The sequence below is a fragment of the Nothobranchius furzeri genome, chromosome 12, assembly GCF_043380555.1.
Source record: "Nothobranchius furzeri strain GRZ-AD chromosome 12, NfurGRZ-RIMD1, whole genome shotgun sequence".
In the NCBI taxonomy this organism is placed as follows: Eukaryota; Metazoa; Chordata; class Actinopteri; order Cyprinodontiformes; family Nothobranchiidae; genus Nothobranchius; species Nothobranchius furzeri.
The window spans coordinates 29,181,499-29,306,665 of NC_091752.1; the positions used below are offsets into that span (position 1 = coordinate 29,181,499).

A 125,167-nucleotide genomic window follows, 5' to 3' on the forward strand; every position below is an offset into this window, starting at 1 on the left:
TTTTGCAGACGTTCACGTTGAAGTCCTGATCACTTATAACTATTAGACTAGATGAACCTTTACTAGCCATTTACTTTGTCACAGCAGATAAAGGACAGTAACCAGGTGAGAGCAGCAGAAGTAAAAAATAAAACAACAATAAAGTAGAATAAAAACTCTCCCAACAATAGAAAGTGAGCTATACAATATAAATGTAGAAGTAAACCTGGATAATTACATGTATTTAAAGTGTATGGTGCTGAATGAGTGTCCCCATGCAAAGCAAATCACTAGCATGAGTGTCATCACTGACTTCCAGGTTGGAGATGAGCTTGGAGAGGAAAATCTTGCTCTGTATGAGAATAATCTGTTGCTTTGATTTAATTTTATGACATGGTGTTCAGCCACACACAAACTCAGCATGTGAATCCACCCAGCCATCCCTCCTCTGTGGGTTTAGGGGTTGTTAAAGAGTAACAGAGCTGTTCTGTGCCTGCTGGATTAAAGCCCTGTGCACCAGCGAGGTCGAGCACTTCATAAATATGTTGGCTCTTCTTATTACAAGCTGTGTCCATGACAAAGGACAAACAGCTGGGAGAAGAAATGCTACATGGCAGGAATGGACAAGGGCCATTTTCAGCCTGGCTGCCCAGACACTGGCCCCTGAGCTGTCCCTGCAAAGGCTGTTTACTTGACCCACAGAGAGAGGGAGAGAGAAAGTAGACACATTAAGCCTCCAGCTCTGCGTCCTGCACGCCACGCACATACAAACTGTCCTTTCTCTGATAACAAAGATTAAGCCTTGGAACAATATCCCCAATGTTAAGGACAGGTCATCCATTACCCTATGAGACTCTTCATCACCTCCTTCCTGCTTCATCCACCTCCCCCTGTGAAGGAGCGGTCTGTATGTGTGATGGCTGCAATAAAAAAAAGAAACAGTTAAAGAACAAAGACCTGCAGAGAGGTTGTATGATTCAAGATTTAGTACATTTTCAATGAGTGTTTTTTTTGTTTGTTTATTGTGTGAAAAATTATTAGCATTGAATAACTTTTTTCAGGACAATGATGATATTTAAAATAACTTTCACATACTTGATTTAGGAAATACACTCATCAATGATTCTGTTATGATACTTATGAGGGGAATGACTAGTTCAGTTACCTAACAGTTTTATTATTACCTTAGCAATATAAAAAGCTGACTGACTAAATTTCTAATAAGTGTTGTTGCTACACAAAAAATGTAGATGTAAATAAAAGCATCTAGTAAAAATTCTCTTTACACCAGAATAAAAGCTCACTCTTTATTTTTTATTATTTGTTCATCTTTGCTCCTTTAATGAATGTAAGTGCTGCTGTGACTCTTACATTTCTCCGAGGAGCAATAAAGGGAATTTCTATTCTATTCTATTCTATTCTATTCTATTCTATTCTATTCTATTCTATTCTATTCTGTTCTGTTCTGTTCTGTTCTGTTCTGTTCTGTTCTATTCTATTCTATTCTATTCTATTCTGTTCTGTTCTGTTCTATTCTAAACAAATTTTGCTGACAGTGTTTGTATTACCTCAAATTAAATCGCATATGCACAAAAAATAACAAGTATTGGAAAGAACTGTGACAAAAATCCTATTTTTTTTTATAAAACTTTAACTTTGAATGTGACTGATCATAATACTTTATTCATGGCAAGGATTGTTTAAAAATTAAATGTATGTGTACATTTGCAGAGTGTGAGTTGCACTGAGAAAATCCCAAGCTGCCTTTTTCACTATATTGACAGCAGAGCTCATGTGTACAGTTAGATTAACTCCAGTAAAAAATCAAGTAAACACAAATGCTTCCTGCTTCTAAAACGAATGCCTCTGTTTTTATCCACTGTAAATTATTTCAAATAGATGACGAGATGGATAACTTGACTCTGCTGCCCGTGGATGAAAGGAACTGACGCCACCAACACCGGCGAACGCTGGTGATGGCTAGAGTCATTAGCCAATTCATGCAAGTTAAAAAACGATTTTATTACCAAGCTGTGTAAAAAATGATTAAAGTAATGAACTTGATTCTATATTTTTTGACATGCAGGAACTGTAAGCTGAAACTTGGAAAATATCTATTTTTAGCTGTTTTATTAGCTGTCAGCAAACAAACAAATTAAGTAATTGATACATTTTAAAGATTCTAATTTTGCACAGTCATCGGCTGATTCATGCATAAGGGAGGACGTCTGCTGGAGGCATCACTTGTCAGCGGCAGCAGCGCTTATCTATTTGTGCCCTCTGTGTGTCACACTGGTTGCTGTTTATGTCTCGCTGCTTGATTCCCATCAGAATCGGCTTATTTTTGGAATCCTTCATCCCTCATGAGATCATTAACATTCAGGAAACCACCAATCTGTTCACCTAAGAAATATTGTTTTTACTTACATTTGGAATCAATCTTTTGAATTTCATAAAATAAAAAAAGAACCATTAAATATCTAACAACATGAGTTGGTTATTTGTTTTATTTTTGTATTTTATTCTGATATTTAAAGCAGCATGATGCATATTTTATTTATTCATGTTACATATAATTATATAATTTAATAACTTATAACTACTGAAGGAATAAACATTTTAATTCTTGCGATTTTAATCCGTTTTTTTAAACTTCGGCTCAAAGAAAGCAGAAATCTGAAGGGAGGACGCTTCATCTGGGTGTAATAAAGGATTAAAGTGATTTTGTTTTCTTTTGTTATTTTTGAGATTTAGTAGCTCCCTCCACCGTGCAGCTCTGAAGCAAAGTGGGCTCAATACCATTTAGAATATAAATAAACATTGTCTCACAAAATGAGATATTAACTGAATTGAAAAGCATCCTCTGTCGCATTTGATAATTTATTTGCATAATTAGGTCTTAATTTTAATTCACTATGCAAATATATGCCCTTTTGAAATTGCATTTAAATGTGAACTGGATCCACTGTCAGACCTAATGCAAGTGTGTTTAATTTCATTATCTGGAAGGCATAAAAAATGGTTCAAGGCTAAACAGAAGGGGGGGGGGGGGGGGGGGGGGAAACATGGATGGTTTAACAATATTTTAAAAAGAAATGCTTCTCACAGAGAAAACATTTACTTTTAGGAATATTACTATTTTCACAATGTCCTACGACAACTTTGTGTTGAAACTAGGAAGAATTATACAGTATCTGTTTCTATTTTGATGCCCCTTCTATACCGGGGAGTGTTATCTCTTGTTTCACTTTTTAAAAAGGAGTTGTGCTCAGGAGGCGTGCATTGCCATCTATTATTCTGTGAATCAAATGAGGGCAACAATGGGGCAGCTGAGAGAGAGAGCCAGCCTCCAGCTCAGACCAATGGCAGCTTTTGTGGACCGAGGGAATACAAACTCCAAGACAGGACAAAGTCAGAGGAAATTGACCTGCTTGATCCTTTCCTTGAGAGGGAGGCGGCTTAACTTCTTTCATCTTTTTCCCAGGAGCCCAGATCTTAGGGCTACACTTAACAAACAAAACACTGTCTGGATCTAACTCCTGCTTGTGGATGTCTTTGGAGCTGGGAGATGCTGATACCCAGGGTGGCAGCGGGCTGGTAAGGAGGAGGGGGGGTAACTTGAGACAGACAGGCCTCTGGGGTAGGGAAGTAGCCAAAAGGGACAAATTAGCTTTAGACAATAGGGGACCTTTTCCATCAGGGGGATAATTAAATGTTTCTTCATCAAAGATGAGACAGTTTGCAAGCTGCTCATTTTGTAATCCTATCATGTTTACCCCTGAGATATGTTAGCTGTAGTTTTTATCTGCCACCCCCACCTCCCCAACCCCCTCCCTCATCTTCTATTCATCAACGTTGCCATTAAATTTGATTGGGGTTGTTAATTATATAGATTTAGCTGAAGTTTAATTGAGCTGCGTGGAAACTGAAGGTGCTCACTTTCAGCACGACAAAGTTGTTTGATTGCTCCGACATGTTGTGATCGCTGCAGGTGTCCAGTTCAACACTCGTCACTGCAACTCAGGAGCGGTTTCTAAAAATGAAACTTTCTTTGTGTGTGTGTGTGTGTGTGTGTGTGTGTGTGTGTGTGTGTGTGTGTGTGTGTGTGTGTGTGTGTGTGTGTGTGTGTGTGTGTGTGTGTGTGTGCAAATCCCTGTCCTTTGTAGTACAAGCCCAAACGGAGGCCATGCATAATGCCTTTGAATGTGTGTACGGGTAGAAGACAATGTGTGATGGTCTTTTTCCTTGGCCACTGAGCTGTGGACCACAGGGTTTGTTGTGGGCCTTGAAACACACGCAGGAAGCTGAATGACGTTGCCCCAGCACTCTGAAGGAAGGCCATGCTTGGCTAGCTCCAGAACAGCCTTAACAGGATATCACACAAGAAACTGCCCCCCCCCCCCCCCCCCCCCCACACACACACACACACACACACACACACTGTTTTAACCAAGAAAAAAAAAGAAGCTTTGTCAAAGAGACTTCGAGGGTGTTTCTTCTTGAACAGATGCTAAAACAGTGTGTAGTGGCTCTCTGGAAGCCCAAAACTACAATGGCGCCTATCTAACCCTGTGACATCATCAAAGGCCGTGCTGTGTGGGGCTGCAGTGTAGAATTCGTGCCATTACAACAGCAGCAACATGTCTCTTAAGGCGTCGCTGAACAAGGCTGAGCATCAGTGCATTGAGCCCGACTGGAGCTTTTTTTTCTTTTTTCTCCCCGACATACAACTAAATCAGAGTTATACAATTATTCACTTTCCAGCTAGAGTAAATTTAGCACCACTTAAGTGTCCTTATGAGCCTACACGTGGAGTACAGTGAGGTAACAACACGCTTCCATTCATAAGCGTCAGACGGTGTTTGTTAGAGTACGGCCATGCTGTGAGCAGGGCCGTCCTTGTGAAAGCCTTAGCCTCGGGGCTATAGACAAACCCCTGGGAGCAGCCGGCACTCAAGGGCCTATTTGCTCAACAGAATGTGTTATTCTATCACAGCAAGCCTGTCACAGCAGCAATCACTCAAATACTCTTTCATTTCGGGAATCCTGAACTCTCGAGCCTCCGAGGATGTTTATGTGTCTGTCCTCCTGACTTAAATAACACTTCTGTTTGTTTCATAGAAGAAAAGACGGCACTTATTATAGCTGTTGAGCTAAATTTGACACCATGATTGGCTTCACAAACCAGGGAAATGGTGCCTGTGCACTCTAAAAAATGTAATGTTTAATTAACTTAACCAAGTTATGTCAACTGGTTCCACTGAACATATCTGCTTAAATGCAAATGTTAACATACACTATTTGAATTCAAAGCTCTCATTCATTCGTTTTTCCAATACATTTGCTGTGGTTTCTTACGTAAATAATGCCTTGTGAGTTGTTCTATGTGCAAAAAAAGCTCTGACGCTCTTATTTCAGGAAGTAGTAGTTAGCCATAAGAGAGGGGATCAGGATTTGGAGTCTTATGGGCTCGATACACGGGAGGCGACATCGCCTCTCCTCCATTCATTTTCAATGAGACATGCACGACAAAGCGGTAATCGCGGGTCTCCCTCCTACTAAGCGAAACGCGAAAAATGTGCGTGTGAAATGTTGTGCTTGTGCACGTGTCGTGCACAGGCGACCCAGCGACGCGATCCCAGAAAGTTGAAATATTTTCAACTTTTCATCGCTGTCGCTCGGACGACGACCAATCAACGGAGGTTTCATTCATTGACCAATGAGAGGACAGGATGCTCCGTACATCTCTGAGCAAACATTGAGGAGAAGTTGATACTTGCTTTGACGGATTTCCCAGAACAGTACAATATTTCTACCAAGGAATATAGAGATATTCACAAAAAGGGCGCAGCATGGGAAATTGATGGTGCCAGAATTAACACATCAGGTAAGTGTGTTTTTTTATATAGTAAAATCAGAAGTAAGAGTTCACATAACTCTAGCAGCATCTTGTGAAACATCATATCTACTGCATTTTTTAAACTCTGAACCTTAATTCCCTCCTACCTGACACAGCCAAACAAAACAACGGAAGATTAAATTTCGCCATGCAACAGAACGCTTCGACGGCATTGCCGTTGGCCACTGCCGCAGGTCGTGTCCCGTGTGTCAGGTAATAAAAACGACAACGACGAATTTCGCTGATCGCGGTCATTTGTCGCCTCCCGTGTATCGAGCCCATTACTCATTAATACTGATGATATCTGGGCATCTCACCTCTGATCAGCTAACAGCAACGTGACCACTACTCAGTGCGTTTACATAAATATTTAAGTTGATCTAGGTCTATCTAAAGTAATAAACTGGGAGCCTTTATCCTAGTTTATAAGTACATTTGAAAACTGAACTCTACAATAAACTGTGTTCCACTCCGGTACAGTAGGCGGTGAAATGCGCCGTTTCGTGTCAGTATTCATCCGGTTAGCTTGTAGCAATACAAATAGTAAACGGTGGAAGTGCAGCAGACAGAATAAAAACAGGATATGCACAGTTACCAAATGAATGGACAACAACGATGCTGCAGGAAAACTTATTTGGTACGTACTGTACTGTTTGATGGTGTTACTTTGTGGCAACATTATCCGCTTCCGTGGTCCCGTCACTTCCGGAAGTAACCAGCAACAGCTCAAATGAGCCGTTTACATGTAGATGAAGTCAGGTACCTACCACACTATCTGGCTGCTTCTGCACGATTAGAACCAGTTCGCCTTCAGCAAGACTGTGTTTACTTGTATTTAAAAAAAAATAAAAACTACGTCAGTCTGTTTAAAGCCGGGCGTACACTGTGCGACTTTTTCACTCGTAGCACTCAGCTTCAGCTCAAACTGTACGACTTCCTCGCAGGGCAGATCTCACGAGCCAAGCGCTCACACTGTACGTCTGGTAGCAACACGTCGGACCTAAAAATATGCTAAAAATAGCCGATTTTACTCAACACGTTAGACTTTTTTGTCTTGTTTTGCCTGTTGTCCTTCGGGAGTGCTGCAGGAGGACACACAGGGATTTATGTATAAATCTGTGTTTTGTGATCAGTTTAATTTGAAATGAACACGACAAACACGCTTTCTTGACAATCTTTGTGAGTAAAAAAAAATGTGTAGAAACAAAAACGAACAGCGTGTGTTATTAGGGAAATAGCGGGGAGCGGTGTTGATGCAGGATTGCGCATGTGCCGTGAGCGGTTCTGATACATTTTGGGTCGCAGCTGCTCGCAGCGCCGCTTCAACAGTGCGATACCCTCACGAGGGACGAGCGAAATATTAAACACGCCAGAAGTCCGTGCAACCTCACGACTGCTGATCGACAGCTCGTCACGTGGTGTTAATCGCCTCTCGTAACCCCCTGAACACTACACGACCGCTCGGCGCAAAACTCGCCCCGATGTCGTGGATTCTCGCACGACTGGAAAATCGGCTCAAAAAAGTGAAAAAGTCGCACAGTGTGCGCCCGGCTTTAGGCAACAGTTTTACTTTTTGATGCACATGTAAACACACTGACTGCTCTGCAACATTAATGTTTTATGTCTACTAACAACACAAGCTTGAAAAAGTTAAGCGGAGTTGCTAGTGCTAATTGTTAGCTTCTTTCAGCAGAAACGTGCTCTGCTCTCTCCTGGAAGCTAAATCAATAATCCCCCGGTCACTAGTCTCTGACAGGAGCATTTCCCCGACTACTTTCTGCCTGCGGCTAATGCAGGAAATAGGTGCAGAAGACCATCTTTACGTTTAGCCTGCATGACCGTATTCCAAAAATAACACGCAAAAAACTATTTCTCAGTAAACCAAAAAACAATTAGGTTTAATGGAACCAGTTGACACAACTTGGTTAAGTAAATTCAACATTTCATTTTTTAGAGTGTGTTAGTTAAAATCCCAGTTGTTTTTTATCAGTTTAATGTGAAAAAATGCTAAATAAAAGTGAGAACTTATTACTTCAGCTCATTTAACAATACCTTATGCCTAACCAGGTCTAACTGAAAGGGATACCTCATCGTGAGTTGTTGGTTGGAGTCGGAGAAGTGTGTTGGCACAAATGCACCTGTAAGGGTTGATGGATCTCCAACACAGCTGGGAGACTGATACCAGTACGAGCAGAGCCCACATGTAAAAACACACCTCAGAGCTGTCCATCTACAGCTCACACAAACATGCGAGCACACGTTATCTCCGACACAAACACACACAGGTCTGATCAATAGTATATTCTTCTGAGGGAGGGGGGGTTTCTGCCAAAATACATAACAGGGATTAGCGTGAGTGACATTCGAGAGAAGTGAAAACGGCTGTGAAGTAGTTCTGTCAGACCACTGGAGTTTTGTGTGTGTGTCTGTGTGTGTGTGTGTGTGTGTGTGTGTGTGTGTGTGTGTGTGTGTGTGTGTGTGTGTGTGTGTGTGTGTGTGTGTGTGTGTGTGTGTGTGTGTGTGTGTGTGTGTGTGTGTGTGTGTGTGTGTGAGTAGAATCAATGAGAGAGCCCATTTTAGCTTGGCTGGTTGATGATAGCCAGTCATTACAGATTAGCCAGAGTGAGTAATGGGAGTCCCACAGAGCCATGTAATGCAATTCAATAACTTCACATGTGGGAGGGGGAACGCTTGGTGGTCATGGCGTTGATGTTTTCAGGTTGGGATGAGGAGCAAACCCCGACCACCAGCTAAAGTCTGCATTTTTACAATGGCACCATTGTTAACTGTTAGGTGAACAACAATGAAATGAACACAATTTGTATGGATGATGTTGATTTTTCCTTCCACAGCTTCTTGGATTAATTCCTTCCATTGGTTTGGTGAACATTTCAGCCGAAGCGCCGGCTTGCTTTGCTGTCGTACTACTAGGAAAACAAAACGAGGCACCCTTCTGATGCCAATTAATTAGGAGGATATGAATATTTCAGTGCTCTATGATACACTGGTGGCTGCTCCGAGATAGAATTCAGAACAGCTCCTAATGGAATATTGATAATGCGGTGACGCTATGGTCTTATTTTCTCAGCTTTCAGTGAAGGTGTGCATGTGGGAAGGGTTCATCCAGTGGTCACTCTCTTCAGCCACACACACACACACGCATGCATGCATGCACGCACACACAAACACACAGGAACTTGTAGAGTAGAACAGCAAATACTTAGACCTACTTAACGGTTCTATACATAATGTGAAGTAATGCTTAAAGAAATTGAGAATTTCTAAATGTCAGGCTCTCTATGAGTCTTTATAACACGTGTTTCCCAGAATGGTTGAAACTTGATTTATGTGTCCTTTCAAAAGACTCATGTTAGTGTTTATTTATTTATTGTTTTGCATCAAGTTTTTTGAGTTTTATGCCGATTACTGTTCATTGTGGTGCTAATTTGGAGAAAACACCTCAGCTTTAAATCTGATTTTACACACACACACACACACACACACACACACACACATATATATATATATATATATATATATATATATATATATATATATATATATATATATATATATATATATACAAAAAGTATTAAGTATTAAAGACCTTCATGCAAATGAAAATTATTTCAATGTATTTTTAGAGAGTTGTTTAACGAATCTTAATTTAACAGTTGAAAGTGCAAACATGTATACAATAAAGTCTTTATTTTTTTAAATATAAAATCTTGTTTGACCTAAATGTTATTTATTTTTATTAATTCATGAAGGAGTTTACTAACTTTTTCAATTTATAACATACATCTTTTAACTATGATCAAAATAACTATGCATTTATTAAATCTTCTCTTAATTAAAAACAAACATTTTAAAATGTAACAACATTCGTTCTCATTCTTATTGAAATGCAGTGAAATAAATGCAGCATAACTGAACAATGTTTTTAAAATATGCAATAAGTGTTTTTGTCTAAATTCTTCACCCTGATTCATTCATCTTATATAAAATTAGACACATTTAGGTAATGTTTGTGTCTTAGATGAAATATTTTATAGAGCAATATTAGTAGTTTACACCTGTTAATTTTAAATTCTGTGTCCTACATGCATGAAAAGAAATGAGCAATAATGTCATGTCTTCTTAATTCTGATCAAATTTTAAATGAAAGTGTTTGAAGACACCACAGGGAAATCTTTTAGACACCAGGGTCATATCTGAGTGAAAAAATGAAATAAATCAAATCTGTTGTTCTACATTCATTCATTTAATTATTCCACACTTTTTTTTGCCAACTACTTAATTATTTTAACATCCACACCTGCCATGTTTCTCCCGCAAGACAGTTTTGCTCTTTAATCTTCATCATTCAGCTGCGGTGATGTTTATCAGACGTCAGATTTTATACTTCCTGTTGGGATTCGTGTTGATAAACTTACAGTTAATAAGAAATTCAGATTCAGAGTCCCTCCCAGAGTGAGAACTTGTGTGATTCATAGACTGACTCATTTCCTGCAGCACGGTTTGATGGTGAAGCTGTAAAACAGTTCCAACTAGCTATAAACACATTTGATGAAAACAAATTAGGAGTGAGAAACATAACTGACGGAAAGCATAACAACCGGCAATGGAATCACATTAGCGGCCATGCTAGACCCCGCTGCAAATAAATGCAGATTTAATAAATGGATAAATGCAACACATGAAGCCCTGTGTTGCCAAAACTCATTCATCATTTCAATGTCTGCCTCTTTTGCTATTAAACCCCATTTTAAAACGTCCTGCAAAATAAAGGCAAGGCTTTACCAACTCGACAGTCCACCACTCCGGTAACCTGTTGAGACTCTCCTGAAATTACCATCAAACCCACTTTAACAGCTTTCAGATGAAATCACTGATGGCGATAATCTTTTGACAACATGAGATGAAAGTCTTTCTGATTTGTTGGGGCGCTGCAGTCTGCAATACTATTCTTGTTAATGAATTTTTAATATCCTTAATGACAGGAGAGGAACGATGTAATTAAAAGAGCAAGTTAGGAGAAAACGCTGACTCCAACTCTTTATGGAGACCATTTTAATGTTAGTTTAATTGGAACTAACACATTATCTTAATGAACAGATTGCCTTCAAGGAGACCATTTTTCCCTCCCCTACAGCAAGCCAGAACACGCCCGCATGCATATAAAGAAATGTTGGTGTCTATAGTGGAATAAAGATGAGAGTTGTGAGAAAAAGTGACTATTTTGTTTCCTTTGTAGGTTTGAAATAGTCCGAACACAAACTTTGAGTCAAGCACATGAACGGGTCAGAATGTCGATGTGGGATTTTTAAGCTGTGGCTGCACCGCACAGTTTTTTGGCATGACGTGCATGCATAAAGGCAACACACAGCAGACAAATTGACCACCCGCAACCTTGACATCGTTAGCACCTGGACACCGTTCAGTAATCCATTCATGTATTCATACCCCTGTATAGCAAGGGGGGGCGGCACAGGGGAGGCAGGACTGAGGTAAGGGTGTTTTTACGCTGGAAAGCTTTGGGCAGTTGAGTTTAATTTGGGATTTACAAGTGACATTGTGCCCCCGTGGCTGTCTTTTCTCTGGGCCTGGTTTATGGAGTGAGACAGCTGGGTCTTTTCCTTGTGATTAGCAGGTCTGCGACCAGCCATGCACAGAGTATTATAGCTCACAGCATTATGTATCAGAGTACACAGACCCCCACCAGCCCCCATCTCTACAGACCCCTTCATCAACCAACAATCAAAGCCCCACCTTCACTCACACCTGCAGAAGGTCAAGCCTCTCAGACAAGTCAATAACTAATGAAGATGTGTCTCTTGTAGAGAAAGAAGCAGGGACACCGAAGGAAATGTTAGAAAACAAGCATTTACACACACACACACACACACACACACACACACACACACACACACACACACACACACACACAACAGATTAATAATATTTAATGATTTGAGTTTTTTTAACGAAAGGAGGAAAGCAGAGTATGAACTGTGAACAGCCACATGACGACCCAGAGGCTTATCTCACCGAGGCTGTTTGGCTTAAGCCTTAGCATTAATACACTGATAGCCTACGGAATAGCCAAGCATAAAATGAATGTAAAAGGATGAAGAAACAACAAGAAAAGGGAAGAAAAAAAAAGGGATCAAAGTGGTTAGGCCTCCAGCTTAACAGAGCAGAAATATAGAACTACCAGAGGCATTACAGAGGGACCCTCATTGATATGAGTGCTTTTTGTTGTTCCTGATCTACAATCAAAACAGACTAATAGAAATAAGTTTTTGAGGGAAAGTTGTCCAGGAACGACTACAACAGAGTACAGAAACAGCACCAGGAGTCACGATCTTTAAAGCATTTATCAGTGAGACAGAGCAAATTAAGTCCACTAAGATTTGTAATTGAATTAGAACAAACATGAAGACAATGAAACAGAAAAGGAAATGTACGGCATTTGCAAGCTACTCCTGTGCTGAGGCTTTTATCCCTTTATTTTATTGATTAAAAAAATCCCAGAGGCACTAAAACGTACAGTCAATGATTAATGTCCCTCTCAGAAAAAGAAATTATATGGAATAAATTAAACTACTGCAGCAGCAAATTGAAAAATAAGAATGTAAATGAGCTTTGAATACTTAATATCATAGAGAAAAATAGGCAATGAGGCCCAAAAATGATGAGGGATTAGCAGAGAAACATGACATTAACTCTAAATGGCAAAGAGTACATTTTCTCTACTGTCAAAATGTAACTGTCGCAACTGATTTTCTGGCAGGTAAATGAGGAATGGGATGGAGTGTGTCGCAGCTGAAAGCTGTAACCTTGTTCACAAGGTGAAAAATATGGACTCAGAGTTGCATATCAGTACTTCAAGCTGAAATAAAGTAATAGAAAAATTAAATGTTTTGAAATGCAATTACAAGAAGTGGGTGAAACTTATTCGTCGTGAGATGTTAGTGTGCAGGGCGGTGCATGTTTAGCAGATGTAGTGTTTGCTGTCTTTATAGTGAGTGGACAACATCCTAAGGATGACAAATAGACAGAAACCAGTGCTGGAATGAAGAAACACATCGATAATGACCTCTTTATCATTTCCATCAGCCGCTGTATCTACACAAAAACACACAGACCCATTCGTCTAGGTGTGAGATGCACTGTGTGAGCTTCTCTCACTTGTAACCTTTAATTATAACTCAACAGTATCAGTTACAGCAACCTTGCCCATATGTTTAAACCCTCGGAGGCTTGGCTACCCTACCTTGGTTAATCCAAGAGGGAGGCATTGAGACAGCGCTGCAGCATCAGCCAGTCCTATCACAAACATCTCTGCAGCCTGGATCTGGGACCTGAAACACCCAGCTGCTTAGCATCCTTCATGAGCATCCGCTTTCCTTTTTTTGTTATCTGTACACTGTTGTTATTTGCTTTTTCCCTCACGGCCTCTTGCAGGTTCTCTCCTTCCAGAGGATATAGTGAGTACTGTGCGTGCAGAGCTAAAGATGCAATAAAAATTGCTGAGGTATAAAATCGAAAGTGCTCAAGCTGTCTGGGAGTGGAATTGCTGGCTGGCTAAGGCCTGGTGAAGGTAGTAAAGGAGCTCCAGCCAAGACCTGCTTATGTTGTAAATCAGAGAAAGTTTGGGCTTGTTTGTTTACATATTACGCTTTTACTGTGAGCCAACAATAGAACAAGGAGCTCCCATCGACATATATAGCTCCGGGCTTCTGTATGGTCATAAAACTGAAGAATATGATCAAAACTTAAACCATTTACTCTTGCATTTGAGTGCCAAGACTCTTTATTTTAATATTTGACAAACATCCATTGCAGTAACAGAAAAAGTATTTTTTTTCTTAAAGTAGAAATCCACAGTTTTCACCTTTCAGGAATTATGTATGATCATTTAGAAATCTGCAAAAGATATATACTTACCTTGTACTGTGCTATAGTGTATGAATAAACAGCATAACGTGAAAATAATAATTGTTATACAACTATTTTTAACTCTGTTGTCTGGCTAGATGTGCGCATTCACAAATGAGAGGCGTTGCTTCAAGCCACAGTCATGGATGTAGGGAGAAGGGCTAAAAGGTGCAATACAATGTTCTACCTCTAGATGGTGGCCTCTAACAAAATACTGGATTGCTACCATCGACATATAAATATTGGACAATGGGTTTCCATAGACTCCAATAACACGTTTTTGAGGCCAAATGGGAGGCGGCCACTATCGCCATTTTGACTGTGTCACAGGTTCCGTCAAGCCCCGACAATTCCACAAAAGGGAAGAGAGGTGGAGCTGAGGGTGGGGCTGTAAGGCTGGGAACAACTGACGACACCCGTCGAACTAGCTACAAGCTAACCTGATGCTAACCCAAAGCTAATGTGGAGGTGGGAGCTAAGCTAACGGAGGTAGCAACCTAGCTACAACCGGAGTTAACTGTGCACAACACCAGAGCTTCTGAGTCAGAGATACGCCGGGCTGAGCGCTGGGTAAAACCAGGTGGAACACAGAGGTCTCCGAGACCTCCACAAGCCGGCAGCCACACAGCAGACAAGCGCCGCTGCGATCTGAGATGCGCAGAGCTGCCGCTGGGGAGAACCGGGTGGAAAGGTTTCCATCCCAGAGCTCCACAAGCCGTCAGCCCGCACAGCAGACAGAAGCCGCGATCAGACAGAGATGCGCCGAGCTGCGGGGAGGGGGGAAACGGGTGGAAAACATCGGTCTCCCGAGAGCTCCACAAGCCGACAGCCGGAACTCCACCAACATGTTATAGTTCAACCCATTTTCTAAAGTGCAGCATTATGTTAAATGCACTGGGTTTTACCCTATTACATTTAAATTTCATGGTTAAACAGTACATGTTAAAATCTAAGCTCAGCTCGGCAGTGACCTAAAATACATAAATATAATTTTACTTACCGAAAAAAAAAATGAATTGGAGACTCCTTGGACGCTCTATTAGTGCAATCAATGCCACAGCAAGTCATTTTGCACAAAAAATATCCAAAAAAAAATACACAAACACAGAGACTCAAAAAGCAGTTTCCAAGCCAGACCGAGGCTCCGCTGAGGCCTTTCCACGGAGCTAGCTCTGTGGTCACGTGGGTCTGATGCTCATTAATTATACAGAATTTTAGGCGTTTAATACACTTAAACAGAAGAGTGAGAGAAAAAATTCACCCCCCCAGAGTTGTCATGAGTGTAAACTAGATCATTTAAACAAAAAACATGTTTTAGTACCAGGCTGTAAACATGTTTATTTCTGCTGTGAAATTGGTATTTTTAACATGGGAGTCAATGAGGATTTGCTCGCTTCTGACACCAGCCCCCAGCGGATGAGGGTGGAACTGCAATTTTTGGTACTTCCGGGTTGGCCTCAAATTTTGAGCTGCATTGTGGGGGCTTGGTAGCTACTCAAAAGCAACAGAGAGCAGTTTCCTGCTCCTCCACCCTACTGGTTAAAAGTAGTATTACAACTGTCTTAAACAAACCTGCTGTAGCTAATGCTAACATCGAGCTAACACAAACTAAGCAAACTAATACTAAAACCACAGAATAAAAAGATCCACACTGTTGGACACAAAATATTATTTCTTACAAATTTAGTAACAACAAAGAAAGGTCAACATCAGTCTTTGATTTTGTAGCATATTTTAGTTACCTCAAACTAAGGCCGTGCCGATGTTCACTCCGGTTTTACCTTTGCTTTGCCTCCAAAGACATTACTCTCTTACTTTTACTTCCAGGCTCTGCCATGATGCCATCAGAAAAAGCAAGAATTTTCTTTTTCTTCTTCTTGTGCCTTTTAGTCATTTTTTAAATGTTAGCTGCTAGCATTACAGCTAACAGCTGTAAAGCAGGTAAAGAGCACCCCCATGGCACCTACCTGCTTCACAATACTAGTGCAGTTTTTGGTCAGCAGAGGGCTGCAGAGTGGTGTCAATAGTGAAAATGGTCAAGTTTCTAACTCATCAATGAGGTCAAGTGTTAAAGCTCTAGATCTAGCTACAATTAATAACACTCAGAAGATGAAAACTTGGCAATTATTTGCTCAAAAACAGTTTTTACAATTTCAAATTCTCTTTTTTAAAATAGTCAGTTATTGCTGTTCAAAACATTTTCTTACTGCATAATCCCCTTCTGTATTGTTGCAGCTCATGATAAAGAAAAAGTAAAATCTAGCAGGCTGTTACTGAGTTTCTCCAGGTATACTGTGAACCAAAACACTTATCCTTAAGCGAAATCAAGCTTGTATGTTATCTTATCAGTGCTTACGTCGTACAGTAGAAGTACACTTAGCTGCTCATGCAGACCCTGCTTCCAGGAGATCAAAACCAGGTCAGAACCTCCACTTCCTCATAATCCACACAACTCTCTGCGCGCGCGCGCGCGTGCGTGTGTGTGTGTGTGTGTGTGTGTGTGTGTGTGTGTGTGTGTGAGAGAGAAAGAACGTGAAATGGGAACCTGAGTAAAGGTGCTTTTTTTAGTGTGTCAGCAGAGGTGTTCTGCTTGTTTTGTGACAGTCATGGGCAGAGGAAACATAGCACGATGTGGTCGGTCACAGCAGAATTTTTTACCGAATGGGGGATTGAATTTTCCTTCCTCAGCAGGCTGACAATTTACATTTAAAACATCTCAGGTTGCATCTGAACATTTTTCTCACGCAAATAGTCCAGAAATGTTTTACTGTCTAATTTTTTGTGTTAGTTAATCTGGACTGATTTTAGCAATAAGGTGCATCGGAGCCTGACCTCCCTAATGCACGCACACACACACACACAAACACACACACACACACAAAGGGACATGCACACAAAAGAGGGAGGAAAATGAGGGATGGAAGAGGGTGACAGGTAAACAAATTCAGTGTCATATTCTCCTGCTGTCTTCACTGTGCCACTTGGCATTTTAATGGAAGGGAATCTGATGTAACATATAGTGGTAACTGCAACAGCAGCCTCGTACCAGAGGGGAAAACTTAACTCTTCAGACCTATGCATTAAACATATTGTAGAATAGAGTGTAACATTTATCACTGTCATTCCTAGAGAGTTTGTGTAAATTTAAATGCGCTCAAGCGTGTTGATTCTCCCCCTTCACAATGTATGCGTACAATGCCACCCCAAAGCCCATTTTCCTGAAATCCTTCTCATTGTTCTGCACGACCATACCGCCAAACAGCTATTCATCTTTGGGGAATATGCTGTACAGAAATGTCTTTGTATGCGTGGCCTTCTTCTGTTTCTCTGTTCCATGTTTTATAATGTAAAACCTGTCACCCTAGATTACAAGAATTAAAAATAGAAAAACAGATTTTTTTTGTGTGTTCATTTTGATGCAAAACGCATTTTCCTCAGGTCGTTTTTACAAGAAAGTCATAAATGATTGCCACAAAATTATCTGGCATTTTTATTAAAAAAAAAGTTAAGCAACTGTCAATCAAACACAAACTGTCTAAAAGCACACTGGGTAACAGCAGCGGAACGTCTCTTCAGATAGAATCCAGTGTAGTCTATTGGGCTGATCCAAACCGGATGCAGGAACATTTCAGGAGCGTCCAAGAAGAAACGTGTCATGCCTCACCGCACCGCTAAGGATAGGATTGTTTCTATTTTTGTTGCGAGCCGCGTCTGGGACACGTCAATTTCTGCAGTTAACATCAGGCTAGACATGACATCACACAGTTTCAGTGGAAAACATCTGGTAATTTTCAAAATAAAAGAACACTGCAGAGATGCAATTTCTTATCAATATAGAACACGTCAAAACATGTGACCTAACTCCTAGCATCTTATGAGAGTGCGACGGTGTTTTTCATAGCTTTAATCGTGGCATTTGAGAGCATGAACGTAGCTTTGACTTTAGAAGTACACCCCCCAAAATACGTCCATGGTCGAGAGGCACAACATTAGATATGACATCACACAGTGATATCAAACATGATCTCTGTCTTCTTCTTGGTTTAAAGGCAGATGGCGTAAACAAGTCTCGACAGATGTAGCGAGTCCAGCGAGGAAGATGACAAAGATGCCGATTCTCAGCTGAAGCTCCCATGGTGCAGATTGACGGGCTGCAAAAATTTCGAGTAAACCATCCCGCTGCCGTTCTGTGCCGCTGATGCCCCCAGGGCGATCCTGGCATCACTCACCAAAAATGATACCAGTGGTGGATTGTTCATAGGGGGCTCTAGGGCGCCGCCCTCCCTGATGTGAAACGAGAAATATCCTAAAAATAAAGAAAATAAACTGAACTATATTGTGTGTGCCTACATGCAATCTAAACTATTTATACAGCATCTTCACCGGCTGTCTCTTATTGAACAGAGAATTCCCTGCAAAAGCCTCATTACTCCAGCTAAACAGCTAGCATGTTGCTAGGGAGCATTTTTGGCCAATCAGCATCCCTGAATTTATTGTCTCTGGGGAAATGAGCAATAGTGCCCCTGCTACAGAAAATAACTAGCTAGCATGCTAGAAGGTGGTTGATCTCCTTTCCCTTCACTCCCTCATTCACACACTCTCACTGTCGATTCAACCTGACATCATCCTGTAGCTGCTGCAGTTAAATGTATTTATTTGCTCTCGTTTTATGAGCTTATAATGTTCAAAACATCCATCCATCCATTTTCAACTGCTTATTCAGAGTCGGGTCACGGGGCAGCAGCCTACGCAGAGAAGCCCAGACTTCTCTCTCCCTAGCCACATGGTAAATGGTAAATGGCCTGTATTTGAAGTGCACCATCTTAGGGTTGAACAAACCCCCCAAGGTGCTTCACAACACAATTACCCACCCACACACGCTGGTGATGATGAGCTGTAATGTAGCCACAGCTGCCCTGGGGCACACTGACAGAGGCGAGGCGCCACCAGTCCCTCTGACAACCAACCAGCTGGCAAGGCGGGTTAACATGGACACAACAGTAGTAGTCTTTGTCAGTAGCTGCGATCAAGCCTGCAACCTTCCTGTCACTGGACAACCCGCTCTACTTCCTGAGCTTCTGCTGTCCCACATTTTCAAAACAGGACATTTAATTCAATTATTTGATTGCTTTAGTGCCACCTACTGGCGGAACCGGGTATTGCGTGTTAAGGGCGCACACTTCAGATCATCAATTGAGACACAGAGAAAACCCACTAAGGACCAAATAAAATGTGAATAAGGACAAAATGGGCAATGCGGACTGCAATCGCTTATAAAGGCATACGTGGTGGGCCTGAGTATTTGAGTGTTATTACTGCAGTGTAACTTATCTGTGAATGAATGCTCACTTGGAGAAGGGAAACAAATGATTGGAAGACATTTTCAGACTGTTCATCTGATTACTTATAATGGACGAAGAGAAATCTTTTCACAAAATAACCTCACCAAGAATGTTTGTTTACCAGCTGCCTGCCAGAAGCACACACCACCAAAGTAATTTTGTCTTTTCATTTAAAAAACAAATCTGCTTTTCTAAATAGTTTGTGACTTTTCCATAAGTTGACCTGGAGTGAAATGAAACAATAATGTCCTTAAGCTGGAATCTATCGGAACAGCAGTGCATGATAACACCAGATGACAAACTAAACATTAAAATAAATGACCTAACCTTTGCAATTTGCAGTGCAAGCAAGAGGAAAAATGACCGATTATGGGCTATTATTCAGGTAAAAATCTTATACATAATAATGATGTCATCAATAACAGGCACAATGTCATGGCTCATGCAGTTTTTAAAGAAATGTTTAAGAGAACCCCTTTTCCCTCCAAATCAGCGGTTCGAGCACAGGCCTTGACTGCTCAGCTGTAAAAACAGGACAAGTCTTTAAAAGATTGTAAGTAAGACGGAAAGAGAGCAGCAGCGAGGGATTGAAAAGGGCGCTGAGAGGGGATGGAGGAAAGAAAGAAAAATGTGCCACATTAACTTTCTGTTACCAAAAGGCAGTCATGAGTCGATTTGTCAGACAAAGCGGGCAGGACTTGACTGAAGAGGCACTTCAGTGTGGGTAACGTCTCAGGTTGTCAGCAATCAGCAAACTACATTTATATTTCATCTGACAAATAACAGGATTATCCTGAAATCCTTGACACTCAGTGGTGGTTTTTGTTCCAGCTGTGAGAAGTCATTCTGACTGAAGCCAGAGCTTTTAAGTGAGTGTCTTTTTAGCCAACTGTAAATACTTTTGCCACCGTTTTAGCTACTCCTGCCAGCTGGGTGAAAGAATAGATCCTAAAATTACAATAAACATCATGTCAAATACAATACATGGCATCGTATGCTTCATCTGCTTTGAGCTTTTGCAAAAATCACGGTTTCACGAAAATTAAATATCTTTTGGTGAGGCTCACATTCTTATCTTGTATTTCATTAATGCAGAAGCCGAAACATCTTCCTCACTCTCTGGTGACACGCGGCTGATTGATGCCTTCTGCTCCCGCTGATAACACATCACAGAACACATCGCAGCCCACAGCGCATTTCACCGAGGGTCATTTTCACAGAGCCGTTTGCCGTGCCTCTGCAGAAAAATCTTAAATAAATTTAATTGTCTGCATCCACCATCAGAAATGACTTTATGCATTTTGCTTCATAATTAAGAGCTTTCACATCCATAAACTTAAATCACTGTGCACAGCTGTTGAGGTGTAATTAAAGCATTAAATATGTGAACGATCAACTCCCACTAAACAAGATGACACCCCCGACACAGAACTTAGAGGTGAACCGTGAGCTGGCTGGGCTGTTTTCAGAACGGGGATCCGAGCTTTTGCTCCAGTTTTTATCACATTTAGATGTCACTCTCATATATCTTCCTGGTTCTCCCCAACATTAGTAACTGAACTGATGCTAACGCCATTAACCGATGATTTAATGACTCTGTGGATTATTTTTTTTCATCCCTGTCTTCTGGCTGAAGATGCAGCGACTCTGTGTTTTTGAGGACGAGGGCTGTGACAGTCATATCTCATCCACCTCCATTACACCAAGGTCAATCCATTGCATTTCTTAACGTGATCAAGGAAAGTGTCACTTTTGCACTTCTGTGGCAGTAAATAAGAAGTGACTCTAATTTGAATGTAGTGTACCAGTAGCCCTTTAAGGGTTGTTAATTTAGTGTTTAAATACATTTAACAGTTGAGAGGGAGCACTGATTAGGCCAGCTCGCCGTGTGAAAGCTGTTTTTCTCTCTAGATTATTGTTGTTATGATGTGACAAATGAACGCATGGACTTATTTTGAATTAAGAGGTCATAAAAATCATTGACTGTCATTAAAGTTCAAAGCATAAAGGTTCAGTTTCATAAAACTATTTGATGCTATGTTATGATGCAGTTTTTTACTTGAATTTATGTGTCAAAGATTTAATTATACCTGTCAAAATAACCAGTTAGACCCGTATCCACTATAGACCCATCGCAAGTTATTGTTTACATCCGGGTAACTGAGCAAATCCACACAAGCTGGAGGGCGAAAACCCCGTCTCCAGCCATTTTCCAGAGCTGTATCTCTGCGATTTAAGTGAACAAAATAAAACCTATTTAGATATTACTACTTTAGATCATTTAACATATCTTTGTGCAGATGAGCAAAAAAATAAATAAACATAAAAAAACTAACAGTATTCAGCACAAACCTTCCAGAAGCGTTTGATAAAGCTAGCGAGCTGTGAGACGACAGTCCTCCTCAGACCCGGCCTGGACTTCTCACCGTTGCACCAACAAAGGTGTAACTTGAATTCTTTTATGCTTTGCAGGTTAATGCTGAAAAATCACGGTGACACCGCTCATCTTCGGAGATTTACGGATGCCCCGTTTATTCTGAGGAGAAACTTAAGCAGAAACACGAGTGACAATAGCAGCTCCAATCACACAACAAGTTTTGTTTAAGGATTGTTACCGTGGGTCACACACACCACACCAATGTTGTCTTTTTCAAGCCTACAGCTCCTCCCTGCTGCTTGATCTGCTCGGTCAGCGGTTTTCCCCCGGCCGGCTCCTCGTCCCAGCGCTGTCGCACATAATTAATTAATAAAAGCACACACGTCATTAAGTGGCTATAACTTGATTATTTCTGGACACGTGGGACAGATATTTAACTTTTTTATTCCATCACAATGTGCCACGGTGGGGGTGGTTTATCCACTATGGCAATTGACTACTTCTATCAACTGGAAATCTGTAAAATTTAACTTCACTGTCCTTCTTTTGTCTACTTTTGCAGCCAACAGCTCCACGTATGTTAACCATGCTGATAGGTTTTATTTTGCAACTAGTTCTGTTTATTGACAACTGACAGATAAACACTAAGGCGGTCAACAGGGAGGTGCTGTCTTCTTCTTCAGCGGTGTGGGTACGTGACGTCATGGTTCTATAGAAAATTCAGGGTTATTTTACCAAACTCTTCTGGTAAGTACATGTTTCAGTTTCACTGGACCAAATCAAATCATTTTTGGGCCATGTCAGAAACCAATGAGGTGCTCTATAAGGGGCGCTCTTAACCTGCTTTGCGGCTGTTAGCTGTAATGCTAGCAGTTAGCAGTTTCAGTTTGCCTATCGTCAATAAAAAGTACAAGAGGAAGAGAAAGATGTTTGCTTTTTTGTTGACATCATGGCAGAGCCTGCATGTTAAAGTAAGAGGGTAATGTCTTTGGAGGTAAAGCAAAGAGCTAAAACCAGAGTTTGAATTAGCTAAAAGAGGCTATAAAATTACAGACTGAGGGTGACCTGGCTTTGTTGATACTGGACATGTAAGTAACAATAATCTTTGTCCAGCAGTGTGGATCTTTTTACTTTGTGGTTAATTTTAGGATTAGTTGACTCACATTAGCATTACATCTTTGTTAGCATTAGCTACAACAGGCTGCAGCATGTTGCTGACGACACTTTTCACCGGTAGGGTGGAGGCAGCATGAAACAGTTCTGTGTCACTTAAAAACTAATTTAGATGACAAATTGTCCAACATATGTATGAGTGAAGCTCAAAGGATGAAGTAGGATAAAGTCTCTCCAGTTTAATAGTCTTTCCTTGTCCCCAACTCACCACTTTTCCTCACTTCCTACAGAAGCTGACAACACATCGCAGCTATGAAAGCCATTAAGGCCCAATCGGCCACCACCACAGCACAGATTTCTCCTGACGTCTAATGCCAGTTATGAAATCGGAGGATAAGTTAATGTGTCACAGTCACATTGATTTTTCATTTACTTCTCTCTGGTCTCAGTCCCACAGCTAGCCTGGCTCCTTCCTCCAAGCTTCAGGATAGATTACTGGGCTCCCACTGAAACAGAATATCATGAAATAACAAGCAAGTCAGAGTGGGTGTTCATGAAAGGTGCCACACCTGATTACAGATAACACCCTGCCATTGTCATCTGTCACTGAGATCAGCACCACTTTTTTATGCATCCAAATGCTAAACGTTTCTTGTCAAAATACTTCAAAATGTCGTTGACTTTGTAAACCTGCAGAAATTTAAAGGCACTGCAATCATTTACAGAAAAAACAAGAAGGCAGCTACAGCAGAGAGGAGAATTCTGTGGCTGGTCCCTATAAAAGGAAAAAATACAACAACACCACGGTGCTCAATGAGCTATGTCCTCAGTTTCATATGAGATTGGTTAATACAAAAGCTTGGTGGTGAGAAACATTGTCCTGCTCCCAGTGACAAAGACAAAGTGCCTGTGTTTGGCGTGCAGGCGAGTCAAAGGGACAGGTGACGACAGGAAGGGAGACCAGGGAGGGAATTTGAATTTCGTATCTAGGAGGCAGCTTGTCATTAAAAACCTTAATTTCAGTGTCAGGTAGACTTACAGGTGATCCATCATCTTGTCAGAAGGATTTTATTTTATTTTATTTCAAAGGACTTCAAAGCAGACTTTCCACACTTTTCCTCCCAACTTCAGTTTCAATTACATTTAAAAGCAATTAACAGAAAAAGCTAGTCCCATGTGTGCGGCCAAGAGATACCTGCTCATTCAAGCAGATCTGAGGAAAAACAGTTTATTAAATAACTGAGAATGAAACATTCTACATAAATGAGAAAGATGAAAACAATTCTATTTGCTATTTTATTCTATAATAAAAGTATTTTACAATCAGGATTGTCACCTGCTAGTTCAAATATTCCACTGTTGAACACCCATACCTACTGCACACTTGGTCGTTCCCCACCAAAAGAATAAATAAATAAGGAAACCTGCACATCAGCAGCCATGAATGGTATTTATTGGTACATTTCTAAATGTTAACGCCTGTCGACTCTAATCTCTCCAAAGGAGTCGCTCAGGAAATAAAATGCATCGGAGGGGACCTGAGAGTGGGACACACGTTAACCCAGATAAGCTGTGACAAAACACCATTACCTCTTCCTGTTCACACCGCAACATACAGGACAGCTAGTAGTCTCCTGTCCTCGAGAGAAATCCATCTAAATAAGAGGCAAAACACACACACACACCAGCATGTGTGAGTGTGTGTGTGAGAGCTTTCACCAAAGTTTTCTGTTAACTAATTTATCTGTAACCAGTAATATCTACAAATCTATAAATCCAATGTTCAACTCAAATCAGCAACATACTTTTTAAATGTTTATTATGCAACGTTTATGTTAACTGATGAAAGTAAATAGGTTTAAAATATTTTAAAAGTTGGGTTAGGGTTATTTGAGATAAAATGCTCTAAATCATTCTTTTTCAACCATTTATTGCCCTAAAAGTTAAAACATACATAGAATTAATTTTATTTATCAGTGGAATACTTTAATGGAAAAAATTGTGAATTATTTGTATATTTACTGATTGTTTAGAATAGAATAGAATAGAATATACCTAAAGTTTATCGTTTGTTACCTTATTCATGGGTTCATTGTAAATTACACTCTGGTTATGTATTGCATTAAATGTGTTATAAATCAAATATTTCAGCTTGACTGTTTTAGGAATCAGATGTGGCAAAAAATTTAATAATGTCAAAAAGATAATCAGATTACTTTAAATCTAATTTTCTTGTTTTGTTTCTTTTTATCTGTCTTTATATTATAAAATATGTTTTCTATGATTTTAAAAAAATGGCACAGACTCCTCATTTTAGATCTTCTGCACCTCTCAGATGTGGAACGGTGACAGAGCTCAGATGGATGTGACACCAGACTCGGTGTCGTAACGTGGATATATAACCACCGGCGTCTTTACATCAGGCGGGCTAAATGGACAAAAATGCCAGGGCAGCAAAAAAATGGCGAAGAAATGTGGAGCTTCATTAGCAGAGCCTTCCCAGCATGCTTTGCGATGACAAATGATTGACTTGGAACAATATCTAAGGCGATCAGGATAAAGTACCAGCCATTTCAAGGCTCAGCAAAATTCTAATTCTAATTAGACCTTCCACCACATTCCAAATAAAAATGGGTCCCTGGGTGGTTTACCCAATCAGGTGTCTCTCCCAGACCACTGAAACAAAACGAATAAAGAAAATGATTAAAGCGATAACAAAGGCATAAAATTCAAATTATAGCAGCATCACATCTGGGATCTGTATGTCACTGCACTACCATTCCTGCTCTCCCTCTTTTTCTTTGACTTTCTCTAACCCATTCACACACGCAAACTCGTACACACACCCACAACATTCCATGCTGTCTGCACGAGGGTGATAAAAGAACAGGAGAAAAAGGCAGAGAGAGAGAGAGAGAGAGAGAGAGAGAAAGAGAGAGAGTACCAAAAAGCAGGGAAATTAAAAGGTAGAGAGCAAAATCGCAAATAGGCTCTCAGCTTTAAGGTTATTAATGACTCCTCAAAAATGTGCGCCTTTTCCAATCTCTCTGAGAAGCGCTTGAAGGAGCCCGCAGATGAAGCTGACCTTCACAATGTTCTTTGGTCTTTAGTTAAGAAATTCACTCACCATTATGGCATCATTAGGGAAACAAGGATAAAATTACTCCATGGTTAATGACCTATAGGATCCTCACCAAAATTTGTTTCAGATCTAATAAAACTGAGCTTAACACACTTGAATGAATTATGAGGACTGCTACGCGGGGGTATTAAAATGTGAGGAAATAGATTTTCTGAAGCTAGGAGGACTGGACTTTTCAAATCAGATAGTAGAATGGAATTTTCTGGGCAATAAATTCTACCATGTCTCAATTCCATTTTTTTTTTTACCTCACAGAATTTTTCCAGCTATGATGGAATCTCTGAGTGGGATGGCCGCTAAAAATTCATTGCCAATTGCCATCTCCCCCTCTATCCTCCTTAAGGTAGATAGATTGATGGATGAGTGGCTAAATGGGCAAATAAGTGGAGAAAAAGTATAACAGAATGAAAACTCAATGTATGATGGAAATAAGTGATTAGATACATATATAGATACCTGGAAATAAAAGGAAAATATTGCTTCTTTGCTTCAAAAAGTCTCAGAATCTGCACTGATGCTGACTGTTTTTAGCATTCGCGTTTTTGTTTACTTGCTTTTAAGTACGATCCATGCTGGGATCGTCATTGGCATGATGAAGGACACAAAACCTCATTAAGAGAACATTATAAAGCTGCAGGAAAATTTCAACACATGGAGCATAAACATGCATGCACGCATGACATGCATGCAACATAACAACGCTTCATCCACCTTTTGTTTTGATCTATTCTAAAAATGGGTTGTGTGTGTTTTTGCTGCAGCCCCTCAGAAAGGGTTTGTGAGCTAATGGCATTTGCTCTCTTTAAACTTTAATCTTTCCTATTAATTCCCTGCAACTGGAGAATGTGCGAGAGTTAATGTTCCATGAACGTGTTTCTCACTCTGCAATCTCTTCAAGCTAATTACCTTCAGGTGCTAAATGGGGGGAAATTGCAATCCATTTGGAAGGCAGAATTTTTACCTCCCCTTTTGCCTATGAAACACTGTGGGTGCAGTTAAAACGAAAGAAAATCAAACATAAGAAGCCAGCTTGAGAGTACATTTAATCAAAAATGGACACTCAGGCAGAGCTGTGATTGGTTCTCCCTTTCCAAGGTAGCTTTGGGAGAGTAAATTGCTTCCTGTAGTTTCCCGCCTCACTGCTTATTCTGCAGGTCAGCTGGAGGTCAGCAGGTGCAGCAGTGGACAAAACACAACCAGCAGATGTTTGATTGACAAGGATCACACAGATTGGCAATCAAAGTCGTCTGATGAGAAGGGAGAGGCTAACTGGATGGCCATTGTGCCAAGGAGATCCAGAAGAAGTCAAAACACAAATTAAAAGGGGAGCAAGACAGCGTGACCGAATCACAGTGGCTCGAACAAAACATTAAGTATCAGGGAGTGACAAGGCATTCGTCAATGACAGAATCAAATACATACTAATGGTTCCCGAGTCAATCGCTAATCAGTAATGCAGGATGAACAGGCTCATTGCAGCCCTGATAAGTTTTACCTTTTTAGGGCCAGCCTGTGGAGAAAGGGCTGTGAGATGAGGAAGCAGAAGGAGATCGGGTCAGGCCGAGTGAACAGTGGGGGTCCGTCACTCTCCAAGGAGGAGCCGAGAGCGTGGAGGGTCACTTTGTCCTCTGTTTGATCTCTGTCTTCAAATGACACAGCAGGAAATTAAAGATGAAAGGCGGTTCGGACTACTGTCTAATAAACACACAGACTAAATGCTCTCATCTGCTGACACAAATTTGAAGCTCACACACAGACCTGGATTACTCAAACACTCGTCTGGACCAGTGGATCCCAAACTTTTAGCTTTAGAACCACAAAATAGCAATTTGTCAAGGCTTGTGACCCCAGAAATATCTGATTTGACAACACAAACGAGTTTATAAAGCTAAATAATTCAGGGCTTCAGCTCACTTTTAACTTATTTCTATTTGTGATAGTTTTGTTGTTTTTTTAAAGGAGTGGAACACTGAAAATCGAATTTAATGATTGTTTCTGATTATAATTGGTCACTCAGAGTTTATCACACAGACTGAACATGAAAATCGTCTCCTACACCTATCTCCTGCATTTGCTTCTGATAGAAAACTGACGGTGACACTCTAGGATTTGAAAAGCCTGACAAACGGTCGCCTTAGAGTCATTTTAGTGTCTTGGAAACAGCAAGGAGCATCTCAACTAGAAGCTAACTGCTAGCATTAGCAACTTAAACACACAGCAGAAGCTCCCCTAGGCTTGTGTACTCGTAGAGATAAAACATCAGCGTTGCAGAGGAAACAGTCAGTGGTAGAGTCACATTGCTGTTATCCAGTCAGAAACAAGATGTCCAAATATCAGGAAATAAGACTCCAAGTCCTGCCATCTGCTGCAACCTCTGCTGTGGCAGCATTGTCCGTGCCGATCCAGGCGCTTATGGGCTTTTTTGCCCCCGAGCACGACTTGCAAGGCATTCATTGCTACCGATTTCATTTCAATTTCTGGAAATAGAATAGAATAGAAAAGACTCTATTGATTCCACAGTGGGGAAATTTGCTTGTTACAGCAGCACTAACGCTTAAGAGAATAATTTTAAGAAAAAATAATAACAAAGGTACATGTATGTACACATAGGCAGTAGTTTAGAATTGTAAGCTTCGACCACTAAAAGCCCCAAATAAAAAAGGAAAAACCTTGGGTTCCAACACTGCAGCATACTGCAAGAGACACAGACATACTATGTAAATCTGGTATTCAACGAGCACTGAACACACACTGAGTATTGCACTGGTGTCATTGTGTACCAGGATAATGCCAGTACAGCTTAAACTAAGGAGTTATACACTCTTACTGCAGAGGAGATGAATGACCTATGGTAGCATTCTGGTTTACATCTGGGATGTCTCAGTCTGCCTCTGAAGGAGCTATCGTCTCCACAGTGGAGCTCAGTGGGTGGGAGGGTGTTTTTAAGATGGTGGTCATCATCATCTCAAGACCCTCTTGTGTGGTTCTTGGCGACCCAAAGTAGGGTCCCAACCTCAACTTTGGAAACCATTGATGATCCGATCACCATTAAACATGATTTGTTTTTAATGAATTAAGAAAGTTGTGATTAAAACTTGAATAATCAGATACAATAACTTTACCTAAGTCATTACTATATTTCATAACCTAAAAGATAAAATTACTTGAATAAAATAAATACTTTTTATTAACACATTTCAGTGTTTCACACAAGAGCCAGATAGAGTTTGACGTATTTCACGGGAAAGAAAAAAATACATGTTTTCCCGACCATATTTCTTGTGTATAATAATAAATGAATTAGTAGAGGGGAGTACAACAAACAATCCATATCTTAGACAAACACTTGTAGTGACGGTTCTGAGCTCCCACTGTGTTGAAGAATCTCCTCGTAACAGCACTCCCTCCCATTTATCTGAGTGGCTGAGAGCAGGAAAACCAGCACGGCCTGGGAGGCTGAGGAAACATCAAAAGAGGAGCCTCCCTGATAACTGCAGCTCTGTTTTCTTAGCTCCTAATGAAAAAACACTTCCACACTGTTAACTAACAACAAAGAGGCGAGATTGCACTCTACGTGGACTTTAGCTGGAGTGTTTATTGTAGATAGCTTGAAGGCGTAAGTAAACCCTAAATGGCTGCTGATGTTTTCTTGTATTTTTATGTCCTTATGAATCACATTTGATGTTTTTTTTTCTTCCCAAAATGCCAAAGCTATTTGGTTAAATCATCAGAAGTGTTATGATCGAATGGCTCAGCTTAGTAGCATCCCCACATAGAGCTCAAAGGTTATTTTTCTTTGAGGGTCCACTGATCCTCTCTAAGTGCCTGTTGGAAAACTCGTTGACATTTTACATGAATGGGAAAAACAATCAAGTCTCCTCAGACATCAGTCATTGTGAAAACATTGGGAAGGTAGTCTAAATCATTTTGCAGCTTTGCTTCTTGATTTGAAAGAAAAAGTTTGATCTATAGATGTTTCAGGTAGAAAAAGGAGTTTGCTGTCTAAGATTTTCCTGTATGGCTGCACCAATGAAATGTAAAAAAACCCTTCTGAAAAAAAAGACTCTAGAATATAGTAATTTCATGTTTTGTTATTTCTAACAAAACATCTGTAATTAGTTCAAAAGTTCATCACTCAATTCATTCATGTCCCACTAATCTAAAAATGTCCATGTGAACTTGTCCATAACCCTTTTGAATAATCCTGCAAGCAAACCGATCAAACAAGCTGCTTGACTAAGCAAAACACTGTTTAGAAGAGTAAATTCCAACAAAACCAAAGCGCTGTGGCCCAGAGTTTACTCAGAAAAAGTCCTTGTATGTAATATATTATCATTTGGCATTTGCTATGGGCCATCAAGTCAAATCTATCCATCAATCATCTAATCCCGCATATCCTTCAAGGTCGTGGAGGGCTGATACCTACGTATCAACCTTCAGGCAAACAGGTGGGGTACACCCTGAACAGGTTGCCAGTCCATCGCAGAGTAACAGAGTCTTGTTTTTGGACTTGTTTGTAGGAGGAAGCCAAAGTACCCAGAGAGAACCCACACATGCACATAGAAAACATGCAAACTCCATGCAGAAAAACCCCAACCCTGGACCTTCTTGCTGCAAGGCTAACTCACTCTGCCAGCCCCACGTCAAAATCAATAAACCATCAAATAAATCATTTTTTCTTCTAGATGTAAATTAGGACACTATTATTCCACAGCTTTGGGTCCAAAGACAAGCCAAATAAAAATAAAAATAAAATGAAAATGTGTTTTTTTAAATAACAATGTGTAGTTTTTACCATTAATCTCTGGAAACATCCATTCAAATGTTGTTGAAAATGAATTCAATGATGTCCAATTGGTGGACCTTCGTAGAATATAACCATGAAAATCGAGTCTAAAATACATGGGGGCGGGTCTGTCTCTGGGCGACACCATATTAGAGGTGATGTTTCCTTCTACGGGAGCCCGTGAGGACAAAACGCATTTACTGATTAGTAACAAGCAGTTACAAAACTTTTGCCATTCATAAACGTTGTTTTACACATTTACCTTTTTGCCCATTGCCAGTAATGAAAGGGAGTCTGATAGCATTTTGCTAGAGGCTGATCGGACGAAGTGCAGTTTTAAAAATTGTGTTTCCAGGGATTTTTGACCCTAATGGCCATCCATTGGTCAGGTCTTACTCGAACATAAAAATGCTATTTGTTTGCAATGATGTAGGTATGGTATGTACAGCCCCCTCTCACCCGTGATAGGGGGCTCATTTGAATGTTGCGTAAGCATCAAACATTTAGTTTAGTTTTTTTTTTGTAACACTTTTTTAACATATGAGGAGTGGACAATTAGCTAATCTGTGGTTTCTATATCGAATTGTGGTCGATGGGTCATTCAATACAATCATCTGCAGCAGTTCCCAGAGGTCTTCTCAGACACTCAACAGCCAACCAACAACAACAAAACATTTAAAATAAATAAACATAAACATAAATAAACATAAACATTTTAATCAAACACACTGAATTCAGTCACAGTCATCTGGATCAATTCGATTCGAAAGTTTCAAAGTTAAGTTGATTCAATGCAAATGCTGCAGTTAGGATGAGTTGAGAGTTTGGGTAGTGCGGTGAAAACAGGGTTGACATCATTTGGAAAGGTAGATTTGCCATTTCACGCACCAGCATCCTAGCAATCCGTAAAGACCTGGAGACATGCTGCGACAGGATTAAAATTTTACGATTACCAAGAAAAGGACTTCAGAGCCAAAAAGTCATCCTCTCTCTGTCTCCTTATCTTACTTTGCTTTCCAAAGTTTCGCTTTAACAGGAAATATTTTCTCTCTGATGTTAAATGTTGGATCAGAACATGAGATCATAACTAATGATCATTAAATTCACAATTTATTCCAGTGTTTTAGGGTTTCCGGTGTCTCGTTGTTGTATAAATAGCTGCAAGTTAAATTAAATAAACCACCTTTCTAAATCTGGCAGCTTTACACGGGAGCTGCAATGCTGAGATGGTCTGAGACTGTGGGGACGGTCGCTGGCCAGCTCCGCTGGTCCAGTCAGGCTGAGTTGGTTCACACAGATAACGTAGGTAATGGTGTTTCTGGAAGAGTGAAGCCAGATGAAACACACCACACGGACAGATACCACGGGCATACTGGCCTCTTCTGTTGGAAAATTTAATTTTTTCCGGCAGGAAGCCATGAATGCAGAGGCTGAATCCAAATCCGGTTTTCCGCACTTTATCAGCGTGTGGCCCACCAAGTGGTGAGATGAGTGAGGGAGGTGGAGGGTCGGGGGAAGCACGGGGAAGGGGGGTGGGGTGGATTGGGGGGGGGGGGGGCACTCAGCCGAGACCCTCCACTTTAATCCAATTTACAGCCTCCCCCAGCAAAAGATAATTACAACCCTTAAATCAGCGAGGAGAGGGTAAGAAGAAAAGGCCTCACTCACCAAAACTGTGCCTCTGGCCCATAAAGTCTCCACCTAAAGAAGGAGGGGAGGGATGCCTCTGTTAGCAGGACTCAAGCAAAGGCATTGTGACAAGCTAAGAGTGTGTGTAGCTAATGAGGCAAAGTGATTTTTTTTCCAGCAAATGGATGCCTGCTGGGCAGTGGTAGAATGCACCCCAGGACTTCTTTACTGGCTGATGTGCAGCACAGACACAGGGGAGGTGTATTTTAGTTTGGTGTTTCAGTGTCTGAGGGTGCATCAGTGTGCACGTTTTCTAGATGCCCATACGGTTTTGGGATCATGTGTGAAGTATCTGCTGACACTCTACACCTTTTCCCAGAATTTGACATGAATTTAGAATTTTTAACCTTTTTATTTCCCTAACTCAGTGAACATGTTTCATGTACATGTGTTTTAGAACCTAGCAGTGACCAAATATATAGAAATTTCTACAATTTATTCATTTATATTTTTGCCAAAAGTCTTTGAAGTTAGAGGAAAGGCACTGGGGTTAACTTTTGCAAAAGAATGTGAGGAAATAATAATGGAGGGGCTCACGGGGGTGCGGAAACGCTGGCCGGTCCTAATTAACCGAAGGAGGAGAGAAACTCCCAACGTCTCCCATTCACAGCTTCACAATGGAGTTTTCCACCAGCAGAACCTGGAATGGAAAATGGGAGTGACTGCAGACTAGAAAAAAATAAAATAAAACACGACTCAAACCCTAATTTTCTTTGCACTTGTCTCCTTTCTTGTGTTTCTATTTGATAATGTTAAAAGCAGGCCTGTGGTCCCATAGTCTGTACCCCATTCAGCCCAGTGGTGTTCAGAGAGTCCCACTGGTCAGTTTAGTAAATATGAGTCCTGGCAATGTGGTGCCTTTAAACAGTGGGTCTCTGCTTTCACATCCATCACCCTCCACCCGGCTCCATCTCTTTTCTGCCTTTCAGGTGCATTAACAGAAGCCGGGGTCTAGAGCGCTGCTAGCCTCTGCAGCCGGGAGGCTTATTTTGCCACAAGTCAAGTTAAGAAGGAAGGAGGTTGTGAGGGGCAACAGAAGAAGTGTGGACCCACCTGCCACTAATTATCCACTGAATTAGAGGGTTTAGTCTTGACCCTCTGAACTTCAGAGCTGCCCCACACCAATAATCTGTTAATTAACTGAGAAATACCCTGGAAAAACTGTGTATAGAAGAAGCAACAGCAGGGAGATGGACCGAACGTTACAGAGGGGCACGGGAAGTCTTTATGTAGCCGGCTGATTCCCGAACAGCAGGAAAACCAGGACAATGCTGCCATTTTTTGTCTTTGTTGTGAGACAATTCAAGCCTCTCATCTATGCAGCTTACGTTTGAATGACATTATTCCACAAAATGTAAAGAAAAAACTGTTTTCATCAAAAAATATTTGTGAGTAAGCTTATTTAAGCGAAAGCAAGTCTGAATGTCAATTTTGAATCTATTTAAAACCAAAGTAAAGTTCTGGTATCGAACTCCCTTCTCGTTTTGTCTTTGACCCAAAATGCAGAGTGAAAATTTTGTTTCATTCAGATGCAATGTTGTTCTGTTGTATTTGTGTGTTTTTGTAATCTTCAGCATTTGCTTGCTCATTTATCTCAGATGCATGAAGGAAATGCTATTTTGTAGTTAATTTAGAACCTTTGTACTTCATGTTTGCATGGTATGTATTGGTTTCTCTTTTACTCTGTACAAAATATCATTTAGTGAAAAGCAGCTATTAGCCTAAATTATGCTTGTGTTCCATACATTTGTTTACTGGTAACATTTCTTTAAAAAAGTTCATTAGCCAAAAACAAACAATAACAATATTTTTTTTAAATACATTTTCTTCATCATCATCATCACTGGACCGCTGATTGGAGCACAATTTGACACAATACAAAACGATTTACAAAGGGTCTTATGTCATTGTTTATTCTTTTGAGTTTTAAAAATTTGTTCTAATATTTTGATTTATATTATTCATTTGGGACATTAATTGCAATAAAACAGTTTATTATTATTATTATTATTATTATTATTATTATTATTTTCAAATTACAATTTTCTTATTAAAAAGTTGCAAGTAAAATAACTCTGAAGGCCAAACATTCCCTTAAATGGCTGAAGCGATCTCGGTAGATTCCTGGATTACCGATTCAGATCATTTCCATCAATCCTGACCTGAAATGCTAAATCTGCCTTTCTGTTCAGAAAATTACACGAAAGCTTGTTAACACATACTACATACTGATTCATGTCACATGAATTCAGCCAACCACAGAAGAACTTGAGTTTTGGTGAATAAAATATGACTTAAAACAGATTGTTACACTATACTGGAATCCCTTTTTACAATTGCCCACGTTTTATTAATTGTATCAATTATGAGTAAACTCATCCATACTTTTGAGCTGGAAGTGGTGTGACAAGGTTTGCTGATGTGGTTAAAAAACAATGCAATGATAAATCATAAATAAAGAGCTGAATCTAAGGATTTTTTATTTGATTTTCAAAAATGATGACCCAGAAACATAAAATGTTACTTTGCAGTCAAGAAGACAACTCTTACTCCAGACAACCAAGGTTGCTTTGATTGCTGGGGTAAAACTGGGCTCCAAAGTCAGCTGGTTGTGTGTTTATTAGTATGTGACAAATGCAGGGTCATTCAGATTAACTCACAACCCTTGGAGGGATGGGATACAACAATAATGGTGAAACATGTCCATCCAACCACAAAGTAAAGGTAGCAAAAGGAACGTAAGAAAAATCAGCTCAATTAATTTTGTTACTTAATGAAGTTCAGCTTGATTAAACATTGATGGTATTAAAATACGCCTATTTTCCCCCCAAAGTGTCATAACGGACACTTTTACATAAATAATGGAATCCTTCATGGTTATGGAAAGCAACACATTAGACGCTATAAACAACTCCTCCTCCTGAACACTCCATCGATTAATTAAAGCTATTGCCCTTGATTATCCAATAACAAGTTCCATAGATGTTTGACCTCTAACCTTCAACCTTCCCTGACTGGGCTGTTATTGATTAAAGTGAGAGGATTATTTTCAGCTGAGGGGGAAGAAAACTCTTTTAGAAAGAATAGCCAACAGAGTTTCTTTTTATTGACTCGATAGAGCTGTTGTTTTTGTGGAAAGCTGGAATAAATGGTCTTTAAAAAATCAAACCGCAACCGTTTAGACAACAATTACATTAAATAATTGTCAAAATAAAGTGATGGATCAATAACACTCATTGTTCTCTAAAAGCCACTGATGCAAGAAGCCACCATCGTGTCTTTCAGACACAATAATAACCTGTTTAATATTGCAAATGGAGCAAATAAATTATTTTCAGTATTTTACTCAATGAGGGTACGTGTGATTTATTCAACACATTTGTCTGGCAAATGTTTTTATAGAGAGCACATCCTATCAAAGTCGAACTTTTGTCTTTTGTTAGTTTGTTGTAGCAAATTAAGTTTAAAATATTCACTGTTGGAATTACAGTGAATAAATCTACATGGATACGTGGTGATTCCAGAAATGAGCCAGTAGTGCTTTGTCATGGTGAATCATGATGCAACATAGAGGTTCTTTTTTTCTAATTTATTTATTTTTTCTTTTTTAGACAGTGGCCCATTTTTAAAATTCATTTCAATTACATTTAAAAAGCACTATAAACATGCCTTTAAAGTAGTAAACCAGAGTTTTCCGTCTTTCAAGAAGTCTGTTGACCTAGAATCTAGACCGTCAGTTTGCCGAAGCAAAATGATTGGTCTAGTCATGCTCCATTGGAACCTCCACAGCCCCGGACACTCTGGTACTGCTCTCTGTCTGTTTGGTGGGCCAATCACAGCACTTTGTTGGTGGGAGGGATGTTACTGAAAAAACAAAGATGGGGACAACTCGTTTGGTAAAAATGGTACATGGCCTGTATTTGATGTAGCACCTTCTAGAGTCCCGGAACCCCCTAAGGCTCTTTACAACACAATCAGTCATTCACCCATTCACACACACATTTGCATGCTGGTGGGGATGAGCTACGTTGTAGCCACAGCTGCCCTGAGGCCCACTGACAGAGGTGAGGCTGCCGAGCACAGGCGCCACTGGTCCGGTGGGTTAAGTGTCTTGTCCAAGGACACAATGATAGTGGTGAACTGAGTGGGGCTCGAACCTGCAACCTTCCGATTACAGGGCGAGCACTTAACTCCTGTGCCACCATCGCCCATCAATGACTTTGGCTTCAATTTTGGTCTATTTTGACTTGGGCTTTTCTTTGAGTCAAGAGCAGATAGAGGTACTTAGGTTTATTTAGAAAAACGGAGAATAGCGGACCGCTTTGTTGACTGACATCCACAGTGGTGAATATGTCACGCTGTTTTTTATTCAATAGCATGCAGAGACAATTTGAAAGACAACCACAGATCCCGCCCCATGACTGAGAGCCGTCAATGGAGACTATTTATTCATGAATGGCTTGCCAGGTTAGACGTAGGCATGATTTTTCAGAAATGTGTAAAAGTGGGAGTCTTACCCTGTACTGCAGGGGTAAGCGATCATGGTTCACTATGAGTGCCACTATCCAGCATGTTTTAGTGGTTTCCCTGTTTAACATGGTGAACAGGGGATCCAACCACTGAATTAGGTATGTTCTTTAACCCTAGAAGCGTTATACAAACACAAGCCATTTACTTCTTCAGCTTGAGATATTGGAGGTGTGGCGTGAGAGCGTGGGAAGAGGGTGTTGGAGTTAGCCATGTGTCTCACGCTCAGTGCTTGAGAGTTAGCAGCCCTGTAAAAAGTTAGTTACAAGTAGATCCTATAGCACATACTCATCTTTAGCATTAGCGATAGCATTATTATCACAAGTTAATGTATAGCACAACTCACTACTTACCCAAGCAAAAACAAGACAACGTTCATGTAAAGCTTCTCCGGATCACTAAAAGGTTATCTAACCAGAAATAAAGTAGCTGTAGGCCTCTAGGCTTATAAAAGGCTTTCGTTTGGTTTGCAGTGTAATATGAGGCATGCAACAATAGGTCGTTTGTTATGCGATCGCTTCACTGCTGGGTAAATCCTACACAGTATAATGAAAAGTCAGACTTTTAAAACTATGTGGGTCACCATGACCTAAAGGAAGATGTATTTTTTTGTGATACCGTGTCTGTGCCAGCCCATTTAAAGCCTTAGTAAAATCACTTTCATCCATCTCGTTGTGTTTTGTAGTGGAGCAAAACACTTCCTGTCCCCCATTTGAGTTTTGCGTGACTGCAGAGTCAAGCAAGTGCAACCCAGAAATTGCGGTAAACATCTGTTTACATAAAATACCAATCAGCGTTAGAGGAAGTACATTTCTTATGAAAAACTAAATCTTTAACAAGTATGTATTTATGAATAAACAACATGAAGTAAGACAAGACATGTGCAACAATGTGTTTTAGTGCTGTTGTCTGGCTAGGGGTGTTTGTTCATGAACAAGAGATGTTACTTCCAGCCGTAATCACAGACGCAGGAAACGGAGCTTAAAGACGCAATGCCATCTCTAGATGGTGGCCTTTGAGAAAAAACTCTAGATTTCTGCTCTACGTAGCTCACGTTTAGTGGTTATTTACAACAATATAATAATAGCAAATTTGTTACAGTAACTACATAAAATAGTTTTAAAATATCACTACTGAGCTAAAAATACTTTGATCTTTGAGTTAATTATCTAAGTAGCAACATGAAACTATTTGTGCCAACATCTCTTTTGAACTTACGGGGGGCACAGAGGGGTCCGAGCTAGCTGTCAGGGTGGCACTGGCCCACCCTGGACCCCTCTAGAACCGCCCCTGAACATAATTATGAAAGTTTGCTGTTTTTTTCTTTTTGTTGCTAACATTCCTGTCATCACCATGGATCTGTCTGGAATTAGCATCCAAATGTTAATATTTAAACGTCCAGCATTGGGAAGCAGTTAAAAACAAAACACAGCTGGTATCCGCCCTCCAAATATCAGTTTTTGGTTGCTCATTAACTAAAGGTCATGTTCTCTCTCTCTCTCTCTCTCTCTCTCTCTCTCTCTCTCTCTCTCTCTCTCTCTCTCTCTCTCTCTCTCTCTCTCTCTCTCTCTCTCTCCTTCTTCTAGGATTAAACTCAGCAGGGTGACTGAAACACTTGTCCTATTGCACATTTTTCAAGTAGGTTTGAACTGCAACTGATTTAAGGGAGCAAAAATCCCCCTGGCTGAATTTGAAACGCAGCTGATGTGTCAACATATCAAATAACTGTTGTGAAATGCCGTGGCAGCATTCATTCCTTGTTTTGGTGCTTGTTGAACAAGGTGGCGTGGGATTGCACTCCCCAACCCTGTGGTCTGCCCTCTAGGGCACAAGGAATCTAAGTCACTCGCTGCGCATCAGGCTTTCCCCCGCCGGGGTCCCTGGCACCGGCAGAGGCAGGTTAACAAACTGTAAAAGGCTTCAGCTGAGCAGCACACAAACTGTTTTCTCACAAAGGGATGGGTTCCAACAAATGTCATAAGCCTATAATGAGATAGCTGATCTCGGTTTTAAAGAAAAGAAAAATGTTCCCCCCTCTCAAGTCAGCGGCTATTAGAGTCAGTGAGAGTGAAAAGGGGGAAGCTTCCCTGTTTTCTTAGGAGCCCTCGGAGGTTGGCCAACATGACAATGCTGGTCGATTAATTGGTGAAAAAGTGAAAATCCAATTAATGTGTATCAAGCTGGCAGTTTTGCATGATGATGGCTCATTAGGAGACCAAGCTGAGAGCGGAGGAGTAGAAGGGTGGAGGGGCTTAAACCCAACTCATTAAAGCTCTGTCTTTCTCAGCGGGGTTTTAGGGACCGACTTCTTTATGCAACAGGTTCCAAACAAAACCTCAATATAATGCTCATTCTGTGGATATTAAACAGAGGGATTCCTAAATGGCAAGGGTGGGGATTGTTCTGGAGCAGGGACAAACTTATTGTAGATTTAAGACATGTATACACACTCATGTTAGCTGTTTGCACACAGTTCTAGTAGAATGCACAAATTGATTCATGCATTTGATACTAAAATGATGCAAACATTGACTAAATCAAGCATTCAACCAACATGCATGGATGTAGTATCAAAAGCTGCATTATTAGTTTCTTTGATTTCTGAATTCCACTCTGCAAAAATGTGTGTTAAAATAACGGTGTGTATTTCCCTTGGTGGCAGGGGGTGATACATACCTAAATCATTGCAAGCAAGCAGTATTTTTGTGTTCAAGAGACCTTACCAATGGATGGCCATTAGGGTAAAAAATCCCTGGGAGTGCAACTTTTGAACAAATACAGATTGTTCAACTTCCAACAGAATGAGAAGCACACCAGACTCCATTTCATCACCGGCACAGAGTGAAGAGGTAAACATGTAAAACAACAACATTTAGGAATGACGAAAATGTTGTAACCGTTTTTTACAAATCCGTAAATGCATTTTGTCCTCACAGGCTCCCGTAGAAGGAAACATGGCATCTAATATGGTGTCACCCAGACACTAATGGGCCATTCCCATCTGTACCGGGTCGGCCCGGGCCGGGTAGCGTACGTTGTTTACATATCTGGGTGGCCTGGTATTTTTCCGGGCCAACCAAGGCTCATTCTCAGCCCTCTTCTCGAGGAGGTCTGCTTCAGGCCGACCAGGGCCAACACACCCACTGCTGACAGCAAATTCACACCTTCCATTAGAGCAAGCCTCTGATTGGTGGGTAGAATCAGCCCACATGGGTTTAAGACAAGGATGTGTGGAATCAACCGGGCCAGGCTGGGGCCATCTGGGGCTACCCGGCCCGGGCTGACCCGGTACAGATGGGAATGACCCATTAGACCCGCTCCCGTGTATTTTAGAGCTGGTTTTTATGGTTACATGTTACAAAACCAATATCGTTCAACAACTGGACATCATTTAATTCATGTTCAACAACGTTCTGATTAAAGGTAAAAACTGCACACTGTCACTTTAAATTTGAAATGAAAATCTAAAATACTTAAAATGTATTAATTAAAATGTATATAATCTATTAAGTTCATTTATATGAAAAAGATTATTTAGCAAACACAAATATTTTGCATTAATAAACTCAGCATCAACCCACAATACTTCCATTTAACTCTAACCTACTCACAGAGATATTTTCTAAAAGCTCAATAGAAGGTAATGGTCCTATCAGTGCATTATAAAATGAGATGATGGTGCTCTCACGGCTACTTCTGAACCTCACTACATGCTGACAAAATAAAGAATGTGCTCCCACACTGCTACCGCCAGCCTGTGTTTATCTAGCCTCTGCCTCTATGTGTAAGATTAATACTGTTGCCACACTCTCATAGAATAATGTCACTTTAATCTCGTTTGGGGCTAAATTCGAAGTGGAGTGTGTCTACTTGTTTCCTGAGATTACTTCATCTTTCTTTCATCTGCGGTGTGTGACTCTGTCGCCCGCTGTCCCCTGGCGTTGGATGTCCCATTACCCTTCACACGCCGCAACTTTCTGCTGTTTGCACAACACTGGCCACGGGACCTAACGGGAGACTGGGATACTTGTGATGTTTTTAGATTTTCTTTACTACAGAGAATGTCATTTTGACTGGCGCTACTGCAGAAGACTCTGGCCAGCGGCTGGGTCCTTGTGCAAATTTCAGAAACTTTCAAATGTTTCACTAAACTACGAGATGACCTTCGTGCAGCGTCTGCTGTCTTCTTCACACCAAGGTATAGATACGTCTGCATCTTAGGCTCTTAAATCAGTATTTTTAGTGCAGCCAGTGACTTTATTTGATGTTGAAGAACATATTTAAATAAAGCACCTGGATTTCCTTGTCGCACCTTACATTTTCCCCTTAACCCCATCTCTTCTTTAGTAACTTGTTTTACTCTTCTTTGGTAATTTACGCTGAGTGTTTTCACGCTTGTAGATTTCCAACGCAGTGGCCCCTGCATTCTGAGTGAATGAGCTGCACTGCGTCAGCTATAAATCTCTAATGAGGCTTGATGTAAACACCACAATACAAACCACATAAATTCCTTACGCACAACTCATCACATGCACCTTTTGCACACACACGAGCATGCACACACCCGAGCAGACACATCGTAACCTCTGACCAGCGATTCACAGTCTGCTTGCTCTTTGCTTATTGTTCAAGTTCTGTAATTACGGAGTTTCTTGTGCGTTCTTTAAATTAATTTGTCTGCCGGTCCAAACACACGGCGGGCTGTTAGTGAGCATTTTTCGCGCTGCTTTCTGTGCAGTGTGAGGTAAAGAGACACGCTTTGTATGGGGAGCTTTGCTTTGTTTGGAGAAGCGATGTGTTTTTCCCCTCACTTCCTAATAATCTATTCTGTTCAGCCAGCTGCATACGTTGACAAATGTTTCCAGCATTAGGTATTTACCCGGTGAGAGGTAATAGATGCAAGGGTTTAAAAATGCCTGATGCAGGAAACAGCAAGCACACTGGCAAAAAATATATCACAATGGGGAACATTTGTCTCTTCCTTGCAACAGGAGGAAAAGGCTGTTTGCAAAAGACATTTTCAGTACAGTACAAGGACATTTTTTAAATTATTTTTGCAAAAGGGAAAGAGATATTTTACACAACGCATGCAGAAGACATTTTAGACTTTATGTACAACTGATTTTGAGGATATTATAAGACTTTTAAAAATGCAATTATAAAATGGTTTCAGAGGGCATGTGCAGTCGTTTGACCTCCCAGATAAAGTTTTTTATAAAATTACCAAATGTGCATCAAACTTCTTTGCAGGCTCCATTCAAGAGTTGCAGAACACTGAAACACATCATTTATGTCTAATATTTTGAACTTACTTAGCTTTTTTTAAAACATTTGTTTTATTCCAGCCCATATTTGTGCACGTAGCTCCTGAGAGCTAATGAAAGCCGTGGCGGTGCATTAATGAGGCTGCTCGTTTCACCTGAACGCCACTTCCTCCTGACTCATTCACCTCAATCTCCAAATCCCCATTTCCCCTCTCCTGCACTTACTTTGCCTCTCCTTTACATTCTTATCTCCAGCTTTATGAGCTCTCATTCCTGTTACATTCTCTCAAAGGAAACAATGAATCTGACAGTGAGAAACATCAAGACGTGATGCTAAAAAGTGTAAAATTTGAGAAATTTTCTAAACTTCATGCTATCTTAAATAAAAATACAAAATTTGCCCAAAATCCAGTTGTTATAAAACATTGTAACTTTCTAATTGTACAAAAATATTTTTTTATTCAACCTCTAAGTTGCACTACTGGCTATAATTTAATGGCACCGCGCAATAATATTTTTAAAAATAAATAAAGGAATAAGAAAAAAGTCTAGTGGTTGTACGCTCAGCCTGCTGGGATTAATGAATAACTCCAGAGAGAAACGCCTCTGTTCTTAGGCAAGACAAAATGACCACAGGCAGCCGAAGAATTTGGTGGTCAGTAACTGTGGCTGTTTCCCATACATACATTATTATTGCAATAGCGACGGTGGTGATTGAATTTCTGACCTTTTGCTGAAATGGAAAAGGCGGAGGGCGGTGCATTTCAATTTTTGTTGTGTCATTCATGTCTTAAAATAACTACGGGGATGAAAGATCATGGCTTGATTCAATTACAGTGCTTTGTAAAGGCTAAAGATTACTGTTTTCTACGCAATATCTCACCTGTGTGTGAGGAAAATACACCATTTCATACGCTAGGTCACAAGAAAGGCTTTGTGCTCACAAACTTGTGCTTTTATAAAACAGTTACCTCCAATAACCAATAAAAAAGGCCTGATAATCTCAGTAAAACAAACCCTCCTGGTAAACTCAGACACCAAATCCTGGAAGTTTGGTAGAAAAATTTGAGCGGCTCTGCCAATCAGTGACAAAGTTCACATTAAAAACTGCTGACAGCTGTGGGAGAGTTCCCACTTTCATGTGGCTCTGTCTGGCCCTCGTCTCCCGCTCACATCACAGAGCGGCTTTCTTTATTAATCTCATCCTTCTTCCTGAATCAAAGAGCGTTTCTTATCAGCAAGCATGTCTGTTTTTAAATATTGTATTATTTTGTTCCTTCTGAAGCTCTGACCTGAGGCGTTTTGATGGCTGCTGTGGGGTCCACCCACAAACTCTGCCTCATCAACCTGAAAGATAAAAACATTTTCACCAAGTTAGACATGAGGCAACACTTTGTTATAAGATCTGTTCCTTTTGCATACACACACACGCACGCACACACACACACACACACACACACACACACACACACACACACACACACGCACGCACACACACACACACACACACATATATATACATATATATATATATATATATATATATATATATATATATATATATATATATATATATATATGCAGTAACACTTATAATTTAACTGAAATATCTCTTTACTGTTTTATTTAAACATATCACTGTTGTTTTTCTGTTTCAGCCTCTGGTCTGCACAGCTTTGTTGCTGCTGGACTTAATGCAGTTCTCTGCTGCCCCTCAGAGGTGGAAGAAAGAAAAGAAATGTGTGAAGAATGTGACTCTTTTATTAGTGTTTACTCTCTTCACATTCATGCAATAAACTATTTGTAGATAAGTAGAAATTTCAAGAATAATTTTCATCCAGCAACCAGATGTCTAACCCCTTGCGTCCTGCAGGTTCTTGCCCTTGAGCCTCTGGAAATGTTTCCTACTGGGCTTGTTTGTGAATGATTATGTACTATAAAATATGTGCACATGAATTACAGCCCCTGCTGCCACAGGTATTATAATTAAGAGGAAAAATAACTATAATAATACAACTTATCTATTAAAAGAAAATGTAAATATCACCTCCAGACCACATCCAGTCAAAATTCGAGGCATCTGGATCTCAGACAAAAAGTCTAAAGGAGTTGTGCACTGAGAAAAACATTATACAACAAATATGAATGGCCCTCTGACCTTCCAATGGAGGTTTTATATTTCACCATTTGGCACTTTACTTTTTAAATAAATAAAGTATTACTTTTTAACTGGGGTTTTATGTGTGGGTAGAAATCAGCTGTTAGCAAAAGCAAACACAATTAAAATATCAGCCACAGTAATACAAGGTGAGCTTATTATAAGGCCAAAATCAACTGAAATAAAACATAGTTATTTTTAATTATGGTTCATACAGTATATATATGTGCTGCATTACAGACTGAGCATAAGTAAAGACAAAAGTAATTTAGGTTCATATAAAACAGATCCAGACATGTTATACTGGAGTTAAAAGGTGGACCGTAGGCACCTGTGAAGTTATAAAATAGAAAGGAATGTAGCTTGTTCAAAGTATTAAAATAACTAGGAACAGCAAGGTAAAACTACTTTTGATTATGTTTTCATTCATATTGTGTTAATTACCTTCACAGAACATGTTGAGGGACTTACCTTTAAGTTAAATAGAGATTAAAAAAATCATCACAACAGTTTCAAAAACTAATTATTTATCTATACATAATAGTTTTGCTAACTTTGTACAGATCTGGGGTTTTCAAGGTGAAACCAATATCTGACCCACAAAGTGTCAAATCAACAACTTCCGAGTCCGAGTGTTGCCAGATGACACAAAAAATTCCTAGAAAACAGAAGGAAAAGTTGCACAAAACCAAAAAGAAGAGTTTAAAAGGATACTAGACAGTTTTGCTTGTTTTTAGCACCCCTGGTGTCTGTTATTAATTCTCTGCGGTCAATCCAAAGATGAAACCTGTCTCCTCGCTGTGCGTTGTTTTTTTTTAACACCTTGATCTAAAAGCTGAAGTGTCTCCTCAGCCTTCATTAGTCTCTACAGGAGTGATTCATCACTGAATCAAACAAATCAGCTTTTTTCACAATCTAAGTCAGGAAACGTGCTGGAAGCAGAATGCAGCTCCAGGCACATCAACTCCACTTTTACTTATAAGTCTAACAGGTACCAGACCGACACTCTGAAGTTGCAAGTGGAATGTTCTGACCACAGAGGGCGCTGGTGACATTTTAGTACATACTGGCTCAAGAAAATGGTAAAAAAAAAAAATGAAAAAAGGTTGCATAGTATGCCTTTGACTCATATGCTTCTATTTTTTTATAACCACTTTGTTTAGCTTTTTTATCAATTATAGTTAATTAATCTAATTACATTTTTCAGATTAATTTTATGTCTGGAAATTCTAGTGACCTCTTTTTTTTTACTCAGATCAGATTATCATATCTGTTTTTATTTTGCTCTAGTGAAAGTAGTAAGACTCTGATACGGTGGCCCAGAATGTTCAACAAAACACTAAATCACCAAAAGCTACAACAAAAGTTATTATAAAATGAAAAACATTTCCTTTTCAATTCAACAGCATATGATGAAAGTTGTTGTTTTTATTGTTCCTTCTGGTCGTAACAAAAACAAAAAATGGGACCCACTGTCTCAGCAAACACTCAGCTTTAGGGGGTTTAACCACCAAATAGTCCCCGAGCGCAGCCACAGCTGCAGCTCACCGTTTCCCACAAGGATGGGCCAAATGCAGAGATGTAACTTCACCAACATGTGATGATGACTAATGGGACTTTCTGGGCCACCATACTGTGAGATCTTTGCATGCATGTTTGTCAGAGATAAAGACGATTCTCTATTTCTGCCTCACTCTTGATTTAGGTTTTGCAGAAGGGTCCAACCTATTGCTGTTTGGACAGATCTCACTTTTGAACTGGCATAGAGGGTTAAAGCTGTTGAAGACTTGTTTAATTAATTTATTTGCAGTGGTCTCTATTAGGAACGAAGGCCTTGTAGGTCGTACTTGGGGGAGGGGGGAGCCTTGAAGCACTTGTTTCAGTACAGAGAATTCAGCTGGAGGAGAAAGTAGCTTCAGGCGGCAGGATTAGGAGTCTTATTTCCTGTATGTGGACATCTCGTCTCTGATTGACCAACACCAACGCGACTCTACCACTAACTCCGTTTGCTCTGCAACGTTGATGTTTAATCTCCACAAATAGCACAAGCCTGAAGGAATTCTGCTGTGTGGTGGAGTTGCTAATGCTAATGGCTAGCTTCCACTAGTCGCGACGTTCTCTTCTGTTTTGAGGATGCTAACCTAACAAAGATGGGTGAGTTCATGAATGTTCAGTGACAGTGTGGAGTCACGCGGTCGGGCTTTTGACATCCTGGCATTCCAACGTCTATTTTAAGAATATATCAGAAGCTAATGCAGGACATGGGTGAATATTTTCATGTTCATCCTGCATGAAAACCTCAAAGTGACCGATTATAATCAGAAATAAGATACGTTTTTTTCAGTGTTTCACCTTTAATGTAAATGAGTGAGCCTCAAGGAGTCCACAGACAATGTATTTAACACAGCAACATAAATATAAGTAGAAAAGAAAAAAAAGTGCTTTGGCTGGTTAAAATGAAGACTGGGTCATTATGCATAGGTTTCAAAGAAATAATTTATGAGGCAGGTTAAAAGGCATTAACCTCCTATTAGGTGCAGGACTACAGTCATTTGAGTGACACATTGCTGACACATTTGTCTTCCCCCTGTTGTGTAACAGAAGAACATAACAGTTGTGCTGCTTTAGGCAAAGACTGTGGCCAAATGGGCCAAGAGGAAGTAAACGCAGTGTCATACACACAGTGTTAAGTTCCTTTTTGTGAGCGTTAGTACATGCACTTAACCTTCAGTCCCTCGCCTCAGCCCCTCTGGGCTCCTAACCCAAGAAATATGTCTCCTCTTTTCTTCCTCCGGTGAGATTCCCTGGAACTTGTCACCGAGACAATGTAGAAGGAAGTAAAAGATAAAGTTGCGAGGCTGTCCTTCTGTGCTGTGTTTATTTGCTGTGTCAGGAATTGAGAGATTACACCGTTTCTATGCAGCGAGGGAAGAATCTGGTCAAGCATTCCCTCAGGCTAAAGACATCATTTGAAGAGGCTGAGAAGGATTACTGACACCTGCATTAGGAGCTAAAATCCCAACTGGGAGCGGAGACTCATCAGTCATTTATTTAGGTTCGGAAAGGCCACTCAGACGCTATGTTTTGGGCTGAGGCACCGAAAACTCAGTCGTACAGCATCAAATTGCTTTTGTCTTTTACTTCCCTGGTTCAAGTTAGATCTATTGAGCTTTTTTTATCTTGCTTTGCAGCTGTTTGACAACATCAGCATGTAACGTAGAATCAAATTATTTCTAAATGTATGATTATCAACTCAACTTTTCCAGATATTTTATCGATGCGTGTAGCTTTTTGCAACACTAATTTATCACAAAGTGGCACATATTTAATTAGTGCACCAGCTCCTATTAGCTGCTACCTGTCCTCTGTGTGCAGGCTATAGACAGCCAGTCAGAAGCAGAGGGGATGGTAACACTAACCCTCTCGCTGTCAGTGGTGTGATTGATCACCAGCAGATAAACATCAGATCGGTGAGCGAACAGGACAGGCATTGATCCCCAGAGGAAGCGGGGACTTGTCACATACCAGCATACACAAACCTCTGCAAAGCATCTGTCAAAATACAGCAACAACAGAAAACTGTACCTGTGTGACTAACATGGAGGCTTACAGACAGCTGTCAGCTGTTCTGGACGCAGCCTGATGACCAAAGTCGACAAGTCTGTTTCATTGACTTACTCACCGAGAGGAGGTACGAAACGGCTCACGACGTTCAGTCTGGTCAGAGAAGGTGGAAGTTTGGAAATCTGGTTGAGAGGTGCATAAGCAGGGGTGAAAAACCTTCTTAGGAGGTTATGTGTGAAAAGGTTTCTCTCCTTACTTCATTATAAGTGATCAGATGAACAGTTTTACTAAAAGTCAACAAGCTAATTTAAGTATGGTAAACTACAATAATTATACTCAAATAAATCAATCAACCGCAGCCAATGATGCAGATTTTTGATCTTATTTACATTTTTTTGTCATAAATTTATTTTACAACTTGATTTTTTTCAGTCTTTGTGTCTCAGTTAATAATCTGCTCAAGGCATGCAAACCTTTAAGTGCAATAATTCCTGTCATTAGCACAAGACCGCATGCCAAGCTTTGCTTAAAGAACAACAAGAGCACAAAAAGCCAAAGAAAGTAAATGCCAACTGATTGTGTGTGTGACAAAAGGAGGCCAGCCTTGTGTCGACAGTAAGGAAAGCATAAACGCGCTTTATGTGCATGGCGGGAGGATTTCCACATGCTACACTATCAGTGTATTTTCCCCTTAATTAAAACGGTCATGAGTTTCATTGAGCGGCGAATCAAAGGTTGGAGACATAAAGCAGACTCAACTCTGTAACCCTGAGTGTGTGTGTGTGTGTGTGTGTGTGTGTGTGTGTGTGTGTGTGTGTGTGTGTGTGTGTGTGTGTGTGTGTGTGTGTGTGTGTGTTCTTGCAGAGTTTGACAATCTGACTTACGCCCACACAGCGATGAAGAGAAGCTGTGCTCATTCCCATGGTCAGTCACTCAGAAGTGGTCATTATTGTCCTGCTTTGAGATGAAAACACAACAGAGGAAAACATGGCAGTTAATAAGGGACGCAATCAAGCGCAAATTGCTTTCTCTGTGTTTAGTTCCTGTTTTTGAATATTTTTTAATCATTCCAGGAAAAGAAGAGATGATGTTGGGTAAATATCGACAACAATTCATAATTTCAGTTTAGTAACTATTTGCTCTGGAGCTAACCTTATATTTTTCATTTAAAACAACAAAGAACCAAGAAGAAACAAAATATGCTATGTGAAAGAATATCAACAAACCAACAAAGTAACGAGCCAACACATTCCACTATACTCCATTTACTTGGTGGTGAAGGGGCTGCCCTGCACCTAAAAACACCCTTCATCAATAATAAATAGCTCATTGGTTGGATAATTAAAGACGCAACAATACATTTTTTTATCCCCCAACAGAACAGGGTGGGATTCCCCTCTCGTGTTCTCTTCAACAGACAGTCCAAAGGAACAAAGAGCATGAATTATGCAGGCGGGGGGGGGGGGGGGGGGGGGGATAATGGTAGAAATTGCTAATCATAGCTCATGCAACCTGAGAGGGCCGCACCAACAGACTGATTGACAATGGAGTGTGGAGGAGGCAACATGGGATAAGTTAACATTGACAATTGTTTGTGAAGACACAGAGGTTGACTCAGAGTTCACAGCATCCAGAACAGACTGTTCCAAAGCATCCTGTTATTCAAATGCTGAAGCCTTTAAAAGCATATGTGTGTGTTTTAATTAGCTGACTTATTCTGCTTTACGATTTTAGTTGGTTTCTTTGCTTTAGTTTTTTATTTTTATGAATGAGTTTCATCTTTATTTTAAGATGTTTTTGTTTTACGTGAAACAAATGTCACACGTAAACTGGGACAAGTAAATTAATTTGAATTTTATTAAATGTTCCATTTAGGTTTTATTTATTTGGAAAAACTGAAACAAAAGCAAAGATTATGTAACTTTCTGCCGAAAAGATGCATCTTAGCCCATGAATACATATGGTGGCTTGGAATATTTTTTTCATTTATTCATCTCAATTATAATACATTATGTTATAAAAACACAAAATAAAAATGCCTAATATGGTTAATATGACTGGAGAGGGAGCAGGAGAAAATAAAACAAAACCTAAAAATAGGAAAGCACTCACCTGATGATCACTTTTCATTTGCCTCAGCTGCCCCCTAGTGACCAATTATTCTAACAGCTTAACTTAACATTTTAATGCAATGTTTAGAGCTAACTCATTTCTACAATACATGTTTTTATTTAGGAGTTTTATTTTGTAATTAAGAGGATTTATCCCCAAAAACTTTCACTTTTGGTATTCTGAGTTTATTTTCTGTTTTGTTTTCCCACAATGTAAAACATCACAATTGCATAAGTCAAATAAACTATTGAGTCCATTTCAAATTTGAAATAAGCAGAATTTGTGTAATATTGAACGCAATTAGAGTAGAAATGACGTAAAAGTCCAGCACAACAAAAACACAGTCAGCCCTTCTGTAAATCATGCTTCATATATGTTTTACTGCACAGAAGCATCACTACAAAACAGTGTTATTGGGCATTGAATGTTTCTCCCATTTGCTGCCGGTCCTCTCTGTCATGATGATGGAGTGTCTGTCTAATAGGTGCACTGATTTTCCTGACCCCATTGTATTCAAACAACACAGGCTCCTCACACAGGAAGAGCATAGGGAACAATGGTACAGGTGAGTCTGGGAGAAAAGCCCTGGAGGTGTTTCCAGCCAACATTTAAAAAGGGTTCTGTGTGTGTGTGTGTGTGTGTGTGTGTGTGTGTGTGTGTGTGTGTGTGTGTGTGTGTGTGTGTGTGTGTGTGCGCGCGTGTGCGTGCGCGTGTGCGTGCGTGTGTGTATGTGTGTGTGTGCGTGCGCTTGCGTGCGTGCGTGTGCGTGCGTGTGTGTGTGTGTGTGTGTGTGTGTGTGTGTGTGTGTGTGTGTGTGTGTGTGTGTGTGTTACTTCACACTCCTTTTCAAATAAAGAAGAAACCTCAACTTCTTGGTTAATTGAAATAATTTATAATAATTATTGATTCTTAATTAGGTGCCAGGTGTTTGTAAAATCAAACAATTAGAGCACGAGAGAATAAAATAAAATGCAGAAAAATATTGAGTCTGTTTCGATGCACAAGCAGTGTTTTGTGAATAAACACACACACACACACACACACACACACACACACACACACATGCACAAACACATACAAACACGCACATACAATTATCTTTGTTTTGGCACAAAATGCATTCAGTGGCTATGTCTCTCAGATTTCCAGAATTATTTTCTTACTCAGACACAAGAACTGCCAAAAATGTTTGTACGCACAGGACGTTTCGCACGTGCTAACATACTGTTTTCAAAACAGTTAAACTTATGTTCAAAACTATAACATAATGAAAACTGAATAATACAGCAACATTCAACAGCATTATTTTAATAAAGCATATTTTCAATCTAAAAATGCAGTTTTACCTGCCACAGCTTATTCTTATTGCAGATGAACATCTACACAGGTGTTGCTCTTTCTATTTCATTACAAATGGAGACAACTGCTGAATAGGTTTGTGTTGTGATGCAAACATGGACCCAGCCAAAAAAGTGATCTCCTGAACCAGCTTCGACCCGTGGCCTTGTCTCACACCTGTAATTAGGATTTTTGGATAACCTTTTTTTCTAGCTTCTCTGTTTTTGCTCCCCAGTTTTTTGGAGAGGTTTTGGAGTTGGGACTCTGAGTGATTCCTCCCTGCCTTTTTGCTTTCCCATTTTTGTTGAAACAAAAAGAAAAGGAAATAAAGACTTGTTTGCTTCAAACCGGTTCTGATCTCCTGGTCTGCTCTCAGGGGTGTTTCGTTGTCCTTCTGGTGTCAGGGAGGAGGCGAGGTATATGGATGCCTGGACATATCAGTCTATTGTATATGTATCAGTGGATGTGTGTATGCAAATTCTTGTATTTTTGAATGAGCAAAAACATAAAAATTAATAAACAACATAAAATATTGATGATTTCTGCATCATGTCTGATTCCGGTAACATATATTGCAGTTATGAACAATAAATATGGCAATTAGAAACAGAGACGTGTTGTTAGTGTCAGTGTTTCTTAGGTCATTGTTTAGTGGGAGACAAAGTGTGTTTGTCGGCTGTCAACCTATGCTAGTGTTCTGGAAGAGTGTTTATTTGAGAGCTGAATGAAGTGTTTTGATAGTTGTAGTGCATTGTGAATGAACTGCTTTGCCAAGCTGAAAGTAAGTTAGGAGAATTGTGTGAAGAGTTTTGCAAAAGTGAACCAAGTACTGAGAAATGTGTCCTAGCGTCTGTGAAAAACTGTAATGAGCAGAAACTACTCTCGGTACCCCGCCTCTCCATCCTCTGATGAGTCGTTGTGTTGATTAGATGTATGTGACCTAGACTCAAACTGCTAAAGAATGAGATTCAAAGCTGCATTATAGGTACTGGAAAGGTGAAATCTAAGCCCCCTTCCCTATTTAAAGTGGGTTTTTTTTGTGTTTGACACAGCTTATTTTACTCCTCTCTCAAACCATCCATCTTCTCTGTCCAGAATATGTACTTTGTCATCTTCAAAAGTGTGTCCCTTGTCCTGCAGGTGTAGGTGGACTGCAGAGTCTTAACCTGAAGAGGTGGCTTTCCTGTGTTGTGCCACGCACACACGCACGCACACACACACACACACACACACACACACACACACACACACACACACACACACACACACAACTCAGAGGAGATGAGATGCATCCTGATCTTGTTTCTCATTTGAACTTCTCATAAATTATTACATTTTCTGCCAAACAGACAAGAAAGGAAACTTGTGACCTGTTTATGATCAACTTCAAGGTTTCTAAGGTTCTGCAGTGAGACCCGTTGGCTTTAAAACGACCTGATTGTGTCAGTACTGGGCAGGGTCACGTAGTAGCAGTTCTGTCATGGTTGAACCTGAGATGACTCAACTGTCTCTCTTTCTGTTCAATGCATTCTCTCTTTGTCATCCACATCCCTGAGCAGCAAAAACAAACAACTGATTTGTGTTAAAACAACAAACAGTAAATAAAAAAAGGGTTGTTGTTTTTATAATGTCAACATGATTCCACCTCAGTCTGACACAGCAAACAGGTTTGAGCCAAACAGCTTTCCGTAGCCAGAATGGCGTTGGATTCTGAGATGCTGAACAGAACATATTGATGATTAGAATGAGTTGGATGGAGTGTGTGTTTACATTAAAATATCAGGCCAACGAGCAAGGCACCACAGAGAGTTGAACCCCGTCTCATTACTGAGAGTACCCTTCAGCTTTTGGTTGTGACAAAAAAACATGAAGCAGAATCTGCACCAAGCATGTTTGTGATTCAGACTGGTCTTTAAAAAATACAGAGGCCATACTGACCCCTCACCTGAGACCAGGATATCATGGGAGACCACACCAGAGACTCCCTTGAAAACCTCAAACCTCAGGATCACGGGGGTATGCAAACCCCTCCACCGCGTTAAGGTGGTGATTCATCGAAGGGGAGGGTTAGGATTTTTTTTTACTTTATTTTATTTTATTTTATTTTTTATTCTAATATAATTGAGTTTTTGTGTTGGCTTTTGAAAACTTCTCTGTTGTTGTTGTTCTGCAGAAACTGACAGATTTTGAACTGATTCACAATCTAAGATGCTGAAATGTAATTTTGGTCTGAAACTGATTGTGGACAGCTTCAGAGGATGTTGGGACAGAAGCTAATTCAATTTCTTCACTGGCGGTGCCCCTGAGATAGAAAATCTCTGCATATACGTATAAATCGGCGGTGTCTATGGGCAGGTGTCAGATATTGCGGTTGCTCCCTTTTTTCCTCCTGGAACAAGTTTTTGTAGGACTTTTGATTATAATTAGAATCCATGATTTCAAAGGACAAAGCCGTTCGTAGGACGTCAAATCTGTTTTCAGTCTCAAATCCACTCAGCAGGTCAGAAAATGACAGATGTTGAAGAGTTTCCCAATCAGGGGGAGTTTGAGCTCTGAAGACTTCCTTCTTTTTGTCTCATTTCTTTTTTCCCTTGGGCCTAGGTGGAGGAAGCTTTGGTTTCTCCGGTTCTAGAGGTTCAGAGTTTGTTACGATCTCTGACGGCTCCTCTGTAATTGGTAATGACACTTCATGTTGCTCCGAAACTGGCAGATTCAGAGCTGATTCGAAATCTGTAGTTAAGAGGAGCTGAAACTTCATTTTGGGCTGAAACTGTGTGATCTAGCACATCTTCAAACGTCTCCTACCAGAAGTCTTCTTAACGGGTGATGTTTCCCCTTCTGGCTCTGAGACGTGAGAAGATTCGACCTTTTGAAAAGCCAAATCTGTCAGATGTCAAATTTGTTTTCTGTCTCAAACACAGCCAACAGATCAGGAAATGATCATTTCTCAAATGTTTCCAGATCTGAAAGAGTTTGAGGTCTAGGGATGTTCTTGTTTTTACCCCGTTTCTTCTTTCCTTTTGTAACGTCCAGCAGTGGTCAGTTTTTAGGTAAGTTTGACCATTCAACATCTGGTCAAAAAGGAGACACGAGACTGCATGTGTCCCCTTTTAATCAGCCTGCCTTCATCCCACCAGCTGGAGCTAAAAGCCTGCAGCTCTGAACACAGATAACGAAATGTCAACAACAATGTTCTCTCCTCAAGGTTCAATCTTTCAGGATTCTTCATGCCTTCATATGAGGAACACTCGCAGCCCAGATTTCCTAAATTAAATATGAACTTCTAAAATTTATAAGCAAAATAATCATTAAATAAACATTTGTTAATAGCTACTTATAATAATTATAATATAATGAAATGTTTCATTAATCTGTGCTCAGTGATTGAAGTTTGAAATGAATGTTATGTTATGATTACAGTGATTGAAATTTGTTTCAGCATTTTAATATGACAAGGTCATCAACATTTGCACTCACACAAGAACAAAGTGACACATAAATAGTCCTTTACCCAGATCAGAACCTCCGGATCAAAGACGTTTCTGAGTTGTCTTGTTAACATTCCTCAAACTTGTCAACCTCTGGTTGGCTACACAAATCATAACATGAGAACATTAAAACTGGATCACTCTGGGTGATTTATCAGTTCTAGAGAAAGTTTCAGACCGGCCATATGAAGCAACACCTTTTTAACCCGTCAAAGCTTTTGACATGTCGTCACATTTTTTGCACCTGCGAAGCTCACACAGCAAACAGTTCCTGCAGAACAAGCTGATATTGTTCCGACTCCTTAAAGAGTCCCAGACGCGCAGTTCCATCCACTGTTGTGACCTGGAGACAACTCTAAGACCGGTTTAGTAGTGCTGCAGGTTCTTCTACGGACCTCGGTGCCTGGAAGTCCAAGGACTTCGACATTCCGGATCTATCACGATGTCACGATCTTCCCCTGCCCCTACCCTCCTGACTGTGTCTCTCTCCTGCCCTGATTAGTCCATATTGTTCTCACCTGTCCCTCGTTAATCTACCCATGTTTTCCTAACTAGCCTTGTGTATTTATACCACCTGTTTTGCTCCTGTCCTTTGTCGGATCATTGTATGTGCATGTCTCGTTTTGTCCTGTCGCTCCCGTTGCCATTAAATCCATTTTTATTTCATCCGTGCCTGCTCTTCTGCTTCCGGAACCCACCACCACACTTGGTCCGCCATCTCCACCTTCACGTCATGACAGAATGATCCGACCAACCTGGACCTGTGGTGAGCTTTCCATTCTGTTCTGGAGGATTATTTTTTCTTTTTGTCCCTTTCAGCGGAGGGAGATTTCGGCCTGGAGTTTTTGGTTTTTCGGCGCATCCTACCTGTTCTCAGGGTGGTCGAGCCCTCTGGGAGATTCCGGCGCATCCTAGCTGTTTTCGGGGTGGTCGGGGTCATTCTCCTCTCCTGCTGTTTTGCCCCGTCCTGTTCTTCATGGAAGCTGCGGTTCCTAGAGTTCTCTGATGGAGGTAAAACCCCCTATGCATGCCATCATTCCCCGGGGTGGTAGGGCTGGTCTTCCTGCTCTGTGGTCTGCTTCCCTTCACCCGAGCCTCCGCCGATGGACCCAGCTGGTCATGATGCGCACTTGCTCTGACCATATGTCGAGAACCTGCCGCCGAGCTGGGCTTCCTCGCGTCGCTCCTGCTGTTTCGTCCCACTTCCTGGTCCACGCCTGCAGGGTCTATGCCTGCAGGCCCTTCACGCTGCAATTCCTGCTGGGTCCTATGCCTGCTGCTGCAGTTCCTGCTGGGTCCCACCCCTGCTGCTGCAGTTTGTTTCCTGTCCAGTCAAGTCTTTGTGTTCCACTCAAGCCTTCGAGTCCCTGTCCCGAGTCCAGTCAAGTGTTCCCAGTCTCCTGTGTTGTGTGGCCTTGTGGGCGTCTGGTATTCGCCCCTTGGGGGGGGGGGGGGGGGTTGCTGTCACGATCTGCCCCTGCCCTCCTGACTGTGTCTCTCTCCTGCCCTGATTAGTCCATATTGTTCTCACCTGTCTCTCGTTAACCTGCCCATGTTTTCCTAACTAGCCTTGTGTATTTATACCACCTGTTTTGTTCCTGTCCTTTGTCGGATCATTGTATGTGCATGTCTCGTTTTGTTCTGTCGCTCCTGTTGCTATTAAATCCGTTTTTATTTCATCCGTGCTTGCTCTTCTGCCTCCTGGAACCCTCCACCACACTTGGTCCGCCATCTCCACCGTCACATCATGACACACGAGGGTCTTCGAGTGGGTACGTAGACATGACAGAGTGCGTCTGATGTGTTTTGATAATAATCAACTTCATAGCTTAACGCAAACCAAATTCTTTTACATCCATAACTCATCTCTCCTAGATACGGAAGTTCTGACTAACACCTTTCACACATAGGTTCCTACATCACATCTAGTTCCATCCATCAAAGTAAATGCTAGTTAACTTGCCATGTTTTAATTGTTTGTAAAATAAATTCTTACTTTTATAAACCTGACACTTTTCTGAATCAAAACGAAGTGTGTACAATCCCCTAATAAATAAAGAATCCTAGAATCTTCTGATTAAACACCGTAAAGACCAAGCAAGGTTGATATTCTATATTTAGATAGAGTATCACAGTTTTTCGGTTCACAGTATCGCGGCCGAATGTGAAGCGGCTGGGATGAGGATCAGCACCTCCAAATCTGAGACCATGGTTCTCGACCGGAAAAAGGTGGCTTGCCACCTCCGGGTCGGGGGAGAGGTCCTACCTCAAGTGGAGGAGTTTAAGTATCTCGGGGTCTTGTTCACGAGTGAGGGTAGGAGGGATCGGGAGATCGACAGGCGGATTGGTTCGGCGTCTGCAGTGATGCGGACGCTGAGCCGATCTGTCGTGGGGAAGAGGGAGCTGAGCCAGAAAGCCAGGCTCTCGATTTACCGGTCGATCTACGTCCCAATCCTCACCTATGGTCATGAGCTTTGGGTAATGACCGAAAGAACGAGATCGCGGATACAAGCGGCCGAAATTAGTTTCCTCCGTAGGGTGGCCGGGCTCAGCCTTAGAGATAGGGTGAGGAGCTCGGACATTCGGGAGGGACTCGGAGTAGAACCGCTGCTCCTCCGGATCGAAAGGAGCCAGTTGAGGTGGTTTGGGCATCTGGTCAGGATGCCTCCTGGACGCCTCCCCGGGGAGGTGTTTCGGGCATGTCCTGCCGGCAGGAGGCCCCCGGGTCGACCCAGGACACGTTGGAGAGGTTACATCTCCAATCTGGTCCGGGAACGCCTTGGGGTCCTGCCGGAGGAGCTGGTGGACAAGGCCGGGAAGAGGACGGCCTGGAGCTCCCTAGTTGGGATGCTGCCCCCGCGACCCGGACCCGGATAAGCGGAGGAAGACGAAGACGACGAAGACGACGAAGTATCACAGTTTATTGGTCATAAGTAGAGGTAATATATATATTGAGCTTTTAAAGCACTCAATTTCCTAAACCCTACACTTTAGACTGAGTTGGAGCAACGTTTGGTTCCTCTGGTTCTAAAGGTTCAGAGTTTGTTACGATCTCTGAAGGTTCCTCTGTAAGTGGCAACGAAACCTCTTGTATCTCTGAACGTGAAAGGTCTTGAAATGATTCAGATTCAGAGGACATCTGGATTAAAACGTCTTTGATATTTTCAAGAACTCCTTCTTGAACTGCGTCAGGCATCAAGTCGTGTTCTGTTTCTTCTAACTTTCTTCCAGCAAACTCAGTGGAAATACATTTATTTTCCTCTGGCTCCCTGTTTTCAGTTAAAATTTGTCTAACTTCAAGATCTGGTATGATGTCCTTTTCAGTAAATCCATAATCAGATGAAGCTTCTGATGTCTGGTTGTCTCGTGCTTCCGGTGTTGAAGGTAACAATTCTGTAAATGTTTCAACATCTTGTTCTGCGTAAAATTGAATCTCTGTCTCACATTCTTCTCTTTTTACATGAAAGATGTCTTTAGCAGACTGTTGGTTCCTCTCTTAATCCATGAGTTTTATGTTTTCAGTGTCTGATTGCCAATCAGAACCACAAACTAGCTCAGAGAAAGCGCTATGTGGGAACCGACACTCAGTTTGAGTGGCGATTTCTCCAACAATGTTTTCTGTCTGAGATGAAATTGTTCTAGTTGCTTTTTGTGTCAGTATCACCTTAAGCTGAAAGTTAATTTTGTCCTCTTCTCTAAGTTTGTTAGCTAGGTAAATAATGGTGGCATCCTATTCCCGCAAAATCTTCTGGAAATCGCCCATATGGAAACTTTGAAAGAAAGCTGGTTGAGACCATTTGAAAGCATGAGTTGATGTTTATTAGAATGTTCAGTAACTGGTTGTCAGTTGGACGTATACAGCCTATGGAGGTGTCTCTCTCTCAAGCACTCAGTGAGCTACTGTGGCCGTTGTGTGTTCCACCCCTATTTATAGGGTGCTCTATGATGATGATGATGCTCTATGATGTTTCATGCACAAACACACACGTGCACAAACACAAACAGTCTCCTGAGGAGACTGCAGTCCATTGGTGTGAAAGGGACACTACTGAAGACCTTCTATGACTCCGTGTATGGTTTGGTCTGTTGGATCAGCAGCATCACAGAAAGAGAGAGGAAGAAGCTGAACAGGTTGATAAAGAAGTCCAGCTCTGTCCTGGGCTGTCCTCTGGACTCTGTACAAGAGGTGGGGGACAAGAGGGACAAGAGGGTGCTGGCAAAACTCAGATCAATGCTGAACCACGAGTCACACTCCTGCAGGACAACCTGTCTGCTCTGGAGAAAGGCTTCAGTGACAGACAGATCCATCCTCGCTGTGTGAAGGAGGTCTTTCCTTCCTACCGCTGTTAGACTCTATAATGGTCACTGGGAGCATGTAACCCATACATCTGTAACATTCCACTACAAATATCGTCAGCGACATGTGCAATAATACTACTACTATTGTCATTATGTGCAATATTTATCTTAATTTACAATTAAACTCTCCTGTGATGTATGTTGTGTGCTACTGCTGCTATCCTCTAGCCTGGCAAGCCAGACTAAATAAATATGAGAATTTGGTCAAGTTCAGTAGGGTAGCTATCCTCTGCCATTAAGCAAGCACACACACACACACACACACACACACACACACACACACACACACACACACACACACACACACTATCTTTATTTACACATAGAGATAGTACAGCTACATCTAATGATGTTTATGATACATAGGGTCTACTGCCCCCTACAGGACACATACGAAATAAGAACAAAGGAAACGAATCATTAGTCTTTTAAGAAACCCTAAATGTTTTAGTAAAATGTGAATCTGTGTAGATACTTTAATCAAGTTTTAATAATTTAGGTTTCAATATTAGTGTTGTGTTTGTATCCTGAGAGTTAGGGCTAGGGTTAGACATCCTGACTGTATGCTGCTGAGGCACACAAGGCTTCTTTCAGCAACACTTTAGCCATATGAGGGCACTCTGTGTTCCATCCCCTCTCTCCAGGATGTATTTACCAAGACAAGCAGCCAGTAAGAGGAAATGTAGTGTGCATTCAGAAAAGTAGGAGTCCACAGTGTGTGTGTGTGTGTGTGTGTGTGTGTGTGTGTGTGTGTGTGTGTGTGTGTGTGTGTGTGTGTGTGTGTGTGTGTGTGTGTGTGTGTGTGTGTGTGTGTGTGTGTGTGTGTGTGTGTGTGTGTGTGTGTGTGTGTGTGTGTGTGTGTGTGTGCACATCATGCTGAGCTTGTGCAGCATAGAGAACAGTGGAGGAACAGAGGATTTCTTCAATTCCATTGAGTCACACCTGAGGGAAAATCCAGGTTAATTAAAAAGCCAAAATCGATATGAACTTGTTTGACTTTCTAAAACAAATTATTAGTTAATTTCCTAAAAGATATTTCTGCAAAAAGCTTAAAAAGAGATGTGTAAGAGAAGAGTGACACGGGTAGAAGCCCAAAATGCTAATCAAGAGGAGGGCGGGTTTCCTGTTTTCTCTGCGCTCTCTTTCCCCTCCCTCATGCTGCACAAGTGGAGTCATTGAATCCGAGTGCTCAGGAGCACACTGTAGGTGTCTGTACACCAGTCACATGTCATGATGCTTGGAGCAAGAAGTCTAAATGTCAGCGGCAGAGCAGACTAATCGAAAAAAGAGGCACTGCAGATGAACACTGAGTAGTCTGTGCACTAAAACATCACTATATAAAGCTCTACTTAAAATATTTAATAAGATTTTAGGGAACAAAAGTTAAAAAAAGAACAAAAGTTTGTAAAAATTTGAGGATGAGCCAAACCCATTATAGTGTCAGCTACAGTCCAGCTGTCCTCCATCATCGCAGCTGCAAGTCTGAAGGAATGTGTTCTCAGCATATAAACAGTTGGAGTTAGTGCATTTTAGGAGTTGCGTACATTAAATGTAAAGAAACAACGTCTGTTTTAGGACAACGTTAATGTGACCCAGTAGGGATGAATCCATAAACATCACCAACTCTGGTAGGTAGATTTTATTCTGTTTGTTGATCTTTATCTGTAGGGTTTAGTTTGACATGGTGGAGGTGGACATTTCTTTCTCTAATATTGTAAACAGAATCAGTTAGGTTTGTTGACATTTGGTTGTACATTTGTCCACTTCATTTGTTTTGTACAAGATTCAAGTCACATGAAAGGGCAAAAAAGGGGGAATTAAACATGAGAACCTTCATCGGTGCAACAAAATTATTTACCCCCACCCCCCACGGTTAAATTCAAAACTCCATAGTGCCAGCAGTATTCTGTACACCACAGGATGTCTCGAGGGACAAGAAAGAAAACTTGCTGAAAAAGCTTTTCATTGAGAGCTTTTTTCTGCTGGGTGATGTAGGAACACCTGCTGCGCTGATGTGGAAATAACATCAGCAGAATGAGCTGCTTGACCAGCAGCTGTTTGCTCTAAAGAGGCTTTCTCTCAGCTGGGATGTGAAGCACACAGAAAGAATTCAAACCTGAATGGGGTCCTTGTTTCTCTGTAATTCACTCTCACTATTTTGGGGATCCTTGGCAACAGCCTTCAGTTAAACAATCCCACATTAATCCCTGTTTTAATCCACATCGTTCTCTCTCTGCATGTCATGGTTTAGAGACAAGAGTCAGGAAGCAGGAGTATTTACTCAGTAATCTTTGATATTCCACTAGAATATCAGCAGATTTGTTTTATTCAGGGCCGGCCCAAGCCTTTGTGGGGCCCTGAGCAGGTTTCCCTTTGGGGCCCCCCATTACAAACAAGTCAACACCAGATGATTCATCATTCCTAGGCTACACATTTGTGTAACACCCCCACTATCATTAGTGTCTTTTTTTTTCTTTTTTTTCTTTTTTTTTGTAATTAGCTTACAGCACACAAATGCTATTATGGATATTGATTTTAAGTTTACCAGAGCAGAAAACAAACAATAATGCTCTAATTAATTTGCATTATGAAATTCAGGGTGTTGTTTAAACTGACTATGTATATTTTCACTGGCGAGAATGCAGTATTTTTGTGTTCGAGTAAGACATTACCAACGGATGGCCATTAGGGTCAAAAATCCCTAGGAGAGTAAACTCCAGAAAATGACAAGCACATCAGACATCCTTTCACAAATGGCAACAAGTGAAGAGGTAAATCTGTAAAACAACGTTTATCATGTATTATTTGGTACAAATTAGTAAATATGTTTTTTCCTCACGAGTTCCCGTAGAAGGAAACTTGGCATCTAATATGGCGTCGGTCAGAGAGTTAGTCCCGCTCCCATGTATTTTAGACCCGATTTTTATGGTTATATGTTACGAAGCCGCAACACATTATTTATTTAAGTGTGGTATAATTATTTAACTATTTGAAAGACCCACCAGCAGACATTTACTGAATTTTTTGTAAAAATTTAGGTTTAGTATCTTTTGTTCTTAAAATTTGAAACATGTAAAATATGCTGCACTACAAAATAAAACTGAATGGCACTTCAGAAAATAGATAAATTGTTGAAATATGATTTATTTTGCATTATTTGAAGTTATTAAAACTTATTTTCTCATGTCATCTTGGTGCTCTTGGGGGCCACCTAGTGGTGTAGGTGAAAGCAGTCACTTAATTTGCATATGCCTTGGGCCAGTGTTTCGACTATCCATGCTACTTGTCGATATGTGCTACTTTGGAAAAATGTGCTTGCGCAGAATAATTACTATGTCACAGACTGTTTACTGGCAGTTTTTAAGAGTGGGTTGAAGACAAATTTTTTAGGATGACCTTGTCCTAATGCTTTTTGTTTCAGTTTTTTTATTGTTTTGTTTTTAGCTTTCTTTTAAATACTTAATTTTAATTTTCTTTTATCTGAATTTTATCTCATTTACATTTTATTGTTCTCACAAATGTCTCTGTTCTTATTTTGTTTTAATGTTTTTATGACTTGCTACTTTTATCTTTGTTACTTTTTTCATCCAGCACCTTGGCCACCCTTTGAGGGTGGTGGAAAGCGCTATATAAATAAACATTGATTGATTGATTGATTGATTGATTGATTGATTGACAGATTGATTGATTGATTTACGTGAAGAGGTGCACTACCTCTGGAAGTTGTTTTATTACAACACCGGAAAAGTAAAAAAATTACACTGGGTAACCAAGCGTTCCCATTATCCCATTGTTTACCGTCATTCACGGAATCATGACAAACAAGGTCTTGTTTATGAATAAATCACGACAAACACTGTATGCTTTTGCTAATAATTATATTACAGCTCTGTATTTTTGAGTACTATCACCTATTTAAAATAAACCGTGCCTAATAAGCGTGTTACTATACTGTAAACAAGAGCGAAACTGTCGTAACATGATACAATACAAAATTTGACAAAGAAGCACGTATAATCTGAACACTGGCTCTTTACTTTTTAATAATTCAAAAGTCTTGTTTTTTTATTGACAGTGTTAACCCGACCATTGACACACATAAAAGTGCTTGAACTCTAATTAAAATCTGTGACTCAAAAATGGATCAAAACATTATTGTCCTCGTCAGATTCCAAAACCAACACACATCATGTTACAGAGGAAGCATGTGTAAAATTAAGCAAATGCTGATTTATATACAGCTTAAATAACATTTATTTATATAAAATAAATGTCATTCTCACTTCAGCAGATTATTCACATCCTTCTGATTTATTAGTTGTTATGGAATAATCTGTAATCGGGCTGTTTGTTCTATTTTGTCAAAAAATAAACTAGCTCAAAAATAGGCTAAGCAGACAAATATTTGGTCTTTTCACAAGAACCAGTTTTCTAAACTGATCCCTCCATCCATGTCACTGTGTACATTTATAAAAACAACACCAAAAAATAACACATACATCACAGATAGTACATCCATAAAAATGGGAACATTTGCAGAATGTTGTGAAATGGGTCACAGTTTGTAACTGAAGTCCTGCTTTTATCTGCAGAACTCGGATGTTGGTTATTGAATGGTAAAGAACTAACGATGGTCATTTAAATCAAACTTGGTCATAAAAACCTTGGATTTGGTATTTGGGCATCTAAATTAAGCCAAATATGAAAATCTGACATAATGAAACCAAAGAACATTAATTAAAACTTTGGAGGAAAAACCATCCAGTAATGTGTCCCTTAAGATAAAAAAGTCTGATTTGGACTTCCAGACTGATGATTAAACTAAGTCTTGCTTTGGCAAAACCTGATCCCTGGGCGTAAAAAAAACTATATTTTTCACAGTCAGTTTTCTGCTAACTCTTTACAAGTCAGCACCCTGTATTTTTTATTTTATTTATCACAGCATTTACAAGAAACTAAGCTAACTTAAGACCACTATTTAAAAAACAATCTCTGATGCAAAATTCTTTACCTGAGCAGCATGACAGTTCCACGGGGGGCCTCAGCCAAGCTGAACACAATGCTGCCATTGAGCCACGTATACCGTGGCTTGCTTCAGATACCATCAATGCAAAACCACCTGTTTCCCTTTAAGTCCTCCTCATCAGGCAAACACAGACAAAAGACACACAACAGTAGTTTCCAAAGGCAGCTTTTTGATGCTCGTAGCGAACTTACATTTGCTAATTAAATACTGTTCAACAGTTCAAAACACTTCTATTATGTGCATTTATAACACCAATATCTAAGCTCTCAGGTAGGCTGTTTGGTGGCATCAGCAGCTGGATCTTTGAGAAAAAGCTGAATTTGTTGTAAAATAAATTGAATATAAACTTTGTTTACTTTAGAGGTAGAAAAGAAATGAAAAAGTGTTGCTATGGTAGCTAACACTAGAAATGTAATGGACACATCTGACATAAGGAATGTTTCATATTTACTGAATCCTCGTTTCATATGAAATGATGAATGCTACTCTGTGTTTCCATCCTTAAAGTTTAGGTATAAGCTCAGGATTAACATTAAAAAGCTTAGAAAGAATGTAAGCTCTTATTTTTTGTTACACACCATCCCGTTGTGAACATAATACTTGTTCCCCATGAATACACATTCCACACTCACTGTACCTAAGTTAGAGACTGAGTCAAAAACAAAGGACATCAGGAGAAATCATGTCAGTTTTCAACTGTGCCTAAAATTACAAATGTTAACTTAACAACTTACTCATGTTGGTATCCATCTGCAGTTTTCCCAAATTACCCCCTCAATTAAATATTAAGTTTAGTCATAAATGGTTTAAAGGTGTGGGACACTTGTTTAAGCAAGAGGATCTCTGGTAGGCAGGAATGCCTTCTAAGTCGTACTCAGGGTGTGTGTGTGTGTGTGTGGGGGGGGGGGGGGGGCACTGGTGCACCATTACCAGGAACCAGAAGTGAGCCACATCACAGCTGAGCTTCAGACGGCAGATTTTGGAGTCTTATTTCCTGATTTTTGGAGATCTTACATCTGATTGGATAAGAGCAATGCGACTCTACCTATGAATTGCAAGGTGGATGTTTCATCTCCACCATTGAAATGGTAACTGGCTTGTAGTTGACATAGCGACTACTAGAGTCCTGGACAATCCCCCCCCCCCCCCCCCCCCCCAAGGTGCTTTACAAAAAAATCAGGCATTCACCCATTTCCACACACATTCACACCCTGGTGGTGATTAGCTACATTGCAGCCACAGCAGCCCTGGTGCACACTGGCACATGCCTGAAGGAGTTCTGGTGAAGTCGCTAATGGGCCATTCCCATTTGTACCGGGTCGGCCCGGGCCGGGTAGCCCCAGTTGGCCCCAGCCTGGCCTGGTTGATTCCACACATCCTTGTCTTAAGTACATGTGGGCTGATTCTACCCACCAATCAGAGGCTTGCTCTAATGGAAGGTGTGAATTTGCTGTCAGCAGTGGGTGTGTTGGCCCTGGTCGGCCTGAAGCAGACCCGCTCGAGAAGAGGGCTGAGAATGAGCCTTGGTTGGCCCGGAAAAATACCAGGCCACCCAGATATGTAAACAACCTACGCTACCCGGCCCGGGCCGACCCGGTACAGATGGGAATGGCCCATAATACTAACGGTTAGCTTCAACTAGTTGGGACATTGTCTGCTGTTTTCTAAACACTAAAGCAAATACAGCCTCCCCTGTTGTGTGTTCAGATGCGTGAGTCCATGAATGTTAATTGAAAGTGTGAGGTGGATCTGTCAGGCTTTTCAAATCTTAGAGTTTCACAGTCTATTTTATATCAGAAGTAATTGCAGGAGATAGGTGTAGGAGACTATTTTCATGTTCAACCTGCATGAATTAAAATAAGAAATAAGATTTAAAAAAATATTTTTCAGTGTTCCACACCTTTAAAAATGTAAAAACAGCAAACAGATAATTTCATTTTCTTTGTACCGTTTGGCATTTGGTAAAATTAAACACATAACTGGTGAGAATGAACGTTATTGTGACCATACCAACGAATAAGTTTGGTTTTTGGCTCCTTTGATTTGTTGAATGCCATTTCCACCTTCTGATTAATTAAATTGTTTATCTTCACGCAAGCTAAAAGATTTATTGATCAATGTCTTTTCATCATTCACAAATTTGTATCCAAACAACTGCATGGTTGGTCCACACACTTTCTGTACCACCTGAGCCAAAGTAAAGGGAATACTGAATCTCCACTTCTCTGCTTGTTCTGAAGAGTTCTTCTGAGTGGAGAAGTAGCTACTGGCTTCCTCTGTAGCGTGTGTGTTCTTCAGGATCCACTCTCGAGCTTGGGAACTAAATGGTATTTCTGCAAACTTGTACATCTCCTCCGCCTTCTGCATGGGGTCCAGAGCAATATCTTCATAACGCACTAACATGTAGCGTCCCCGTAGCCAGGCAGGCTGGCTCAGTCCCATCTCTACAGAGCTCCTGACTTGATTACAGCTTCCTTTGAGCCTCATCACCTCTTCATCGTCTTCAGGTACCTGGCCATCCTGCGCCCAGTTTTTCCACATATGGTACTGTGACGAGAAAGCCGCCATGCGCGATGCTAGGATGGCTCGAGGATCTCGGACCAGCTGGATGACTCTGACATCAAGGCGAGGATCCTCTAACAATGGCTGAAGCGTTTCCAGGAGTCGCACACGAACAGACTTGATGGCATGGTGCTTTTTAGAGAGGCAGGACTGAGCTGCCAGAGTCAAGTTCAGCGGCCCACAGCGACGAGTCTTGCATCGATACCTAAAACGCAAAAAATAAAATAAATAAAAATTTAAAAAGTTATGACTTTAGTTACTTGTGAATTTTAAAGATGTGGGTTTATTTTTTTTACATTTTTAAAAAGTTTTTTCTGATTATAATCAGTCACTCTAAGTTTTTCATGCAGGCTGAACATGAGAATGGTCTCTTACTTCTATCTCCTGCATTAGCTTCTGATAGAAAATAGACGGTGAAATGTTGGAATTTGAAAATCCTCACAAATCTACATCACACTTTGAATTAGCATTCATGGACTCGCCAATCTTGACTCATGATGGGGAAGGCTGTTGTTTTTTTAATGGCCAGTAATCTGCAGTGGATATCTCGTCTAATTTAAGCTAACTGTTAGCATTAGCAACTTCAGTTCACGGCAGAGGTAGAGTGGTAGAGTGGTAGAGTAGCGTTGCTGTTATCTAATCTGGGACAAGATTTCCAGATATCAGGATTCAGGAAATAAGACTCCAAATTCTGCCGTCTGAAGCTCAGCTGTGGTGTCGCAGACTTGTACCTGCTGAGACTGTATCCTTCTTTGTTTTCAGGTCATGTGAAAGTTGTCTTGAGAACTCCATGTTGCTACTCGTCAGAGAATATTCAGAGAGGAAGGAAACTTACAATTAACCACTTTAAATACTCCTTCTCATCACTGGATCCACCTGTGTATGGAGGTCAAGGGTCACCAAGTTTACCAAACCGATTTTAAGTTTCAATAATTAGTTCTAAAGTGTTTGGAATCAATAAAATGACAACAGTGCCCAAAGTTATAAACCTGCCTAATTATCACACACTTTCTGTAAATCCTATGAACTTTGATTTACTTCTCAAATATCAATGTGTGTGTCTCCTATTTTATATTCAACTGAAATGTTTTATTGTAACAACCAACGATTTACACAGGAACAGGGGCGGATTTAGGACTGAAGAAGATCTGGGGCTTAGCACACGCACACATGCTCGCGCGCGCGCGCGCACACACACACACACACACACACACACACACACACACACACACACACACACACACACGTAACACGCACTGGTCAACATCATATATATTTGTCTTGTACCACATAATTTTTTATCTAAAGCTACATATTAAGCATATTCAGGGCAGAGTATTGTTCCTGTTGGTGTTTAGTGTGAGATGATAGTAAATATTCCCTTTCTTTCTCCATCAACTTTACCTGATAGTAAGCTAACTTAGGCAAACCAGCAGCACAACAAATATTTTCAAATAAGACTCACAAACCTGAGTCAGCACCAGTCTCATCAAAGCTGGGGTTATGTTGCGGTACTATTTGTCTAAAAAACGTCCTTATGTCCATCTTCACACATGCGTTTCAGGCAGAGTGTAGAAGAAGCCAGGCATTGCAGAAGGTGCCGGCTGCTGAAGGGCTTCTTCTTCAGTGGTGGAGGCTCAGGCAGGCTGTATACAAACTACTGCCAGCTGCTCCCTCTCTGTTGGACTTTGGTACTGCATGTTACTTCCACGTTTTAGATCCGGGGCTTTTCATAAAACATTCGGGGCTTGAGCCCAAGTAGCCGGGCCTAACCCCGCCCCTGCACAGGAAAATCATGAAGATTAACAAGGCTGCCCAAACTTTCACATCCCACTGTAAAACAAGCCTGGAGGAGCCTTTGTCAAGTGTTGGAGTTGCTAATGCTAATGGTTAGCTTGTACTAGCTGAGACATTCTCTGCTGTTTTCTGGACGATAAAATAACAACAGCCTTCCCCGTCGTGAGTAAAAATGGATGAGTTCATGAATGTTAAGTCTATTTTCTAGAAGCTAATGAAGCAGATAGATGTAGGAGACTGTTTTCATGTTCAGCCTTCATGAAAAACTCAGAGTGACCATTTTTAATCAGAGATAAGCTTAAAAATTGATTCAAAGTGTTCCACACCTCAAAATTTAGAAACTGGTGAACTTTTTTCTTTTCCAGATATCATCAAGAACTCTTTCAATAACAGCTAGAAGAAAGAAGAAAAAGATATACCTCTGAAAAACGTCTTTGTCCACAGGACTACAGACAGACTCTTCACAGAGGGATAAACTAGACTCTCTACGAAAAAGATCGGGGGTGACGTGGTCCTTTGGTGGAGGCAGAATGAAATTCTCAAGGGAAGAGAAATCACACAAGAAGAGGGCATGAAGTACATCCCGGAAGATTCCTGGCACGTCTGTCCCATTGGTTGTCTCTGCTGTTGAGGCCAGCATACGTTCAACGTGCCATAGAGGCTCAAACAAATAGAACATGCCCTCCCCATGCTGGTTAAAAAGCTCCCCCACAAAGGAGGAGCCTGTCCTTGTGCTGGCCATGAGTAGCACATGCTTATGTCCTCTGGTCTCTAAATCCTTCTGGTCTTCTTTTTCTGGCTCCTCTGATGAATTTGTGTAATTCCATTTTGGATAAGATAGTTTAGAGAGCAGCACTTGGAGGAACGTCAATGAGCCTTTTTGTGTTGTAATGCTTTCATCTTGAGGGGTCTGCTGTGGACGTTGCTTCCTCATCAGTGTATCACACAACCTAAAGAAGCAGAGTTGATGAAGGATTACCGTGAAACTGTAAACAAACCTTTATAGGTTTTATATTTTACACTGTAAATCTAGCACAGGGTTGCAGATGCAGAAAAAATGTCAACCATTAGTATTAAACTTCTACTAGCAGCCGATTACTGACAAAAAGTCACTTCCTGATAACCAATCATCACAAAAAAAAGTTTGTATTCAACCTTCTCTGTTTCTATTTTTAACCCACCAACTAGAGAGAAGCATTGAATGCGTCTGTAGGCAAATTTAAATATAAAGTATGATTCTGTAGTGGATATTAGCCTACATAAAGGTCAAATGGTACTGGCAACAAACGTCGAGCTAGATTTGTCACAGATCAGGTATGTTTACCAGAAGTTTGCACACACAGGCTTACTCATGATAGATACCTATCTTCACAGATAAAAAATGTTGTCATGATGTTGGCAGACAATCTGGCCCTGAGGAAAAAATATCTGGAACATTTTGACATTGGCTTTTACAGTGTATCTGTTATCAGCAGTGGCACACTTCAGGAAAACTGATAATGCACATTTGTTACATTTCTGATTCATTTGCAATCATGCAGGCATCCACTTTGGCAAAACATAATAACCTGAAGGTGAAAGCATGAAACTAAACACTTTAATTTTATGGAACTTTACGGAAAATGAAAATGAAAAGGAAAAGGGAGATAGTTTTAGAAAAAAAAAAGTAGAAAATTAGGTTGCATACAATTTTTCGTTCTCTTACCTCGAGAGGATACTACTTTCTTTTTCAATGAGGAGCACGGCTATAATGCAGATGAAGATTATTCCATATTTGATCTTCATTTTTTAGGTTTTGGCGTTGTAGTTGGAGCTCTACAGGCTGGTTTTTCACTTGGTTATAGCTTGTTGACTAAAACTGGAGCTTTATCCTGCAAGGAAGAATACAAATTGTATTTCACTGACTTATTATGAAGTTTATTGTGCATAAAAAGCCTTTTAAAGGAAGTGTCAGACCTAAATCTGATTGTTTTATGTGGTAATAGTGAAACAGGAAAAGCTGCAATCATCCAAAACTTCAACTATAACTGTTTAAGCATGATCTGTGTTTATGATGAGACTCACACAAGGCAAGGAGAAAAGGCTTCACATGTGTAGAAGTAGCGTTAGACGAAAGCAAATTACTGAATCAATGAAGAATGTGACTGTTTTATTTCAACTTAGCCCTCGTTTTAACACCAAGTCAGCCGAGTGCCTTCAAAAACAGCCAAACTCTGAGGTTTGTTATTGAATTGAGATTTTGTCATGTTTTCGGTGCTTCTTGTGACATCAGCTGTTTGTAAAAACAAGGCTGGGAAACTCTAAGAAATAAAACGTTGCATTAACTTGACCAAGTTTTGTCAACTGGTTCCACTAGACCCATTTGCTTAACTGTAAAGAGTAATTTACATTGCTGTTATGGTAAAAAGTAAATATATATTACTCTTTACGTTTAAGCAACTAAGTGGAAGCAGTTGACATGACTTGGTTAAGTTAATTCAAGAAACGTTCAAAATAAACTCAACAAAGTCACAGTTAAGTCTCAACATGTTGCATTTCATAATCAAATCAAATTGCTGAATTTGTGACTTTCCCATGGTCTGGGAGTGTCTCAAATCCACTCCAAGAAAAAGGGTAGGGCTAATAAATATCAAGTTACTTCCCTGAAAACCTCTAGAACACATTTTAACTTCTTTTTTACTTTACATAAAAACATTTACTAGTACATTTGGTTGGCAATGAACTCCACTTTTTACATTCTAAAATAAAACAAATGTACAGACGTGCAAGTGATGTTTCACGTACAAGATACTTAATCATTATAATACACCATTTTCCAGTGGCGTCTCTGCCACCTAATTCTCTCAGCCTAATTCGCCACAGCCTCCGAACTGTCAGATTAAAGTGGTTGAGTTGAGCATTTCTACATATTCAATAGTCACTGAAGCGTTAGGCAAATCTGACAATCTAGTCAGGCAGAAACACACATCACTCTGTTTATGATCTCACTACAAATGACATTAATAGCTCTCTTCAAAGCCAGGGGAGCAGGAGCATCTCAGGGTGATGGTGGGATTTAATCTGATGGTCTTGTCATCCTATAGGATGTTCTTGTGAAACAGGAGCAAATATGTTAGTTCCGATTATTGTTTTTTCTTTTTCTTTTTTGGAGGTCGTTTGCCACTGCTGCTGACCCCCCATGTGAGTGCTCTGTCTGTGTGTGGTTGCTTTCATTATCATGCAGCCGTTAAGAGGGGGATGGGGCTCCCAGTTCAGTATTATTTCAACCATTCACTGAATCTGAGTAAATGCATGGCTACTTTCTAGTATTATTCATAATTAGTGCGCAGAAGTAAGAGAGAGAGAGAGAGAGAGAGAGAGAGAGAGAGAGAGAGAGAGAGCTGGTGAAAGTGAAATTATAGTCATTTAAAAACTGAATCGTGCAGCAAAAGTCATGCATTTTGTCCATGTGCATCATGTTTTCTCCACAAATCGCACACGTGTTTTTACTCTACCCGCGTTGCTTCACGCTGCTTCTCTGCGTTCAGGTGGAGGATGAAGCAAACCTGCAGTTGTTCTGTCGATTCTCGATCGCGTGAGAATCCCGTCTCCGTGTCGCATCTCCACGCATTGTGTCCGGACCGAGACACAGCCTACTGTGCCCCCGGACTCGTGCTGCGGCTCCTGCTCTCCTCGTCCGGGTGCGGCGCGGAGGCACCGACGGGGTGCGCAGACATCGGGTCTGCACGCGCGGCAGCACGAGCCAACGTGATGAACAGATTTCAGATATCTAATCTACAAGAAAAGAAAAGTAGAGTAACTGAGGACTGGATGTGTGGAACGCCGTAGTGAGGCAAATGCTGCCTATAAATTAGTTTTCTGTGATTTATTATCGCGCGCAGACGTGTTTCCTCAGAACTTTTTTTTTACCGTCTCTTGTGCCAACGCTGCAGGAAAAAGTTGCGCTCAAGCTGCAGACCGCCCCCCCACCCCCCAAACACACACACACACACACACACACACACTGGTCACTCTTTTTGCGGGACATCCTGCTGGTGAGATCACGTGGCCCAACTGCCTAAAATTTAGGAACAGAGCCTCTAGTGAGGATGGCTCGTTTGCATCCAAGGCAAACAGATTTTCTTCTTTCTTTTTATCTTTTTTTAAGTCCCAGCAGAGTGTTATATTTTTCAGTTCGGGGAAATAAGTGAAACACATTAATGAGAGACTTGTGCCACAAAATATTTAACTGGAACATGTTCCATTAAGCTTTTTGCTTTAATTTACAGAATAAATGCAAACATCACGTGGAATGATGTCTGAGTCCTTGTTGGACTGCAGTGTACAACTGCTGAGGTCAAAATTCATTATAATAAACCCATCTTTTCTTCACAACTGTGGATAGACAGAACAGGGTTCAAGTCATTCATCTGCAAGTCATAAAGAATTCTCAAGTGTTTTCACTCAAGTCTCCAGTCAGGTTGTAATTTTAAGTTAAGACTTTTGATAAAAAAAACTGTAACTAAATTATACAGTAACCTATTAATACTCTCAGATATAATGAGTGAATTGTACATTTATTGAACAGAACAGTAGCAAAAACAACTACGTACTTCTGATATTTCATTTTCAGTAAAGATAGACTATGTTTATACTGCATCTTCACCCTGTGTGATATCCTATCAAGTCCCAAGTATTTTGTGATTCCTGCAACATGAGTATGCATGTTATTGCAGCACCTATTACTCATAATCTGTCCCTACACACTGATGCATTTCTGCAGGACTGGAAATTTGCATCTGTTACTCCACGTTTGAAAAGGGGACATCATTGGATCTAAGCTGTTAGGCCTATCTCTATTGTGCCTTGCCTCTCCAAAGTCATTGAAAAGTTAAGCCAGGTGGAAACTACAAATTTTTTACTCGTAAGATTCAGCTCCATTTCAAATTGTCCGACATCCTCGCAGAGCAAATCTCACGAGTCATGTTCTCACACTATACGACCCAGTTCTCAGATGCGACCTGACTCCTCACACGTCTGGTAGCAACATGTCAGACCAAGAATATGCTAAAAATAGCTGTTTTTACACAACATGTCTGACTTTTTATTGTGTTGTTATTGATGTCTGTTGTCCCTTGGGATTGTTGTAGGAGGACGCACACGGATTTATGGGGGTTGGAGGAGGAAGACGAAAGAAAAAAGTAAATAAATGTTTTGTGATCAGTTTAAATTGACACGGCAAACATATTTTCTTGACAATCCTTGTCATTTTGTGTGAAAAAAGTGTTTAAATAAAAATAAATGACACATTACGCACATCTGCGTATGCGCCATGAGTGATTCTGGTACTTTTTGGGTTGCAGCGCCGCTTCAACAGTGTGATACCCTCACGAGGAACAAGCAAAATATCAAACACGCCGTTAATTTGTGTGAGGTTACGATTGCTGTCCACGTGGCGTTAACCACCTCTCGTAACCAGCTGTATACAACACGACACTCTGTGCAAAACTCACCCCGATCTCGTAGCTTCTCACACGAGGAGAAAATCGGCTCAAAAAGGTGAAAGAGTTGTACAGTGTTCACCCAGCTTAAGTCAACAAACTGCTAGCTCACCATCTGGAATCCAGCAGTATTCTGACCCCTATTCTGGCTTCAGAACTGGCCATGGATATATCTCTGCAACACTCTAAGTGTTAAATGACATCATATGTGCCATTGACAGTAAGTAATGGTATGTGGCCATGTTTGTTGACTTGGCTAAAGCCTTTGACTCTGTAGACCATAGCATCTTACTTAGAAGGCGCAAACATTCTAGTTTAGAAGTTATTTCTTAAGCTATACGCAAACAGTGAGAACAAAGGGTTACCAATCTGCTCTTCTACCTCTATTTATGGGCGTTTCTCAAAGGTGCTTTGGGCAAAGAGGGTAAATCTGGTGAATGTAGTGCTGCCATTGAGTCACGTACACAGTGGTACACGGTGGTTAGCTTTACATGACTAAGCTTCCACGTCACCAAATGCAGTTGGGGGTCAGGAAGTAGCCGTCGCTCCACAGAACCTTATTTACTCTGTTTATTGAGCATCAAAAGGCCCAAATTCTGTGCCGTCTACGGTGTTTACAAACTCTCTAATCGGGACCAAGACAAACATTTTTTCATGTCCCTAAAGTTGTCACGATCTGCTCCTCCCTCCCTCTTACTCCTACTCTCTCCTGCCCCTGATTAGTTTTTATTGGTCTCACCTGCCCCTTGTTAACCTGCCCATGTGTTCCTGATTGTTTCCCTGTGTATTTATACCTCCCGTCTTGTATATGTCAGCGTCGGATCATTGTTGCGTTGTGTCTTGTTGTTTCCTGCCGTATCCTGCCATTAAATCCATTTTTATGTTATCCGTGCCTGCATTCCTGCCTCCTGGTCAGCTCCACCACACATGGTCCGCCGCCACCCACACCACATCACAACAGAATGATCCGACCAACCTGGACTTGTGGTGAGCTCTAAACATCTGCCTGGAGGATTACTTTTTTTTTTTTTTTTTTTTTTTTTTTGCTTTTTCTCTGTTTAGCTGAAGGAGATTTCGACTCAAGGGGCTTGACACATCCTACCTGTTTTCGGGGTGGTCGAATCCATTGAGGGGGGTTTGATGCATCCTACCAGTTCTTGGGGTGGTCGAGCCCATTCTCCTCTCCTGTTTTTTGCCCCGTCCTGTTTTTTCCACGGAAGCTGCAGATCCTGGAGTTTTGATGGAGTTCCACCCCCTATGCACGCCAACATTCTCCGGGGTGGTAGGGCCGGTCTCCCCGCTCCTCTTCTGCTTCCCTTCACCCAAGCCTCTGCCTGCGACCCAGCAGATCGTGATGTGCACCTGCTCTGACCGTTGTCGAGTACCTGCCGCCGTTCCTGGTTTCCTCGCGTCGCTGCCTTCAGTTCTTCAACTTCCTGGTCCACGCCTGCGGGACCTACGTCTACAGAATCCCGCTGCTGCAGCCTCTACGGAGTCCTGCTGCTGCAGCCTCTACGGAGCTGCTGCAGCCTCTTCGGAGCCCCGTGCTGCAGTCTCTTCGGAGCCCCGCGCTGCAGCCTCTTCGGAGCCCCGCACTGCAGCCTCTTCAGAGTCTCGCACTGCAGCCTCTTCAGAGTCTCGCACTGCAGCCTCTTCAGAGTCTTGCGCCTGCTGCTGCAGAGTTCCAGTATCTTCGTTCCCGAGTTCCAGTATCTTCGTTCCCGAGCTCCAGTATCTTCGTTCCCAAGTTCCAATATCTTCATTCCCGAGTTCCGGTGTCTTCGTTCCCGAATTCCAGTGTTTTTGTTCCCGAGTTCCAGTATCTTCGTTCCCGAGTTCCGGTATCTTCATTCCCGAGTTCCGGTGTCTTCGTTCCCGAGTTCCGGTGTCTTTGTTCCCGAGTTCCGGTGTCTTCGTTCCCGAGTTCCGGTGTCTTTGTTCCCGAGTTCCGGTGTCTTCGTTCCCGAGTTCCGGTGTCTTCGTTCCCGAGTTCCGGTGTCTTCGTTCCCGAGTTCCAGTGTCCAAGTTCCCGAGTTCCAGTGTCCAAGTTCCCGAGTCCAAGTTCCAGAGTTCAAGTTCCCGAGTTCCCAAGTCCGAGTTCCAGAGTCCAAGTTCCCGAGTCCCAGAGTCCAAGTTTCTCCCGAGTCTCCTGTGTTTCCCCGAGTTTCCCTAGTATCCAGTGTGTCCCCGAGTTTCCTGAGTCTCCAGGGTTTCCCGAGTCTGCGTCACGAGTCTCCTGAGTCCCTGTGTCTTCAGAGTATGTGGTTCTTGTGGGCGTCTGGTATCCGCCCCTTAAGGGGTGGGTACTGTCACGATCTGTTCCTACCTCCCTCTTACTCTTACTCTCTCCTACCCCTGATTAGTTTTTATTGATCTCACCTGCCCCTTGTTAACCTGCCCATGTGTTCCTGATTGTTTCCCTGTGTATTTATACCTCCCGTCTTGTATGTGTCAGCGTCGGATCATTGTTGTGTTGTGTCTTGTTGTTTCTTGCCGTTTCCTGCCATTAAATCCATTTTTATGTTATCCGTGCCTGCATTCCTGCCTCCTGGTCAGCTCCACCACACATGGTCCGCCGCCACCCACACCACATCACGACAAAAGTGGTGATCCACAAAGGACATCATTTAATTAAACGTACTGCAAGAAGTTATCTCTGGCTTAAAACAGGAAGCGCTGAAACAGACAATGCTAGAGTTAGCAGTTATCACTTTTTAACAAGTATGTTTTTATTTCTGGCATTTTATTGTACATTTACTTAGAAACAGCCATAAAAGTGGCAGGTAAACAGTTTGATAATGTTTTAATATGCCCTAACTTAATTGTACCACAAATAGCTTTCAGAGTGCTGATGTGTTTAGCAATTAGCTTAGTGTTGTAACATGGTGTTTACGCCTCATTAAAGTCAAACAAATGTGCCAGAAATTTGGATTTAAAAAGGCATAATAAATTATTTACAAGTAGATCCTAGCACATAAACATAATCGCTGTTAGCATTAGTGATTGCATTGTTATCACGAGCTAATGAATTAAAATAGCACAACTCACTATTTACCCGAGCAAAAACAAGATGACAGCTTAAAGCTTCTCTGGATCCTAAATGGTTAACCTAACATGAAATAAAATTGTTGAAGACTTCCAGGCTTATTAAAGACTTTCATTTGTTAATCTGCCACTAAAGGAAGGAGAAATATAAGGATAAATCAAATTATATGCTAGAAGTTTTGAATTGTGCCTAAAAAATATAAAAGTTCATTTAAAAAAAACATACTCAAATGACCCCCTCAGTTAAATCTTAAGCATAGTCATAAAATTGTTTAAAAATCTAAAAACAGCAAGCAGATCATTTCATTTTCTTGGTAAGAGCATGAATATTATTGTGACCGGTAAACAAAATTATTTCAGCTTTGATAAGAAAGTTTGGTTTTTGGCTTCTTTGATTTGTTGAATGCCATTTCCACCTTCTGATTAATTAAATTGTTTATCTTCACGCAAGCTAAAAGATTTATTGATCAATGTCTTTTCATCATTCACAAATTTGTATCCAAACAACTGCATGGTTGGTCCACACACTTTCTGAACCACCTGAGCCAAAGTAAAGGGAATACTGAATCTCCACTTCTCTGCATGTTCTGAAGAGTTTTTCTGAGTGGAGAAGTAGCTACTGGCTTCCTCTGTAGCGTGTGTGTTCTTCAGGATCCACTCTCGAGCTTGGGAACTAAATGGTATTTCTGCAAACTTGTACATCTCCTCCGCCTTCTGCATGGGGTCCAGAGCAATATCTTCATAACGCACTAACATGTAGCGTCCCCGTAGCCAGGCAGGCTGGCTCAGTCCCATCTCTACAGAGCTCCTGACTTCATCACAGCTTCCTTTGAGCCTCATCACCTCTTCATCATCTTCAGGTACCTGGCCATCCTGCGCCCAGTCTTTCCACATGTGGTAAAATGACGGGAAAGCCTCCATACGCGATGCTAAGATGGCTCGAGGATCTCGGACCAGCTGGATGACTCTGACATCAAGGCGAGGATCCTCTAACAATGGCTGAAGCGTTTCCAGGAGTTGCACTCGAACAGACTTGATGGCATGGTGCTTTTTAGAGAGGCAGGACTGAGCTGCCAGAGTCAAGTTCAGCGGCCCACAGCGACGAGTCATGCAGTGATAACTAACACACAAAAAATATAAAGTTATGAGGTTAGTTGATGGTATTTCAAAGATGTGCATGAATTTTAAAGGAGTATGATGTAAGAATGACACCATGTGGTCAAATTTGGTTACTGCAGTTCATGTATGAAAACAAAACAACATTTTGTGGCAAAACCTTTTTTTTCTATTGCTTGTCACAGTTTATCACAGATATCATCAAGAACTCTTTCAATAACAGCTAGAAGAAAGAAGAAAAAGATATACCTCTGAAAAACGTCTTTGTCCACAGGACTACAGACAGACTCTTCACAGAGTGATAAACTAGACTCTCTACGAAAAAAATCGGGGGTGACGTGGTCCTTTGGTGGAGGCAGGATGAAATTCTCAAGGGAAGAGAAATCACACAAGAAGAGGGCATGAAGTATGTCCCGGAAGATTCCTGGCGCATCTCTCCAATTGGTTGTCTCTGCTGTTGAGGTCAGCATGCGTTCAACGTGCCATAGAGGCTCAAACAAATAGAACATGCCCTCCCCATGCTGGTTAAAAAGCTCCCCCACAAAGGAGGAGCCTGTCCTTGTGCTGGCCATGAGTAGCACATGCTTATGTCCTCTGGTCTCTAAATCCTTCTGGTCTTCTTTTTCTGGCTCCTCTGATGAATTTGTGTAATTCCATTTTGGATAAGATAGTTTAGAGAGCAGCACTTGGAGGAACGTCAATGAGCCTTTTTGTGTTGTAATGCTTTCATCTTGAGGGGTCTGCTGTGGACGTTGCTCCCTCATCAGTGTATCACACAACCTAAAGAAGCAGAGAGTTGATGAAGGATTACTGTGAAACTGTAAACAATCCTTGATAGTTTTATATTTCATTTAACCTTTATTTAACCAGATGAGTCGATTGAGAACTCATTCTTATTTACAACCACAATCTGGCCAAGACGCAGCAGATTCTGTATATCTAGCACAGGGTTGCAGATGCAGAAAAAATGTCAACCATTAATATTAAACTTCTACTAGCAGCCGATTACTGACAAAAGTCACTTCCTGACAACCAATCATCACAAAAAAAAGTTTGTATTCAACCTTCTCTGTTTCTATTTTTAATCCACCAACTAGAGAGAAGCATTGAATGCGTCTGTAGACAAATTTAAATATAAAGTTTGATTCTGTAATGGCAGGGCCAGATAACACTTTGTTGTGCCCTGGGCAACAATATTAAAGGGCCCCATCATCACGACCCAAGGATCGCCATAATATGGTCACATACAGAATATATTACTGTAATATGCAGTAAATATACTCAATACTTGAATGCCTGACATCAGTAACCCGCTCAGGGTAACCTTTGACCCACCTTGTGTAGACTGACCAATGAGGAGAGGGTCTTAACTTGAGGCCCTCTCCTCATTGGTCAGTCTGCATGAGACTGACTCTCAACTGACGTTCAAAGTCATAGGCAGCGAAGCGCCTCTGTGCAGCGTAAAAGCCCGGGTGGACAGTTTGTTTAATATAGGGTGACCATGTTTCCATTTCCAAACAAGAGGACAGGGGATCTGTGCCTATGATGTCACACTATAGCAACACCACACAAACCACGTTGGGACCCATTTTTGTAAGAACTAAATTGATATCAGATTCTGCCAATAAAAGGGCTCTAAAATAATTCATATGTAAATATTTTTGCATATTTATTGCAAAATCTCATTTTTCTGCTTTAGTGCTGCAACAAGGTTTTATTAATAATAAATTATTATACCTTTTGTTTTACTACAGCATCGGTAAGCTTCCTGTGCACAGATTATTAAGGATGCTTGTTTCAGCTGTGAGATTAGACGATAGGATCAATGAAAAAAGAAGTTGTCACTGGGGGGGGGGGGGGGGGGGGGTCGCATTTTGCCTTGGCCCCCAAAATGTCTTGAAACGGCCCTGGGTGTGTGACTGAGTTTTGAAGGTGATCTGAATTGTATCAGATGTATAAATATGACATGTGTAGAACTTATTGTTTTATACAGGTAAAACGTGTAGTGGAGATAAATCTATCTTCATTTTACTTTTCAACACTTTGTTTTGTTTTCTTGTTTTTATTTAACTATTTTCCTGTCCTGTATGTCTCTCATCTTCCTGCATCTGCTCTAAACTCTCCAGAAAAACTGCTGCCTGGATTCTTACTTTTTCACCTCATCAGTTACTTCTGAGCAGATCAAAGGGATCTCCTGACCGAAAAGCGGAGAGTGCATTTTGATGCTGCGTCAGTGAGGTGAAATCACCGCAGCACCGCGCAGCACAGGTGATGAGCTCCGCAGTAGCAGAGCGCTTCAGGCACAAATAAGACAGAAAATAGAGAACATGTGCGGACATGAACGATCGTGTGCTAATTATAGTTTTTTGGTTGCGCCACTTTGAGAATGGACCGTGCGCTGGAAGCAGCAGCCTGGATCGCTGCGCAACAACGCAGCGCTGTGCCGCTCTCTGTGCTCTCTGCTCTAAAGAGTCCATAAATGATGTGACATAGGTAGAAAACTTGTTTCCGGCTCCCCTGGACTTATTATACAGCTCCCCCATAATTCGATCCCTGCTCCTGGATGAAAAGCCGGACATTTTCATCAATACAAGAACCCCCAGTCCGGACGCCCGGACAGAGAGTGAAAAGTCGACATGAACCGGGGAAAACCGGACGTACGGTCACCCTAGTTTAATATAAAGCGGGAGATTACAGATATGCCTACAGTATTTTGCTCGTGCCCTTGCTGCCCTGGGCCCTTTAGAGTTTGTGGGCCCTGGGCAATTGCCCAATTGCCCATATGGTTAATCCGGCGTTGTGTAATGGATAGGTAAGCCTAAAGGTCAAATGGTACTGGCAACAAACGTCGAGCTAGATTTGTCACAGATCAGGTATGTTTACCAGAAGTTTGCACACACAGGCTTACTCATGATAGATACCTATCTTCACAGATAAAAAATGTTGTCATGATGTTGGCAGACAATCTGGCCCTGAGGAAAAAATATCTGGAACATTTTGACATTGGCTTTTACAGTGTATCTGTTATCAGCAGTGGCACACTTCAGGAAAACTGATAATGCACATTTGTTACATTTCTGATTCATTTGCAATCATGCAGGCATCCACTTTGGCAAAACATAATAACCTGAAGGTGAAAGAATGAAACTAAACACTTTAATTTCATTTAAAATTAAAAAGGGAAGTGAGATAGTTAAAATAAATAGAAAATGAGGTTGCATGCAATTTTTCATTCTCTTACCTCGAGAGGATACTACTTTCTTTTTCAATGAGGAGCACGGCCATAATGCAGATGAAGATTATTCCATATTTGATCTTCATTTTTTGCATTTTGGTTTTGTAGTTGGAGCTCTACAGGCTGGCTTTTCACTTGGTTATAGCTTGTTGACTAAAACTGGAGCTTTATCCTGCAAGGAAGAATACAAATTGTATTTCACTGACTTATTATGAAGTTTATTGTGCATTAATTTTTTTTAATACTTGTTTTGACCTAAATCAGCTTGTTTCTGAAGTTTATATAGTGAAAAATGTGTAAAATGAGAAACAGGAAAAGCTGCAATCGTCCAAAACTTCAACTATAATCGTTCAAGCATGATCTGTGTTTATGATGAGACTCACACAAGGCAAGGAGAAAAGGCTTCACATGCGTAGAAGTAGCGTTAGACAAAAGCAAATTACTGAATCAATGAAGAATGTGACTGTTTTATTTCAACTTACCCCTCGTTTTAACACCAAGTCAGCCGAGCACTTCCAGAATGGGTGAAACTCTGAGGTTTGTTGTTAAACTGAGATTTTGTCATGTTATCAGTGCTTCTTGTGATATCAGATGTTTGTAAAAACAAGGCTGGGACACTCTAAGAAATAAAGTGTTGAATTAACTGAACCAAGTTGTGTCAACTTGTTCCACTAAACCCAGTTGCTTTAATGTAAAAAGTAAAAATCATTGTTGTTATATTGTTGTGATAAAAGTAAATGTGTAGTATTTTTTTACATTTAAAGCAACCAAGTTTGGTGGAACATGTTGACATAACTTGGTTAAGTAAACTCAAGAATGAATTTCTTACAGTGTACCCACATATCCAAACCTTTCTTAAGGTTGGCTTATGCTTGACACGTCCGCACGGCTCCGCACGGCGAAATTGCGTCATTTTAACAACCACGCCCCTCCACTGCGCCTCCGCATGGCCCAAAATTTCCGCACCACGCACCTAGGAAAATTTCTAACCACGCGGATGGTCAGACGCAGAAAAACATGGTGGACCGGCAAGAACTAGTGTGGCAGAGGTTGGTAAACACAGACATTTGTATGATTCTGCTCTCAAAGATCGCCGTGATCAACATGTTGTTAATAATTCTTGGAGAGAAATAGCTTGCACTGTCGGAAAAGACGAGGACGCTGTTGTAAACAGTAATTTCTACTTCTACTATGGTGTAGTGTTGGATGCATGCTGTAGAGCTCCATGCTGCCCCTTTCAGTTTGGGAGAATATTGGCTCACCGCAGAGACAAGCCGCATGAACCATAAACGCTGCGAGTTGTGAAGCGCGTTCCAGCCGCGAGCCGCATCACCAAGCGGAAAGTGAATGCGTCAAGCAGAAACCAAGCTTTAGCCCCTTGCCTGAGTCTAAGACAAGACACCCCCTAGTTTTTGCCAGGTTCCTGACAAGCTAAGAAGGTCACATCCTCTTGATGGATCAGAACCCTCAGCGTTTGTTTTAAAGGTGTGGTTCACTCCTTTATTAATACACTTGCAGTGGTCTCTGTAGGAATGAACGCATTGTTAGTCATACTGTGGGGGGAAAGTCTACAGTGCACCAGTTTCAGTAAGTAGAAGTTAGACAAGCATCGAGCACGTTTGGCTGCACGCAGGGCAGCACGAGCCAATCATGAACAGGTTTCAGATCTTTAAATGAAAAGAAATTTTCAGAAGCTGACAATCGGATGTGTGGAACGCCACAATACGACTGCCAGTAAATTAGTTTTCTGGGATTTATTATCACGCAAAGGTGATTTCTAAGAAATTTTCTGCTGGCCTGTGCCAACACTGCTGGAAAAAGAACACACATACACACCTCTCACTCTTTTTGTTGGACATTCTGCTGGCGAGGTCATGTGACCCAAATGCCTAAAATGTAGGAACAGAGCTTCTCAGATAGTGAGGATTGCTCATTTCCATCCACGGCAAACAGATGTTTTTCTGACTTTCTTCTGTTTTAATGAAAGTTAGGAAGGTAAATTGTTCTAACGGCCATAGTGTGTTAAAAAAAATTTATTCAGGAAAATAAGTGGAAATTTTAATGAGAGATTTGTGCCACAAAACAACAAATCAAATTTGGAAATGTTCTGTAAAGTTTTTTTATTTTTATTTTTATTTACATAATTAATGCAAACATCTTGTGGAATATGATGTCTGAATCATTATTGGACTGAGGGCAAAAACCTTCTTACAACCCATTATAACTGTGGACAGCAGGATCAAGTCATTGTTCTGCAAGTCACAAAGAAGTCCATCTTCACACAACTCTCAGTCAAGTTCCAAGTCTGAATTTTTATTTTCAAGTTCTAAACCAGACATTTGATCAAATGTGTAACTGGAATACATAGTAGGCTATTAATACTTTCAGATATTATGAGTGAACTGTACATTTATTGGACAGAACCAACAGAAAACTCAACTGATTAAAGGAACTGTTGATAGCATTTTCTGCAAAAATAGACTATATTCATATCTGCACCCTGCGTGAGATAGCCCATCAAGTCCAAAGCACACACACACGCACGCACGCACGCACGCACACGCACGCACACACACACACACACACACACACACACACACACACACACACCTTCACTTGTATGTGAGCACTTGCAGTGCATTATCAGCTTATTACCAGGTGAGAGCAGCAGAGTAAAGAGTCCTTCACAAAGGCAATGTTGTTGCTTCACAGCCAAGAAACATGGGAAACATGGGGATAAAATACTAAATAGAGTGATAACAACAAAAAACAACCACTATAATAATAATAATAATAATAATAATAATAACATTTAGTAAAAAATACATTTTTCCTTTTTTAATAAATAGGAATAAGTAAGGAACATTTGTTTGATCTGTGAAAGTTTAAAAACAATCGATTTCAGCAATAGTGTATTTTTTTTTTATCAGGACTTAGGAATTGTTTTATCATGTCCGGTGTTCCTTCCATGTCTCTTCCATCCCCCTTGTGTCCTTGTGTTTCTTGTCTCCATAGATTTTTTTAATCTTTCCGGCCACTCCTCTTTTCCCCATCTTAGGATTTATCCTCCACTCCTTTACATTGTACCTCATCTGGGCCCCAACCGTGCTGTTTAATGTTTAAATATCTCCTGTTCTTCTCATCCACTCAGTGTTCATGGTTTCTTGAGTTGTCATGTTTTGTTTATATGAGCATTTTACCCTCAGTTCCCCTGCTTCAGTTTTATTTTGTTACTTTTAACTCTGCAGCTTCCAGTTATTTTCTCTTGTTTTGTTTTCATCTTTTAGTTGGGTTCTTCCCCAGTGTTCCTTAGATCCCTGGGTTATCTTGTTCATTATCTTCAGTTAGTTTATCCTTATGGTTATTATTTTGGTCCTTAATTGGTGCTCTTGTTGTCTTTGGTTTCTTTTATCCTCATTCTCCTGTGTCAGTTTATTAGCCACACATGTCCATCAGTCATCAGCAATCATCTCACCTGGTCCCCATGTCATTTCCTTCACCTCCCAGTTTATACCTGGTCCTGTTCATTTGTTCTCCTTGGTTCCTTTGTTGTAGTTAAAAGGGCCATGTCATGGAAAATGGACTTTTTGGAGCATTTTACTGTGTGGATTTATTATTTCTTCATGAAAAAAAATACTACGACACTCCTGTAGGCACGTTTTGTCGGAGTGCGTGTTGGTGGAGTTTCACTGAAACAAACCATTCTTTTTCTGGTTATAAATTCAGGCTGACGAAAATAACTCCTATTTAGAAATGACATCTCAATAGTGCCACAGTAATATTTCAACACATGATGTGCCTATAGATGCTTTCAAAGGTTTAAAATAGCACGATATGCAACCTGTAATTGTTTAGTTTCTGGTATTTTCCCTGTCTTTGCTCCTGACCTTGTTCCAGAGCTTTCTGTCTGATGACTCACTACATGCAGTTATTCAGCATTCAGAGTCTGACAAAAAGCCAGAGACTGAGCAGAGTTTACAAAATCACCACCACTGTTGTGTTTCTGTGTAGTACACAGGACATCGCAGGTGACTGTTCACATTGTGATAATTTATGTTTTCCAAGTAAAGATCGCAAGTGCTGTGCCACACTCCCCAACTCCGGGGGGGGGGGGGGGGGGGGGGTCTTTAGCTTTGCCTTGGCCCCCTAAAAAACGGCCCTGGGACAGAGTTTTGAAGGTGATTTGAATTGTGTCAAATATGTAAATGCTTATAAATTATTGCTTTAGAAAGTAAAAAAAATGTGTAGTAGGATAGATCTACCTACATTGTCCTTTTCAAATATTTTGTTTTGTTTTCTTGTTTTTTATTCGACTATTTTCCTGTCCTCTGTCTCTGATCTTCCTGCGTCTCCTCTCATTCCTACAGAAAAGCTGCTGCCTGGCTTCTTATATTTTCACCTCATGAGTTATTTTTGAACTAAGCAGTTCAAAGGGATCTACCGACCGCAGGAAACGCGGGAGTGCACGCCGGCCGCGCCAGTGAGGTGAAGTCTCCCCTTGTTTATCAGCAATCAACCGTCCGCAGCAGTGATGCACATCAGGCACAAATAAAAGACATAAAGCACCAGAGGATATGAGCTGACATAAACAATCGTGTGTTAATTATAGTGTTTTTGAGTGGTGACACGAATGTTACTGTGGTTGTGTGCAGGACGCAGCTGCCTGGAGCGCATCAACGATCAGCGCTCTGCATCCTCTCCGCTCAAAAGAATCCCCAGAGAGTCCACATAAATAATGTAATATAAGTAGAACCAGGATTTTTTTGGGGCTCCCCCTGGTTGAGGGCTTCCAGGGGAGCCCGTCACCCTTTCAAGTGAGCTGGGCTCCCGTTAGCTCCCCCGTAACTCAAACTCTGAGCTCTCCCCTGTTTTGAATGAAGTTGGCCGGGAAAGCCAACGATAGGGTTAATCATCTTTTAGTAAACCAGCTGATGGGTCATTTGCTTTGGAATAAATTAGCTTAAAACATTTTAATTGACAATGTGTAGTTTTTAACTCTCTGGAAATTTCCATCGAAGCATTGTTAGGAATGAATAAAGTGAAGTCCAGTTGAAAAATGTTGGTGGCTTTGTACCATATTGTCATGTTGAGGAGTGGATGGCGGCAGACCATGTGTGGTGGAGCAGATCAGGAGGCAGGAATGCAGGCACAGATAAAATAAAAGTAGATTAAGGCCCTGTCCACACGTAGCCGGGGATCTGCCAAAACGTAGATATTTTTCTACGTTTTGGCCTGTCATCCACACGAAAACGGAGTTTTTTAACACGAAAACGGATCTTTTTAAAAACTCCGGCCAAAGTGAAGATCTGCGTTTTCTCCGTTTTGGGTGTCTGCGTGTGGACAGACAAAACCAGAGTTTTAAGGTCCACAACGTCACTTTCCGCAACAAAAAAAGCTGACATCACGTGTGCGACCTGTGTTTACACTAGCCGGCATCATGGAAGCCCTCAGAGCTGCGCTCTGTCACTACCCGATCCATCAATTGTCCAAGCGCTTTCTGCTTGTTTGTTTTTGCAATCGGAATTACTGCTCCTTGCGGAAGACCACAGACGAAGGACGAGGTTAAGAACGGGGGAAGTACTGCCACCTACAGGTCTGGCATGTCCTTAACAACGTATTTATCCGGGTACGTGTGGACAGAGTTTTTTTTTTTAAACGTGGTGGTGTGGATGCAAGTTTTTGGAGGGACGGATATTCATTTTTAAAAAACCCCGGCTACGTGTGGACTAGGCCTTAATGGCAGGATACAGCAGGGAACAAGAACAACACGACCTACAACAACAATGATCCGACAAAGACTCACACAAGACGGGAGGTATAAATACTCAAGGAAACAATCAGGAACACGTGGGAAGATTAACAAGGGACAGGTGAGAACAATAAAGACTAATCAGGAGGCAGGGGAGAGTCAAACATAGACTGTACATATACAAAGTCATGGAGACAGGAGCAGATTGTGACACACATATAGCCATGAAATTAGGTCTAAAGTGCATGAAGCACAGGTCTAGCATCTTTGGGGAACGTCATATTAGACACCATGTTTCCTTCTGACCAGCTCGGGGTCCTGTACCTGTCGATGACGTCACAATAGATGATTGGGTGGCCGTCTTACTTACAGAAGTTGCATTACCATGTTCAAAAACATTTAGGCTTAATGTTGAACATTTAATTGATTCAGATTCGTCTTCGTTTTCTTCTTTGTTTTTTACAGTGCACCACTTGCACTTTACCACTAAGGGGCAGCAGCGTAAAGGATTAATAATGTCCTAATAAAGGTTCACGCCAAATAAAATTGTTTTCTGTCTAAAGATGTCTTATCTAAAATGTACTTATTAAAATCACATTGCATTTTTATTGGACAAGCACATCATCGTGTTAGTGAGAATACTTCTGGTGAGTGTCCAGATGCAATGGTCACATTTTTAGCTTGATATTTAGACAACTTTTTTTGTTATTTTTTTATCTGACATGTTTTGTCAGCCATTTCAACTTCAATGAAAGGCATATAAGAGGAAACTTTCATTTATGTGTAGAGACCTCTTCTGCAGGAGTGGCATGAATATGTTTGTCTGACAGCTGCTGCTGATCATCTCAGTAGACACTGACTTGAGCAGAATCAGTCCTTTGTGCACTTTTTGGGATTTTGCATGATTTATTATTGTGTCACTCCACTTTATCACTCCGAGGTTTATGAAAATAAAAGGCTGCTAACCTACTCTGCATGCAGAGATTAAAGACATGACCTAGTTTTAGAGTGGACCGGCACTAAAAGCTGACTTCTGCCTTTGGCAAACCACACAAGAGATTATCAATAATAATCCAAAATGCCAAAGCTGAATTCGGTATCTTGACAACAGGTGCTCATACAGACAGATGGGTTCTACAGTGAGACAAGCACAGCTAAAATTATGCAAAGTTTTCTCTTCCTTTGGTAAATCTGTTTCATACTGGTGTGTGTAGTATCATTTCTTTGGTTTGATTTGATTATATTGCCCGGAGACCGAAAAAACAAGATTCAAATCCAAAATAAGTTTTCTTCACAGGGTGGCTCAGAGATAGGGTGAGCATCTTGGTCATCCAGGAGGGGCTAAGAGTAGATCTGCTGCTCCTCCACATCAGGAGGTGCCAGTTGAGGTGCTCAGGCATCTAATTAGGATACCTCCTGGATGCTACCCTGGTGAGGTTTTCCAGGCACTTCCAACCTGAGGGGACCCAAAGGAAGACCCAGGACATGCTGGAGGGACTATGTTTCTCGACTGGCTAAGGTGACACCTTAAGATTCCCCTGGAGAAGCTGGCCCAAGTGGATGGGGGGAGGGAAGTCTGGGCCTCTCTGCTTAGTCTGCTGTCCCCATGACCAAACCCTGGATAAGTGGAGGAAGATGGATGGATGGATTGCTTGGGTTAACATAGTGTAAAAAGTTCATGTTTCGGTGATGAACTGTTTCCTATAGTCAACAAATTCACTTCAGAGACTCGTGCAAGACTGGAGCCAAACTAATTCCGTCAACAGCTCTTGTTAACATCCCACCTTGAGAAGCAGCCAGGAACGTGCTGGAAAAGTCTGACAAATAATGTAATCTTCCAGAGTTAATCAACATCTGGTTACGAAAAACATTCTCTCATATAAATAATCCATGTAGCTCTACTTATGTAGACGAGTCTGCTTAAATTACACACACATACACACACCAAAGAGAGGCAGTCAGACACAGGCATCACCAGTCCCTTTGACAGTAGGCAAGGCAGATAAAGTGTCTTTCCCAACGACACAGCAACTGCCTTTGATGACCCCTGGGTTTCAACTGGGAACCCACTGGTTTCAGGGGTGAGCTCCTAACCCCTGAGACACTGTCACTCATTCATAGTGTTTAACTTAAATAACAGCAAGTAAAAGGCATGAACATTTAAAAAAGTCATGCTCAGGATGCTCTAAATGAGATTATGAATTCATAATCAAAAAAGGCAAGTCATTAATTTTATTACTACAGACAGAAAAGCAAACGATCTGCATTAGTGATGGCCGCAGATGTGTTTCACATTGACTGCAGCTGTAAAGCTTCAGGCAGGACTCTTCACGGGTGGACGACGAGATTCACCACTGAAGCAGAGCCGATTGATTTTTTTTAAACTGAACTCCATTGATTTATTTTAGTCTCAGAGGCAGATGTTCTCCTCTTGTCTTTTCTGTTTGCAACAGAAACAAATCTATGATCCATCTCATCCTCTGCTGCTCTTCATTTCTTGGGTTTAGATTGTTTTCATGATGCTGCTAAACCTTTTAAGGTTGTGTGTCCTTTTGCAAAGGATACACTTGTTCAACACTAACGTGCACAAGTGAATAAAGATCTCTGAACTGAATGCACCTACAGGCAGATCAAGGATCATCCACATGTATCTGGGACATTAATCCGAACGCTGCACATGTAGCCATATGCTGAAAAGATAAACATCGCTCTGACGTTTCTCCGATGGGGAAATGGCTTCATCACCAAGAGGACAAGAGATCAGCATGTGCTCTGGTGATTGAAGTCATGGGATTAGAAACTAAGAAGATGACCAAAGATGAGAAGTGAGCTTTCATTTGAGGATCCATGTGTTCTTGAACGTTCTTCACTGCAGAATATTTTTGCATCAAAAAGTTTAGAAATTTTAAAAATCACATTTGCTTCAACAAAACAACAGAAACATCATGATCATTTGTTTTTGCCCTTTCTTACTTATTTTGTATGACAGCTATCTGTGCGCTAATTGTGCTTTGACTTTACGTCTGATGTAGACAGAGTTTCCCCAGGGAGGCTCTGTGCTTTACAAGATGAGGCGAGATTACAGCACAGTGGGTTAATCTTCAGGCCTACCATCTGCCAGCATCATGAAAATAAAAACCCTGAAGGTACGGACTTGACTTTAACCACAGCACACGGATGTAACAGGTGCCTGGTCTCAAGAAATCAGAAATGTGGTCGGTTTGAGGGAGTTTCTCACATTCTGTTTGGGATTTAGACTGCTGCTGAAGGTCAAAGATACTCCGTCTGAAAAAAGTTTTTCAATACTTTCTACTTTATGTAGTGAAGTCCCATTAATTATCATCGCACACTGATGAAATTACATCTTTGCATTTGACCCATCCTAGTGGGGAGCGGTGAGCTGCTCTCTGGAACATTTTGGTGGTTTAACCCCCTAATCCAACACCTTAAAGCTGAGTGTCAAATAGGGAGGCATTGGGTCCCATTTTCAAGGTCTTTGGTATGACCCGACCAGGTTTTGAACCCATCTCCCAATCCCAGGGCGGACTCTAACCACTGAATGAATGAATGAATGAATGAATGAACAGAACATGCTTCTACTACTTGGCTTGTAAATTCAATATCTCAATAAAAATCATGTTTTCCTAATTTTGAATTAGCTTTGATAAAAGGTGTTTAATTAGACATTAAAGATTAAAGGCCCATAGTTGTCACAGACGCACTGGTGCGGTGTGGTGAAAATTCAATTCAATTCAAGTTTATTTATATAGCGCCAAATCACGACAAGAGCCGTCTCAAGGCACTTCACATAATAAACAATCCAATTCACAGTTCATTAAGCCAATCAGAAATAATGTGTCCTATATAAGGAACCCAGCAAATTGCATCAAGTCACTGACGAGTGTCAGTGACTTTACAGCAATCCTCATACTAAGCAAGCATGCAGCGACAGTGGAGAGGAAAACTCCATTTTAACAGGAAGAAACCTCCAGAGAATCCTGGCTCAGTATAAGCAGCCATCCTCCACGACTCACTGGGGATCGAGAAGACAGAGCCGGCACACACACACACACACACACACACACACACACACACACACACACACACACACACACACACACACACACACACACACACACACACACACACACACACACACACACACACACACACACACACACACAAATTGTCCTCTGTATTTGGCCCATCCCCGTGGGGAGCGGTGAGCTGCAGAAACAGCCGCGCTCGGGAACTATTTGGTGGTTCATTCAATTACTGTGCATGCATATTTATTACAATTCATATATTTAAGTCACAAAAATAAAATCAGATACAAACTTTAAATGGTTTGAGTTTAGGGCTTTTGCAGAAAATACATGGACTTGGGTTAGATTCCTCTAAAAACGCAATGTCAATTTGTTTGAGGCATTTGAGTTTTTTTTCAATGAAAAATGCTTTAATATAAAATGAGATGCATCAAAATGTATTTTCTTAAGTTATATTAGTTCTATGGTCGATACAAAACATGTTCATGACGTTCCTTGCTATAAAACTGTCTCACATGAAGCAATTTCAGCTATTTAATTATTGACTGTTTCAGTAGCTTCCAGAATGAGCTGTTCAGGGCTCTGTACCTTTAAGAAAACAAGCTGAAGTTGGCCACGCCCACTCATCCCCCGCTCAAGCTGCTATAAGCTGTGAAGCTCTGGCAACTGGGAGGGGTTTGGAGTGAAGCTGATGCTCCTCCAACAACAGCTGTCTTTTCAATTCAATTCAGTTCAATAATACTTTATTAATCCCAGAAGGAAATTAGTTTCAGTACACACAATTCTGAGATCAGACATACATACATATGTACATGACAAGAATTGGTGACTGTGGTCATTCACAACTCGAGTCGCGCTACTGTAATAGATCAAGAGGGTTTATATGAGGATAGAGTCAGGGGGAGGGAAAAAAGGCACTTCAGCATTACCCTCACCCGAGAGGGCAGCTTTGCTATGCAAAAAAAAAAAAAAAAAACACCTCAGACAGATGTGCACACACTTCAGACATTACACAACATAAGTGTCCACTAGGTGGGTTGGGACTCTCCTCACTTCGGTGCGTGCAGCCGCATGGAGCAGTGCTTATCACCTCCATTTGAACAGGGGAGGGAGATTAATGGGTTGGAGAGCACAGTGACTCCTAGATACGGTTCCATGGCCTTCACCGGTCACAGTCCCGCCCAGGCTGGGAGAGTGAGAAAGAGTTGCCTAGCGATGGCAGCATTCCACATTTCTTCTGAGGAGGGAGTTTTTACTTCAGCCTAACAGGCTCAAGGGCACCAGATTCAAATAAAAATTGTTTTGGGGACAGACAGAAATAATTTTCTCTCTGCCTTAGAGTTCTGTTGGTCATCAACCCCTCTAGATCCAATAATGGCGTAATTAATCTATCCCAATCCATACTGATCCGTCCATAACTCTGTCCTTGATGGAATCCACCTTCTGTGCCAGAGCCTGAATCTCATCCAAAGTTCCAAGCTTACCACTCATCTCGACAATTAAATGAGTTTGTGCATTCACAGCGCAATGCATTCCATCCCTGAGCTCCGGGATTGAGCCAATATTCCTCGAAAGCTCGTTAATTTTCCGGTGCCAGGTAACCGCTCAGGCCAAACAGCAGGAATCCCGACACCAAAACGACGAATATCCAGACATCTTCAGAATCCTCTACAGACAGTTGAGAGAGGCATAACAGATTCCACTGTTTCCAGGAATCCATGATATACCCAGCTGGCTCTGTCCCAGAGGGACATCCGGGAGCCCCTTCTCCCCTTCTCATCGTTGAAAAAGTTTTTTCAATCGCGTTGAGTGACCAGCTGACCAGATCCATTTTCAATAATTTCCAGTTTCCAGAAAAAATGCAGAAGTGCCGTTCACACAAGACAGGACAAAGAGCCTTGGGATAAGAGGGAGGGAGAGGAGAAAAAAGTGTCTGTACTCTCCAAGAGCCGCAAGAGAAAAAATGAATATGAGAGGGGGTTCTTTTCTACTCTCCCAGTTTGTGACATCACAAAAAGGGACTTTTTCAAACAGTCTGTTGTAGGCACATATTTCCTAAAACACAAAATAGATGGACAGATTGTTTTTACATTCTAAGTGTTAATAGAGGCAGTAGAGACCCCCATGGCAGCACAAATGGATGCAAAATATGAGTTTTGCATAATAGGTCCCCTTTAAGTATCATTTCACTCAACTATAATCCTCTAGTCCCTTTACTCGTATACAAGAAAAAAGCTACATCTTGGTTTTTTTTTTGTTTGTTTGTTTATCTGGGGTCTCAAGTTAAACCAGTTAAAATAAAAACATATAAGGTGAATATTCTAATAAATACGTTTGTAATAACACAATATATTTGACTAAATGAATTCAAAACTAAAAAAGTTACTATTTTATATAGAGAGATGTACATCTTTCATAAAAATGATGCAATACTTGATTTAAATTGTGCAGATATTAGTTGTCATACAACTATGCGTGTCTAACAAAGTACTAATCTTCTTGTAGTTTATGACTGAATCATCTTGTGAGAATTTCTTCTTTATGAAGCCAACTGGGCCAAGGGGGGTCGGGAGTAATTCTTAAGAGTCATTGGATTAGCATGTAAGTATCTGCTTTTAGCCTTCTACAGTGACCGCAAAACACCTTGAGAGCCAGGTCCAATGTAGAGAAGCCTCGACAGAGCCGTCTTCATGGTGCAGTTTCACGACTTTTATCATTTAGGATGAAGAATGTGAGGATTTTAAATTTGTCACTGCTTTTTGTGTTTGTGCATGCCTGCTTCGGTAAGTTGGCTGTTATTGTAGTCGTATTAGATCTGAGATGGTTTTCAGATCAGATCTAGGACTTGTAGTAGGATCGTTTCAAAACATTAGTTGTTTTGTCCGTTGGATTTAATTTTCGGTGCGTCTAAAAGCAAAAATGATAAAGTACCAGATTTTCATTTAGCCTATATTTAAAATAGAAGGTTTTTTTTTTGGAGTAAAATACATTTAGAAAAAAAAAGCTAAGAAAATCATGTGGGGTTTATGTATAGATCAGTTAGCTTAGCAGGTTTATGTAACTGACCTGTAATCCCAGACAGATACGAAAACTGGATGTGTGTGTTGTGAATTCCAGCATATTGGGTCAGTATTTAAAGTTGGACAAGTGAAAATGTGACTTACTAAATAAAAATATTGTGAACTTCACTGATTAACTGATATTCTAGTCTTAATGTTTTGCCTAAACTAGATTTATTTAAAAAACAACAACAACAACAAAAAATACACAAAACCTGATGGATTCATGCCTCTCTCCTCAGCTCAGGCAGACTTTGCACCATATTTCTATGACAACGGACCCTACAGCAACAATGGCAACCTGGCCCTGTTCAGCCTCTCAGAGGACATGCCTGTTGGTGAGACTGAACACCATTATGGAAATTCACCGATCGGGCTGTGGAAGAACCAAGTAGAAAAAGTCTTTGTTTTGTTCTTTATTTGATGTTTATTTTTTAAGGTTTAAAAAGTGAAATAGTGCTTGATAGATGAACAGATGGCACGTGTGTACTTTACAACAACATGCTCATCCGCTGCAGCCACCTGTTGATGTGGATGTGTTGACCCTATAGAGCAACTTTACTGTGAAAAGGCATTTTAATTCACAACTAACATCTAAAAGACATCCATGACCTGATCTGATGAGATTATTTTGATGCTGTTCTTTAGGAACACAGATCTATTGTCTCAATGGCACAGATCCAGAAGGCCACGAGGTGAGGTATGGCCTATCGTTTGACCCTGGGTCAAAAGAATACTTCAGGGTTGATCCGAGATCTGGAAATATTACATTAGTGGAAAAGCTGGACAGAGAGGTAAATGTTTTACAACTGCACAAATTAGACAACAAACTATTTGAAAGTTATAAATCTATATTTTTCCTTTCCTTACTTAGAAGCAAGATTCAATTGATGTCATAATCAGCATCACAGATGGAAGAAGCAAGGTTTCCTACACAAATTAAGGAATAAAAAATCAGCAGCAACATCAAAACCACTTTTCTAAGATGTGATAGGCTTCTTTTTTCTTCTCATTAGGTCATGGAAAGAGTTACTATATTTGTGATGGATGCAAATGACGAAAAACCAGATTTCCAAAACATGCCAGCAATTATTGACGTACTGGAAGTAAGTTAAGAGAGAGTAATCTTCATAAAAGTATTTTCCAAAAGAGTTTCCAGAAACCCACATTTAGACACCATCTGACTTCGATCATGTGAAGTTCATCTCCTCTAAATCTTCCTGTGATCCAACGTAGACGACTGAATCTGGAAGTAGCATCTTTAAAGTGGAAGCTGTGGACAAAGACACAGGCTCAGGAGGCTCAGTCACCTACTATCTGCAGGTAAATACAAAAGTGTTGGTAAATACAAAGTGTGTGCTTCCTTTAGACCGTTTAACGTTGATTTGTGACATAATCATGTGACCGATTTTCTGGTCATTTTATTAATTTGTTCAATTGCTCGAATTAGGTGCAGTGAGGAGACAGGGATTACATCACAATTACATTTATGCCAGGTGTTGATGGATTAGAGGGCTGTTCTGGCAGTGGGTGGTGGGGTGTGCTGGTTTGAGCTAGCTGTAGAACAGCAGTCTTGGTTGTGACAGTGTGCCGTGAGAAGGGGAGTTCACATGTGGTCACAGACGATTTCACCACCATGTTCATAAGCATACAGAGATGTATTCATGTAGATTGGCAGAGATAAAGAGAAATTGGCCTAAATCAAATGGCAGAGAAAGGATTTTTGTGAAACCAGCTGACCCTCTTTGGTTTTGCTGTACTGATTGATTGTAGCTTTATTGGGGGTTTTGAAATTCAGCAGTTTTTTTTTGTGCTGTTTTATGTTACAGTCGCCTCAGTCCAGCATGTTTGCCATTGACAGACACAGTGGTGTCCTACGTATCAAATTCGGAGAAATGCTGGATTATGAAAAAACAAAGACACACTTTGTCACAATCATTGCAAAGGTAGGTGCATCATGACACATTAAAGGGGGAGTTTGGATTTTTAGAAGTGGGATTTTGAGGAGTTGTCATTAGTCAATGCAAATGTTCAGGGAGGAATTCAAAGCTGATTTTTGCCATCTACAGTAAAACTTCCAAATGGACCAGCAACAAACAAAACATTGAACTATAAAATAAAAATTATCTATATTTCACTGAAAGACTTGTAAAAGGGTACAATGCCTTCATCATGTCATAGACGAGGTATTTAAGTATCTCGGGGTGAGGGAAAGCTAGAGTGTGAGATCGACAGGTGGATTGGTGCGGCATCTGCAGTGATGGTGGCATTGTACCGATCTGTTGTGGTGAAGAGAGAGCTGAGCCAGAAGGAAAAGCTCTTGATTTACCAGTCAACCTACGTTCCAACCCTCACCTTTGGGCACGAGCTTTGGGTAGTGACCGAAATAAAGAGATCGCGGATACAAGCGATCAAATTAAGTTTTTTTCTGCAGGGCTGGGCTTTCCCTTAGAGATAGGGTAAGAAGCTTGGTCGTCCAAGAGGAGCTCCACATCAAGAGGAGCCAGAGGACAAGTTGGAGGGACTATGTTTCTCGGCTGGCCAAGGATCACCTTAGAATTAGTGAATTAGAGGAGCTGGCCCAAGTGGCTGGGGAGAGGAAAGTCGAGCCATCTCTGTTAAGCTGCTATAAATGGATAGATGGATAATTAGAAGAAACAAACACATGCATATATTATAAATATTACGTAATAATATTTAAACACTTTCATTCTTGTAGGATGGTGGTGGCAATTTTAATGGCAAAGAGCAATTTCTGTCATCCTTTGCTACCCTGACCATCAACGTGATAGATGCACAAGACACCCCTCCATCCTTCATCGGGACACCCTACTTTGGCTACGTTTACGAAATCTCAACACCAGTAAGTACGATGACGTCTCCCTTTGGTGTTAATTTTGTTGGGGAAATATTTTTGTTTAATTTATTTATTGATTTTATTTTTGACAAATACATTTTTGCAGATTTCTTGTCAAAATGAACACTGTCTGCCAAAGACTTTGACTTTCCGCTGAGTCACAAGATTTTTATCTGGACAAGTCTTCTTCAAACAATAATCGTATTTCCTAAGATCCAAAGCACAATGATGAGGTGGAAGTCTATATTTGCCATAAAAATCTCAGTCTTCCACCACCAATGTCTTGTTGGTTTAGGAACCAAAGAACGATCTGAGCACATAGTGGCGATGACACATCTCCCGACGCCTGCAGAATGGCAGAAATATGCTTGTTGTTGTTTTATAGTGTTTGATACTTAAATATTACATGAGCTACTGCATTATAGAAGTCTAATTATTTGTACCTAACGAAGGCTTCGCAAACTTTGAGACTTTGCAAATTATCCTGATGCTTCCAAATTGTATCCAGAATTATTCTCTAATTGCCCGTTTTTAACCAGTTAACGGGGATCTGCATTGGGGATGATTGTTTTTTATTCTACAATGCTTACGCTGGCATCGGCATCGCTGTGCAAACAAACAAAACTGAAACAATTGATTTTAATGTCTAACATCTGCTTTTGTTGAAGACGTAAAGAAAATTAAATAAAAATCTAAGAATAATTTTTAAATGCAAATGATAAATAACTTGATCCAAATGATTCCATTTGTTTGATTCTCTTTTCAGCCGGTGTTTTTGTCTGTTCTCAGGGATCTGAAATTTTTACTGTTTCTGCTGAAGATGGCGATGTGGGAAACCCAAATCCAATCCGTTACTCATTAGATGAAGGTCTGACTTTATTCTAATGAAAACGTTTGAATTAATTAAAAAAACTGTGTAAATGCAGTTATATTACCTGTATTTCTCTGACTAGATGAAGATGCTGTTTTTGGAATTAACACAACAACTGGTTGTATCACACTCCTGATTCCTCCTAATTATCTAAAGAGAGAAGTCTTCAACGTTAAAGTCAGGGTAAATATCAGATTGTTTTCTGCACATAACATGTAAAACATAAAATGGAATCTGTTTATTTATTATGTTTTTTTATTAGTGACGTTAATGTTGTCCGTAATAAATTAAAACTTGACAGAAAAAATTTAATCTTTTCTCTTTTCTCAGGCATCAGAAGTAAGTCCTGAAGGCAGACTTATGGATTATGGGGTGACCACTGTGGTGATTCGTGTGATGGACCTAAACAACAATCCACCCACTTTTTATGGCGAAAATGGCCCACAGAACATGTTTGAGTTGACCATGTACGAGCACCCACCAGAGGGAGAGATACTCCGGGGACTAAAAGTCACAGTGAATGACTCTGATCAGGTCAGAACTGCCATCTAAATTAGTTTAGTAGAAAAAGTTACATGTTGAGGTTTATCTGAAGCAAGTATTTCCATTTAGCACTGAAAACATAAAACCTCTCTTTGAAATCTGCCTGAGCAGCTTAGTTATGCAATAACCCTAATTTTCTGTTAATGTCACAGTGTTATCTAATCAAAAGTGGATTAAATCAGTCGCAGAAACGTGTTCGAGGTCTGCAGAATGACCCTAAGCCTGCCATTATCTCAGAAAAGCCCCTTACAATTGCATGAATTAAAAATTCATATTAAAAGGTGCACATCATTTGTCAGCTTTTGCAAATGTTTGTTTGAGTCACATCAAGTACATAATGTTCTCTAAAGATTTTCTCAGATCATTTTATCAGAGCACTCTTTACTACTTAGATTATTAAATCCAAATAATTTTCCTGATATTACTCAAACCTTGTAATGCAAAAATGTCATGCAACACATAATTATAAATTAACAAATAATATATATATATATATAAATTATTTTGAGAAACAAAACAATATCACATGTAGGTCCAAGTGACAAGCAATTTTGTAACTTATTTTGTATAAATCTGTCAACTTTCACTTTATCCACATACATCTTTTGCATCAAGGAACATGTAATTTAACAGATATAAGCCTAAATTAAGTAATAATATGAATATTTAATAATTTACTTAATAAAGCTTGAAAGGGGGTGGAAAGAAGTAAACTTGTTGGCTTCCGACCGGGAAGGCTGTTGTTGATTTCGCGTCCAGGAGACATGAGAGAGCCTCTTGGCAAACAGAAGCTAACCATTAGCATTAGCAACTCCACAACACAGCAGATCACCTTCAGGCCTGAATTATTTTAACGTATTGTTGAGCAAACGGAGGCAGTAGAAGAGTTGTGTCACTGTTAGCCAATAAGAAGTGAGATGTCCGAATATCATAAATTATAATGAGTAACGCCAGGTTCACATCAGCTGCGAATAGGATCGCTCACGAAATTCACGTGCTGCTCTTCTGTTCACATCAGGCAAGAATTTTCGACGAGCACTTCTGCTCATGCCTTCTGTTTTCAAAACCTCCCCACTCCCGCGCCCTTGCTGTGTGTGTGTGTGTGTGTGTGTGTGTGTGTGTGTGTGTGTGTGTGTGTGTGTGTGTGTGTGTGTGTTTGTTTTCATCTCTCTAGTCTGTTTAGATACACAAAAATGATTACTTTTATCAATCATGGTGTTTTATTTTGAAAAATGTCTTTATTTTGTTAAATTTACTGGCCTGCCTCTTCTGTTTTGCTTTGATATCCTGCCAGAATCGACGCAGCTCGCGAAAAAAATAGAGCACACGCTGAAACGATCACTTCATGTCCCAAGCCTTTGGCGTGCTTCGTGGCTGATCATATCAAGATCATAGATTAACAAGGGCGTCGATTAGATGTGCTCTTTTTTCCACGGCTTCACGGTGCATCGTTGTTCTTCCGCGTCTGATGTGAACCAGGCATCCAATCCTGCTGTTTTCTGCCTCCCACTGCCCTAACTAACTTCTACTTCCAGAAACAGCTTTTTTTCACAGAGACTGACTAGAGTTCACTGCAAATGTATTAAAAAACAAGTGAACGAGACCTTTAAACTAGCTGGTGCATCATGTAAAATGTCACAAAAATAAATAAACTTATATGCATGTAATTGTGGTTTTGCAGGGTGCAAATGCTAAGTTTAACCTGAAACTGATCGGACCAGGAAGGATGTTACGTGTTGTCCCCCAAACTGTTCTCAATGAGGCCCAAGTCACCATCCTAGTGGAAGACTCTGCAGCCATGGACTACGAGAAACACCATTTTCTAACTTACAAAGTAATCTCTTCATTTTAAGGATTGTTTGAAATTTTACATTTCCACATGTTTTTCATCAACATGCCAGCAATATTTTGAGTGTGTGTTTTCTGCAGCACACTTATTTTTGCTCGTTTTGTCAGCTCCTTGCAGTTGAGATCGACACTTCGGAGAGATTCAGCGCAACAGCAGACATTGTCATCCACCTCCTGGACACCAACGACAATGCGCCCAAATTCTCTTCAGACTATTACATCGCCCGAATCCCAGAAAACTCACCCGGCGGCTCAAATGTAGTGTCGGTCACGGTGAGCCATCTAAAAATACATGTCATCGCTGACCTACGTCACTGGGAGCTCAAATGTAAAAGTGATTTGTACAAAATGCTCAACAGGGCTGTTAATTCTCTAAATGTAGACTCTTTGGGCCGAGGGAGGAGGGATAAAATGTGAAATCATGTAGATAAAAGCTAGGCGAGGTAAGCTGCCAGATGGCTATCACTTTCATTTTGTTGTGTAACAGCAAATTCCCTGACTTTTTCCCCCCTGTAACCCTCGGTAGCACATACGGTTGCAGCACAAAAATATGTCCCAAGGGAAAGTGAACACTTTTAAGGACATGCAGAATTGATTAGTGTTTGTGTTCTTGCGTCCTTTGGCCTTGTAAGATCGCATCAGCTCTACAGAGGCTGGGAGTCTACCTCTATATCTCGCCCCCGTGTGAACATCACGCACCAGGCTCTTTGCCTTGATCCCTGGCAATTTCAATCAGATGAAAGACCAGCCAACAAGTGACCTTGGACACACAGAGACAGTGAACAGACATCCCAGCAGCTGCAGACAGACAGATTAGCTGAAGCTCAGGATAATATTCCAACATCAGGATTCACTGTTTTGAAGCCATAACCCTTCAAATGTTCCAGTGTTCCTTGAGTTCTCCTCAGTTATTCTGACAAATGTAGCCAGCAGTTTGTTGTTACTCGTAGTTGCATTCAAATAAGATTAGAGTTGTGGTTCACTGAAAAACAATTTTTTATTGATTATTTATGATTATAATGGGCAACTCTGAGTTTTTTATGTGTGCTGAACATGAAAAAAGTCTTCTACGCCTCTTTTCTGCATTAGCTTCTGATTGAAAACACACAGTGAAACTCTGGGATTACAAAGCCTGAAAAATCTACATCAAGCGGGTGCATGGACTCATCTTGGCTCAAGACGGGGAAGGCTGTTGGTTTAGCGTCCAGAATCAGTAGAGGACATCTTGGCCAGCAGGAGCTAACTGTTAGCATTAGCAACTCAACCACACAGCAGAAGCTCCTCCAGGCTTCAGTTATTTGTAGAGAAGATACACCTGAATCAGTAGTAGAGCCGCGTTGCTGTTGTCCAATCCGAGGCTAAATGTCCAAATATCAGGAAATAAGATCAAATCCTGCCGTGTTAAGCTCTCTTTTGATGTGGCAGACTTGTCCCTGCTGATGCAGGTATTTCTGGGCTTTTTTCGTCCCGAGTACGGCTTGCAAGGCATTCATTCCTGCCAGAGTCCACTGCAAATGTACTGATTAAGCAGGTTTCCCACACCTTTAAAAGTGAGTGTTTTAATTGTTTCCTAATGTGGTGTCCCTATTTGTCTTTAGGCTGTGGACCCAGACTCAGGACCTTGGGGGGAAGTTAAATACTCAATCTATGGATCAGGCGCTGATCTGTGAGTATGACAGGAAATAAAGAAATTCCACTTTTATAACAAAGCCCATAAAGTGGCACAGTGATTCTTGTAACTTACAATATTTGGTTACCTATACTTTCCTTTAGCCATCTTTATGTATTTGTTTTTGTGAAAAATGAGGCTTGTGTTTTTGGAGGAAAGCAGCCTTCAGCATTTCACTGAAAAGGACTTTTTAAAAGTAAAAAACAATAGTAATCCTTGTAAAATGAACAGTTGATATCCTTGCTGTTTACTACATGTTGTGCTCTCCTCTGGAGGGAAGAAAAACATTCAGCAAAACAAAGAATCAAACTTTAAAGTGACATTCCAGCTGCTGACTCCTGAACTAACCAAAACCTAAGGACAGTGGAAAAAACATCTTATCAAGAGCTGCATGTTTGTTTTGTTTTATTAGATTTTGGTTTGTCTTTATTTACTCGTGGCCTGAAAGATGTAATTTTCCCATTTCATGCTTGATTTTTTCTTTTAAATTTCAAGTGGAAATCCAGCTTCCAGGAAAAGCCAGAGGAGTGTTTTTTTTCTGTTCAGGGCCATTAACCACAGTTTATATTTTTCTAAAGCCACAAATCACCCTTGTGATTTAAATTCTGATTACACTATAGGAAATGCAAGGTTGAATTAACTTAACCAACTTATGTAAACCGGTTCCACCAATCCTAGTCACTTGAATGTAAAGAGTAATTCACATTGTTTTATGTTGTTGTGTAAAAAGTAAATGTATTTTACTCTTTACATTTAATCAACTACGTTTGTTGAAACCACATAACCTGTTGAGTTAATTCAACATTCCATTCCTTAGATAGTAAAAGTTTACAGAATTAAAGGGATATTGTACCCAAAACCGAAATTTTGTCCGTTGACATACAGTATTTCTCAGTTAAATAAGTCGGAAAACACACACACACACACACCTATATATATATAATTATTTTTTTTTCTTTTTGGGTTTTTTTTTTTTGTTGTGTCCTGTCTGGCTGTGAAGCAAACAGAAGTGATGTCTGAATGCTGGTGACAAGCCTTACAGATTTACTCTCAGGTGGAGCCTTTTTAACCAGCCCAGTCATTCTCCTAACCTAGCTGTACTCCTCTAGCTTTAGCTTAGCATAAAACACAGTAAGTGAATGGATCCAACTAGCATTACGAGTAAAAAATGTCATTAAACTCACTCAGGAGTCATCCCAATTCCACCTGGTGACCTAACTAATCCGACTGAGTTCAAGTGAAAATAGTAGTAACATAAATTAATCACAGGCGCCATTTTAGACTTGAGCCTATACTTTCTGACAAAGCACAGCTGTAAGCCTCTGCTGAAAGGTGCAAGGCAGCCCCAAAAACTTTATGTTACTAATTATTTCCACTTGAAGTCAGTCTGATTATTTAGGTCACCAAGCAGATTTGGGATCACTCCTGGGTGATTTTAAGGACATTTTGTACTCACAATGCTAGTTGGATCCATTCACTTACTGTGTTTTATGCTAAGCTAAAGCTAAAGGAGTACAGCCGGGTCAGGAAAATGGTCTGGTTAAAGACATATAGATTTTTTTTTTTTCATTTATCTAACTCTGGGTAATATGTCAACAGACAACAGTTCAATTTTGGATGTAATATCTCTTTAAGTTGTTTATTTTCTCATTCTTGTTAAAAAAAAAAAAGGAAAACTCTTGATAATTAACTTTTGATGCTCATTAACAAACCAGATCTGATGTTTTAGAAACTATAAACCGTATTGAGGAGAAAATTGTTTGGTAATAAATGGCTGTGTGTACGTGGTAAGTGTTTTGGATATTTGGTGCTGGTTTTGTGCTCTGCAGTAGTAATGAGTTTAAGCAGATATGAGCTGTCACATGGCATGGAGAAGGATTTCCAAAATAACCAGCAGGGAGAGATTTGGAACACTAAAGCTTAGTTTGTGTTTGTTTAATCAAAATCACTTTGAGCTTGTGTCTCCTCAGCCTATACTCAAAAACGCTGCACTGAAGATTAAACAGGAGGCTGTGTTTCAATATTTAGAATTTCATATTTTTTTAGCTGTTTAAACAGATTTTTGTGGAACATTTGCATGTTCACAGTGCCACACGGTTAGTATCTCTGCTGGCTTACCCTCTGTCCGTTTTAATCCTTTAATAGGATTGGAGGAGAAAATAGACTGCTCTTTGCTTCTGGGTACCTTGTACTACAAAAACATTGTGCAGAGTAACCAAACAAGTGGCTAAACAAAAAAAGTCTCTAGATCAATGTTAATTTATCAGTTAAAACTGATAGGATGAGACAGTAAAACACAACTTTAAAGGAAAATTAATTATTTAAACAACTTATGTGATTTTATTTTATTATTATTTTACATGGGGCTCTGTGTTAAAATCTAAACTCTATTAAATGAAATATTGAATTTATTTAACCAAGTTATGTCTGGTTCAATTTAACCTAGTTGCTGTTACGTTTACTTTTGACATAACAAAATATAACATTGTATATTACTCTTTACATTTAATGAGCAAGGTTTAGTGGAACCAGTTGACATAACTTGGTCAACATATTCGTTTATTAATCTATTTTTTTCCCCCGTGTCCTGTCTGACTGGGAAGCAAACAGAATTGAAGTTTGAATGCTGGTGACAAGCCTTACAGATTTACTCTCAGGTGGAGCATCAATGCGTCTGCCTTTAATGTCACGCCTGATACTTAAAACTTTATTGTTATTGTTTTTGAATGCTTTTTAATTCTGACCAGACACGGAGTCAGAGGGGAAAGAGAAAGGAAAAGACAAAAGGTGGGGGGGGGGGGGGGGGGGGGGGGTTAGGGTTAGGGTTAGGGTTGTGGGGGGTCCACAAAAATAAACAATAATGAACAAGAGTCTGCTTCTAGACCTGCAGGAAGAGAAAGAAGAGAAAAAATGGGACACACAACAATACAACAGGCGAAAGCTATCACTGCGTCAACTTGAAGAAATATACAATCAGCATTGTTTAACTGAACAATCACACGATAATAAATCACAGTGCATTTAGTGGCAACGACAGCTTTAAGACCTGTGTTGAACGTGCCCAAGCCCATACTTTTGAGAGCACCATGTGAGCACCTGTGTGTGTACACGCTCTTGTATATGTAAGGTTTCTCTATAAAAGCGTCCAATAGAGAGTGTGAGGGACCACAGATCTGCCCCCCAAAGATGTGTAGGAGACGGGGGCAGCTCCAAGTCCCAGAGATCCAGGCGCTGCCCCAGAAAACAGGAACCCCAAGGAGACTGCAACCAGAAAGGCCCCCGCCCCCCTCGAGAGGCACAGAGGATCGCCCCGGGGTGGGGGGGCCACAACCAGCAGCCGGCAGAGTCCCTGGAGATATCAGGCCCGCCCGCAGCCTCCCACCCCCTAGCCGGCCGAGCCCGGAACCCAGGACCCAGGGGCGACCACCCCCGCCGGGGACCCAGCAGAGCCCAGGGACCCAGACCCCACCAGACAGCCACCGGGATTGATCAGGCAGACGCCAAAAATCTTAAACCCCCTGACCCAGGAGCCACGAACATTCAGGCAGACCAAGGCACCACACTCCACACCAGGTGTGGCAGGGGGAGAGGAGACGAAGCAACTTGGTCAACATTTTTTATTTTACAGTGCATTCTTAGACATTCATTTACTTTTACTTTTGCACCTCAACAAATTATAAAAAGAAAGTATTTAGGGATGAAAACACTTATGTTGTATCCCCTGTTATAAGGTGTTAATTAGATTAGTGAGTCAATGGATGTTCAATCAGTTTGTTGCTTCATCCTCTAGAGAGTGAGCTTATGAGGTCGCTTTTTTCACCATAATCTCAGTTTTTTATTTGTAATGTTGAACACGAAAATGCAGGTCACCTGCAGGTCATTTGAACCCTTTTGGGTCACCTGGTTTTAATTTTTTTAGATGTCTGGTTTGGAGATTTGATTGTTAAAAGGTTGTTAATTGCCATCATGACATCATTATTTACAGATTTCTGATCCAGCCTGCATCTGGGATCATTTACACCCAGCCATGGGCCAGCCTGGATGCTGAAGTGAAATCCAAGTACAACTTTTACGTGAAGGCAGAAGATGCTGAGGGAAAGTACAATTTGGCTGAAGTCTTTGTGACTGTGTTGGATCTGAATGATCATCCGCCTGCTTTCAACAATAACTTCCTTCAGAAGACCATGGTGATTGGAGCACCGGTGAAAATAGAGGTATGCGTGGTTTTTAGGTTGCAAATAAATGTACATGTATCATTAAATGTTTAATTGAGTCTTCTTCCACAGGCTGTAGATGACGACGCAGAAATCCCAAACAATGTGATTGAGTACGCCATCATGAAGGCTGAGCCAGACAACAACATTTTTGATATCGACACTGACACGGGAGAAATCAAGCTGAAGTCTTACATCAAGTCGATGGCCATCATACAGAACATTACCAAGAAAAGAGACTGCAGCTGGTCCCTGGTGGTTCAGGCCCGAGACCGAGGACAGCCTTCATTCAGCACCACTGCAGTCGTCAAGATCGACATCACAGAGGCTGTAAGTAGGAGCTAAGACATACACTCTAATAAATAATCTGTTGAATTTACTTAATAAAGTTATTTCAACTGGTTCCACTAAACCTTGTGAAGCATAATATATATTGTTATACATAGTGTTTTTTAATTAAATGTTTTATTACTCTTTACAGTTAAGCAACTAGGTTTAGTGAAATCAGTTAATATAACTTTATTAAGTAAATATTACAATGGTGTGTGTTCAAATACATTTTTGCTTTCATTTATTAAGGTAATTTAAAAAGGAAATCACCTGTTTATACCAGTGTTTGTAAAACGTATAACAGTGTATAGTATTTTTTTATTGAAGCAGCTAGTTGTCGTGGATGCAGATGACATCTTTTGGTTAAGTAAAATCAACAATTATTTTTTACAGTGCATAAATGCATAACACATATGTCGATGAACACAACCAGCAAAACAACTAAATAAAGTTATATCAAAGTTATTTATCAAAGCTAAGTGAAAAAAAGATGTTACCTGTGAAAATTAATGCGCTGATAATATTTAATGCCTTTACCATTAATTTATTGTCTTTTTGAAAGCATGGGCAATAGGCTAAAACAGCAAACTTTGCTAAATATCCTTCTATGTGTGAAGAAGGCTGAGTGAATAATGAATAAAACATAAACCTCATGTTTTTAAGAAGTGTAAGAAAACTACACATGGAAGTTTCTGTTGTTCAGATGTTTAAAAATTAATTTTTTTAAAGAAAAACAGATAAGTACATGTATGCACATGTCAGTCTGTTTGAAAACTGCTAGATCTACAATAATTATTGAAAGATTACAGCCCTACAGTATATATCTCACAAGTGCAATTGTGATGTTTGCAGATCAAATCCAGATTTTTCTCATACTTCCTGGGCCTACGGAAACGTCCAGGGGCGGTGTTTGGGATTTGTTTGACCCTTGTGACCTTCGCTATTTCACTGACAATCTTCATTTCAACTGTTATCTACTGGAAATCTGTGAAAAAGACCCGCGTGCAACCTCAGGGCAAGATCAGAAAGATTGTACGGAGGCCTGTGCCATAAATGAAGCTTGCCTTGAGATCATTGGCACAACAGTACTGTTGTTTTTACTCTGTGGTACCAAGAATTTGTGGCTAGTCAATTTCAAAGAATCCTGTAGTGGAACATCACTGTGTCTGTAAAAGAGTACATGCAGGAGCACAATATCCTCTCAAAATTTGCTTTATTCTTGCCTAAAAGTTTGATTTCATGCACATAAAATGACCCCAAAAGAAAATGATAAAATACTTCATTTTGGATTTGATGATTTATTGATATTCATATTTTTAATTTTGGATTTCGAATGATCTCATCTTTGGGTTCCTCCAAGAACCTCTCTGATCTTGTCTTGGACTGTAAAAAAATACATTTTATGTGAAAATCATCTTGTTGATAAAATGTTTTTTTCTCTTCAGCTTTTATACGTTACATTATCATTTAAGAGAAATCTTTGTGCAATTTCTGTCCCATGGACATGAATTCTCCTTGTGCTCTTTTACAGACTCATCTCAAGGGGGGGCCTTTGGGATCTTTTTTAATTAACAGAAACAACCCAATGCAAATCATAGGTATGCTTGTTGGTTTAATTAGCCTCATGGTCATTGTTACAATCATCATTTCCACTGCGACATTCATGCGCAACAAAAGGTCCAACCGGATTCTGCCCAACCGCCGCGTGCGGAGGAGACCACGGAGCCAGAACCTCTGGAGCTTCAGAAACCCCTTCAGGAAGTCTGAAACCCAGAGAGAGAAATTCAGAATCAAAGAGGACGAGATGGAGCCAGAGGTCATTGTGGAGAATGTCAACTACAATAACAACATTAGCAATGTGGTGAGGCACTGGTGCCCACCTCCACCACCCTGTGCACCTTCCCTCCCTCCTCCACCACCCAGCTACTTCCACGGAGAGCGGCACTGGACTGTACCGACGGTTTCTGCAGCAGTGGCACCAAAACCTAGAAAGAAACCACTTTTGGAACGACAAGACACTATGAACAAAGCTCTGGTTTCAGAGCTCAAAATGAGACTGGAGCGTCGGAGGATGATGGTGCCGTGATGTTACCTAACAGCTGACAGATCGGTTTTAACACAAGGTCTAGTCAGTGGCTAAAGACCAGACCACACAGTGTTTTTCGGCTGTCGCACTGCCCGTGACACATTGTGAGAACTCTCGCACACTGTATGGCCCAAGATTTCAGTGAGCCAAACTTTATGACGTCTAGCAAGATGAACTAACATCACCAGCGCACCCCCTGAAAAGCATACGCCACTAAAAGCCGACAGCTGACCAAAACAACAATGCTGAAAAGAGAGAAAGAATGCTGCTGTTAACACTTTTTATGTTTATGTATTTAGCAGACGCTTTTGTCCAAAGCGACTTACAGGTCGCCAGCAGGTTACCCTTGAGGCTAACAACAAACACTATTCAGTCAATCCTAGGTGGCAGTGAGGCGAATAAGGAGTGTGCAGTAGAGAGGGGGGCGGGTGCTGGGAGGGTGCTAGTTTAGAAGATGCTCTCTGAAGAGCTGGGTCTTCAGGAGTTTCTTGAAAATTGACTAGGAAGCCCCTGTTCTAGTAGTGCTTGGTCATTCAACATCTGTGGAACGACACATGTTTGGATTTTTATTGGACTCCAAACCGAAATCCAAAAAGGAGTGGTCCACATGTTCCTGTGTGGAGCTTCCACCGTTGCTAATTCTTCTCTGGTATTGTACTCCCATCTCTAGTTGTTTGCCTCACTCCCTGCATGTATTTTCATTGGTCGATTGCAGACATGAGTCATAGGGTTTCAAGCAGTGATTGACGACTGTTGGAGGCTGCCTTTGGTCATGAGAGTGCTCATTAAGCTGTCACGAGCTGGTCACATTGGCAGGACACAAACCTTTCCCTCATGTTCACCATTTTTTGTCACGATTCTGTTCACAACAAGAGATTTATCTAGGACGGCCAAAAATGCACAGTTTGGTCCAGACTTGAAGTTCAGGGATGAACTACCATTTTGTAACATGAAAAAGGTGTTTTTCAAAATGTGTCCTCACTTTAGGTCACCCGAGTCGAGCAAATTGGTCGTCAACAGGCTGCAGCAGAACTTGATGAGCGTTTTTGAAACAAAACCCAAAGACCAGGACTGGGAGTATCAAACAGCTACTTTATAGATTTTGTGTTGGGAATGCTGTTTGGACTGGAATCAAAAGGTCAAAATGAACTCAGTCGTTAAATGTGCTTTGTGTGAATGTGTTTGCAAAGGCTTTGGTTTAATTTCAGGGTACAGCTAGCTGTCTGAGTGTGTACTTTATTTTCTTTTGTGTGTATATTTAAACAATTCAAACAAGTGTTCATGTTTTTTAAAAACGTCCCTAAAGCACATCTATTCAGCTTTTGTTTTGTAGTTCAGGGTTTTCCAAAACACTTCACAATAAGGGAAACCCTTTTTTGACATTACTGAGAGCATTATTAAGCACTAATGAACTATTTAATAAAGGTTTAACAACTGCCTAATCATATTTTGAAATGCATTACCAGGGGTGTTGTTACGTCCCCGACAGGAGATGTTAAAATGTGAAGGAGGGGGTAACATAAGAAATACGACAGTGGCGTTTAAAATGGGTTTAATTGTGATAAAAGGTTCTAAAAACAAGAGCAAACAGATGGCGAGCATTATTAAAATAATGCAAAATGAAAAATTCACTATAAGGTTAACAGTTAAAAGACAAATTATCAACTATATAAAACACCTGGTTAAAACTTTATTAAAAGTTTTACCTAAACTGAAGGTGTTTAAAAACACAACGACGTTGATAAAAGTCTTAAAACTAAATCCGAGATAACCTTAAAACACAGTCAACACTAGGCGACATGCACAAAAGATCCATGTGGATCACTCAGAGTTAAAACTATAAGTTAAAACTCATCACAACGATGGCGTTCAACCAACCGAAACCTGGAGAACAGCAGAACCCCTGCACTGCTTCCTCCCAGACTGCTGAAGGCACAGCCTTTTTATCCTAGGTGTGGCTCATCAGGAGGATTCAGTTCATCTGTGCTCCTCAGCAGCCTGGAAGAGAGGAGGAGGAGGGGCGGTGTCCAGTCAATCACCAGAGCTGGGTGATCCTGGCTGCTTTTTCCCTCTTCAGGCTGGCAGCCGTGACAGGTGTGGACTCCAGTCACATGACTTGGACTCGAGTCAGACTTGAGTCATTATTTTAATGACTTCTGACTTGACTTGATAAAATCAGTAAAGACTTACGACTTGACTCAAACTTGAACATCAATGACTTGCAACTTGGATCAACTTGCATCTGTTGACTTGATGATGACTTGAGCATATTTGATATTTTAACACAGAAGTGGCGCGACATGGACAAAAATCATAAATCATTCTTCATTCTGGATTTGATCTTGTTTTGCTAAATGCAGCAGCACTTTGGCTCTGCAGGTCACGCTGCTGCTCTAAGCCCTGAAGATGTTCTAATGTTAAATACTGTTGCATTAGTAGAAATTATCCTGTTCAATTTGTCACTGGACATTGTGCTGGCTGGTCACTTCACATTAATAAACTGACCCTTTGTTTATTAAGCTTATTAATGCACTAAATAATGTTAGTAAAGGGACCTTTATTGTAAAGTGTTACTGAGTTTTCTTCTATTTTCTGAGTGATGCGTTGTCTCCTCGGTGACCTCCTTGACCCAAATTTCTTGTTGGCATTTCAGTGATTTAAATGTCAACAAGTAATAGTGTTTGTTTTGGATGTATCCAAGCTTCTTCCAAGATATTTTATGGCCTTTGACCTCAATAAAACAATCAGACTGAGAGAAAAGACCCAAAGTAACCACATTAGGACGCCCTATAATCCGAGTGCACAGATGTAAAGCAAAGTATTATCATTCAAGTGAAAAGTCACTCTGGATATTTTTTTTTTTATTTTGTGACTGTGCGTCTGTTTCTGTTGATGTTGAAAATGAACTCCTCCATATAAAAGAAAACATTTAAATCTTCTGTTTTTAACTTTTTGTCCTCAAACAAACATTCAAGTAAATATCTTCATGTCACTGCAAGAATAAATAAAGTTGTGTTTTATAAAAACGTGGTTGTTGGGGCACTTTTGTCTTTTTAAAAAGAAAATCAACTGTGTTAGCAAACCAATGGGAATTCTGCTCTGTGAGGATGTAGAAATCCAAGGCTGATCACACGCATCTTGTAAGTCCAAAGTAGATCAGAACACATGAACTTCTGGTTTTTAGCCAATTTTGCACCAAAGATGAGCAAGTTGTGCCTCTGGATTAGAGGGTGTAATCTGTGAAATGAATGTTGTATGTGAATTCCAAAATGTTCATGTGTTTTGGTGTGTGGCCATGGCGGGTAGAACTAAGACTGAAATCTAATCTGCAAAAAGCCAACCTGTTTTATAACTTTCTCTTCACTTTCCCACAGAAAGACAAGTTTAGATTCAGACCTATAGCCATCTTGTTTCAAGGTTCTAAAGGCGTCTATAGATGATTGGTTGGTTGGTTGGTGATAAATGGTAAAATGGTAAATGGCCTATAATTCAATAGTGCCTTCTTAGGGTTCCACAACCCCCCAGGGCAAATTAAGGTGTTAAAAAGACGAACGCACAGCGAGGAGATAAATATCACTAACGGTGCTAAAAGCTTGCCAAAACTGCACAGTCTCCCTTTAACGTTTATTTTAATACAGGGCACACCCCATGGAAGACTTGTCTTTTCAGAACGAACAATAAATTAGTGAATGATTAGATGAATGAATGAAAAATAAATGCATAAATAAAAACATTATATATATATATATATATATATATATATATATATATATATGCATGTATATGCATACATCAATATAAGTTTATATATATATATATATATATATATATATATATATATATATATATATATATGTATATATGTACATATAAACATATGTTGATGTATGCATATAAATGTATATATATATATATATATATATATATATATATATATATATATATATATATATATATACATTTATATGCATACATCAACATATGTTTATATGTACATATATACATATATATATATATATATATATATATATATATATATATATATATATATATATATATATATATATATATACATTTATATGCATACATCAATATATGTTTATATATATATATATATATATATATATATATATATATATATAAACAGTACATAATTCAATTTATTAATTTTTACATTATTTGAATAACTTGTTCATAAATTTTCAGTCTTTATTTATATATATATAATTATTTTTTTTTACTCATTTTGGCATGATGAGGCCTCGATAATAACTCATTTGTCTGATGAAATAAACATTATTGCTGTCAGCTGCCAGTTGTTTCAAACCATGTCCTTACAGAAAACATGAGCATACGTAAATTGATCTCCTTGCATCACGAGAGACTTCAAACGCCAGTGGAGGAGAACGCTTGTGATCTGATCATAAAGTGACAGCAGGACGGAATATTACAGATGATGCCAGTGTTTGGGTATTATGTCAAAAGAACAATGCCATTGGCTGCTGCACATCCGATGAGCCATCTGTCCCAGTTGGTCCAAGCAAATCAGATTTGATGTGTAGCTGTGTTGCACACGTAGGAAAAAAATAATTTTTAAAGCAGAGAGTGACGTACATGTCTGGTGGCATAGAGATGAAAACGTTTTGTCTTGTAGAGATTTATCAAATCATTCGGGTTAATTCACAGTACAATGACATTTTTTGTTTATAAATGCAATGTAAGTCTCTAGAATTTTGAGGGTTTTCAAAATGTTAACACCACACAAATACAAAGGAAAATAAAAAAATAATGAAATAAAATAATTTAATGCATACTTTATTCATGAATTTCTCTTTATTTGAACAAAAACACATCAACACACTGGTGCGTGAAAGCTAGGTCAAGGTTGAAAATGCACAGAGACACATGAAAACAGAATTCAATTTAAAAACAAAACCTTTTTTTCATCTTGATTATCTAGTAAGCAACATATGTTTAAGAACATTTGAGGAATAATAACAAAAGGAAAATGAGTAAAACTTCTTCATTTTCAAGGTTCATAATAACTTAATCTACTTTTTACTATTGACTGAAAATCATAAACAGAAGAATGTATCTACATTGCAAATCCATGAATTACACTGCTGACAAAATGGTCACCATTCACATGTTTCCAACAACCTCCTCGGCCTAGAACAGAGGAAGACATGAGATTAAAACAAACAGGTTAGGGAGCCATTCCTCTGAATATCAATATACAATTCTACTAGAAGTTTCCTGAATAGATATTAATCTATAAGTTCTACATTCATATGAGCTAAAATATGCTATGAGTAAAGTTCTAAGAGCAAATAAATCATGCAACTGCAAAACGTTACACATGTGCTAACGTTCTGAAGAATTGTGTGTGACTGGCAGAAGGATGAACATTTTTATCCTATGTTTGATTACCAGCCACAAGATTATAAACACTGACAAGGAAACAAAGCTCCTCATGATCATTTTCTCGAAAAACTTACATACTACACATCTTTAGAGGGCAGATCTGTGGCCCCTCACACTCTCTATTGGGCGCTCCTATAGAGAACCCTTACATAAACAAGTGCGTGTACACACACTGGTGTTCACATGGTGCTCTCATAAGTATGGACTTGGGCACGTTCAACACATGTCTTAAGGCTGTGGTTGGCTCTAAATACACTGTGATTTATTATGGTGTGATTGTTCAGTAAAACAATGTTGATTTTACATTTCTTCATCAAGCTGACACAGTGATAGCTTGCTCCTGTTGTATTGTTGTGTGTCCCTTTTCTGCAGGTCTAGATGCAGACTCTTGTCCATCATTGATTGTTTATTTTTGTGCCCCTACATCTTTAGATCAAAATTGAAAACTTTCATGTATTCATCAGCCTTTGAATGAATGTTTCCCATGCTGCACTTTCTGCGCTGTAACTGCTCACCTTTTAATGTTGCCTTTATATTACATTTTTTGTACATCTAATTGTATCATTTTATTTAAATTACATCTAGATTTATTTGTGTAATTGAAATTTGATTTTAAAATCAGCTGTTTTATGTTGTTTATTTTAAGGTTTTTTTTTGTTGTTGCTGTTGTCGCTCATGGCAAGCACTTTGAATTGCTTCTGTGAATGAAATGTGCTATATAAATAAAGCTGCTTGTCCTTTTCTGCATTATTGACTTTTGAGAAAATCTAAATGAAGGTTTAAGTGTGTTAGCTTAAACAAATGTTTAAAATGAAAGTCAGAATAAGTCAGCCGTGTCAGATGTATATATTTTTATTGATTGATTATTCTAAACATGTTAATTTATAAATTGCTCCTTCCCAGGTTCCCTCGGTGAATATTACTTTAATAAAGCTCAGCTGTGAGTCTGCTGTGCTCAGCTTTCCCCCTATGCAGTTTGTCATCAGACCTCCTCCTCACCTTCCTGTCTTCACTGGAGTCTCTATTGACCAACCCTTCGTCGCTGGCGGCCTGCAGGCTGTCGAAGGTGCCCTGCCGTTCATGCTCCATCGCAGGCGAGCTGCTTTCTCTCTGACGCTTCTTCCAGGTCTCCATTAGAACCTCCAGACAAGCAAACCTAATGTCGGTTGTGCACACGTACATGCCTATGGGCACAGCCAGGACCATGGCCAAAACTATCACCACTATATGAATGAGTTTCTCCCTCTGCTCCATCTCAGTGACATCACTTCCTGTCACAAACATGATGCACTGGCCAGGATGTGGTGCCTGGTTCTTCAGCGTTACACAGATTTCATATTTGGTTGCAGGCATCAGATCTGAGACGGAATAAGTGCGAATCCCAGGGCCGATGTAGGTCGTTTCTCTTCTATCGTCATCTGCTCGACCAAAGTGGATGGTGAACCATGTTTCAGAGGGGTGTTCTAATGCAGCAAACCACTCGATGGAGATACCACGCACCGTTTGTTTGGAGATGCGAATGTCAATAAAGACATTTTCATCTCTAGCACCTGGAGCAGCTGGTTGTCCAGGGTGGTGGGCTGACTGGGTGCTGTCAACAGAGTGGATGTCCACATGGATACTGACTGAGGAGTTTCCTATGAAGTTCACTGCAGTGCAGGTGTAGATGCCGCGATCGGCCGCACTGAGGGAGGGGATCACCAGGAGGGATCTGATGGTGTCTTCATCCACTCTCTCCTGAGACTCTGGGAAGATGATAAAAAATCTGTACTTTTAAAGGAAAAATAAAATGTGCATGTGCTATAGTACAAGTTAGTGCATTGTACGAATAGCCTTCATATTTCCCGGAGAATAAATAGGCAATTTTTAAATGATGTCAGTGTTTATGTTTCTCGCATTGCATCATGGGAGTTTGTGGCAAGAAACATTTTAATTTACCTATAATTTGAAGTCACCCCCAAATAAACTTTTTTCTGATAAACTATATAAATGTGTGTCTACTCGTGCTGCAGACACGTGTAGTCAATAGCTTTGCACTTTAGTGCATTTTAGTTAAAATTGTGTTTTCTGCCTAAAACTGGCAGTGTTGTGCCGTTACCAGGTAAAAACTCTGCACTGCATTTTAATTTAAATCTGCCATCGCTATTGGCTAAGAGGTACCCTAGAATGCTAGCTGATACATTATGATGTCACAGTGTTGTTGTGAGCCTGTGTGTGTGTGCGTGTGTGTGTGTGTGTGTGTGAGAGAGAGAGAGAGAGAGAGAGTATTTGTTAGCGGCTCCGCCGTCTCAGTCTGCTAGGCAACAGCATTTGTTGCATTTTTCAAACAGGAAGTGGGAGTTGAGTAAGAGTCTGGTAGGGGGTGACTTGCTCTTTAAAGAATTTAGCGAATCAGATGATTCACTCTTGCTGTGTGCCTGGTGGGACGGCCTGTAGAGGGCAAATGTCAACAAGCAGAGGGCAAAAAGTGACAGAGATGGTTGCGGTTGCAATCAGGAGATTAAATCGAACACTTCAAAGAAAGCCTGGATTCCTGCAGCAACTTTGAGAGGCTCATTTTGCTCATGGTACATTCTTGTGACAAGGTATTTGTTATTTAGAGAGGATGGTTTTATAAACATTCAAGTGTTGTTTCAGATTTGTTACCAAGACAATGATGAATCGGACCAACAGTTTTCATCACACTGATTTTAAATAACTGTAAGTTTCTCTCTGAACTTCTTCCTGTCTTCAGATGTTAACGTTTGGGGATTTCACTCGCTATTTCACTGGTTTTAGAACAAGGAGTTGTCATAACAAACAGTTTACTTTAGACAGAAAGAAAATAACAAAATAAAAAGAGTGCATCACTCCATACAATGGCACTCACAGGCAGTGCATGACAAACGTATAAAAGGGACAGACTTGCAGAAAGAAGATCACAGGTTTGAATCCTGACTGTGGCCTTTCTGAAAGGAGTTAGTGTTCTTTTCATGCATGGCTGGGTTTTAGCTGGTCTCTTCCTACTGACCAAAAACATGCATGGTCAGGTTGATTGGTCACCCTGAAATGTCCTTTGGTGTGAGATAATGTGTGAATGGTTGTTTGTATTTGTGTGGCCCTGTGATGGACTAATGATCTGTCCAGGTTGTCTCCCACCTCAATGAATGAAAATAAGCCCGGGCTTCCTGCAACCCTAATGAGGGTAAAGCAGTTTAGAACATAAACATGAATATGTAATAATCCCATTGGGCAGTGGAGAGCTTAACAGCATCGCCGCCATATTTGGTGGGTTCCTAACGCTACAAACCAACTGTAGTCAACACAGGGTGGGCAACTATGACTTTAAAATTATTTTTAATTTATTTTGTTTAATTGTATTCATATTTGAACTGTCATGCCCTACCATGTGTCTGATTTAGTTTAAAAGGAAGATAAATGTTAAATATCTTTTTTTTTGGGGGGGGGGGGGGGGGGGTAAACACCTTCTTCAGTAGAAATACATGAACCGGGGGGTGAATGGAGACCCATCTAAGATGGTGGCTTCACCAGTTCCAATAGGCAGCACCAGACCATGGGGTGTCTGCCAATTTGATGCCTTTGGTTAAGAAGATGGGTGAATTAGTGATGATAATAATAATGATAATAATAATCATTATTATTATTATTATTATTATTATTATTATTATTATTATTATTATTATTATTAGTCATATATTGAAGTCAAAACTGATTTTATGGTTGTCATTTCATGCATGAAAGATTTGATCTACATCAAATCTCATCAGTTACCCAGAAGGGATGCTGTCATTACATTTAATATTTCTATTTGTCTTTGGTAAAGATTATTCTACACATTATGCTTTAAACTTGTTAGAAGACATCCGCCATCTAGCCTTTACACTCATCTCATGGAGGACATCTCCTCTGATATGTAGGCAATAAGAAAATGAATGAACAGCAATGATGGTAATAGTATATTAGTAAACGATTTGTATCAGTGTCAGTAGAGCTGGTTTTTTGAGCCAGTCTGCTGAAAGATCTCCACTCCAAAGGTCAAGTGAAAGGAGCTTTACTTTGCATCCCTACAACCCGACGTAATGCAAACATCTGTGCTCTCCTTCTCTAATCATCTAAATGAACTCTGACGATTCAGATGATGATTGAGAGCAGATTGAGAGAGTGGTGGTGATTACTATTATTATGGTGCACCAAATGTAACTCTCGACATATTTAAGAAGCATTACAGGGATCTGTGATTAAGATATGACTTAAAGTATCTAATTTGTCCACATTTATCGCCTTACAGGCTGCTGTGTAGATGACACGGCATGAATGTTACACTCTTACCATGAAATCCTCTTATTATCTTCAGGCCATATGCCCACCACACGGAGGGCTCTGGCCTCGCCTTGGCCAGGCACTGCAGGGTGAGGTTAGAGCCCAGCGGCAGGCTCATGTTTGTATTCGAGGCGCTGACGACGGGCTTCACACACGCCTGGAGCTCAATCTCATGGAAGAACTTGCCAGTCCTAAAGTCCGGCCCTGAGCAGGTCAAGTAGGAGTTCATCAGTATGACAGGTGGGCTGAGAGAGATGATGAACTCCACAAAGCCCTTCAGACGGCAGTCGCACAGCCAGGCGTTGTCGTGCAGCGCCAGGATGACGTTCGGTCCGGAAAAGGTGGCCTGCCGTTCCTCCAAGGTCTGCAGTTTTTGGTATAGTGGCCAATTCTGGAAGACCTCTTTTGATATGACTGTAAGCCTGTTGAAGGATAAGTCTAAATATGTCAGACGTGGCAAAAACTTTAAGGCATATTCCGGCAGGACGTCCAGTTGGTTGTGCTTCAGGTCCAGGATCTTTAGAGATGGCGTGTCCTCGAACGCTGTCCATGGTACTGAACGGAGCTTATTTCCTTGCAAACGGAGCTCAGTCAAGTTCCCCAAACCCTCCAGACCCTTTGAGTTTATAACTGTGATGTCGTTAAAGTTCAGCCACAGATTCTCTAATGCCAGTGTTTTGGAGAAAGCTCCTCTGGGAATTTCAGTGAAGTGAGATTTTTCTATGCGTATTTTGATGAAATCATCTGAGAGGTTGTCTGGTATGGACCCAAAGGCACTCTCCTCCATACAAATGAGAGATCTATTATTCAAGGAAATATGATCACATTGTTAGTTTTTGTTAAAAAAAATTCACTCGCAACGTTAAATTTGATCCTACGTAGGACTGAATTAGTCAAATTTCTACCTTTATCCATTCCTCTGTCTGAGAAACACTGAAATCAGTGACACAGATAAGCGAGTTAAAAATAAACGATCTGGTCTTACCTTCCATGCCGATCATCAACACAGCTGCACCCATGTAAACAGTGACCATAACTTTCATTGGGTTGAGTGCAAAACAAAGTTACAACTACAAGGTAAAAGATTATGTCCATAGTCTGCAAAAAGTTCTCAATTTGAGGTTTACATTCGTGCTGAAGATATGTCCAACGCGGCAGACGACAGAAGCCTATTAGTGTAATCCCTGGCATGCTGTGCAGGAACAAGTGACATCTGATTCTTAGGAAAGACGTGCACAAGGAACTATTTACTGTGGCAAGTCAGAAGCAGCAATAATACATTATTATTTTATGTCTCAGAGCCTTTTAACAGCTGCATTTGTAAATAATTGACTATGACCTCCCAGGTAAATGTTTAGCTGTTCGAACCAATTGTCTCTAGAAGCCCCATTAAGTCAACATTCATTAAGTTCAGAGCTCAATCACATAGAATTTTTACACTCTTTCACTGTAAGATATCCTGTTAGTCATTTGCAGAAATGTGTTTACTAATTGGTTTTCACATTTCATTTAAGAATAAAGTTTTGGTTTTATTAATTGGATCTAGGCTCTGATCAGTGATTGGCCACCTGAAGCTCAATGCGTTGTGTTGATGCTGTGGAGCCTAAGTAGCACATTAACCTGTGGTAGCTTCTCTATAGGGGGTGCTCAGGCACCACTCTCCCTGATATGAAGGGGGAAACACATCTAAAATGTGCACCAAAATGTCATTTTGCTTAATTGTGTCTGCCTGCATGTACTAACTGTCCCTCTTTTCAGAGCAAATGTCCTCCAATGGACTCACTAACATCACTCCTGGGGGACTGGAAAAGGCTCCCCTGAACTGCAGATTAACAGGGAAAATTGGAGAACCATTAGCCAATCAGCATCCCTGAATGTAATGTCTCTGGGGAGCTGGCCAATAGCAACCCTGTTACAGGAATTAGCTACCTAGCTAGCTATTCTAGAAGGTGCTGTAACATTTTTCCCCTAATTCTTGCACTTCCACCTATGTGTCCCTCAATTCTGTGTTCCCTGTCCAGTGGTGTGAGTGCGTAAGGTGCAGGTGTCCCGATACTTAAGTGTGGACTTTGGCCTCGCCTCTTTTGCCCCCTTGATCCACACTTTGCCAAAGCCATTGGATTGTGGCAAACTGGGTTACTCACGGTCCACTGATGCATGGGAATTATGAGAAGAAGGCAGAGAAAAGGCTCAAGTGCTCTTTCTGATAAAATGCATTTTCAAGCATCGAAATATTGAATACATTATTATTTTGTACATTACTGTGGTCACACTTTATAGAGTGATAACTGCAAATTATGAACAATAAGATGTGATGATTGCATATAAATATGAAATATCAACCTGATTGATCTTTAAATGTTTAATCAGAAGAGTCTAGGGTTATTTGCTTATTCAGGGACCATGCATACTTTGTATTAATTCAGACAGAGTCAGGTATATAGTTAAAAAGGAATTTTATTCTTTTCTAAACTAATGACTATACATGACAATATATGAGATGTGATGGAGTGGTTATACGGTGATGGAATGTGATGTGTGGGTGGTGTGATGTAAGTTAGATGTTCATCAGAATCTTTCTATCTGAAAGAAATTGTGAAATCTGGGTGTAAAATAATTTGTTGTCTGCTATAAACTAGAGAGCTGATTATTAATAAAGCGGCATCAAGCACAATCTGTTGTGTCTACAAACCCTGGCAGAGACCCCCAGCAGATCCAGACTGTCAGAAGTCGCGTGGACCTCACGGCACCTGAAGCCAGTTGATTAACTTTGATACGATCCGTCCAGTCTTGAGATGTTTCCAGGTCACAACAGTAGCTGAATTAATCGGGAAGTAAATCCTGTTTTAATAAACCACAATATTATGATTTCCGCCCATTCTGGCAAATCAGAATGTGCCGTGTCTGGAAGGCTTTACCAAAACATTCCTCAGAAAGCCACTCCTTCCTTCAGATACAAGCTTCTTAATTATGTGAATAAAGAATCTTTAAATGTTATGTGAGGTGAACCTTAACCATAATTAGTATCTTATGAAGATGTGTATGAGTGTAGATAATGTTTACTTGTTAAATCAAACACGTACTGATCATAAGATCTGCAATGGATCATTGTAAGAGCAATATTCATTTCAAATTCATTGATTGAAGCACAGGTCATTCAAACATTTCATTTACTGTAAACATCTTATTCATTCATCACATATGTTTCTTTAACTTATGAGTTGTAAAAGTTCACTTTTTATTCAGAGTGAGGAAGTCAGAGGTCTGACTTTAAGCAAGAAAAAGAGATAAGGCTGTTGCAGCTGGTGAGACCTTGACAGTTTATTTATGTCTGCGTTGAAGAACAGTGAGTGAGAAAAAGGTTGATTTGTGCATCTGGATCCTCCAGCTGGTGCAACCCTGACCCAGCAGTTCCAGGGTGCATGAAAGGTTATGCTGTGTCAATTCGATGGTGAAATTTGACCCTTTTTATTCAATACAACATCTATGATTACAGTCAAATGCTTTTCTGTTGGAAAGATGCATTACAAGTCTGTATATCATTTCAAGGGCATAAAGTGCATAAACACAAACAGTGACCGTCATCCCCATTCAAGAGGTTGTGGAAATACAACGCAGTGAAGCAGATTGATGACAATGCCCACTGTCCCGACCCTGCAACTATTTGTATGCTTGTTTACTTTGCACTCAAAGCCTTATATGCACTTCTACCAAGTGCACTTCGTAGAAAGGACCCTAGGCTGCAACGTGGGTGTTGGGACTGGGCCTCTTCTTCCTCCCTCATTCACACAATCATTGTGGATGTATCTATATAGAGCTGAAATCACACCTGTAGCAGTTGCAGTAAAATGTGTAAATTTGTTTTGATTTCATGTGATATTTTTATGTTCAAAACAGCAAATCTACTTCAATTCATATCTTGAGTTTGTGCCACCGACTGGTGCGCACTGAGCAGATGATCAACTGAGACACAAAGTCTGCTTCGGTCTGAAAACATGAAGAAGGACACAGAAGGACAATTTGGTCTGTTGTTGATAGAAAAGTAGGTTTGAGTAATTAGTTGGGTATTAATATTATAGACTAATTTATCTGTAAATTAGATAATTGACTTAACTGTAAAACTTAAAAGTTGAAGAAGGGAAATAAATGATTGATTTGGTTCATTTGAATTTTGACGAGGGACTAAGCATGGAAATATTTTCACACATGGCTCCACCAAGAACTTCTTTTCACCAGCCGCTACTGTCAGTAACCTTTTTTTTTATTTGTTTTTTTATTATTATTGTTGAATCATTTTCATTTATTTTGTAGTTTGTTTATATGTTTTAGCCCGTTTACTTTAAACCCTAGTTTGTTGAGTGTGAAAATCCCAGTAGGTCATCCATCCATCCATTTTCAATACCCGCTCATTCACGCAGGGTCGCGGGGGGGGGGGGGGGGGGGGGGGGGCTGGTGCCTATCTCCAACAGTCTTCAGGTAAACAGGCGGGGTACACCCTGGACAGGTTGCCAGTCCATCGCAGCTCAGTAGATCAGCCATCTGTAAAATATAAAAAGAACTCAGGCCACCATGAAAGTCATCTAAATCCCACATAAAGATGCTCACATGCAGAGTTTCAGACATGTAGTTACTTAATTAAAGCCAAATAAAGTGGCCAGTAAGTATTTTCATGCAGGAATTTCAAAACACTTGTTTTTATTATTTAATTATGATCCAGTTACCAAGATCTTAAAGAGACAATGGGTGTTTCTCAATGCCAAGGAACCTTGCCTTGATGTCTTGACCCCGCCTCGGTTGCCTAGGAGTTACGTCCTCGGGGGCAGCCAAGACGTGTTCCAATGTTCATGTTCTACCGAGGCGTGTGTTCTCCGTTTGTTAGCCGTTTAGCTAGCTGAGCAAGGATACACGGGAGGCGTCTTGTAGCCTACCCTTGGTCAAAAATTACCCACAATACGCCACTGTAAAGCGGATCAGAAGCTGGCAGCTACTTCAGGGACAATTTTTAAGTTTAAAAGGAAGTCAGCTAATTTAAAATGTTTCATCTCGATCCAAAGAAGTTATCTATGGTTGGTTAGTTGCTTAGTAGTTGCAGCTTCGGTGGCTAGCGGGTAGTAACTCGCTTATATTTTCAATTTAATAAACATATGCACAATTTAAAAAGTTAAAAGCTCGTTGTATATTTACATTGAAACTAATACGTGGAAAATGTAACGTTTTCTCCCGTGTCACGTGACGTTACGTGACCGCCATGGAAGCCGCGGTCACGTGATGCAAGTCTGTTCCATTTAACCGTTTTCTTTGACCAAGGAAGGACAGTGTCCTCGTAAAACATCGCCTCGCAAGGTAAGGCGCCTTGACATTAAGAAACACCCAATGTGTAGTTTTTACCGTTAATCCCTGTAAATATCCATCAAAACGTTGTTGAAAATGAACAAAACGATGTCCAGTTGTTCAAAAATATTCACGACTTCGTAAAATATAACTAAAAAATTGGGTCTGAAGTACATGGGGTGCGGGTCTAGCTTCATAGCGCCATATTAAATCCTATATTTCCTTCTGGTCGGCTCGGGGTCCTGCTCTTGTCGATGACATCACACTAGATGATTGGCTGGATGTATGACTTACAGGATTAAGTTACCACGTTCAAAAACATTTAGGCAGTAGGAAACATGAATTTAATAACAAAGCAGCTGAACTCTTTCCAAAACCTAAAGAACAGAATCAAAAAAGAGATCCAATCTATTTTGACCGAGCTGCATTGCCATACGTAGTATGATGACATTGTTGGCAGGTGCAAGACCCCGAGCAGCTCCGGAAACTACAACACCAGAAAACTACAATCAGTATTGCATTCTCTCGATGGAATTAACTGAAGGACAATCAAAGTCTGAGGAGTCACGCCGAGGTTGCATGCTTTCTGCTCCACACGTAACAACATTTACTGTAATGTTTTGTTTAACTAGCAAGTCTCTGCAACATGGCGTAAAACTACCTTGAAATGTACGTACTGCCCCCTAGCAACAGGAAACTACTCACTACCACATTAAATGTCTGGGGAGAAAAAAGAAACTAACCAGTAAATTGTTTATTCTATTGAAATGCGATCCTGTTCATCAGATCGGTTCTAAGAACTGAACAAAGTCATCGTGATGAGATAAGTTAAACAAACACAAAGCAGACTACTGGGAAATTTCTACAAAAGTTTATTTTCATGTGTGTGATTCGGTTGGAATGCACAGCTCTACATTAGATGGTGGTGCTTCTGACGTAAAACTGGTGCACAAATGTTTTTAATGCTAGGAGAAAATAAATTTTAACGTTTCATTTTTGCATCATTTCCACCTTATTTACATGATGTCATAATTCAGTCCTTTCTGTACTTCTTTCCAGCTCCAGCTTCTCTCCAATCACCAGTCTTGAGCCATGCCTATGTGTATATCTTCTCTGAACGTATGACAGATATATACAGAGGCACAGAATTAACTGTATATGTAAGTGTACATCACCCAGTCGGTATTTACAAACCACACACATACACATATTATATAAACAATGGGGTTTTGACCATTGCATTCCCTTTAAAGCAGGTTAGGTTAGGATATTTTTTTGCTGGTTCGTGCAAGTGACATAAAATTTAATCTACGATGTTTGCTCTGACAGATTCTTTTCTCTTACAGGCTTAGTGATACAAACATTCTCATACACACAAAAGCAAGACCTACTCATGGATGGACGCACAACCATTCAATCTGCAAAAACTATGAAGTATTCAAGGTCTACATCATTTCTTTAAACTGATATCTCCATTA

General features: G+C 40.4%; 5 protein-coding genes across 8 annotated transcripts in view; 1 reads left to right on the top strand and 4 right to left on the bottom strand.

The window, feature by feature from the left end:
* Positions 1–65,245: 65,245 nt before the first annotated feature.
* chst3a (carbohydrate (chondroitin 6) sulfotransferase 3a) lies at positions 65,246–72,421 on the bottom strand. Of its 2 annotated transcripts, none has more exons than XM_054750285.2 (4): positions 72,012–72,421; positions 70,172–70,337; positions 68,886–69,416; positions 65,246–66,874 (listed from the first exon to the last, which is right to left on the bottom strand). In XM_054750285.2, the coding sequence occupies exons 2-4, from the start codon at positions 70,249–70,251 to the stop codon at positions 66,178–66,180; spliced, it is 1,308 nt and encodes a 435-aa protein (XP_054606260.2). In that variant the 5' UTR covers positions 70,252–70,337; positions 72,012–72,421; the 3' UTR covers positions 65,246–66,177. The 2 variants fall into 2 exon arrangements, with proteins under 2 accessions (XP_054606260.2, XP_054606259.2); XM_054750284.2 differs by having other exon boundaries at positions 71,961–72,421.
* Positions 72,422–77,318: 4,897 nt separating this feature from the next.
* Positions 77,319–81,440, bottom strand: LOC129166816 (carbohydrate sulfotransferase 3-like). The gene is made up of 3 exons (XM_054750286.2): positions 81,349–81,440; positions 78,357–78,887; positions 77,319–78,111 (listed from the first exon to the last, which is right to left on the bottom strand). Exons 1-3 carry the CDS (start codon positions 81,435–81,437, stop codon positions 77,415–77,417), a joined length of 1,317 nt encoding a protein of 438 aa, XP_054606261.2. The 5' UTR covers positions 81,438–81,440; the 3' UTR covers positions 77,319–77,414.
* Positions 81,441–93,786: 12,346 nt separating this feature from the next.
* On the top strand, positions 93,787–111,634 carry cdhr1a (cadherin-related family member 1a). 2 transcript variants are annotated; one of them, XM_015944745.3, is made up of 17 exons: positions 93,787–93,920; positions 94,439–94,534; positions 94,845–94,990; positions 95,071–95,121; positions 95,213–95,302; positions 95,433–95,519; positions 96,026–96,142; positions 96,916–97,059; positions 97,843–97,921; positions 98,007–98,107; positions 98,255–98,458; positions 100,149–100,301; positions 100,424–100,588; positions 101,914–101,981; positions 105,970–106,198; positions 106,271–106,528; positions 108,060–111,634. In XM_015944745.3, exons 1-17 carry the CDS (start codon positions 93,860–93,862, stop codon positions 108,612–108,614), a joined length of 2,604 nt encoding a protein of 867 aa, XP_015800231.3. In that variant the 5' UTR covers positions 93,787–93,859; the 3' UTR covers positions 108,615–111,634. The 2 variants fall into 2 exon arrangements, with proteins under 2 accessions (XP_015800231.3, XP_054606262.2); XM_054750287.2 differs by having other exon boundaries at positions 107,381–108,188.
* A 1,405-nt stretch (positions 111,635–113,039) lies between these two features.
* Positions 113,040–119,517, bottom strand: lrit2 (leucine-rich repeat, immunoglobulin-like and transmembrane domains 2). Of its 2 annotated transcripts, XM_054750288.2 has the most exons (4): positions 119,344–119,517; positions 118,368–119,158; positions 115,038–115,783; positions 113,040–113,783 (listed from the first exon to the last, which is right to left on the bottom strand). In XM_054750288.2, the coding sequence occupies exons 1-4, from the start codon at positions 119,451–119,453 to the stop codon at positions 113,757–113,759; spliced, it is 1,674 nt and encodes a 557-aa protein (XP_054606263.2). In that variant the 5' UTR covers positions 119,454–119,517; the 3' UTR covers positions 113,040–113,756. The 2 variants fall into 2 exon arrangements, with proteins under 2 accessions (XP_054606263.2, XP_015800234.3); XM_015944748.3 differs by lacking the exon at positions 113,040–113,783 and having other exon boundaries at positions 113,790–115,783.
* Positions 119,518–124,545: 5,028 nt separating this feature from the next.
* lrit1a (leucine-rich repeat, immunoglobulin-like and transmembrane domains 1a) overlaps positions 124,546–125,167 on the bottom strand; it is a 6,848-nt gene continuing 6,226 nt past the window's right edge. The window contains exon 4 of the mRNA XM_015944746.3: positions 124,546–125,167. This exon is cut by the window's right edge and continues 1,389 nt beyond it. The gene's annotated coding sequence lies outside the window, so the exon portion shown is untranslated.

Excerpts from the sequence above, each read along its gene's own strand:
- cdhr1a (XM_015944745.3), top strand. The coding sequence starts at position 93,860 with ATGAAGAATGTGAGGATTTTAAATTTGTCACTGCTTTTTGTGTTTGTG. Across the intron at positions 93,921-94,438 it reads GTTTGTGCATGCCTGCTTCG|CTCAGGCAGACTTTGCACCA; the intron begins GTAAGTTGGCTG and ends CTCTCTCCTCAG. Across the intron at positions 94,991-95,070 it reads TGGAAAAGCTGGACAGAGAG|AAGCAAGATTCAATTGATGT; the intron begins GTAAATGTTTTA and ends TTCCTTACTTAG.
- LOC129166816 (XM_054750286.2), bottom strand. The coding sequence starts at position 81,437 with ATGCAAAAAATGAAGATCAAATATGGAATAATCTTCATCTGCATTATG. Across the intron at positions 78,888-81,348 it reads GAAAGTAGTATCCTCTCGAG|GTTGTGTGATACACTGATGA; the intron begins GTAAGAGAATGA and ends CTGCTTCTTTAG. Across the intron at positions 78,112-78,356 it reads GACAAAGACGTTTTTCAGAG|TTATCACTGCATGACTCGTC; the intron begins GTATATCTTTTT and ends TTTGTGTGTTAG.
- lrit2 (XM_015944748.3), bottom strand. The coding sequence starts at position 119,453 with ATGGACATAATCTTTTACCTTGTAGTTGTAACTTTGTTTTGCACTCAA. Across the intron at positions 119,159-119,343 it reads GTTGATGATCGGCATGGAAG|ATCTCTCATTTGTATGGAGG; the intron begins GTAAGACCAGAT and ends CTTGAATAATAG. Across the intron at positions 115,784-118,367 it reads GATAATAAGAGGATTTCATG|AGTCTCAGGAGAGAGTGGAT; the intron begins GTAAGAGTGTAA and ends TCATCTTCCCAG.
- chst3a (XM_054750285.2), bottom strand. The coding sequence starts at position 70,251 with ATGAAGATCAAATATGGAATAATCTTCATCTGCATTATAGCCGTGCTC. Across the intron at positions 69,417-70,171 it reads GAAAGTAGTATCCTCTCGAG|GTTGTGTGATACACTGATGA; the intron begins GTAAGAGAACGA and ends CTGCTTCTTTAG. Across the intron at positions 66,875-68,885 it reads GACAAAGACGTTTTTCAGAG|GTATCGATGCAAGACTCGTC; the intron begins GTATATCTTTTT and ends TTTGCGTTTTAG.